Consider the following 144,179-nt stretch of genomic DNA (forward strand, 5'->3'; position numbering starts at 1 on the left):
CAACCTTCATGGTACTTCCTTGTGCAGAATCATGTATATTAGTAGTTTGAGTGTAAACCATATGATAGGCATTTCTCTAAGTGTTGAAAAAATAATGAAAGGGTAGTTCTTAATTTACTCTTTTATTAAAGAAATAATATAAAAATGCATGTTAAGTTACTAGGATTTAAACTATTAACATTAGATTTATTTAGATCAAATTTTGAAGTATCTCTTCATCTGTCCTTTCCAATGTCATTCAGTCTTGCAGGTAACAGCTACCAATCCTACAGGGCATCCTTCTTACTGTTCCCATCAGTAAAGATGAGTATACCTATCAACTCAATGTCTTTAGAGAATTTAGCACTTTATCTGTCTTTTGTGTTTGTTTGCAATGTTGATTTTAAAGAAATTAGATGTGAAAGGCTATTGATAAAAATGTTTCATTTCTTTCTTCTCTTATCCCTTATTGGCTTTGCTTCTGCTTGTCTTCTTGCTGTCTCATTGTCTCCCTCTAAAATTTCATCTGTTTCATGTCTAGATCTCAAAGCCTTTAATATATTTGCTCCGTGATCCATTTTATACCCTGAGGCCTAGAATCCAGAACCCTCTCAGTCTGAGAACAGAAGGATTCAATGCCTATTCACTTGCTTGTGTGCGACGACTCACTTTCCAGACAGCATCTCGTATCATCATGATAAAACATAGGTCCATTTTTACAGAGGAGAAAACAGGCAAAAAGAGGCTAAGTGACTTTCCCAAGCATTACAGCTGTGACGTGAAAGACCAACAAGAGATACCCTCTGATTAAGGATGCTGGTTCAGAGGTGAGTTTGAGAAAGTACACAATCACTGTGAAACTTAAAAAAAAGTAAAAACACTTGTAATGCAATATAGTATTTCATTTTATAAATGTTTTTGTAATTTATAGTTTTCACACAAACACAGTTTACATATAGCAAAATTAAATCTTTTAAGTATTCAGCTCTGTAGTTACACATACATGTATATTTTTGATTTTTTTATTTAAATTCCAGTTATTTAATATACAGTGTAATATTAGTTTCAGTTGTACAACATACTGATTCAACACTTTCATACAACACTCGGTGCTCTTTGTGACCAGTGCCCTCCTTAATGCCTATGACGTATGTAACCCTTCCCCTCACCCTCCTCCCCTCCAACAACCCACACTTTGTTCTCTGTATTTAAGAATCCCTTATATCCTTAGGGATAAAGTTAGGGATAGGATTGGTACAGCAATAAATATGGATATTTATGGTGCTAGTGATTGTGAGAGTTTTTCAATGAATAGCTTCAGAGCATCTGTGATAGATTATAGTAGGTCATGGGGGCCAGTGGTGTTTAATTCTTTATGAAGTTGTATATAGGTTAATACTTTTCACTTGATTAGTGTGAGGAATGTTTCAGGAAGGAGCATAGGTATAATTAGGCAGAATATTAATTATGAATGTGGTTTAGGAAGATGAATTAAATCTCTGGTAATAAAGTTTCATTAAAAATTTTTTTAATGTTTATTTATTTATTTATGTTGAGAGAGAGAAAGCACGAGTTGGGGAGGCCAGAGAGAGAGAGAATCCCAAGCAGGCTTCACACTATCAGAGCAGAGTCTGATGCAAGGCTCAATTTCACCAACAGTGGCATCATAACCTGAACTGAAATGAGTTCGATGCTCAACTGACTGAGCCACACAGGCACCCCACGTTTAAGTTTTACACAGTTACTGGGCCATGTTCTTTGGTGGTGATAGGTAAAATTAATTAGATTAATATTATCTCATTTATTAATGTGAAGGCACTTTTGTAATGCAGTCCTTATTTCTCTTGTCTTTTTCTACTGGGGGTAATGTAGAACAGATAGACAGTGACCTGGATTACTCAGATCTGAACTCAGATCACATAGAACTTTAATTGTTGAACAAACCAACCATTAATAATGGTTACAGCATTAGGGTGTCCTGACCCAACCTTGAGGTCATAAACCTTATGAAGCTTTGAATAAGATAGTGCTGTTATCCCTAGGGTAAGTTGTTCTGTTGATCAGTATTTTGGATCAATAAGTGATAAACTTTTTGACTGGTTGGTCTAGATTTTAATTACTTGAAGGTTATTTTTTTTATCCAAGGTCATGCCAAACAAAATTGTTAGTCCATTTACAGTTTAATTATTATTTGGTTAAATTTTTTGTTCATTTTTGGACTGATTAATTAAAGCTCCATAAGGTCTTCTTTTCTTATGTCATTCTTGCCTTTTCACAGGAAAGTCATTTTCATTGATTAAGAGTAAGAGTAAGTAAACCCTTATATGGTCACTCATACGAGTTCCTTTTTTCTGGAACAAATGATTATGTTGCCTTTACACAGTGAGGATACTGTAGCCATTAAATAGATGTCACTGGGCAAGCAGTGCCTCTAATACTAGAAATGCCAGAGGTAATGTTTTTTCTAAACAAGTGAGGTTTGTGTTTGCTGAGTTTCTTTGACTTTTAAAAATCTTTCCTTAAATGCATACCTGTGTTGGGTTAACAATTAATTTAATAAGTAATGAATTATTGGGTTAAACTTATTTTGTTAACTATCAGTGATTGTCCATTCTAATATAAGCTTATGCAAGGAGAAATAACTCATGTTACTCAAGTGAATGGTATTGCTTCTATTAATTAATAGATTAATCCAGTATTAGGTTAGTAGTTGGTCCTTAGTGTTGGAATTTTGATAAATATATTGTTGACCTTGGATACTTTAATTGGTGACCACTTCTAGGCCAACTAAGGTGTTGTTCATTCTTACTATCCAAGGAAGGTTGTATCCTATATCTAAAGATTGTACCTTTTAGTTAATTAATTTATTTTTATTTATTTTTTAAAGCTTATGTATTTATCTTGAGGGAGGGAGAGAATGAGAATGTATTTATTTTGAGGGGAGGGGCAAGTGGAAGAAGGAGAGAGAGAATCCCAAGCATACTCTAGATTGTCAGCTCAGACCTGATGTGGGGCTTGATCTCATGTAATGTGAGATCATGACTTGAGTAGAAATCAGGAGACAGATGTTTAACTAACTGAGCCACCCAGGTGCCTGTAGGCTGTACCTGTTTAGAAAAGTATTTAAATTTATGTTGAAATTATTATTTTTTAAGATAAGTTTAAAAATGAACTAAAATTCTGTTCTGGATGACCAGCTATCACTAGACGTGATAGGCTTTTCACCTCTACCTGTAAATCTTCTCACTCTTTGGCTACATAGGTGACTTTGTTCTTTATAATTGTTTATGGGTAGCTTGTCTGGTTTCGGGGTAGTTAAGTTCTTTTTAATTGTTCTAAGTAAATAATTAGGCAAAAATAAAAGTGTAAACTTTGCTATTTAGTGCTTTTAATATTTCTTTTATCATTATTTTATGGTACCTTTTCTATAGCACCAACTAGAAATTTCATCTCCTATACTCATAATTTAATTTAATTTTTAGATGTTTATTTATTTTTTGAGGAGAGAGAGTGGGGGAGGGGCAGAGGAATTGGGAGATAGAGAATCTTTAGCAGGCTCCATGGCCAGCATGGAGCCTGATGCGGGGCTCCATCTCACAAGTGTGAGATCGTGACCTGAGCCTAAATCAAGAGATGCTTAACCAACTGAGACACCCAGGTGCCCCAAATATTTTTAATTTTAAATAAGTGTTTTTTTTTAATTCATTTATAATTATTGAGTTTTGTAACTTTGGGCTAGCCTTAGTTCAAGTGCTCATATTAAATAAAATCTCCTGGGTGTAAACCAGGTGCTTTATTCAAGGTACACTTTGATCTGTCTAAACACACTTTCCAGGATGTTTACCTTATTACCTCCTCTTATATATATAATAATTATTAATAAGTTATATGTAAGTTTTGATATTTGAGGAAGGTGGTATGTGTTTGCCTCATGACCTATTTAATTAAGCTCTTTCATCATAAGTTTTTACTCAATTCTCCTTTAGTTTTTAATTTTATAAAGACTTCAGTATAAAATTTAATGTTTTTATTTATTTATTTATTTATTTTTTAATTTTTTTTTCAACGTTTATTTATTTTTGGGACAGAGAGAGACAGAGCATGAACGGAGGAGGGGCAGAGAGAGAGGGAGACACAGAATCGGAAACAGGCTCCAGGCTCTGAGCCATCGGCCCAGAGCCTGACACAGGGCTCGAACTCACGGACCGTGAGATTGTGACCTGGCTGAAGTTGGACGCTTAACCGACTGCGCCACCCAGGCGCCCCAAATTTAATGTTTTTAGAATAGAGGTATAGCCCATTTCTTTCTCTTTTTTAAAAATATAATTTATTGTCAAATTGGCTTCCATACAACACTCATTGCTCAACCCAACAAGTGTCCTCTTCAGTGCCCATCACCCACTTTCCCCTCTCTCCCACCCCTCATCAATCCTCAATGTGTTCTCTCTATTTAACAGTCTCTTATGGTTTGCCTCCTTCCCTCTGTTTGTAACTTTTTTTTTCCTCCTTCCCTTCCCCCATGTTCTACTGTTAAGTTTCTCAAGATCCACCTATGAGTGAAAACATATGGTATCTGTCTTTCTCTGACTGACTTATTTCATTTAGCATAACATTCTCCAGTTCCATCCATGTTGCTGCAAATGACATGATTTCATTCTTTCTCATTGCCAAGTAGTATTCCATTGTATATATAAACCACATCTTTATCCATTAATCAGTTGATGGGCATTTAGGCTCTTTCCATGATTTGGCTATTGATGAAAGTGCTGCTATACACTTTGGGGGTACATGTGCCCCTATGCATCAGCACTCCTGTATCCCTTGGGTAAATTCCTAGTAGTGCTATTGTTGAGTCATAGGGTAGTTCTATTTTTAATTTTTTGAAGAACTTCCACACTGTTTTCCAGAGTGGCTGTACCAGTTTGCATTCCTGCCAACAAAGCAATATTGAAGAAGACCAAAGTGGGAGGCATCACAATCCCAGACTTTAGCCTCTACTACAAAGCTGTAATCATCAAGACAGGATGGTATTAGCACAAAAACAAACACATAGAACCATGGAATAGAATAGAGAACCCAGAATTGGACCCACAAATGTATGGCCAACTAATCTTTGACAAAGCAGGGAAGAGTATCCAATGGGAAAAAGATGGTCTCTTTAACAAATGGTGCTGGGAGAACTGGACAGCAACATGCAGAAGAATGAAACTAGACCACTTTCTTACACCATATACAACAATAAAAATGGATGAAATACCTGAATGTGAGACAGGAAACCATCAAAATCGTAGAGGAGAAAGTAGGCAACAATCTCTTTGACCACAGCTGCAGCAATTTTTGCTCGACACATCTCCAAAGGCAAGGGAATTAAAAGCAAAAATGAACTATTGGGACCTCATCAAGATAAAAAGCTTCTGCACTGCAAAGGAGAGAGTCAACAAAACTAAAAGGCAACCAACATAATGGGAAAAGATATTTGCAAATGATATATTGGATAAAGGGCTAGTATCCAAAGTCTATAAAGAACTCACCAACCTCCACCCCCCCAAAACATAATCCAGTGAAGAAATGGGCAGTGGACATGAATAGACATTTTTCCAGAGAAGACCTCCAGATGGCCAATAGACACATGAAATGATGCTCAGCTTCACTCATCATCAGGGAAATACAAATCATAGCCCATTTCTTTCTGTCCCATAAGCTACAACTTGACCTAAAGTTTTAATGTTTATGCTTATTATAATTTTAGGGTTTGCTGAAGGTGGTGGTATATAGACTGTATTTGCAAGAGTTGGCAAACTCTTATTGGGTTTATCAATTGTAGAACAGGCTCTTCTGAAGAGATAGAAAGCCCTGCCAAGTCCTTTGACTTTTAGGCTCTTGCTTGTAGTATTTTGATGAACACTTTTTTTGTAATAATTATTTCAGCTTGGGGCTAATCATAGTGGGGTATTCATTCCCAGTTTGGGTCTTAGCTATCGTTTAGTCAAGAATATTAAAGCCACTGTTGTAGTTTATTTTTATGTTAGCTGTAGCTTTTTGTGTCCTAATTAAAATTTAACTTTATTGTGAAAATAGCTTTAATATACTTTATAATGAAATTACATCAGTTTGGGTTAATTGTATGACCATGGTGGCTGGGACAGAATCTACCATCCCTGGTTAATATAACTTTGTCAAGTTTTCATTTATGGCTTTTTTTTTTTTTATCACTGCTGTTTCCTGTGGGTATGTGGTAAAGCAAGGCATTGTGAGCTACATTTTAGTGTGCTTGTTTGTCAGCATACAAAAAGGCAGTTGGAAGGATCTCATTTTCTCTAGTAAAGTCAAACGGATTTATTGACCATGTTCATAGAGCGTAGCCTACTTACTTCTGGACACTTCAGATGAAAGAGACCCTGACTGCTACAGATTACACCAAAGCCCATGCCTGGTTTCTCCCCTTATCACTTTCCTTGAAATGTGTTACTAGTGTTTTGTACTGATTTAAAAATCACAGGGTAGTGATAATATTATAAAATTAATTTATGTTAATAGCCAGATGAAGAATACTGTGGTAATAAAATTTAAAAACACAGGATGTTTAAGGTGTAGAAGTTTATCTTTAGGTTCCTAGAGTCTATATTTTTATCTTAAAATAGTCAAGATAGAACTTTCATTAAAGAGGGGGTAAACATGTGGAGATAAAAAAAAAAAAGATGAGGAAAAGAGAACCTGAATACAGTTAACATGCTAGGAGCTTGCATTCGCATTGTAATACCTAATCTCTATCCATACCTAATGAAATGGATTTTATGTCGAAAAATTATATCTCAGCATATTTTAATTGAAGTCACAGAGTTGGGAAACAGCGTGATTTGGGTACCATATTAGGTCCTGTGGCCTCTACTTCTAAGGTGCCATTCTGATTCTGTTACATTCTAAAAGCTTAATTTTATTTCCATGGAAAATAACTGTTTTCATAGCATTTTGGAGGCTTCCTTCCCTATGATTCATTCAGGTTCTTCCTGACTTAAACTTTTAGCAATGAATACTGTTAGCAACCAATTTTTTGTTTGGAAATTTCTGGTAACTGACATTCTGTCAGAGCCATCTCTTAATATAGGTGAATTGTGAATCATGAAGTTAGAATATTCCCTCAATATATAGGAAGCTCTCAGACTATACAGAAGGCATCCCTTTTGGTACAGGAAGGTCTTTGCTTTAGAGTCCAGATGTTCCAGGAATTACCTGAGAAGAAACCCTTGATATTTCTGGAAACTTTATAAAACTTCCAAAACTGATTTGGTATATATGGTGGTTGGTTTTGAAGTACTGTTTTAAATGTGAGGGAAGAAGAGAAGTAAGAGAGAAGAGTTTATTATAGAGTATAAGATATATTACATTTGGAACCGTCATTATCTGTGATCGTATTTTTCTTCATGGATATAGAGCTGATTCCAAAATCTAACCAGGGCCTAAATACAGTCAAAACATGATAAAACAAACAATACATTTTGTTTGGGCAAGTTTTATTAGATAGTGTTATCCTCCCAAGGTAGATGTATTTATCATATAAAGTAACTTCTAGAGTAGGAAATGTTAGAGATCTGTGTTGTGGGTAGAGAAAGGCTTATAGACTGATTATCCATGTTATGTTTCTTGGTATGTCTTAATTACTGAGTTTCCCTAAATTGAGAGCATCATCTGATAATGTACCTTTTCTGAAATTTGGAGTCAAAAATTCAAAGTGAATTTAATTACTGTATAACAGTCCTAGAGTTGGAAGTAAACTTTCAGTTTAAGTTTCTGTAGGTGTGAGAAAAATTTTATTTTCATCAATGTCTACAGTTTTTGTGTGGAACCAAGATTTCACTTCCCATTCTTGAGGAAGTCGGAAGTCTTTTGTGGGTAGCAGATGATGGCCAGTTGTGGGACCTGATCCCATAGGCTGGTCATGACTCTTGGATTCTGAATGGCCCACTTTGAACTGCTGGTTTGATGAGGCACATTGAAAGCAGAGAACTGTTTTCTATCACAGAATTCTCTGTGCTCAGTTACCAGTTTGGCTCTGTTAGAGTAAAATGTTTAATTAGCATTTCTTTCAGTTACAAAGCAGTATTAGGAGGCTGCTTTTAGTTTACTTTTTTTTTAATGTTTATTTTTGAGAGAGAGAGTGAGAGAGAGAGAGACAGAGTGTGTTGGGGAGGGGCAGAGAGAGAAGGAGACACAGAATCTGAAGCAGGCTACAGGCTTCAAGCTGACAGCACAGAGCCCCACGTGGGACTTGAACTCATGAGCCATGAGATCATGACCTGAGCCGAAGTCAGACGCTCAACCAACTGAGTCACCCAGGTGCCCCTAGTGTACTTTTATTGGAGACGGTTCTTTACTATCAGCACCAGAAAGGCTATCTCGTTGCTTATCTTTTGTTTCTTAAAATAGATGTTCAGTATTTACGGTGGGAAAGACTGGACAGGCCAAGGAGTTAATGCACCTAATACAAATGAAGAAATACTTCGAATACCTTGCCCTTCAATTGGGACAATTCTAAATCACAGAATCTCTACAGTCTCCTGGAGGAATACAGTTGGCTTGCACTCCGGTTATAGCAACATAAGCATCTTTCCTTTCTCAGTACCGCTTCCCTGTTCCCTTACTAATGAATCCTAAAATCAGCTTCCAAATAAACTACATGCAATACAATTTTGTCTTAGGGTCTTCTAAGGGAAACCAACCTAAATAACTATGTAGAGCTACTACTCCTACATATATAACCCTTCAATGTAATGGTTCCTGACATTCCCCAGAGCTGGGTTGTACTTTGTTTTCAAACCTTATGGGCAGCAGAAGGGATTTTCTTATATTACTTATTGTCAAAATAATCACAGTTTCAATCATAAAATATTATTTAGTAGATACTACTGCTGTCTGCTAAAATAATAAAATAATACCCTTATATAGTAGATTCACATCTCCCATGCTAACCAAAGTAATGAATAAATGCTCTACAGAGGAGTAGAATTTTGATCAGTGAGGTAGAAAATATATTAAGTTTATGTCTGTTTTAAATGTCAGATGCCTAGGTAGAAATATATAAAAGACAGATGGATGTATAGGTTGAGAGCTCCAATGATAGAACCAGTTAGCAGAGTCTGACATAATGTCCTTATTTGCTCAATCTTTTTATGGCTACCTTTATGTCTTTATTTCTTAACGTATATATGATGGGATTTAAGATGGGTGTGATAGCAAAGTCAGCAATGAACAGGTATTTATCAACTGACGATGTGGGGAAAGGCCATACATAGAGAAACATGCATGGAGTGAAAAATAGAACCACCACAGTGATGTGAGCTGACAGAGTGACAAATGCTTTGGATAAGTCTCCTGAAGAACGTTTCCAGACAGTGACCAAAATAAAGATATAGGAAAGGATTAGCAGGAAGAAGGTGCCCATGCTCATGAAGCCACTGTTGGCAGCAATAATAAACTCAAACTTGGCTCCATCTGTGCATGCAAGTTTTATGATTCTGGGAAAGTCACAGTAAAAGCTGTCTACTTTATTAGGACCGCAAAAGGGCAAGTTTATAATGAAAGCAAACTGGGACATAGCATGGATCACCCCAATGACCCAGCCAGCAATTACAAATGAAACACATATTTTAGGGTTCATGATGTTCAGGTAGCGAAGAGGCTTACAGATTGCTGTGTACCTGTCAAATGCCATGGCGATGAGTAACACCATCTCCACTCCTCCCATGATGTGGATGAAGCATATCTGTGTCATACAACTTTGGAAAGAAATTATCTTGTGTTCATTTAAAAGGTCTCTAATCATTTTGGGGACTGTGGTAGAGGCAACCCCCACGTCAATGAAGGACAGATTGGCCAGTAGGAAGTACATAGGAGAATGTAAATGAGAATCAAAAATTACCAAAAAGACAATGAAGAGATTTCCCAGGATGATTCCTAAATAGATCAAGGAAAATATTAATGTAAGAAAAACTTTAGTTTCCCAAGAACTAGAGAGTCCAAGCAACACAAACTCAGAAACCATAGAATTATTTAATCCATCCATTGACTTGGGCAGAAGAGCTGATTTTCAAATCACCTGAGAATAGAAAATGATTAAAATTCAGAATCAGTGGTACAAGTGTAAATTTCCTATTTCTTGCTAGTTTTTTCTTTGGGGTACATATCCCCAATTAGAAATCCTTTAATTGGATAAGAAAAAAATTAAGGATATGAAAACATTATGGTGATCAAGAGAATGATTACATAAAAAGGGAAGAAAATTATTAATATTTTCGATGGAGGTAAATGGTGTTAATTCCCTTCTATTACATTTTCAGATCCTTTTATTTTACCTCTCAAGGAATTCTAGACGTTTCCCTGATCACTTACTTACGTGTTCTCCCATCTTAATAATCTCGGCTACTACTGTCAGCTTCACATTAATATTCTCACACTAAACTTGCTAATTTTCCTTAACTGAATTTATTTCAGTGGTCAAATAGAGATCTTTAGGCCAAAATTGTTTAATGCCTTTCACCTTGTTTCACCTTGTATATGTGTTTTGGTTTTGTTTTTAAATTTGTGTGTGTGTGTAATTTTCCATGGAAATCAGGTGCTCAGATTGTGATTATTCATAATTTTGATTCATAACTATTATCATGGGTACATGCCTCTATATTCAATGAAAATGTTAGATACAAAGACTGAATGCTTAGTAAGTAAAAAATGTTAATTAAACAATTATAACATTAATAGATGACATGTTTTTGATGTATCCTCCATGCAAAGCTTTGTACCAAGTACATTATCTCATTTAAACCCCACAGAATTCAATTTGGAAAACTTTTTTTAGACTCATTTTACTAATGAAGAAACTGAGTCTTAGAGGGATCAAGTGTCAGAGCCAGGACTTTTACCCAGAGCTGTAGGACAACATGATCCATACTTCTGACCATGGCTCTGTGCTCTTGAAGGTTGGCTCTTTCCCATATACCATGGATCTTCCCTAAGGATTAATCAATTAAACTTTCTTCAACTTTTTGCTTCCTTTTACCTATTTACATAGTTAGTTCTTTTTTAAAAAATCAAGTTTCTGAATCTTGTGTCTCCTAATTCTCTTTCTCTTCCTAACTCCTGATTGGCGGTCCTCACTTTTTGTTTGCCAGTAGGCCAAAACAATTCAGTTTCCAAAATTCCTTGTTCATAGGAAGAACCCCTGGAATCTGAATACATCATACAGTAATCAATTTTTAGCATCATCTTCCTTGATCTTTCTGCAGGATGTGATAATATTTATCATGCCCTTTATTCTGTAACTCCCTTTGCTCTTGGCTCCTTGGCTTTTTTTTTAATTCTTTTTTTTTAAAGTAATGTTTATTATTTATTATTTTTGAGGGTGGGAGGGGCAAAGAGAGAGGGAGACACAGAATCTGAAGCGGGCTCCAGGCTCTGAGCTGTCATCACAGAGCCTGATGTGGGGCTCGAACTCCCAAACCGTAAGATCATGACCTGAGCCAAAGTCGGATGCTGAACCCACTGAGCCACCCAGGTGCCCCTCATTGGCTTTTCTAAAGCCAATCTTCTTCCCACTTCTTGCCAACAGAAATTTCATTTTTTTTCTGGTAGTTGGCTTAAATCTCTAGATTATAGAAGACATTAGCTCTATCTCCAGTTGAGAGCATGATTTTTATACATGATCTATATGTGATTTTTATAAACCAGTTGCTGTAAACCCATTTTCCTTGGCCATGAATTAATCTAATATAGGGCATGTGACCCAGAACTATTCAATGGTAAACTAATGTTGTCTGAAGAGCTTTCCTTCCAAATGAAAAGACAAAGCTTCATGTAGAGAAGGTTCTTTTCATGGTCTTGGTTTTTGTTTTGTTTTGTTTTTTTGTTTTTTGTTTTTGTGGGGTTTTTTTTTTGCATTTAATGCTAATGATATGTTTAAAGGTGCAGAAACCACAAAGTTGCAAAGCCCATATAATAAAATAATACAGTAAAAATTCAGAGAGGACCTAGAAACCAAAGGCATGTTGAATCATTTAACTAAAGCCTGCAATAATGTCCTTCAGATTTATTCTTATAATGTGAGAAAAATAAGCTGTAATTTCTTTGATCCACTATAAACCAGGTTTTCTGTTAATTTGTTGAATGCAATTAGATCATTTTTATAACAGCCCTTCCCTAATTATTTCTCTGCCTTTCTGACCTCTCTATAACTTTCACTAACACAGCAATCATTTTTACTCTCCTTCACCTTAATTTCTGGTGTGACTCAGAGTCTGTGTTAAGTATTTTATTTTTAAGTGTGTTGACAACACCTCTTTTAACAATTCTCTCAGGAAAGTCTTCTATGCCTGTTTACCTTGGTCTGATAATAGGAAGGACTTAAAAATGCAAATTCTTCATCACATACCTCCGCCTGTATCTTTTTAAAACCCTCATAAAGATTCTCATTGCTCTGAGGGGAAAAAGATTTTATTCAATACTAGTTTATTTATTTTCACTAGTACCTACATGTTGAATTCTGAATCTGTAGCTTTATCCCTTGCTCCAGAATAATATATCCAAAGCAGTCTGTGGTATACACAAATGCAAGTTCCATCTCCATCATCAAGTAGATATGTCAGAACTGAAATTATTTTAATTTACTCCAATGCTTTGATAAATATCACTACCATTCTCTCCAGTGCCTGGTGTAGATACCTGGGTAGCACTCTATTATTTCATTTCTAGCTCCAGTTGTATAACTTTATTCTCAACTATTTCTCATTTCATTTCCTTCTTCACTTCTATTGTCATTTTGTCCTTTACATCTGGTCTACATATTTTCCCATCTTGAAAAGGCTCCCAATTTAAAAGGCTCGTGAATGATCTCTCTGTTCCATTTTTTCCATGTCCAGTCTGTTCTACAGTCTGTTTCCATATCTGTGTATCCACAGATCAAATGATCACGTGGTTTTCCTATGTGGGTCTATCAAGAGAAAATTTTTGATCCCACAGCATATCACATAAAGACCATGAGAAGAGATGAACAATACTTGATTTCAGAGGCTATTTCCATAAAGATTATAGGGAATGAATGTACTAAACAATCACTGGATAAATTTCAAAGCTGATCCCTGATAAAAACTCTTAGTAAAATAGGAAGGATTAAGAAATATTTTAATATGATATTTTAAATATTTTTAAACCAATAGTCAATGTCTGATTATAGATGAAACATTAAAATCAAGAACATGAATTAATTTTCAATAATTTACTATAGCAGAAAGAGCAAATCAAGTAATGTTCTTGAAAGGATGATATCAAAAATATAATTATTCACAAATCATGTAATTGTCCATCTCAATAACTTGTAATTAAATGAAAAAATAAATCAGGATTATTTTAATAAACATAATAAATAATAAATAGTAAATAATAACTTAATAAAATAAAACAATTTAGAAAGGTCTCCTTTATAAGTGAAATAATTGAGCAACATATGCATTCTATTGAAAAAACGAACTTTTCTGAAACATTTGAAATGCAGATTGAAATGGGAAATGAAACCATGTAAATAGAGAAAAAAGATTCAAAGTTGTAAAAATAGCCATTTTCACTGAACTATTCTGAGCAATAATTGTAGTTCCCATGTTTTTACTCTTATGTGGTTCCTGAGAAACTTAACAGAAGACCATGGGGGAGGGGAAGAAAAAAAAAGAAGTTAGAGAGGGAGGGAGCCAAAACATAAGAGACTTTTAAAAACTGAGAACAGACTGAGGGTTGATGGGGGGTGGGAGGGAGGGGGAGGGGGAGGGTGGGTAAGGGTGGGTGATGGGCAGTGAGGAGGGCACCTGTTGGGATGAGTACTGGGTGTTGTATGGAAACCAATTTGACAAGAAATTTCATATTAAAAAAATGAAAAAATGAAAAAAAAATAAAATAAAAGCCAAGTGGAGGGGCACCTGAGTGGCTCAGTCGGTTAAGCATCAGACTCTAGGTTTCAGCTCAGGCCATGATCTCACAGTTTCGTGAGTTTGAGCCCAGCGTCAGGCTCAGCACTCTCTCACCCTCTCTCTCTATCCTCCCCCTCACTTGCTCTGTCTCTCCCAAAATAAATAAATAACCTTTAAAAAAAAAGCCAAGCAGAAATATTGTGGAGCATTACAGAGTGATCCAAATGTCCATTTCAAAGTCCAGAGATATTGTGAAAAGGAAATGAAGTGGGTGCTAGGGGGTAGAAAAGAGAACACTTTCTGTAAAGGAGATTGGGATATATCATAAACCCATACTAATTAAACAATGATTGATTTAACTGAAGTTGAACAGATAAATATAACGAAACCCAGTTAAGAATGTGGTACAAATTAGGAAACTTAGTATATGATAAATAAGGCATTGCAATTAAATAGGATAATGGAAGGCTATATACTAAAATTAGAATATTCGATAGTTATTAAATATGAAGCTCAACATTAGAAACATAAACTTGTAAGTATCTTACCATTCTTCTTACAGCAAAGTAGCTTCCAGATGCTTAGAAGGCTTAAGTGTAAAAATAAAATTGTAAAGTTTTAATAAAATGGGTACGAGTTAATATCTAAAACTGGAGATTGAAGAGGTCTTTCTATGTTTACTTCAAATTCAGAAAGCAGATTCCATTTTTAAAAATTTTCTCCTCAACAGAATAGATAAACCTGTTGCTGCTGTAGGTTTGGGGAACCAGTGCTTCTCATTCTCAGCTGATGGGAGATGTGAAGTGGTACAGTCATCCTAGAAGGCAGTTGAGTCATAAGAGTAAAAAAAATTTTAATGTAATTCAGAATCCTATGTCTTGGAATTAATTGAAAGAAAATAGACAAAATGCATAATGTTATTTTACTTTAGCATTTCTTATAATAGGAAATGTTTGTTAATAAGGGACTGATTATGTGGATATATCCAGTTTTAAAAGGGTTATTAGGTATCTACATTAACTAGCATGGGAAGATATCAGTAAGTCCAGAAAACTATAGAGGAAAAAAAATATTTTTACTGGGGGAGGAGAGTACAAATGACATTTGCATGAACGGATGTTTAGAATTTGCCCCCAAATTCTACTTTAATTTGAATATAGTTACCACACAATGTTACATTAGTTTTAGCTGCGCAGTGTAGAGATTCAACATCTCTATAGGTTATGCTATGTTCACCCCAAGTATAGCTACCATCTGTGGCCATATAGGTGGTGGGATTTTAACTAATTTTATGCTTGTTTTCTTTATCCCCAACTTGACTTCCTATACTTTTACAGGTAGTATTTTTTAAAATTTAAAATCAAATGTATCAAAATTAGTTGAGAGAATCAGAGCACTTATATAGGAGCCATTTCCAATATACAGCATAAGCACAAACACAGGGGCCAAACTATTTGTGTTTCTAGATGCTCCACTTACCTGCTGTGATTTCTGTGTGAGTTACCAGACTGCCTTATGGGTCAATTTCTTCCTCTGTTAAAGGTGGACACTAAGAGTCGGTACTTCTTATGATTGTTTTGAGGACTAAATGAGTTGAAACAAGAAAACATGAGAAATGCTATGGTATATAATAAATGCTAGCAAAGCACTTATTTGCTATATAATAAGTGCAAAATAATTTTGATGATTTTCAGGAAACCATGGGAACAGTGGTTTAATTCCTCTGGCAAAGATACAGCTAGCATGCTTTTCATATTGAATAGTAGGAATAGAATAGTAAAGACATAGATGTTACCTTTTATTTTGTGATACTAATATTTAGGGAGAAAGTAGATGAAAAGGTCAAAGTACTTCACATACCACTTTAACAAAGACCAAGGCATTCTGAAGAAATACATCTTATAATACAATTTTAATTGTGAGAATAAGACCAGAAGGAAATAACCAATGTGAGTGAAAATCAGTCAAATCAGGTGAGTTAACAAAGGAAATGGCAACTGAAAGAGAAGTAAATAGTGGAGAACATAGAAAGAGGAGGTAATTTATGGAACCAGATGCTGGAGAATTAAAGATGGGATTTCCATGTACCTGCGCAGGCTCTCTTTTCATCCTCAGCAGCTTCAAGGGATTGAGAAACACAGAGAGATTCAGTCTGTTTTGGGTTCATCATCACTGCTCTAGACAAGTAGTTATAGATTGTATCGTTAGAAATGAAACCAATTAGCCTGACTGAGAATTAATGACTCATAAATGTTCCATATATTCACTGGCCCTTCCCCCTCACTGGCAAGAGGAATTTCCTTTTTGAGATTATCTTATATGACAGACTTCTGAAAGTTCCTGACTCTCCTCGATGGGAGAATATGTAAACTCAGTTCATTTGTTCATGAACTATTTATCTATATTATATATATTGATTTCAATGGAATTTTTTTCTTTTAATCCTTCCTTCCTTTCTATCTTTCTTCTTCCTTTCATTCTTTTTTTGCTTTGTCTCTTAATTTCTCCATCTGTCTTTTTTTTTTTTTTTACCTTTTTCAGGCTAGAAACTAGAAGATTAAAAAATTGACTACCTAGTGCTCATTAAGTTCCAGTTGCTGTGCTAATATGCACTTTATAAGCATTATCTATTTCAATAATCACAGCACTTATTGCCATTTACTTGATTTGTTTCAAGGTCATAAGTTAGAAAGTCAACAGAACTTAATAAACTGAGGTCTTTCTGATTCCCAAACCACCAACATAACTTCCCTCCTAGAGATGCCTTCTGATTTTGACAAGACTATAAAAATAGAAAAGGTTTTTATAAAATAAGACCTTTTATTCTATGAAGAGGTAACCCAGACACAAACATATGTAAGAGTCCAAAACAATGTTCATATTTATTTTAAAATCATTTTAACTTCATTGTCTGTTTTCATAGGACAGTACTTAGGCCTATTAATGTTAATTACTAAGAGGACTGTTAATGTTAATGACTAAGATTTTTCTGCATTTACCACTACTTACTTACTTACTTATTTATTTAAATTTAAGATTATTAACATGCAGTGTAGTATTGGTTTCAGAAACAGAACACAGTGATTCATCTCTTACATATAAGACCCAGTGCTCATACCAACAAGTGCCCTCCTTAATGCCCATCACCCATTTAGCCCATTCCCACCCACCTCCCCTCTAGCAACCCTCAGTTTGTTCTCTATATTTAAGAGATATGGTTTGCCTCCATTTCTGTTTTTATCTTATTTTTCCTTCCCTTCCCCTATGTTCATATGTTTTGTATATCAAATGGTGGAATAAGTTAAATCCAGAAAACATCAGGATAAGAAAACATCTTCCCCAACCAGGGCATTCCAGAACCTCTAAGATTGTAGAAAGTCAGTGCTTTTTGTTAGTGTGTCTAATGCTGTTAGGAATTCAGAAGTCCCACGGATTAGCTGGGAGAGAAAAACCCATAAACTTTCCTGTAAGAATTTAACCAAATAAAACATTCAGAACTCTAAGCTCCATAGATAGGTATAAAAAATCTGCAAAATAGTTTTAAAATAGGGGGGAACCGGGGCCCCTGGGTGGGGTGGCTCATTCTGACAGTGCAGAGTGTGCTTGGAATTCTCTTTCACTCCTTCTCACTGCCCTCACCTCTCTCAAAACAAATAGACTTAAAAAAATAGGGGGGACGCATTAAAAGTAAAAGTTCAAAGAAAAATAATCTCTTATCTGGGATATACTTACCCTACACTGATCACCTCTGAAACCAGTTCCTTCACTGCTTAATGAGAGGGCTTACCTCCAGAGTCTGCTTTAGGTGAAATGAATTCCAGGTACCGTGAGCAATATTGGAGGGATTGTGTCCTCAGTGTGCCAAGTGTGTGCTGTAAAGAGTAGCCTCTGAGCTTGGAGGCTTTCCATCTCTATCTCTGTGTTTTCAGTGAGTCAAGTATTTGGAAAGGTTTTCCCTATCATGCTCTTGGGGGATCCTTAACTTCCACCTTTCCCTGAGGAAAAGTTGGGTATTAAGGGCATCATGCAATAATCTACTCTTTTGAAAGCTAGATTCAAGTTAGTCCTTTTTTTTTATTAAAAAATTTTTTTTAATGTTTATTTATTTTTGAGACAGAGACAGAGACAGAGAGAGCATGAGTGGGGGAGAGGCAGAGAGAGAGGGAGACATAGAATCTGAAGCAAGTTCCAGGCACTGAGCTGTCAACGCTTGAGCCCACAAGCTGTGAGATCATGACCTGATCTGAAGTCAGACACTTAACTGACTGAGCCATCCGGGCATCCCTCAAGTTAGTCCTTTTAAATACAAGTGGAAGTATAAAAGAAAGGAGTTTCAAATGTTATATTTCTTTTTTATTAGGAGGATGTAACTTTCTTTCTTTTGCTCTGTATCTACCATGTCATAAAGGGAAGCAAGATATTGATACCAGTCCCAGCAGAAGTTAGATCATATATGGACAGGTGACAGTTAGCTCATCTTTGGAATGTTGCAACTATTGAACTTTGTTTCCTTGGATTTCAGGGGAATATTAGGTCTCATCCTTCACAGTACTTCCTTGAGCAGGGTCCTGTATATTAATAGTTTGAGTGTAAATCATATTAGAGGCGTTTCTCTAAATGATGAAAAGAGAATGAAAGGATAGTTTCTTAATTCACACACACACACACACACACACACACACATATATATATATATATATATATATATATATATATATATATATATTTAAGTTTATTTATTTTGAGAGAGAGTGAGAGAGCATACCTGTATGCATGCATGCAGGTATGCAAGTTGGGGAGGGGTAGAAAGAATGAGGGAGAGAATCCCAAGCAGGCTCCATGATGTCAGCACTCACAAGGCTCAGTCTCATGAATGCAATATCATGACTTGAGCAAAAATCAAGAGACGTGCTTAACAAACTAAGCCACCAGGTGCCATTTACTCCTTTATTAAAGAAATAATGATATGAATGCCATATAACTTAATAAGATTTAAACTATTAATAATAGATTTATCTGGAGCAAATATTGGTGACCCCTTCATCTGTCCTCTCCCAATCTTATCTTCTTGGAGGTAATCACTACCATTTTCAATCTTGTGGTACAGACTTCTATTATTGATCCTATCAATAGGGATAAGTGTACATATCAACATATATCATTGTAAATTTTTTCTTAACTATTTGTTTGCAGTTTTGATTTTAAATAAATTATATATGAAAGTCTATTAATTTTTTTTATGTTTTATTTATTTTTGAGGCCAAGAGAGAGCATGAGTAAATGGGGAAGGGGCAGAGCGAGAGGGAGACACAGAATCCAAAGCAGGCTCCAGGCTCTAAGCTGTCAGCACAGAGCCCAAGGCGGCTCAAACTCATGAACCACGAGATCATGACTTGAGATGAAATCAGATGCTTAACTGACTGAGCCACCCAGCTGCCCCTGAAAGTCTATTTTTATTAAATCTCTGTTTTCTTTCTTTCAACTTATCCCTTATGGGCCCTGCCCCTTTCCTTCCTCTTTACTATTTCATTTTCCCTTTCTTGGAGTTTCCTTTATTCCTTTCATTTCTAGATCTCAGAACATTTATTTGCTCCATGAACCATTTTGTGCCCTGAGGTCTAGAATCCATACATAGAGATTCAATGCTTATTTACTTGCTTGAATGCTGTAACACACTTCCCAGGCACTATCTTGTATAATCATGATAACATATAGACCCTTTTATAGAGAGGAAAATAGGCAAAAAAGAGGCTAAGTGACTTTTCTAAGCCTTACAGCTGTTAAATGAAAGACCAATGAGAGGTACCCTCTGGGGAAGGATGCTGGTTTAGAGAAGAGTTTGAGGAACTATATGCTTACCATGAAACTTGAAAAAATAAAAGCCTTTGTAATACAATAAAGTACTCCTGGAGAGCTCTTGTTGTTCTATATCTTTTCCTGGCTGTTTGCTTGACTGTTTTCATTTTTGGAAACTCATATATAGCTGTGTACTTATGATTTCCTTAGCTTCCTGCTTTTCCAACTCTGCCCTGTCCATTATTTCTAATACTCTTTGGCTTATATATGATGGGCACATTCAAGGATGAATCGCAATCATAAGTGAGCCAATTTGAGACTTATTAAGAACTACAAGCTCAGAAAGCAAAAGGAAGTAGTTATCTTGTAATCAGTCATCAGACATGTTTTAAAAGTACAACAGAAACAAAGCATAGAAGACTTCTGGTTTCCCTCTGACAGGTAAAGAGCTTGCAAGTTGTCACTTGAATTTTTACAACAAGGGAAAGCTGGATGATGAAAATCATTAACTTTTTTTGTACCCATAAGGTAACTGAGGTCATAAGGCAAACTGCCACTTTGGAATCTGGAAAGAGAAGCATATTCAGAAAGACTCAAATGAAGTCTACCTAACTGGAGAGGAATCCGCTAGAACTATGAAGTTGTAGGGACACTTGATTGATAAATTTGGTGATTTGTTGTAGGCTTCAGTGTGGACTAGTGTGAGAACTTTTTGGGTGGCACATTTTTGGGGCCTTTACATCCAAGAACCCTTCCAGGTTATCACTGTAAACATTTGAGAAGGATCTTTTCCTCATGGTTATGGCTGGGGAAGAGCAAAGTAAACATTGTGAACTAAGAGCCTTTCCTACAACAAGGGACAGGTGAAACGACCTTGTCAGAATACAATTTTAAAATCCTTCCCAGCTGGGTAAGGAAATTTTTCCCAGGCTGACTTTGTTTTTTTTCTTTTAAGTCTTCCTGGATCCACCAACATAGTCAAAGGGGTAAGGCCTTCAAGAAAATACATTAAAAATGCTGCATTGAGGAAAGGAAGTAAGAGGCAGAAGAATTAAACAAGCTACATCACTGGAGATACAACCGTAAAACACAGACCCACTAAAGAATGGAAATCTAATCTCAGAAGATTATAGAAGTTCTCCTTCCTCCACAATGTACCACAATATGATCAGGGCTGCAGTATGATAACAAGAGATTACAAGAGACAGAATTGCATGTCACAGACTCTTTTCAAGGAGGAATACTTAGGGAAGCCCAAAGTCAAGAGATGAGGATAAAACAAATGCACTAGAGAGTTTTGGCCTCCATAGAGCCAAGGAAGGAAATGATAAGGTTGATGATGCCCAAATTAAAATGCAAAAAGAAAGAGAAAGAAAGGAGAAGAGAATAGCCAAAAATTGTGAGACAATAAAAAGAGGCTTATTGTATGTTTTGGTGGGTTACCAGGGAGAGAAGGAGAAAAAGAAAAAAACAGAGCAGAAAAAATATTTGAAGTAACAATGAGTGATAACAGTCAAAAAATGAGAGAACTGTAGATCAAGGGAGCCAAGAGAAGATCAAAAATGATAAATACAAAGCAAAACAAAATCCTCACATGTAAGCATATCCAATACAAATAGCAGAAATGAAGAGACAAACAGAAAAATCCAAAGGTGGAAAGGACATCTTACCTGTAGAGGAACAGGGTAAGACGTTACAATGAGCTCCTTATTAGAGCCATGCAAGCAAAAACAGTGGAGTGAAATATGTAATGAATTAAGAGAAAAAAACCAAACAAACATCAACATAGGCTTCTATGTCTAATGAAATTTTCCTTCAAAAGTGAAGGAGAAATAACAAGTTTCGCAGACAAAAATTGGAGGATTCTATTATAAGAAAACCTATCGTGCAATAAATGTTTAAAAAAATTCTTCAGGCAGCAAGAAAATGACATAGGCCAGAAACTTGGATTTACATAAAGAAATAAAGGGCACTGGAGAAGGAATAAATGTTAGAATAAATGTTTTTCCTTAACACAAAGGAACAAAGGAAGGTATTGTGTTATAAGGTACCTGCAAGTACATGTGAAGCAGTATAGTATTATTTGAAAGTGCATTTAGGTTAGGCAAAAATGTATTTTAAGTCTAGGGCAACTACTAAAGATTTTTTTAAAGTATAATTTATATGGTAAGAGGAGATGAAATTCAATCAATAACAAAACCAATATATATTTTTACAACTTTTAATCAAGTAAAATGCAACTAAAATTTTTAAGTAATCTGTAGAGTAATAATAATAATGATAACAGTAGTCATTAGAACCTTTAGATTGTGGGTAAAATCCTGCTCAGAGAAAATTTTATAGCTCTTCAACTTTTAACACAATCAAATAAGAATGAATAAAATATTGTAATTGTTTTTCAACTTTTGAATGTAAGTAATGGCTAATATAGTAAACCCAACTAACATGGCAGGGTATAATAAATTGAAAAGTTAATATTAATGGATGTTCACAGTAGGATCAATGAACAAAGCCAAAATAATTTATTTGAAGAAAATATTGTAATTGAAATATTAGATAATGGTTTTAAATAATGAAAATAATTTCATAGTATTTTAATTGAGGATAAAAAAATCACAGGCACAGAAAAAATATAAAAATAATTTTATATTTATTTTTAAAAAATGAACTTGAAATACAAAAATTAAATCGATCAATTTCAAGGTAATGTTTATTCTCAAAATGAACTCTAGAAATTGTTTACAAAGAAGATTAAACAGATCAGTTATACTAGGAAAAAACATAAGCAAACCAATTCTAAAATAAGCACAACTTCTCTCCAAAGTCACGACATTTCTATAGTATATTTTTATCTTATTTAATTAATTCATTTATTATTATTTTTAAAAGTTTATTTATTTATTTTGAAAGAGAAAGAGATTGAGCAGGTGAGGAGAAGATAGAATCCCAAGCATGCTCCACACTGTTAGCACAGAGCCTCATGTGGGGCTTGAACTCACAGACTGTGACATCATGACCTGAGCCGAAATCAAGAGTCAGATGCTTAACCTACTGAACTACCCAGGTGCCCCCAAAGTCAAGACATTTCTATTTTTTATTTTTTATTTTTTAAATATTTATGTATGTATGTATGTATGTATGTATGTATGTATGTATTGTCAAGTTACCTAACATACAGTGTAGTCTTGAAGTCTTGGAAGACTACTAATCCAAGGAAAACAGTGTGCTTCTTTGATACCGGGGACTAGAGTGAAAGTCTTATGAAAAGATAGATACAGTATAGCTGTATTTCTGTCTTTGATAATTCATACTGCTGCCTTTCCAAGTTTATAGCTGGATTATTAGCAATATTTTTCTCATGCCTTCTACCTCTATTACTACATGGCTACTTAGAATGCTGTTTACTTGGGCTTTAATCTTTCCTCTGCAGCCTTTACATGAAAAATTATTTATATCCATACCAGAGTTCCCACTTGATTTGGAGGTCCAACAAACATGCAGTATTTCATGTTATGTTTTGTAGGAATTTTAGAGATTAATGTCTTACTTCCCTGGTTTCCCAATATAAAAGGCTTAGCTCTTAGAAAAATTCTTAAAATAATACCACAAAATATATAGTGTGATTCCTCTTGTATGTAAAAATGGGATATAATGTATATGAATAGAAAACTTTTTAAGAGATGCATAAGAACATATTTAACAGTGATTACTTCTGGGAACTGGGGAAGGTGAGGGGAATTTAACACTCTCATACTTTTTGAAAAAAAATTTTTACCATATTTGCATTAATATTGAATAAACTGGACATATATATAAAAATATTTTAAAGTAACATATTTGCCTTTTAATATGGATTCTGGACATAATGTAAGGAAGCCATTTTTACAATAGACATTTCAGGCATCTTTTCAGTTCAATAGGCAATAGAATTTTGAGTAAGCACAATAGTGAAAACCTTGAATCATGAAAGCACAGGTTTGGACTCCATGGAGAGTATTCTACACTCAGTATGAGATGTACACATGCAAAAACATTTTGCTCTTATGAACAAGCAGAAGATAGTCAATAAACATCAGTGACTAAAAGGCTGCACCCATGTTGCCCCACTCCCACATTGGTCATGTTTAGTTGTAATCATTCCTTTGATATTTCTCACTCTAAAAAGCATAGGCGAGCATGGAGCGTGGTGTAGGGCTGTTTTCACAATCCAACACCAACTACTTCATTTAGTCAAAGCATCTGTTTAATATCATGGACATCAAATAATTGGTTTATTGACTAGGTTTTCTACTTTTCCTTTGTTTGTTGTCGTATCGAATGAATGGATTATGACTGCCATTTAGTTAATCTGATAAAGTAATATTTAAATCAGTGATTATTGAATGTATTTTCCCAGCTCAGCAATAATGAATAATGAGTAAACTATTTTACCTTCCAACCACTGTTTTACTATCAAATGTATATTCCTAATTAGACTTTAAAAGGAGAAGTTAGAGGCGCCTGGGTGGCGCAGTCGGTTGAGCGTCTGACTTCAGCTCAGGTCACGATCTCGCGGTCTGTGGGTTCCAGCCCCTCGTCGGGCTCTGGGCTGATGGCTCGGAGCCTGGAGCCTGTTTCCGATTCTGTGTCTCCCTCTCTCTCACTCTGCCCCTCCCCCGCTCATGCTCTGTCTCTCTCTGTCCCAAAAATAAATAAAAAACGTTGAAAAAAAAATTTAAAAGAAGTTATATTAAGGACTCATAAATCCTTCTGTATGAGAAGGCTTTAGAAATTATCTGGTATACTTTTACCCTATGGCAATTCTGTCAGATGATTATTCATTGATGCTGGAATTCTTCCGGTGGCAGAAATCTCACTTCCTAACCATAATAATAATAATCTCATGGAAGCGGATATATGTACACTCAGTTCTTTCATTCATCACAAAGTAATTAATTAATTATTTAATTAAAAATTGTAAATGGATTTCAGTAATTCTTCAGGGACTAGCTTCTATTAATTACTCATCTAGTCATTTACTTTGGATAAGTGTGATTGTAAAAAATCATATTCGACTTTATGTCCTGTCTGTGCCTGTGAGATGTTTAAACAATTAATGCACAAAATTTTTCATCTATTTTTAAGCTCCCCCAGGTTAGGCTTTATGAAGAACTTGGTGTAATATTTAATAAACAGAAAAGGATTAATAGCAATTTCATTGACAACAATTAAATTTACGTATGTATTTCAGCTGAAATCGTGTGTTTAAAATTAATTCTTCTACTAACTTTAAATTCCCATGATTAAGATGTGTGAGACTGAATTTTATATTTGTTTAGATTTCTTTTCTGAACAACATTCCAGGCATTTAGTGTGGCTGATGTTACGGCAGAATCCCAGAGTTATGTGAGTTCTCTGCTACCAGCCTTAAGTGAATGATGTGCTCTAAATTCTTATTTTTAATTTATTAAGTCAAAAGAATATGTGATGAGATATTTGTCATATTGATTACAAAATTCAAAAGCTACCTAAACCTATGAACCCCTGTTGATATGCTATAACAATGACATGAAAGGGAAACGGTACAGTGTAATGGTTAATTCCTCGATCTCTGATTTGAGTATCAGTTACACAAAATCAGCAGGGTAATCTTGGTCAACTTATTTTGCCTGAAACTTAACTTCATTAAAATGGTAACGCATGTGCAGACTTTCTCACTTAAACCTTTTCATTATGAATATGCTTCACAATAAATTTTGAAGTGTGCTTATTGAATGTGTTAATAGCTATTTCCTGTTCACTGAGATAAGTTTCACAGGTGTCTTGTAACATTCTACTGCCTGGAAATGTTGATTCTCCTTTAAAGGGTTCCCCAGGTGTGTTTGGTTGCACAAATGTTTGTTTTCCTTTAACTTAATTTTACTCTGTACCAAACTTCTATATTCCACCTTTCTTCAGACCATGGGGATTCTAAGGCAGAATTCCCGAGATGAATGGACTGAGGACTATTAGGTCACCAAAGTATAGTTTTTGTCATTGAGAGCTCATGTTCCTGCTAGAGCAGCTCTAACTTAGTCTAGTGACATCGCAATAATAACCACAGGACATCACAGTGGAAAGATTTTAAAAATGACACAGGCGTATCTGAAGATATTGCTTTTTAATATCCTTTTCTTATCTTCATTTTTTTTGGGGGGGGTCAGGTAAGTGAGTAAAATAAAATTAAAGTTGGTAGTCTGCTGAAATTCCTGAATCATAAGGATTTTCTCTCTCTTTTTGAATTCAACAAACATTTATTGAATACCTCCTGGGTGCTAACTTTTAGCAGGGGGAAATGAAAACTTTTGTTTCAGGCTGCATACGTTGTTCTATATGTCTGGATTATACCCTGATTTATAGGAAAATATTTTTGTGCCTCGATCATAGCCTATTCCAGGGGGGCCTAGAATGACTTGGACAGTGATTATTAGGTACAGTGCTTTGGACTGTGCCTTGAAGGTTTTTGAAAACTCACTAAGAATAGACCATACTTTTGGGACAGGTAAATTCTGCTGATTGTTTCTATTTATTCAAACTTACTTTACACAGAACTGAATTTTCTACTCTAGGCTTGATGTTATCCTTGAAGCTATAGGGAAATCTAAGTGTCACCAGAGAGGTATTCCAGGTTTCATGCTTGTGATGAGCATGCGTCAGTAGGAGTGGGGAAAGAATGAAGATGGGTAATGTTTTATTGGCCATGTCATGTTTAGCAAACATACCTCTGGAAATGAAAATGTGTTATGTGTGTGAGTCTCATTTGAGAAGACTATACTTTTTAGATGAATTAGTTATAATTCAGTACCTTAAAAAATTCAAGTGTAGAGAAAGCCATTTGAAGTTTACAAATCATTGGATTCAAAATAATTAGGAGCATATCTACACTTGCACAGAAGGATTGGTTTGTAGAAGGCATCATAACTTGTCTGGTAGGTCACAGAATCTTAGAAGACACAAGTCCGGGCCAGTGAGAAGAGTCAGTTATGAGGATGCAGAGAAAACAGAAATGAGAGAGGCTTTCGGTGATTCTGCCTTCCCACGGCCGGAATCACACTGTGTTCCTTTGTAATATTATACTTTATTCCTTCCCACAAAATTAATGGGGGAATTCACAGAAGCTTTGTTTCCTCCTGTCAAAAATATAAATTCAGTACACAAATTTACTATGGGATTTTCAAGGTTTGATATGTTTTCACTGGACAGAATTACAAAAATATTTATTTCATACTTGTAACTTCTTCAAGGGCATGAACGAGATATTTGGAGATTATTGCATAGCTCATAGACTTCTCAGTGATAGGGAATGTATTCAAAGGAAATCTCTTTACAAAGACTTCTATAAACATACAAATACTGTCACCAGATAAAATTCCCTAAGAATACATTCTATAATGACTTCAAAGTTTCCAGAAGTGAGGGGGGGATATAGAATAATATAGTAAACCAACATTGAAAAAATAATTTTCCAAGAGACAATTTCTTTTTTTTTAAGTTTTTATTTATATTCCAGTTAGTTAACATACAGTGTGATATTAGTTTCAGGTGTACAATATAGTGATTCAACACTTTATACAACACCCAGTGCTCATCATAAGTGCACTGCTCAATCCCCATCACCTATTTCACCCATCCTCCCACGCTCCTTCCCATTTGGTCAGATTTCATGAGTATCAATTAGTATAAGCAAGTCAAAGTTTTAGAAATTTGGAATTCCTTACGAATCTAAAGAAATTAGGGTGAAGAATTGAAAAATGTCCTAAGTGTTTAATTTATTTCTAACCTGTATTAAAAAGATGAAGACGTAATAAAGGGAAGACTCACTTGAGGAACTAGAAGACAAAAGTTTGCATATACTCTCATAAACATTTGGTCATTGAACTAATCAAGATGAGTAGGAAAAAAATGGAGGAATAGTATAACAGCTAGATAGTGGTAATTTTCTATTTACTTTTTACTATTTTTTTTATTGGGGAGAGGAAATTTTCACATGGCGAAATAGCCAATGATCTAAAGAATTGACAGAAGTGTGCACTGAGATAACTGTAGATGTCAATAGAAGGACATGCAAGATAAATCCACATTTCAGGCTGGAGATAGTTTAAAAATGGAAGGAAAGTATTTATGTTGATGATGACTGAGGAACATCACCAGGTCGTTGCTTGTACATTGCCAACAACACTCATAGCTTCATCTGCCACTGCCGTTTCTAGCTCTTGCTTCATTTAATAGCAATCAAAAGATTCATTAGAAGCAAGAAACTAGCTCTGAGCTACAGTGAGGAGTGCTTTAAGATGTCAGGTTGGGGAATGCCCTGAACTGACAGGATTCAGAGATGAATGGAAAGACAGGAATTAAAGCTGTTAATGGAGAAATCTGAAACTTAATGTTTCATGGAGGGAATGTCAATCAACAACAGTGTTCAGGACCCAGTCTTGCTGCCTGTGCGTCCTAAACTCTCAAAGACATGGAGTTAGACAGTGGACCCTGAAGGCAGCCTCTATAGGATGGCAGGTTTCAACAGGATGGCACCCTTGTTAGGTCTCTTTAGCTTTTCTAAATTATGACTCATGTTATTCTGTGGGAAATGGTGTTAGCTGGACTCTCTCCTGTCAATTCTTTTTGTTAAAATTAAAATAAGATATACATGTGTGCTTCAAAAGTCAATTCTGGATTCACATTAGCCTTTGAATGACCCTCCCCTAACTTGTTGGATTCATTTTCTTGGCTTGTGATACAGTGGCAGGCAGGTTATGGGGTTTGTCGATGTGATTAGCTATATTATGGACAGGATCAAAAATATATAAGTAATATATAATAAGAAACTATTATCAGGTCATCCATCCATTCATCTATGCACACAAACATTTACTGAACACTTGTTAATGGACCAGAATTTGTTACTAACATACTATGTCTCTTTAGGGAACTCATAGATGTGGTAGGAGTGACATACAGTATAGCCAAAGTAGTATCATAAACATTATGCTTGCACAGCATGGCCTGAGAACATAAAGGAATAAGGTCAGTTGCAGCTGGAAGAGGAAACTGTCCTCTGGAGGCGTTGTATGAATTGTACTCACGTATGAGAAGCAGTCAGCAGAAGTACAGGGTGCACATAGCAGTTCAGCCATAACAGGCAAGCAAGCAAGCAAGCAAACATTAACAAAAATAGGATTATTCAAGTAGTTCAAGAAAATTGGAGAGTATTTTGTGGGAATAGGGGAGAATCAAGATGTGAGTCTGGGAATAGACAGAGGATACATGGCCTCATATGAAGGAGTCCAAGTGAAGGAATAGGAGTCACTAAAGGAGTTTAAGCAGGACTATAACCAGAGGACTCTCCCAGAAGCCATCTTCTTTCTTTTCTCTTACTCTCTCAATTGCTTGCTTCTATTTCTCTTTTTTCCTCTTCTTCTATCTTTCTGAGTTCGCTCCCTTTTCCTCTCTTTTTAAAATCATCTCCGTACTTAATCAAGAAATGTATCCATTCTCTCTCTCTCTTTCTCATATACATATCTCCAGCAAAAGATAGTATTAAAAATATAAGTATATAAAGGTTGCACCTCAAGATGGACCCCTTGCTGAGAATTTTTGCTATATTGATAGTTTTGATTGTTGATGAGAAAAGAGTTGATCACTTACTAGTGAAGTTTCATGCCATTTTTTTTTTCACGGTTTGTGTTCTATGTTTCCTTTTAACATGCTGTGCATCTTGAATTTTCAGTTTTGTACTTTTTTATTCTAAAATTTTAAAATTTTAACCTACTGTTATACTAGTTTCAGGTGTACAATATAGTGACTCGACAATTCTGTGTATTGCTCACTGCTCATCAAGTTAAGTGTCTCCTGAATCCCCATCACCTCTTTTACCTTCCCCCCACCCCACCCCACCCCACCCCACCCCACTTTCCTCTGGCAACCAGTCTATTCTCTGTATTTGAGTCTATTTTTCCATTTCTTTCTCTGTTGTTTGTTTTGTTTCTTAAATTCCACATAGGAGTGAAATCATATGGTATTTATTTTTCTCTGACTGACTTGTTTCACATAGCACAATACCCTCTAGGTCCATCCATGTTGTTGCAAATGGCAAGGCCTCATTCTTTTTTTATGATTAATATCCCATTGTAAATATATATACACCACATCTTTATTATCTACCTATGATGGACACTTGGGTTGCTTTCCAGATCTTGGCTATTATAAATAATACTGCAATAAATATAGGGGTGCATGCATGTTTACAAATTAATGTTTTCATTTTCTTTGGGTAAATACCCGGAAATGGAATTATTTCTATGTATTAAAAAAGTCAGCTACATCACCTGGTCTCGAAAGTAGTTGCTTTATGAAGAAGAGATATTGGGGTGCCTTATAAAATAATGCCCCCTATTCACCAGACCCTGTGCTACATGGGTGTCTCCTATGTGTGTTATGTGTGCCCTAGTGTTTTGAGATGAGTAGATAAATCTCCTTCAGTATATTCCAGGGGCACTTTTCAAACTGCGGCTTCTCTGCAGATTTTTGTTATATGCTGGCTCTTTCAGGGCAGGCACTCAGTTTCCTACAGCCCTCATGCTCTCCCAGAGCTAAACCATCTGATTTTTAATATACCTGGAGTTAAGCCCCATTGATTGTAAAAACTGGAGAAGGTGAGCTCCACTGGTTTTCACAGCCAACTGTTATGGGGAGTCATCATCTCAGGGCAGGTCCCACATGCCTAGTGTCTCTGGCAAGGAGTCTGATCCTCCTACATCTCTCTGTGTGTGGTGTCTTCTGTTTGTGGTGAGTCTCCCAGGAGTTTGATTCCAGACCATGTTTCTACCCCTCATACCCTTTTCCATATGACCTCCTTTCTATGATTAACTGTGGTAAGTCCGTTCTGCCAATCTTTGGATTATTTTCCGTTAGTTGTATTAATGTGGCTGTTATCTTGGTGTGTACATGGGACAAGGAGAGCTCAGGATCTACTCCATCTTCCCAGAACTCCCCTGATCTAACCTTCACTTTTGTATTTTCAAAAATCAATGTTTTTTATTAACAAATACCAATTCTTTGTAAAAGGCATCTAAATGGCAGAAATAAGGATTTTAGAAAGTTAAAGTCATGTCTAGTCAATCACATTTTACTATATTAATAATTCTAAAAAGTTAGGCATTTGTTTATGTGCATATACACACAAAGATACTATTAATTCTATTATGCAAAATTTTTCACCTCTGGTAGATCTGTACCAGAGGTTTTTTTTTTTAAGTTTATTTTATTTATTTTGAGAGAGAGAGAAAGCACATGTGGGGAAGGGCAGAGAGAGGGAGAGAGAGAATCCCAAGCAGGCTCCATGCTGCCTCTGCACAGAGCCTGACACAGGACTTGATCCCATGAACCATGAGATTTTGACCTGAGCCAAAATCAAGAGTTGGATGCTTAACTGAGTGAGCCACCTAGGTGCCCCTACATGGTCAAAATATAAAAATGCCTGGCAGTCCTTGTATTTCATATCCATTGCCATTTACTTCTGTGATTGTTCCATATCTCTGTTTATTTCTGCTCTGTTTTTCTTAGTTATTGGCCATGTTCTCCATTAAGGGCCCTTGTGGGAGGGCCCTAGCATCACCTCAATAGTATTTCCTCTTGGCTAAAATACCCATCCCATGCCATGACCCTCAGGATGCCCATTTCTGCCTGACCTGGCAGCCCTCAAGACTATTCTTAGCTATATAGTGCCCATGGTGATCCCATCTGCATACACAGTGCAGGGCTGTGCCCAGGCTATACCCTGAGCATAATGTGAAGTGGCATAGGAAGAAGTCATGACAAGAGAAAGAATGGTTGTCAGTGATGTGGGGCCTGGAAGAAAGCTTGGTGGTAGCAGTGCAGGTGGGTGGGGAACCTGTGAAAATCAATTCACATGTGGAATAAGCATCAATATGTTTGGTTGTGAAAAGGGAAAGTAGTTTAGGAAATCTTATAAGGGAAAAAATTTTAATATATTAGTTGGATTCCTGTGAAAGTGATATTTCAGTATTTTTTGATCTATCAAAATACCAATTTTATATGGTTCAAACATATATATATATACACACACAGATACACACACACACATGGAGCTCAACAATCTGTTGTTTTTTTATTCCTATTTTTCTAGGCTTAATTAAAAATGTTTTCTATACATTTCCTTTTGTAAACTGTTCTTTTAAAATAAAGGTTTATTATTAAAATTTTCCTATTTTTGTACATTTAAGGTTGAATGCCTTTCCCATTTGGGTATACTATTCATAATTTAATTCCTCATTTGAATTTAGGCTATTTTCATTTTTTTTCCTTTTTTAAATAATTGTATGACATTTGCCCAATAGGTAAATTTTTTGGCTCATCTGTTCTTATTACCTTAAACAAAATTTCCTGTATAGGGAATCTTAGTCATAAGTCAATTCAAAGATATTTGATTGATATGTAGTTTGAAATTGTATTCTGGAGATGTTATATGAATTTGTACTGGGAATAATAGAGATTGTTTCATCATAGCTTCACTGACGATATATTATTCAGTTATTCATACATAATAGCAACTCCATATTGTTTTATTTACATTTCTTTGCTAGTGAGTATGACTATTCTTCATGTGATGACTATTTATATTTATTATTCTGTCCAAGTTTTTATGTGTTTGTTCACTTAAAATTTGGTTTATCATTATATTTAACAAGTATTTCCCACATTTGTTTTTTTTTCCTAAAACGTTTATATAGAAGATTAAAATTTTTGAATCTGTAGGTGTGCTTTTTTTTCTGCATGAGTTGCACATGAGGGGATATGTTTAGAAAGACTTTTCTCACACAAAGGATTGCCTAAAAGTAAGCCTATATTTCTTCTATTTCCTGTTTATTTTGTCATTTAAATATCCATTAAAATGCATTTTATTTACTGTTGTAAGGTAAGGAATTTAATTTTCTTTTGCCAAGTTTGGTAAGCTGTGTCAACACCATTTATTGATAAATTTACCCTTTCTATACTGATTTGAAATGGTCCTTTGATAGACTCTTAATAGATCACTCTCTTGCTTTGGGATTACTGTGCTACATTCTTTACTTTGCAGCTACTGTAAACTCTTCAAAGTATTAATATTATTATTTCACTGCTCTACCTAGTGGCTTTCTGTCACTTTTAAGATATTGACCAAATTCTTTACACAGAGTAGAGGACTCTACCTTGATCAGACTCTTATTTATTTATTTGTTTGTTTATTCCAAATTGTTCTGTTTCTTCATCCTAAATGAGTATTTCCTATATCTTTCCTCTGGGTAGATCACTCTTCCTATCTTCCTCACTTATTTAACTCCTATTCATCATTTAGATTTTAGCACAAATGTCTTCTTCCAGGTCATAGCCGATGGCACTGCTGTGAGCTCTTATAATTCTCATAGCCCTTTGTTCTTTTCTTCAAATAACTTATCACCATTATAATCATCCACTTATATGATTAGTTATTTAATGCTTAGCTTCACAACTAGACTACAAACTACATGAAGACAGGGTATATATTATATCCCAGAATGTGGCACAGTGCCAGGTACATAGGTCTTCATGGTAGCTGCTCAATGAATATTTGTTAAATCAATAAATTATTGTATGACTTTTTTTCAAAGGACTTTTGTGACCAAGAGTGAAATTTTTTCTGTAATGTCAGAATTTGAAACCCAGTGACATCTGTTTCTTTCAACAGCTCTGGTGCATCCTTTTGTAATTATTTTTATTTGTTCCTTTCAGGTAACACAAGGTCAATGAATAAGTCAAATTACTCTCCAGTGTCTGAATTTGTGTTGCTGGGACTTTCTACCTATAGACCAGTGCAGCATTTTCTCCTTGCTTTCTCTGCAGTGTTTTATGTAACAATTGTTCTGGGAAACCTTTTGGTTGTGTTCGCAGTGACCTTTGACCCATTCTTACATTCCCCCATGTACTTCCTTTTAGCCAATCTCTCATTCATTGATTTGTGTTTTTCTACCTTAACAGTTCCTAAGATGATTCATAACCTATACTCTGGGTACAAAACCATATCCTTTCAGGGCTGTGTCATCCAGATATTTGCCCTTCATGTCCTGGGTGGATCCGAGATGGTCCTGCTCATCGCCATGGCCTTGGACAGATATGTGGCCATATGCAAGCCCCTCCACTACCTGACTATCATGAGCCCACAGATGTGCATTTTGCTTCTGTCCGGTGCTTGGGTTATTGGCCTCATTCATGCAGTGGTCCAGGTAGCTTTTGTTGTCCATTTGCCTTTTTGCGGTCCTAATGAGATAGATAGCTTTTACTGTGACCTTCCTTGGTTTATCAAACTTGCCTGCACCGACACCTACAGAATGGAATTCATGGTTACTGCCAACAGTGGGTTCATTTCCATGGGCACCTTCTTCTTATTGCTCATCTCCTATATCTTCATCCTGGTCACTGTATGGAAACGTTCCTCAGGTGGTTTGTCTAAAGCCTTTTCTACTCTGTCAGCTCACATCACTGTGGTGGTTTTGTTCTTCGGACCGTGCATCTTTGTTTATGTGTGGCCATTTCCCACAGTGCCAGTGGATAAGTTTCTTGCCATTTTGGACTTTATGATCACACCCATTCTGAATCCCATTATCTACACGTTGAGGAACAAGGACATGAAGATGGCAATGAAAAGACTGAGTAGTCAATTCCTGAGTTTGAGAATGATCTCCTAAATAATTCACAAGAGGACAAGTTACTCTATGCATTTCCAGACAACTTCAAGTAATACAAATGCTTAAATAATAATACAAAATTTACAGGGTGCCTGGTGGCTCAGTTGGTTAAGTGTCCGACTTCGGCTCAGGTCGTGATCTCGCGGTTTGTGAGTTCGAGCCCTGTGTGAGGCTCTGTGCTGACAGCTTGGAGCCTGGAGCCTGCTTCAGATTCTGTATCTCCCTGTCTCTCTGCCCCTCCCCTGCTCACACTCTGTCTCTCTCTGTATCTCAATAATAAATAAATGTTTAAAAAATACAAAATTTGGGGTTGTTTTTTCCTAAAGTTACCATTTTATAATATTCAGAATAGGTCACTGATTGTGAGGGTACATTGAACTATCAGATTAACTCTCTAGTTAACAAGTTGTTTGAAAACTGAATTAAAGCCCTAGGAAAAGTATGGGAAGTTGATGAAAAGCTTAGATTATAGATTTAGAATCTGCTGAAAGCATGGCCTCAGACATTAGACTGTCTGGATTCAAATTAATCAACTTGGAGCTAACATACTCAAACTTTTGAGGGAACTATGAATTATACAAGTTTCCTTCAATTTAAACCTGGGATATGAATGATTCAATTTTATTGTTTTCTAAAAAACAAAAAATATATGACAGAGTATTTAAATAGATACCCATTTGTTCCTGGAGGAAGAAGGTACAGAAAGGGAGTGTGAGGTTAATAGAATATGGATAAGGTAGTGTAATAAGGAAAGACTGAAATATGTGGGTGGGAAAATAAGAGGGAGAGCCTCAGAAACTGCGTGTTTCATATATTTGGCCTGTGGCTGCTACTCTTACCCTTGCTTGCCCAATTCCAATGGACTCATGCCATCTCCAGTTGGCTTAGGGCAGGGAAAATTGTATCTTTATTCTTTATAAATATAGAATATATATTATATTTATATATCTTATTTCACAATTTTTGAAATTCTGACTTAATGTCTGTGACCAGCCAATATTCTTTAAATGTCAAATAGATATTAATGTGATCATTTAATGGCTGATATTATTATTATCCAATAATTATTCTGTCCAAACTGTTTGTTGACAATTTTTCTCTAGTAACTTGTCTTGGGTAACTCTTTTCTTATTCAAGATATTGGTTTCAAGTATACATGTGCTTGTGCATTTGTGTGTATAATCTGTAGAAATTGCAAAACTAATTTATATTTTGCTTTGATAACAAGAAGACCAAGACAAATTCACTGCTAGAGTATAAAAGGACTCTGTCCTGAGTGTTTGTGATTCTTTCTGGTTGTACAGTCAGTAATATTTTATATTTTTCCTGTTCGTTATTACTTTGTTGCTTAATATTTATATTTTTAATGGATTCTTATTGGGTGCAATACATTGAAAAGGACAAACATAAAGTCAGATTTCTGAGTGAAGAATTTGCCATACTTTTAAGGCGAGGAGAGAAGAGAGAAGACTAAGTTTCTAAGCTCAAAAATTCTGAAGAACGGGGCACCTGGCTAGCTCAGTCATAGAGCCAGAATGTGCCGATTCTTGATTTTGGGGTTGTGAGTTTGAGCCCCACATTGGGTATAGAGATTACGTACAAATTAAAAATCTTAAAAAAAATTCTGAAGGGCAAACTGAATCACCTAAAATCTTTAAGACTGAAGAACAAGAGAACCATTAAAATCATAATTAAAACTTAGAAGGGAGGGGCACCTGGGTGGCTTCCTAGGTTAAGTGTATCACTTAGGTTCAGGTCATGATCTCAGGGTTCAGATCCTCATTGGGCTCTGTGCTGTCAGTTAGGAGCCTGGAGCCTGCTTCAGATTCTGTGTCTCTCCCTCTCTCTGCTCCTCCCTCACTTGTGCGCACGTGTGCTCTCAAAAAACAAAACAGGACAACAACAACAACAAAAAAAACCATTAAAAAATAAGACTTGGAAGGGATATATCCAAGGAGCAGGCACAAATCACAAGTATACTGAGACTTGTAAAAATTACAATCCGATTCAAATAAGCTCAGTACTTGATTGGATTGAAGTGATTATAACAACATTTTATGCCTCATGGAAGAAACAGTAAATAGTTTCTGGAGGAATATTTTGTCAGATCTATATGATTTTTTTATAAAAATGTGCCTAAAATACATAAAATAGGAATATGCAAAGAAGCAGAGATGTATGCCTCATAATTAAGAGGCAAATAGTTAAGAACAAGGGTGGCTCAATTGTTGAAATTAGTAAAGGGGAAAAAAATCATATATTTTAATAGAGAGATTACAAAGCCAAAAAATGGAGAAAACAATAAAAATTTGAAGAGAAATGGAATATCGAAGAAAGAACCAAATATTTTAGAACTGTAAAAGCAACATGAAATTATGAATTTAAGTGGACTTAAAAACAGAGTGAACACAGCAGAAAGAATCAGTGGATTCAAAGACAAGTCAATAGATACCCATACTTATGTGCAGAGATGTAAAAGACAAAAAAAAAAAATCAGAAGGTTATAGGTATATGTGTCCACATACACAGAAATAATAATTATTTTATACAAGAGTTTGTGCCTGAGACCCTATCTTTTGGAATATTACAAAAATACACAGGACCATGTTACCTTTACAAAACAATTTGAAATTTGGAGCCTGGTCCCCTCCCTGGGAGCCCAGCGGCACAGCCATCTTCCTGGGCCGGCATGAATGCCCCTCAGAGCAGAGGGGGTGGGGGGGCGGAGCAGCTCTGGCAGGAGGTGGACACGGGAAGGATCAAGGTCTCAGCAGGTGGCTGCAGAGTTCAATAGTACTGCATGTAGAATGCCTGTAAAGATGCCCTACTTGTAGGTGTTCCAGCTGGAGGCAACCCCTGGAGCCCAGATTCTAGGCTTTCTTCTAAAGACTGTAGGGAAGAAGTTTGCTGAGGAAGGCTCTTAAGCACAAAGTGATGAATGACTGCCTCCCTGTCTCAAGAAAATGCTTTTCTCCAGCCAAATGACTTTTAGATATTTCAGATCTTTCCTGTGGCCTGGTCCTAGAGCCTAAATTCTACAGAAATTGATGAGTGTCTACTCAGATAAAGGAAACTGGGTGAAGGAGTAGACTTTAAATAATAATGGCCTGTTTTGTTTTATAAAGTGCTTTTATACTTAAAAATGTTACCACCAAATACACGTCTTTCATAAGTGAATTACTAGTGTTTCTATACCTAGAATATTATGTTTGTTTTAGGGATGTTTACATTTTGGGAAGGAAAACATTTTTGTTAAAAATTTGAATATTTGTAATTTGTTTTTCCCAAGATTTTTTTTAATGATTATTTATTTTTGAGAGAGAGAGAGAGAGACAGAGTGTGAGCGGGGGAGGTGCAGAGAGAGAGGGAGACACAGATTCAGAAGCAGGCTCTAGGCTCTGAGCTGTCAGCACAGAACCCAAAGTGGGGCTCCAACTCATGAAGTGTGAGATCATGACTTGAGCTGAAGTCAGACCCTTAACTGACTGAGCCACCCAGGTGCCCCCCAAGATTTTTATACCATAACAAAACTTGTTCTTTTCTCATGAATTTACAGTTTGTAAATGAATACAAGCAAGTATAAAATTGGGGGAAGAATAGGCTTTATTAATCAAATGATGTCTTGATTTTTCTAAATCTCTCTCTACACTTGATCTTAGCCAAAAGGCCGAGAAGCGATCTAAATCTCTCTCTAATCATGAGAGCTGTGTTTTAGCAAACTTGTTTGGAAAGATTCATGTATATTAGATTACTCCATCCTGTGTATGCAGCAGATTTGGTCATTGTCTTCTTAATTTCCTCTATTTTATAGTTTTGGTTGTACCTTAAAAAAACACTACATTATTTCTTGTCTTCAAAATGTTTAAATGTGACCTTCAGAACATTGCAAATGATTAAAAACAAAATAATGTGAAAGTACTACAGCCTAAATGAATTCTTAATGTCACAAGTGGTTTACTTTGATGATGTACCTTTGATTTAATTGGGAACATTTTTAAAAGGATATTTGATTTGTGTTTGTAATCATCTTTGATGGGCTTGGAAATAAAATTTCTGCTCAATTCATCATTAAAAAAAACAATATGAAATTTGAAGTAGTACTGGATCCATGGTTTTCAGATAAGGAGATGAAAATTTGCATACCTTTTTGAAACACAGAGTAGGAAGAATTCTTAAGAAAGTTGTTGATGTGGAGCTAGGAGCCAATGGTCAAGAAAGAATACTTGCGATGTTTTCAGTGCAAAAAGTGCTTTTATTATAGGCCTGGGACAGGACCCGAGGACAGAAAGGGCTGCACTTTTGCTGTATGAAGCTGGTGGCTGTATGCTTAGTGTGTAAGGGGGAGGGGCCTTGCAAGGACTATTAGATCATAAATGTATTCTTCAAATTTCTACCCGTAAAATTACTTTTGCAAGATTTCTCTGGTGCTTATTATTCAGCTTGATATTAATTTTGGCAAGACGTACAGGCAGTCACGAGACCCTTTAAGAATGTAGGAAGTAGCAGGTATTTGATCCGTATCGGAACTATTCAGGCTACAGATCAGCCTTCTGGGCTAAAGGTGAACATTTCCCTGCTTCTGTCCCTCATCAGTTATATTATATGTAGTAATGAACAATTCACAAACTTTGTGTATAATCCAGTTGCTGGCAGGCCATCTGAACCCTGAATAATTGAATGGATACTTTGTTCTAAAATCAGACTTTTTGACCTCACTCTCATAACACTTTTCCCTGCTTTAATCTGATATAGATAATGAACTTTCTAACCCATTTACAAATAAAAAGAGATGAAGCAAAATCCCCAAAGGTTGTTAGTATATCCATCTTTGTATATAAATTAGCTCATCTTCTGAAGAGAATCATATTGTTTCACAGATGGCTAAAATATGAGGTTGCGGGGACAACACTCTCTTCAGATTATGATTATGATTCTTTTTTTTCTGAGGATGATGAATAATAGTTACTACCTTTCCAACGGTCTCTTCAGATAAGGTAGCTAGAGCTTTAACTAATTGAGAGACTAATTTACCCATTATAAAAATAAAGAGCAGTATTCCATACAGTGACCTGTTGATCAAAATTTAGAGATCTATGTCAGGTGCTTTGCTCAAAGAAATGCTTAGCTTAACAGGAAATTTTAAGATAAGGTGCTGAAGTAGCAACACGACTAGTAGTAAATAACATTAACATTGTTATTAATTTTAACTTATTCTGGAGCACAACCAACATCATAGTCATAGACACTGGCCAAATTTTCCAGACAGGAAATTATTTTGTATTCAGTGATTAGCAAGTGATTATGGAATAAAATAGAATTGACATAAAACTGTTATCTGTTTCCATATGTGACTTGGGGAATGCTTCCCAGTACCAAATAATAAGACAGGTATGGCTAATTTAGAAATCTTATAGTACACATTCTGTTAACATGAGGCCCTGAAATACAGAAATCCATATGCTAACATAATCTCTTAATGGCATTTTTGATTTCTTTGTTCCTTAGAGCATAAATGGCCGGATTTAGGAGAGGTGTGATGACTGCATAAAACACAGCCAGAAATTTGTCCACCCAGGTGATGCTGAGTGGCCACAGGTAATAAAAATGCAAGGCCCAAAGAAGAGCAGTACCACTGTGATGTGGGCAGTGCAGGTGGAGAGAGCCTTGAATGTCCCATCCTTAGAGCAAAGACAGATGGTAAACAGAATATGAGTAAGAGATTAGCAATAGAATGAAACAAATGGTTGCCAGTACCCCACTGTCAGCATTTATCCACATTTCTAGGATATAGGTGTCCATGCAGGCTAGCTTGGTCACCAATGGAATATCACAGAAAAAGCTAGCCAGTTCCCTGGGCCCACAGAAGGGCAGCTTTATAATCATAGTGAGTTGGCTTATTGAATGCACAAAGCCAATGATCCATGATGTCACCACGAACCCAATGTACATTTGTCTGTTCATGATGCTGGAATAATGGAGTGGCTTGCATATGGACACATAACGGTCATAGGCCATTGACACAACCAGAAATATCTCACCCTCTCCACAGAATGTCCAAAGAAAATCTGACACATGCAGCCTTCAAAGGAGACAGTCTTGTTTTCCTTGAGAAAGTCTGTGATCATTTTAGGGGTAGTGACTGAGGAAAGGCAGAAGTCAATGAATGAAAGATTGGCTAACAGAAAGTACATGGGAGAGTGGAGGTGAGGTCAGCAATAATTAGGAACACGATGAAGATGTTGCCCAAAATGGTGATAAGATAAAGTGAAGAAAATATCACCAGGAGAAAGGCCTGGAGCTCCCATGAATTACAAAGCCCCAAAATAATAAATTCAGGCACCACAGACTGGTTTACTTCTTCAATTTTGTCTAGTTTGTTCTAAATTCACCTGAAGGAAAGACAGGAAATTCATTTTTCTGAATAACAGTATGTGAATCAAGAAGATTTCTTCTACATTGCTGATGGAAGTCTATACTAATATAATCTGTGGAAAAAAGTTTATCTTGTAAAGCTCAATACTGATGAATTCTGTGGTTCAGCAATTTCACTCCTATTTCTATACCCAAGATAAACTCTTGTATGTGTATGTAGAGAAATTTATAATAATCCCTATAAGCAAGACAATGGAATATTATTCAGAACTATAACAAATTACAACTATAAAATGATATAGATGTGTCTTAGACATAATACTGAAAGAAAAAAAGTCCAAAATGGATCCACTCAGTACTATTTATATAAAGTAAAGAGCAATGGAAAAATAATGTATATTTTGCAGAAAAAATATAAATGATAAAACTAAGTACAGAAAGAGAAGATGTAAGACCTAAGTAACCTTAAGTGAAGGGAGGTGAAAGGTAGGCATAAGGATGAGCTTATAACCAGTTGTATGTTATCAATTATCTAGATCTTGTATTAGGTCATGTTTCCATCAGTGTAATTTTATCATTAAATAAACAAGAAAACACAAAATGGGCATGGAAAAATAGTGAGAGTATGTTATGAATCAAGAATTATGATCAATATGGGATTCCTGGCTGGCTCAGTTGATACAGCAGGTGACTCTTGATCTCGGGGTTGTAAGTTCAAGCCCCATGTTGGGTGTAGAGATTACTTAACAATAAAAAATCTTTAGGAAAAAAAGAATTATGATCATTCAATAAATACTGTAGACCTGAGGTAAAGTGATATTTTTTAAAATGACATTGTTTAGGGGCTGTATGTTAGAAAAATAGTTTCTATTTATAAATTTGAAAAACTGACACAATATTTAATACATTATTGAAGGTTAATTTTTTAAAGTTATTTATTTTTGAGAGAGAGAGAGAGTGGAGGAGGAGCAGAGGGAGGAGACAGAATTTCAAGCAGACCCTGCATTATCAGCGTGGAGCCGGACATGGGCCTCAAACTCACAAGCCATGAGATCATGACCTGAGCTGAAATCAAGAGTCATACCCTTAACTGACTGAGCCACCCAGACACCCCTGACTTAATTTTTCAATGAATAAATAGATGAATCAATCATTTTTTGAATCAATCATTTTTAAAAAGAGATATTAATACTATTTTGACAAAATGACAAAACTTTTTAACTAATGAACATAGTTAAGTACAAGAGCAGATAAACTAATCAAATACAAGGTAGTTAAAAATCAGTTAAAGAATAAATGTTCTAGTCATAAAGAAAGGATAAATCATGAGCACCAGGAAGAAATATTCTCTGTTCATGAAATTCAAAGCTTATATAACCTGTAAGAAATTACTTATAGCCTGAAGTGTACTTCGGCCATCATGAAAGGTTTAGTTCTTAATATCACAATTTAAAATGTGTACTAAAGCCATTTTACCAGACGTGGTATGGGACCATTGAATATAAAATCTGGTGTTAGGTTTCTGATTCAAAACAAGATGGCTTCTGAGAAACTAAAATCTGGAAATCTCTGGGTGGACTAAAATAAGCCAGAGTTTATAATTAACTCTGGGAGAGAGATATGCATCAAGTTACTTGAGGAAAAGGGATTTTTGTGTGTGTGTTACAAATGGGAGTTTCAGAGTTAGGTAAATTCCTTCATTTCCAACATATCCACAGGAAGCTATTTCCATTCAGTCTCATTTGCTTTAGCCTGAGAAACCATGATTTTTGAAATCTGTTCTAACAATCTTTGGCAGATAGTTCTTTCCAAACTATCTCTTGTAATACCAGAGTAAATGGAAAATATAAATTAATTAAATTTCTTATCAACAAGTTAGAGAAACTTTAAGTTTTCCTTTAAACTAGTCATTTTTGCTGCGTAAATTATTTTAAAGATCTAATAAACCTATAAAACTGGACAAGAGATTCATATTCTTTCTCTCTCTTTCCCTTTTTACTTTTCTCTCTTCCCAGTTTCCTTTCTCCTTATTTTTTTCCCATATCCTTCTGATTGTTCCCTGACCTTCTCTTTTTCAAACATTTCTTGATCCGAAGGGCTTTGCTACATTGGATCAATTATCTCCAGCAGCCACTACTAGTTTTTGATGACTGGTGTTCACAGTCCTCTATCAAAGCTGGAAACCAGCTATACAGTATTTTTTTCATTTTTTCTTTTTCTATATAATTCAGACCATATTTTTCCCATGGATAAAGTATTGTCTATATTCTAACTAGAATCTGAAATAAACTCATATTGCAGCAAAACAAATAATCCATTTTCTGTTGTGACCAGTATCCATGTGAGAGTGTGAGGTATATATTCATTGTAGAGACTACCTTCTGGGGTAGGAAAATTTCACTTACCCAAGCTATCTATGCTCCTTTGGGACCTCTTAATTTCTGAGTTCCTCTGAATTGAGAAAATCACTTGAAAGTGTGCCTTTGCGAAGATCAAAGACAGACCTGGTCAGTGCAATTAATTATAAAAGTTCCACTGATAGAAATTAAGCACAGTTTTAAAACATTTCTTTGGCTAACTTTTTAATTTAATAATTATATTATTTTAAAACGAAATTGCTGTTTCTAGTCCCTTCAGGAGCCAGATGACTTAGGTGAGTGGTCAGAGAAGACCAGTCAAGACAAATGAGCTGGTTGCCGATATACTCCACCTGTGTATATGACAGAACAGCCAGCCTTGAATTGCTGGTTTTATGGGGTTTCAATGGAGGGTAGAAAAACATTTTGAAGTCTCGAGAATTTCTGTGGTTACATGAGCAAAGTTCTGGGTTTATATTGGGTGAAAGTCAGCATTATTAATATTCTTTTAGGTAACAAAACAATAATGGAAGCCTACCTTTTTATTTTCACTTACAAAGTATTACGTAAATCAAGTATTCTTGATCAGAATGCAACGCTTTAGAGGTCTGAGAAGGAAATATGATAATATGTCTCTATCTACCTTTTCTTGTTACTTTTGTTTAACCACACACACACAAGTCTGTTCACGTTATTGGTGGTTGTTTCAGTTTCCTTTTAATTCAATTACACAATTATGTGTACACATATCCACATATTTTTGGGGATATGTGTTTTTGTTTGTTTTTGAATAGATAAGATATAGAAATGTACTTTAATTTATTTAAAGTTTATTTAAAATTAATTTACGCTTAAGTATCTTTCTTTCAATGGTGATTACTACTCTTAGAAAAACAAAGAGAAAGCTTATTTAAAACATATTTCATTTTTTGTTCAAAAGTAAAGATATATTTTTTAATTTTTAAAAAATGTTTATTTATTTATTTAGAGAGAGATAGAGAGTAAGCAGGGGAGGGGCAGAGACAGAGGGAGACAGAGAATCCCAAGCAGAATCTGCACTGTCAGCATGGAGGCTGACGCAAGTCTCGAACTCATGAACTGAACTGTGAGATCATGATCTGACCTGCAGTCAAGAGTCTGACACTTAACTGAATGAGCCACCCACATGCTCAGGTAAAGGTATATTTTTAAAATGTTCTCTTCACAGTTTAAGGTTGGATGCTTGGGGTTTGGAAAGCTAATGTAGAAAAACAATGAGGTATAAGGATGGGATTGCTGGACTTGACATTAACTATGTGGATAGTGTCAGTGATGTGAATCTACTAGTCAGCTTGGCTAAAGATCAGGCAAAGGAAGGTGGTATCTCAAGATATAGCCTAGAAACATCACTACGTTAAAGTATAGATGGTTATGTTTAAGGAATGGAAACCACATGTAAACTAGTAAATAAACCAGTTATTGCATTGTGTGAACATTCTAGACAGTCTGGAGAATACAAACATTTTAAATTATGGCAGCTACACTAAAATAACATTGAATATGTAGTGAAGCAGAGTTATATACCTTCATCTCAACCCCATGTTAGCTCATCAGGAAGAAGTGGCTGTGATGCAGTGTATGGCATAATGACTTTCTGTTGTTTATTTCCTTCTCTTCTCATGGTTAGAGAACATTTGCTGAATAGGCATTTCACTAGTCCTGACTGGTGGGGGACTCTACACAAGTTCCAAACATTTACCAAGTATAGACTTCATAGTCACTATCCCTGTGTCTGGTACATTCTATGTAGGTATTCTAGGGAGTAAATGAGTCCTAAATTTCAGCTCCACCAAGGAAGAAGAAACCATGGTAGAGAAGGGGGTCAATGTGTTCAACTGAGAGAGGTTTTAAGATTGTTATTCTTTGAGGGAGAATGGAGTAGTTACCTAATTAGATCTTGCTCATCTATCCCTAGGTAAAACTAAAAGAGTGAAAAGTCTCAGAGACTTCACCTAAGATGAGCATTTATGTAGCAAAGGGCACTTAGATATATCATCTTCCTGAAGTGGGTCCAATCAGGCAGAGGGAAGTAATTTTAAAGGACTGAGAAAAATGTAATTGTGATAGAGGATGAGAGCAATACCTCTTGCTTATATTAATATATTCACTTACCAGGGATTTTTATTTTATTTTATTTTATTTTATTTTATTTTATTTTATTTTATTTTATTTTATTTTATTTTATTTTATTTATTTTATATTTTATTTTATTTTGAGAGAGAGAGAGAGAGTGAGAATGTGAGTGGGGGAGAGAGAGAGAGAGAGAGAGAGAGAGAGAGAGAGAGAGAGAGAGAGAGAGAATCTTAATCTCCAAGCTCAGTGTGGAGCTCAACAAGGGGCTAGGGGCTCAATGTGGGGCTTGACATAGGGCTCAATCCCATGACCCAGGATAATGACCTGAGCCAAAATTAAGAGTTGGATGCTCAACTGACTGAGCCACACAGGTGTCCTGATATACCAGGGATTTTAATCACTTATCAATCAATCATCCTGGACATTAGCAAGTCACTTTGGGGACCATATTATATTGTACATCATAATCCTAAAGCACATGTCAACATCCACAGCTGACTAAGGTTTTTACTAGAATGTTTGGTGGCCAGTAGATCAGCCACGCTACATGAGAGTGATTATGAAACCTTGAATAAGTGCCTGGTAGAAGTAAGCAGAGAACCCACAACAGCATAAGCTCAGGTATGAGAGTTAAAACACGGGCACACAACTCAAAAAGACTCAAAACTTGGGGGCATCTGGGTAGCTCAGTCAGTTAAGCATTTGACTTTGGCTTGGGTCGTGATCTCATGGTTTGTGGGTTTGAGACCCATGTAGGGCTCTGTGCTGACAGCTCAGAGCCTGAAGTCTGCTTCAGACTCTGTCTCCCCCTCTCTCTCTGCCCCTCCCCCACTGTTTCTCTCCCTCTCTCTCTCTTTCAAAAAAAAAAAAAAAAGAAAGAAAGAAAAGAAAAGAAAAAAGACTGAGGGCGCCTGGGTGCTCAGTCAAGCCTTTCACTTCGGCTCAGGTCATGATCTCATGGTCCATGGATTGAAGCCCCACATTGGGCTCTGTGCCGGCAATGTGGAGCCTGCATAGGATTCTCCCTCTTTCTCCTTCTCTCTCTGCCCCTCCTCTGCTCATGCTGTCTCTCTGAAAGTAAATAAACTTAAAAAAAAAGACTCAGAACAATTCCTATTGGATTTACACTATTCACTAATGTTTAAGGTGGAGGAAGGAGGTAAAGTTTAAATAACCTTGTCTGCAAATGAGTTGTTGCCAACTTAAGAAGGGATACATGTGTATATATCACAGGGGATATTAGGAAAAAGACATAGACATTCATTTCTTAAATTAGAATTCTGGATTATGTTAGGAAGGGCCATTCTAATACCACTGACTCAAAAATAATTGTAATTTGGAGTTAAGTAATTATTACACAAAAAGGAATTTACTTACTTAGTAGTAGGTAGACTTGTTGAATGTTGGCCTGGATCTTCTCCCAGACTGATCAATAGATTAGTGTCACTGACGTCTCTGATCAGCAGACTGCTCAAAATTTTGTTTGTGTTGACCGCCTGAATTCAAATGGGCTTCTATGAAATAATAGGGGGGCAATTATATTCTGTTCTTTTATTTGACTTTATTATTTTTTACATCAACTGCTTGTTTGAAGAAAAAGTAGTAAATATTAAGGCAACTTAAACTGAGTTGTTTTTCTAAGTTGTTTTCTCACCAATATTTGAAAAATACCTTTTTTTTTTGTCTTGAGTAGTTTGGATAGACAACTAGATTAAAAATTTCAATGGCTTTTAACTTGTAATTCTGTATTTCTCCAGCTGCTAGGCAATGGGGCTCCTAATCCATTACAATGAAAAAAATACTGAAAGACCCAGCCTGATTAATATAATTATAAATAAGACCAAGACATCTATGAGCTAAGAATTGTTGTGCGCAGGTAATGAGGAGGGAAGAATTAAGCGGTGTAGTTATGGATGTGTTCCACTTCCTACATTTTTTTTTTTCAAGTGTCAACCTATTAATCATTCAGATGTTCACCAGCCAGAACACTGGGCCTGGATAAGTCACTTTTCCTTTCTGTCAACTAATGACACAAATGTGACACAAAAGCGGCCACACCTGCAATGCCTCTTGATGCAATGTATTTGGAAGATTGAACAATTCAAGTTTTATTTCCCTGTGGATGAAGGATCAACAGGCTATTAGGATATTGCACAGAAAGGCCTGAATCTGCAAAACATTTATACTTCAGGGTGAACTTATTCTAACACCAATGTGTCAACTTATCTGAGACCCCAGGATGCTCATCCAGGCACTGAGTTTCCAGCAGGCAAACTCAGCAGGAAGGCCACCTTATTCCTCCTCCCTCTGCCTTTCTAGCATAGGAGGTGCACCTGCAGCATCTTGGGTCAGGCCGGGTCGTGTCCAGCGTGGGGCCAAAAGTGAGGCTTGAAATCACAACCTGAGGTCAAGACCTGAAGTGAGATCTTGGATCTCGGATCTCGGAGATCTTGGATGCTCAGCCAACTGAGCCACCCAGGCGCCCCCACTTCCTATATTTTTAACAGTACTATTTTGATGATATCCTCATAAGCCCCTAAGAGATAACATTTTTTGTGTTGTTAAGGATTATTTTACTTCTATCTTCAACTTCTTTCCATCCAGATATAGAAGCCTGGGACATATAAGGTTATGATTTCTCTAACCTACTGTTTTCAAAACAAAGTTTTGTTTGGTGGAATCCCACCTGCTTGGTGCCTATTAGTTTCTAGCCCATCATTTTCTAGCAGTCTACTCAAGGAAGAGACTGAGTTAAGACTGTATCTTATAAGAAGTACTAGATGTAAATATATGTAGTGTAGATCCCTTACCTTAAAGAAGGTGCTATTAGATTGGTAAGTCAACAGTGGTATGACAATGAACAGCAGACGGTGGTATACAATTAAGGACTACAAATTTCAAAGGATTAAAGGTCAACGTGGGCAGCACAGATTGGTGAAAGTACTATGGGATATGGCTAATTTGATTGAACGATAGACTCTCCAAAGATACCGAGAGTAAGGAATGTAATTTCAAATAGTGGAGACCCCTATTAGCATAATACGTGAAAGAGGACAGTGAATGGTATAAACCGGGGAGCCCAGGCTTTAAAGACAGGCAAAAGTAGCCTGAAACTTGGCACTGTCACTTGTGAACTATGCGAACTTAGTCAAGTTACAAACTCTAAGCCTCATATTCTTTCATCTAAAATGGGATTCTTGTATTACCTTAATTTTGTGTGTGTGTGTATTTCTGGACAGTATCCAACCAAACTAGCTCAGGTAAACAAATAAATGCATAATATGTAAAATGGTGATAGTAGTGGACCCGATTTAGTTTATACAACACATCAGTATTCACTCTTGCCTTCCTTGCTTTCTTTCTAGCCCCAGTATCCATAAAATGATTGTCTTTGCCTCTGCTAACAACCAGGGGCCCAATATGGTTGCTTCTATAGATCCCTGATATTTCTCAGGCATGATAAGACGTTGTTCTGTCTCCTTCTCAGACAAGAACTTAGAGTTTTGAGGGAAAATCAGATAGCAAACAAATACTTATGTAAATAAATAATAAATAAATAAATAAATAAATAAATAAATAAATAAATAACTGAAAGCTGTACATAACTTCTGTGGAAGAAAAGGTATATAGTGCTGTGAGAGAGTGAAAGAGGAAATAATTTTTTATTAGTTAATTTTTTTATTTGACTATAGTTGACATATAATATTACATTAGTTTCATATGTACAACATAGTGATTCACTTTCTCTTTATATCATGCTATGATATAAAGCACACAAGTGTAGTTACCATCTGTCACCATACAACATTGTAGTTTATACCATTGACTATATTCCCTAAGCTGTGCCTTTATTCCCATTACATTCATTCAATAAGTGGAAGCCTATATCTCCTATTCCCCTTCCCCCATTTTGCCTGCCTTCTCCCAGCAACTATCAGTTTGTTCTCTGTATTTATAGGTTCGTTCTGCTTTCTGTTTATTTGTTTTGTTTTTTTAGATTTCATGTTATAAGTGAAGTCATATGGTGTTTATCTTTCTCAGACTTATTTCACTTAGCAAAATACCTTTTAGGTCAAACAAAATCAAAGTCATCACAAATGGCAAGATCTCATTCTTTCTTTGGCTGAGTAATATTCCATTATTAGATAGATAGATAGATAGATACAGATATATAGATATATACCACATCATCTTTATCCATTTGTCTATTGATGGACATTTAGGTTGCTCCATATCTGGGCTATTGTAAATAATGCTGTGATAAACATGGGAGTGCAGGGGCGCCTGGGTGGCTCAGTTGGTTAAGCATCTGACTTCAGCTCAGGTCACGATCTCGCAGTCTGTGAGTTCAAGCCCCGCGTCGGGCTCTGGGCTGATGGCTCAGAGCCTGGAGCCTGCTTCTGATTCTGTGTCTCCCTCTCTCTCTGCCCCTCCCTGCTCATGCTCTGTCTCTCAAGTAAATAAACATAAAAAAAAAAACAAACATGGGAGTGCATATATCTTTTTGAAAAGGTGTTTTCATTTCTTTGGGTAAATACCCAGTAGTGGAAAAATGGAATCATATGGTGTTTCTATTTTTAATTTTTTGAGGAACCTCCTTAGTGGTTGTACCAATTTACAGTCCTACCAATAGTGTTTGGGGGTTCCTTTTTCTCTTCATCATTGCCAACACGTGTTATTTCTTGTCTTTTTATTGTAGCTATTCTGACAGCTATGAGGTAATATCTCATTGAGGTTTTGATTTGCATTTCCCTGATGATTAATGATGTTGAGTATCTTTTCATGTGTCTGTTGTCCATCTTATGTCTCCTGTGGAGTAATGTCTATTCAGGTCCTCTGACCATATTTTAAATGGGGTATTTGTTTGTTTGTTTGTTTGTTTTTTGGTGTTAAGTTGTATGAGTTCTTTATATATTTTTATATTAATCCTTTACTGGATATATTATTTGCAAATATATTCTCCTATTCAGTAAGTTGTCTTTTGTTTTGTTGATGGTTTCCTACACTGTGCAAAAGCTTTTTATTTTGGTATAGTCCCAATAGTGTATTTTTGCTTTTGTTTCTTTGCTTGTGGAGACATATCTAGAAAAACGTGGCTATGACTAGTGTCAGGAATTATTGTCTGTGTTCCCTTCCAGGATTTTTATGGTTTCAGATCTCACATTTAGGTCTTTAATCCATGCTGAATTTATTTTTGTGCAGGGTATAAGAAAGTGATCCCCAGTTTTATTTTTTGTATGTAGGTGTCTAGTTTTCCCAGCACCATTTGTTGAAGAAACTCTCCATTTTTCTTTAATCCATATTAAAAGTAGCTCTTGTGATTGGCGTATTGCAGGAGGTGAGGCTTAATGCATAATTTGTGTTGCTCCAGAGATACCACACGTTTGGTTCTTCCTCCCCTCACAGAAGCCCCTAGGTATCTCCTCCCTTCAGGGCATCCTGATATATAGCCCATTTCATATGCTATCAATCCCTTTTTCTTCCCCTGGGTGCCACTCCCAAGCACACATGACCCACAGTGTATAAGTGCACATGGTTTGGAACATAAGCATCTTCAAAATTCATTTTTTGAGAGGGAATGTTAGGGTCACGAGCCAGCTGGGTCCCCTGCAGTGCGCATCCTTATCCACATGTGAACCTCTGTCGGGACTGTGACCTGGAGGAGTCTGCTCTTCTGTGTCACCAAGCACTTGGAGCATGTACGTGCCAGTGTAGATGAGCAACTGTCTGGTCACCTGGGTGGTGTGGCACAGGACCTGCAGCCGGCTCCTCAGCAGGGCCTTGACTCCTATACACCAGATGTTGTAGGACACCGAATATATCTCATACATGGTGGTCTTGATGTTGCATATTTTTGCCTCCTTTTTCATAGACTGATTGGCCATACAAGTGTGGGTTTGTTCTAGGCTTTCTGTTCTGTTCCAGTGATCTATGTATCTGTTTTTGTATTGTAGGTTTTTAAGGTTTATTTATTTATTTTTAGAGAGAGAGAGAGACAGAGAGAAAGAGAGAGAGAGAGTGTGTGCACAAGTTGGGGAGGGGCAGAGAGAGAGGGAGAGAGAGAACCCTAAGCAGGCTCCACACTGTCAGCACAGAGCCCAACACAGGGCTCGATCCCACCAACAGTGAGATCATGACCTGAGACCTTGGTGATTAAATCAAGAGTTGGCCTCTTAACTGAACCACCCAGGTGCTCTGGTACCATACTGTTTTGATTATTACAGCTTTGCAATGTATCTTGAAATCTGGGATTATGATACCTCCAGGTATCTTGTCTTCTTCAGGATTGCTTTGGCTATTATTTATTTGTTTATTGTATTACTTATTCTAGTTTTGTGAATAATGCTGCTGATATTTTGATAGAGATTGCCTTGAATCTGTAGATTGCTTTGGGTGATATGAACATTTTAACAATATTAATTTTTCCAATACCTGAGCATGGAATAACTTTCCATTTTTCCATTTGTTTGTGTCATCTTCAGTGTCTTTCATCAATGTTTTATGGTTTTGGGGATAGAGGTCTTTCACCTCACTTAAGTTTATTCCTAGGTATTTTATTTTTCTGGTGCAACTGTAAATGGTGTTATTTTAAAAATTTCTGTTTTTCTCTTTCTGCTGCATCATTATTAGTATACCAAAACACTACCATATTTTGGCTGTTAATTTTGTACCCTGCCACTTTACTGAATTCATTTATTACTTCTTGTAGTTTTTTTTTTTTTTTTGGTGGAGTCCTTAGGATTTTCTATGTATAGTGTGATGTCTTCTGCATATAGTGACAGTTTAACTTCTTCTTTACCCATATGGATGCTTCTGATTTCTTTTTCTTGTTTGATTATTGTGGGATAGCATATTCAGTGCTATGTCAGATGAAAGTGGAGAGAGTGGACATCCTTGTCTTGTTCCTGATCTTAGATGAAAAGCTGTTTTTCACCATTGAGTATGATGTTAGCTATGGTTTTTCATATATAGCCTTTATTATGTGGAAGTATGTTTTCCCTAACCCCATCTGGTTGAGAGTTTTTATCATGAATGGACATTGAATTTTATCAAATGCTTCCCCGCCCCCCCCCATCTAATGATAAGGCAATTTGATTTTTATCTTTTTTGTTTGTTGATGTCATTTATGACATTGATTGATGTGTGAATATTGAACCACCCTTGCAGCCCAGAATAAATCCCACTGGATCATGGTGACTTATCTTTTTAATGCATTGCTATATACCATTTGCATTTTGTTGGGGATTTTTTCATCTGTGTTTATCAGGGCTATTGGCCTATAGTTTTCTTTTTTGTGTGGTATCTTTTTCCGGTTTTGGTCTCAGGGTAATTCTGGCCTCAATTGTGTCATAGACCCTGGGTCTAGAGTTCTTTCTTGTCCAGCAAGAAAGTGGGATGCAGGATTAAAATGCGAGAGATGTCCAGGAAAAGACAAGAGCCCTGAATAAGGGTCCTTGCTCCGTACTTATTAGGATCAGAAGGCTTACAAGCGTGATGGATGTGCACAAAGAGACAGTGAATCTTTGAACATTAACTCATGGGTGTGAGGGAAAGGGGGTTTTGAAGATATACAGTGTTAGGGGTTTAGGTCAATATAAAAATCCTGGCTCAGGGCAGATGGATATTAACTGCAGACAAGAGGCTCTGTGTCTGTTTATCTTAGCCAGCCTAGGGGATAAGACAAATAAACCATGCTGCCTCAGGGTTACCAAGGCACCTTTCTTTTGCTAATTAGCTCCTCTCTGGGCAGCTTCACCCCCCACCATGGTCTATAGCCCTATTTACCTGTTTACCTAATTTGGTCCTTCCTTCCTGTGAAAGCAACTTTCTGCTGTTGTACTAAATTGGGAGGTGTTTTCACCCTGAATACCTAAACTTGTATACTTCATATACATTTGTTTTGGGGCTTTTGCCCCTTGTCTCTATCTTGGGAGACTTTGCCTCGCCCTCTCTATCCTTATTTGACTAATCTTGTTTACCCAAATTTGGGTGTGAGCATCCTATGGCTTTGTAATTCTTCATGCCTTGTTAACCCATTGGTGCTAGCCATGGAATTCGTAAACTTATTCCCAACTTCTCATTTTATATATGTATGTGTGTATGTGTGTATATGTATATGTATATGTATATACATATATATGTATATATATGTATATACATATATATGTATATGTATGTATATGTATATACATATATATGTATATGTATGTATATGTATATACATATATATGTATATATATGTATGTATATGTATATATGTATATGTATATACATATATATGTATCATGACTCAGGTCATGATCTTGTGGTCTGTGAGTTCGAGCCCCGTGTTAGGCTCTGTGCTGACAGCTCAGAGCCTGGAGCCTGCTTTGGATTCTGTGTCTCCCTCTCTCTCTGACCCTCCCCTGTTCATGCTGTGTCGCTCTCTGTCTCAAAAATAAATAAATGTTAAAAAAAATTTTTTTAAACTACAATTTATCAAAATGTGTGGAACACAATGAAAAAAGTACTTAGAGGGAAATTTATGTGCATATATATGTGTGTGTGTGTGTGTATATGCACACACATGTATGTATGTATATATATGCCACAAGAAATAAAAGTGTTTAAAAATCAGGTTTATTTCAAAGCACAATAAAAAGCAAGAGAAACTACAATCTTGGGACAAAGCAATTATCAGAAGCTGAGTCAGATATGACATATTTTGGAATTATTGTATAAGGAATTTAAAATAACTATAATTAATACATAAAGCGTTCTAATTGGAAAAGTAGACTATATGCGAAAACAGATTGGTGAGGTAAACAGAGAGATAGAAGCTATATGAATCAAAAGGAAATGCTGGAAATCAAAAACATGGTAAGACACATGAAGGATGCCTTTCATAGGCTCATCACTAGATTGGACATAACAAGGATGGAATCTTTGAGCTTGAAGATACATCAGTAGAAACTTCTCAAATTCAAATCCTTGGAAGGAAAAAAATGACAAAAATAATCATATATATTATTCAAGAATGAGGTACCATAATAAAAGGATATATGTATAATTGGAATAACAAAGGAAAAGAAAGAGGAAAAGGAGAAGAAATATTTGAAATAATAATGGCTTGAGAATTTTCCAAAAATAATGACAAACGTGAAAAAAAAAGAAACAAGAAAAAAGTCTATACATAGGCATATTATATTCAAACTGTAGAAAACAAAAGAGAAAATCTTGAAGGAATCCAAGGAGGGTAAACATTATTTATAGAGGAACAAGGATAAGAATTCCATCAGACTTCTTGTCATAACCATGTTATGGTTGAAAGAGTGAAGTGAAATATTTACCATGTTAAAAAAATTAATCTAGATTTCTCTGTTCAGCAAAATTATCCTCCAAAAGTGTAGGAGAAAAAAAAAGTTCTCAGAGAGAAATCACTCATTCTTCAAGAAGACATAACATTTCTTAGTATGTATGCACCTAAAAACAGACCATGAAAATACATGAGGCAAAACTTGATATAAGTCCAATGAGAAATAGACAAATCCACTATTATAGTTGGAAACTTCAAGTCTCTGTTTTCAGTAATTGATACATCCAGAAGGCAGAACTTCAGTAAGCTCATAGTTGCTCTCAAAGGAACCATCAATCAGCTTGATCTAATTATATTTATAGATCACTTCATCCAACAATAACAGAATATACATTCTTTTCCAGTTCACATGGAATGTTCAGCAAGATAGATCACTTTCTGGGTCATAAAACACACCTCAAAAAGAGTAGAAATCAGACAAAGTATGTTCTCAAATCACATTGGAATGAAACTAAAAATCAATAACAAAGATAGCTGGAACATTCTAATGCATTTGGAGATTAAGCGATACAATTCTAAATAGCACATGGATCAAAGAAGAAGTCTTAAAAGATATTAAAAATGTTTTTTTTTTAATTTTTTAAAATCTATCTTTATTTTTGAGAGAGAGACAACAGAATGCAAGCAGGGAAGGAACAGAGTGAGAGGGAGACACAGAATCCAAAGCAGGCTCCAGGCTCTGAGCTGTCAGCACAGAGCCCGAGGCAGGGCTCAAACTCATGAACAATGAGATCATGACCTGAGCCGAAGTTGGATACTTAACCGAGTGAGCTACCCAGGAGTCCCTAAAAATGTTTTTAACCACATGGAAATTAAACTACAATTTATCGGGGCGCCTGGGTGTCTCAGTTGGTTAAGCGCCCAACTTCGACTCAGGTCATGATCTTGTGGTCTGTGAGTTCGAGCCCCATGTTAGGCTCTGTGCTGACAGCTCAGAGCCTGGAGCCTGCTTTGGATTCTGTGTCTCCCTCTCTCTCTGACCCTCCCCCGTTCATGCTGTGTCGCTCTCTGTCTCAAAAATAAATAAATGTTAAAAAAAATTTTTTTAAACTACAATTTATCAAAATGTGTGGAACACAATGAAAAAAGTACTTAGAGGGAAATTTATACCATTTAATTCATATATTAGAAAAGATAAAAGATCTAAACTCATTACTTTAAGCTTACATGTTAGGAAACTGAAAAAAAAGAGAAAGAACAAGTTAAGCCTAAAGTGAGTGAAAAAAAGACATAAATATTTGAGCAGAAATCAATAAAATTTAAAAGAAAATAGAAAAAACCAACAACATTAAAAAGGTAGTTTTTTGAGCAAATCAATGAAAGTAATAAACTTCCAGCCTGGCAAACAAAAGAAAGAGAGAGAAGACACAAATACCAATATTAGAAATAAAAGAAGAGTCATTACTAATGATTCCATGAATACTAAAAGAATAATAAGGAGATATTTTTTAACAACCTTAAGCCCACAAATTTGATACCTTAGATGAAATGCATCAATTAATTCCTTGAAAGACACAAACTACCAAAACTTACCTAATAGAGAAATAGATAATATGATAGGCTTATCTGTAATAAGAAATTGAATCAATAATTAATAACCTTCAAAAAATGCAACTTGCCCAATTCATTTCCCTGGTGAATTTGCCAAACATTTATGGATTAAATGATACTAATTCTCTACAAGTTCTTCCAAAAATAAAAAGCAAAGGGAATGCTTTCCAGCATTATTCTTTGTTTTAAGAAAAAAGTTTATTTATTTTGAGAGAGAGAGAGAGAGAGAGGATGAGTGGGAGAGGGACAGAGAGAGAGGGAGAGAGAATTTGAAGCAGGCTGGGCACTGACAGTGCATAGCCCAATGCGGGGCTCGAACTCACAAACGGTGAGATCATGACCTGAGATGAGATGAAGAGTCTAAGACTTAACTGACTGAGCCATCCAAGTGCCCCTTCTAGTATTATTCTTATACCCAAATCAGATGTTGACATTATGAGAAAGAAAAACTGGAGACCAATATCTTTCATGAACATACATGCAAAATCCCTAACAAAATATTAGCAAATCTAAATCAACAATATTTAAAAAGATTATACCCAAGACCGATGGGGAGTTATTCTAGTTACACAAGTCTTGAACATTTGAAAAGCAATTAAATTATAACAGGCTAAAGAACAAAAATCACATGATCATATGAGATGATACATTAAAATATTTGGTGCATTTTGTATTTGATAAAATCCAACACCCATTCATGGTGAAAACTTTCAGCAAACTAACAATAGAGGAGAATTTTCTCAATTTGGTGAAAAAACAATTATGAAAACCAACAACTAAAACAGCTAACATCTCACCTGAGAGGGAGAATCTGGTTGTTTACCCCCTGATACTGCAACAATATTTCATTTCTCCTATTCAACATTATACTGGAAGCCCTCACTAGTGCAATAAGACTAGAAAAATATTGGGTATGTAGACTCAGAACAAAGAAATAAAACTGCGTTTGTTCACAGATAACAATTTTCTACGTAGAAAATACCAAACAAATGAGAAGAAATCCTCCTGGAACTAATAAGCAATTATAGCAATGTCATAAAAACAAAATTCATATTCCAAAGTAAATTGTTTTCCTATATACGGCCCTACACAATTGGAATCTAAAATTAAACAATACCATTTATATTACCATGAAAAATGAAACATTTAGGTAAAATCCTATGAAATATATATGTGATATATATGCAGAAAGTTGTAAAACTCTGTTAAGATACCAAAGACCCAGGGTGTCTGGGTGGCTCAGTCAGTTAAGCATCCAACTTCATCTCAGGTCATGATCTCATGATCTGTGAGTTCAAGCCCCATGTGGGACTCTATGCTGGCAGCTCAGAGCCTGGAGCCTGCATTGGATTCTATGTCTCAAGCTCTCTCTGCCCCTCCCCAACTCATGCTCTGTCTCTGTCTCTCAAAAATGAATAAATGTAAAAAAAAAAAAAAGTAAAAAAAAAAGATATCAAAGAATATCTGAATAGTGGAGAATATTGTCAAGATGTGGATTATTCCTAACTTGATCTAGAGAGTTAATGCGATCCCAACCCAAACCTCAGCAAGCTGTTTTGTGAACTTTGACAAATTGATTCTAAACTTTATATGGAAAGAAAAAAATCTGGATACCCAACACAGTATGGAAAAAGAGCAAAGTAGGAGATAGCTACTACTTGAATTCAAGGACTGCTATAAAGTTACAGTAACCAAGATAATGTGGCATTAGTGTAAAAATTGACATGTATGGCAATGGAGGAGAGGAGACAGTCTATAAATAGACCCATGAAAACGGTCAACTGGTCTTTGACAAAGGAGCAAAGGCAATTCAGTGGAGAAATGATAGTCTTTTCAATGGTTTTGGGATAATATGACATTCATATGCAGAAAAGGAATGAAAACATAGGCCTTTTGTCTTTCACTAAAATAACTAAAAATGGATCATACAATTAAATATAAATTGCAAAACTCCAAAACATCCAGAAGTTAAAGAGGACAAAATCTAAGTGATCTTGGATTTGGAGAGGAGTTTTTTGACACAATTCCAAAAAAACATGATACATGGAAGAAAAAATTGATAAGTGGAACTTTCTAAAATTTAAAAACTTCTGTTCTGTGAAAGACCATGGTAAGAGAATTGAAAGACAAACCAAGGATTGGGAGAAAATAGTTGGAAAACACATATTTGATAAAGAAATATATCCAAAATATACAAGGAATTCTTAAAGCTCAACCCTCAGAAAATAAACAAGTCGATTACAAAATGGGCAAAAATTCTAAACAGACCAAACCCCACCATAAAAGATATACAGATGGCAAAACAAACAGAGAAACAAACACACCCACACACACACATACACATGAAAAGACACAACATCATTTGTCATTGAGGAATTTCAACTTTTGACAACAAATGAGATATAACTGTATACCTATTCAACTGGCTTAAAAAACTGACAACATTAAATGGTAGCAAGGATGCAGAGCAAGAGGAACTCTCTTTAGCAAAACTGTGAGAAGTTTAAAGTGTGCATCATGGTGATTTGACATACATATACATTGTAAAAACATTATCCTCACCATGATAAAAACATTAATTAACACATCCATCACTTTACATATTTATTTAATTTTTTTGTGAGAACACTTAAGTTCTACTCCTTTAGCAACTTTCAATTATACAATACACTGTTATCAACTATAGTAACCTTGTTTTACATTAGATCTTCATACCTTATTCATCTTATAGCTGAAAGTTTGTACTTTTACCAACATCTCCCTATTTCCTCCTCCCCTCCCCTACCCAGCCCCTTGCAACCACTTTGTACTCTCTGTTTCTATGCTTTTTTCTTTTATTTCACATATTGGTGATACCATGTAGTATTTGTCTTTCTTTTATACCTCAATAAAACTGAAAAATTTTTTTCAAAACTCCCATTCACTGCTGGTGGAAATCGGAAATGGGACATACATTTTGGTAGTTTCTTACAAAGCTGATGATAATATTACCATAAGATAAAGCGATAGTATTCCTAGGTATTTACCAGATTGGTTAAAAACTTATGTTCCCATAAAAACTGCATGTATATAGGAACTTTATTCATAATTACCAAAAACTATAGAAAGCCAAGATGTCCTTCAATAGGTGAATGGATTAAAAAAAACTGTGGTATATCATACAATGGATTATTTAGCAATAAATAAAATAAGGTATCATGTCATGAATGTGTATTCAGGAAACTGAAGTGTATATTGCTAAGTGAAAGCAGCAAATCTGAGAAGGCTGCATACTTATTCCATCTATATGACATTATGGAAAACGCAAAACTATGGAGACAGTGAAAAGATGTGTGGTTATCAAGGGTTCAGGGGTTCAGTGGGGTGGATGAATAGGTGAGGTACAGGAGATTTCAGTGCAGTGATACTATTCTATATGATAGTATAATTTTGGATATGTGGTTTTATGCATACTGTGGCATCAATGAGAACCTAAAAGGAATGATGCCCTGGCAACAACGAGCATGCGTAGTACCCAGATGTTTGTTTCTAATATCATCTCCAGTAAAAGGAACCAGACATCCTTGGAGAAGTGGCTGATTATAGAAATAGGGCAGAAATACACAAGATAAGCCTGGAACATTCTGTAATGCTAGAAAATAAGGAAATGTTCAAATATATACACACTCACCTATTTTGATGGAGGATATCAGGGTATATCAGGAACCAAATGAAAGAGCTCCCACTGGGCTAAACTGAAAAAATTTGTACAACAAAATAAAATAATATTTAATCCAAATAAGTATCTTAATCCAAGTTATAAAATAAATATCCATGAGCCCATATTGATATATGGAAATTTTCCATACAGTAAATTATGTAGACACTCTAACCTAAACCTAAACCTGGAGGAACATAACCCCTCATTTCTTAAATATGGGTTCAGCATGATGACTTCTTTCCAAAGTGTACAGTATGGAAAGCAGGGAAAAGTAACTTTACAATGAGGAAAACTGACAAACATTATTTCAGCCTGATAATCAAGGCCACAAGAAATGAATATAACCTTGATAGGAGGTGATTAAAATGGCACTTTATTTGTGGTGTTCCTCCCCCAAACCCATGACTCTGGTCTAATCATGAAAAAAAAAAATCAAATACATTCCAATAGAAGGGTATCCTACAACATTTATGGCCAGTGCTCCTTAAAACTGTCAAGGTCATTAAATACATAGAAAGTCTAGGTAAGTATTACAGCCAAGAACAGCCTAAGGAGGTATGACATCAAGAAAAAAATAAATAAATAATTGTGTATCAAAGTACAATATCAAGAAAGTGAAAAGATAGTATGTTAGATAGAATTGGAGAAAATATTTGCAAGTCATATACCTGATAAGGGTCTTCTATTCACAATATTTACGGAACTCTTATAACTCAACAGTAAAAATAAAAACCAACTCAATAAAAATGGGCAAAAGACCCGAATAGACATTTCTCCAATGAAGATATACAAATGGTCAACAAACACATGAAAAGATACTCCACATTGTTAGTCATTAGGGAATTATAAGTCAAAACCACAATGAAATACCGTCTTTTGACCATTAAGTTGTCTATTAGCAAGAAAAAAAACAAAAAACAAAAATGAGTGTTGGCTAGGATGGGGAGAAATTAGAACTTTTGTGCATCATTAGTATGAATATAAAAAGGGACACCCACTGTGGAAAACAGTATTGCATTTCCTTAAAAAGTTAAACAGGGAATTACCATATAATCCATTAATTCTACACCATATAACCCATTAATTCTACTCCTAGGTATTTATACAAAATATTTGAAAACAGGTAAAAAAAAATCTTGTGCGTGTATATTTTTAGTAGAACTTTTCACAGTAGCCAAAGGTGGAAACAATGCAAATGTTTATCATCTGATGAATGGAGAAACAAATGTGGTTTATCCACACAAAGGGATATTACTCAATCATAAAAAGTAATGTACTGATATACACTTCAATATATATAAACTTGAAAATTCTAAATGAAAGAAGCCAGACATTAAAGGTCACATATTGTTTTGATTTTATTTATATGAAATATTCAGAATAGGTAAGTGCATGGAGACAGAAAGCAGATTAGTGTTTGTCAGGAGCTGGAAGAGAGGAATGGCCAGTGACTGCTCAATGGATATGGAGTTTTCCTTGGGGTGATGGAAATATTTTGGAACTAGATAGAAGTTATGGTTGCACAGAATTGTGCCATTGGATTCTACCCTTCAAATGATCTTGTGTTGTGTGAATTTTCCCTCAATAAAATTAAATACCTGAGAAAGATAAATGAGGACATATTATTTTCTATTATGAATTAAGATTTTAGTTGTCCACTTTGTTTTGGCATATTGTTTTTCAGTCATAGTTGGATTAGGTTTACCTTTCCCTCTGCTAGATGTTTAGGTGAAAATTCAGTTTTGATCTAAAAAAGTATCTTAAAATTCACACACTAAGTTTTTGCTCATTTTAAACTCTCCAGGTCAGATATTATGTAGAATTTAGTTAAAAAATTTTATATAATGAGAATAATTATTAACAATTTAATAACAATCAAGTTTATTAGAACAATATGTTGAAATGGAGCTCTTATAATAGTGTTACAAGATATGAGAATGTGTGATATTTTTTCTTCTTTGTGTCTTAAAAACAGACATTGCTTTTCTAAGCAGTTAGAGACATTCAGTATGTCTGCATTCAGTTAATGAATAAAAAGATCACTGCACTGAATCCCAAGGAACATGAATTCTAACTATTTTCTGCTATTAACTGGATATAACTGACAACCTGTTTCTTCATTTGATAGGGAAGAATATTGCATTTCCATCTCACCATTTTGTTTGAAAAAATAAATGAGATAATATGTGTAAAAACACTCAGAAAATTTAGAAGACAAATCTGTAAGTTCTTATTTTTATATTATAGCAATCATATAAAAGGATGCAGTAGAGTGTAGGATTAAATCCATGTACTTTGAAATAAAAAAATAACGGTTTTTGAATATAGATCTGACTCTAGCATAGTGACCTTTGCCAACATGTTTAGTCTTTTTCTGGTATATAATACTAGTATCTCTAAAATGGGGATGTTAATTGTATAAATGAGGTAAAAAGCAAGTACAGTGTTTCCAAGGATAGTCCATGGATATGCTTGCAAAAATATCCTAAATAATTCTTAATGAGTTTGTTAATAACTATTCCTTTTTCACTGGTATTTGGTCTAAATGATAGTTTATAAATAGACATTAAAATTTTAGAAGATGCTAACTTTCCTTAAAGATATTTTGCTGTCATAGTTTATTATACGTAGTTTCCTTTGCTTTCCATTTACTTATTTAACCAAACTTCTAATACTCTTTCCTTCTCTTAATGCCATGCCATGAGAACTAAGTAAAACTCCCATTATGAATGGCTTGGGGACTCAGGTCATGGAACCATTAAGTGGTCCCCAAAAGGTGTTGTTAGATTATTGTTAGAGCAGGAGCAGCTGTGAGAAGCACTAACCATATAGCATCAAAGAGGGAAACATTTTTTTGAAAGATCCAGTAACAGTGAAAATATTACTTTCTGGGTTAAAAAAATTTTTTTTGGCCAGGTAAGTGGAGATATTATGTCAATAGCCTGCTAAAATTATGGGCTATTCTTTTTATCCTAACAGTGTATACATTTATGGCACAACATTAGAAAATCTCTCCCTCTTTCCTTTTTTTTCAAATCTCCATTTCTGGGGGCACCTGGGAGGCTCAGTCGGTTAAGCAACCAACTTCGGCTCAGGTCATGATCTCATGGTTTGTGGTTTCGAGCCCCGTGTTGGGTTCTGTGCTGACAGCTCAGAGCCTGGAGCCTGCTTCAGATTCTGTGACTCCCTCTCTGCCCCTCCCTTGCTTGTGCTCTCTCTCTCCCAGAAATAAATAAAATTTAAAAAAAATAATAAAAATAATAAATCTCCATTTCTGTTTTCCAATTCGACAAGCACTTTTTGGACACCCAGTGGTGCTGGTCTCTCCAAGGGAAGTGAGAATTTTCATTTCAGGCTGTATGTATTGCTCCATATGCCTAGATTATGTCTTGATTTACAGGGAAATTTCTGAGTCTTGATTGTATTACATTTGGATAGAGACTAGAAAAGATCTTAGCAACTGGTTTTAATGTGAGTAACCTTATACCTGCCATATATTTGTGGCAATTTCTAGAGTGGCAATTGTTTTCTATTCTACTGGAATCAGTTTTCAATAGGAATAAAGTATAAAATCAAAGTCTTTATCACAAAACCATTACCATCAACTATCCATGCATTTATATACATATGCATGCCCACATCCATCCAACCACTCATCTTTTTCCCCAAACTCACAACACTTACATGGGCCAGCATTTATGACTAAGCACAGTCCCTTCTCTCAAGAAGCTCATAGACCTAGCAGGGGAGATGGAGAGACTATTTAAGTGTAAATTATATTATCATGAAAAATTTATTATGAAAGGTTTGCAAGTATGATGTGAAAGCATAGAAGGGGAATATCTAATCCAGACTGGAGGAGAGTGAGACATCATTGACTAGTTGTGGAATAGATGGAATGAATTTTTATAATAAGAAATAATCAGCTAAATGAAAAAAGTCAGGGTGCCTTAAGTGCAGAACAAAAGTATGGGTAAAGCTGAACATTCATGAAGGAGCAAGGTAGTTCATGACATTTGTGAGGTGCAAGAAAGATGGACAGCTCCCAAGAGTTTTATATGCCAAAATGTGTGATGTTGAGAGAGCAGGAAAAATTACTGCGTAATTTTAAGCAGTAAGTAGGCGACAGAAGAAACAGGAAATATTCTCCTGGTATGTATGTTAACTGCCTCTCTTAAAACCTTTATGGTAATCCTTGCTTCTATTCCTCTCTCTTTCTTTTCTTTCATTGCTCCTGTCCTTTCTCGCTCCTCCCTTCTCCTGCCTTTTCCTACCCTCTCCTTTCTTACTAGTATCCATCAACTAAACAATAGCAATAGACTGCTCACAAGTCACTTTATCATGGCAATGAATCTCTGAGAACATTTTTAAAGTGACGGTTGTGATACTTATATGACTATACAGTTGTTCACACATTTGTAAAATTTTATTTCAATTTTTAAATGCTTATTTGAATATTGATATCACTATAATCTGAATTTGAAAGGGTGCACATCTTGAACCCCTTATTTTGTATTTAAAAATCATACTTTTTAAGTCAAAAACAATATAAGTTGTTTTAGATCATTTAAACAGAACAGAAATACAGGCTTGAGGAAGTGAAAGCCACATGTAATCTTACTTTTCAGGACTTACTATTTATAATATTTTGTATTCATTCTTGGAGAATTTTTTTTATTGAAACACAAAGTTTCATATTAATTTTATGCACTTTCTTTTCACGTAAAATTTAAATCTTTCCAGATCTGTATGTGTCGCGACCGGCGCGACAAACACCGAGGTCAGGGTTCTGAGGGTAGGGGAATGCAAGAAAAAAGAGAGAAGAGAAAGTTTGGGAACAGGAGGGTCCCCTGGGCTGATGGCCCAAGTGACGGCTTTATTGTTGTTGTACACAATCTTTTATAATATAAGACTTTTATGGATTAGGTCATTTTAAGAATAAACAGGTTTTACATGATTATTGCCAGTCAAAACATTTAGTCTTGTATACCTTGTGAACTTTTTGAACAGGTCACAAGACCTTGTTGATAGATTGCTAGCAAAACACAGTTCCCATGTTTGTGTCTATCTGACTCGGGGTAGAAAAAGGGAGGTAGCATTACTGCCAACACCTGCAGACCACAGTCTTTAGGAATTAACTCTCTTAGCCTTGACAAGGCTTTTGTATGCCCTTGAAAGTGGGGGAATGGGAGGGGGAACCACCGGGTTGGCTTGAGTCAATGGGGAACATTGCTCGACCTGGTCTCAGCCTGGCACCGGGGCCCGGCCCCCCACAGTATGTGTAGAATTATTTAGTTGATTTTAAGAACTTCAGGGTATTCCATTATATAAATATACTAAAATGTGATTAATACCTTTTCTATTGATTGACATGGGCCAACAACATTCTATTATTTGTATACATGTGTGTATCTGTTTGTAAATACATATATATTATATGAACATATGTGCTGCATGTACGTAATATTTGCTCTTATGCTAGTACTTCTAGGAATATATTTGTACATTTTAAATTCTAACAAATATCAATTTATTATCCCTTCATCAATGTATAAGAGCACCTTTTTTTTTGAAACCTTGATAATACTGAGAATTCTCTTTCTCTGTTGATCAGTAAAACACAAAACAATGAAGATTGATGATGATCACTGATGATGATGAGACTAAATATCAATAAATATGTTTATTGGCCAGTTGTATGTGTTGTTGCTGTTCCTGGTGTTAGTTACCTTTGCATGCCTTCCCACTTTTTAAAGTTAGACCTTCTCCTTGTAGAGTTAATATATTGATTTTTCTATCAAATATACCACTCTGATTGATGAGAATATTTTTCCTATCTATTGAAATGTGTCAAATTAAGACCACTTGTTTAATAAAGGATTTTTTAACATTTGGAAGATAAAGAAAATAGAAAAACAGGGAAAAACACCTAATTTTCCTGCGACTAAGAAAAAAAATAATCTTTTATTTTTACTGACTTTTCTGTTGGTCGTTAAAATATTTTTATTTATTTTATACAGTTGGGAACATACTAAATGTGTGTTTTTTTGTATTCCAGAATATCCATATTTTAAAATATCCACACATTGTGTGTTCAAAATCTTTAGATAGAGTTGATTATAGGTCCTTTGAGATATCATATCCACTGCTATTCAGTTCTGTAATTACCCCATTATTCTTTGCTTAATCTTTATGTATTTTATCTCAGTTATTGGGTATAAAATTCTACATCCATTGCCCTTGTGGTGGGTCCTCTTAGTAGAACCTCTGTAGTGTTTCCTTTTGGCTACAGTAACCCTCAGGATTCCTATTACTGCCTGGCCTGACTCGTCTCAAGTCTATTCTTGGCTATAGTGGGAGCATGGTGCTCCCACCTTCTTATGCTGCTTTCCTGCTGAGGAAGCACAGACTTGTGACATGCAGGAGCCTGGGTATGATGTGGGGTAGTAAAAGGGAAGAATGATGACATAAGAAAGAATGGTTGTTAGTAGTGTGGGGCTGGGGGGAAAATTGGTGATGGCAGTGCATTGGGGGAACCACGTTACTTAATTCAGGCATGAAATAAGCATCCATAATTTAGTTTGGTTGCTTAATGGTAGTTTAGAAAATTATGTAAGAAACAAATTAGTTAATATATTAGATTGAAATTTATAACATTAAAATTTAATCATCTTTGGACCTACAGAAAGAACAATTCCATATGCTTCAAACTAATAAATACACAGAAGTCCAGAGAGTAACAATTTATTGATAAGCATAGAAGATAAGAATTTCTATTTTTTTTCCTGGACATATAAGTTTAAAAAATGGGTTTCCTATTCATTTGTTTCTCTCAGATCTAGGGTTAGGGTTAGGGTATGTGCCTAATATCCTGCTGTTCAGAGACCTCTCCCAAGGTTATGGATTAGGGGTTAGGATTTCCTATTCATCTTATTTGATAACCATTTCTTTTTATTCAATGAAAATTATTCATATATTTTCATGTTACTGACTTTTATTTCATTATACATGTTTGAATGGCTCCTCAGGTGGAATTATCATTAATAATTTAATTCTCTATTGTAGACATTTAGGTTATTTCTAATATTTTTTAATAAGTATGGTTCTAATATATATGTAGCCCTATAGCTTATTTTTTAACTAATCTATTGTAGCATTAAGCAAATTTTCTTCAAGTGAGATTCTTGGTCATAAATGAAGGATAATTGAAACTTTTTGGTGTGTATTATTATTGTCATGTCAAAGAATTCTGGTTTATTTTTTATTGAAGTATAGTTCACATACAATGTTATACTTGCTTCAGGTGTAGAGTATAGTAATTCACCAATTCTATACATTTCACAGCACTCACCATGGTAAGTGTAGTTACTGTCTGTCACCGAACAATATTATTACAGTATTATTGCCTATATTCTCTAGTGACCTACTTATTTTATAATAGGAAGAGTACCTCTTTGTTTTAAAATTTGTAAATGTTTATTTAGTTTTGAGAGGGAGAGACAGAGCATGAGCAGGGGAGGGCCAGAGAGAGAGGGAGACACAGAATGTGAAGCAGGTTCCAGGCTCCAAGCTGTCAGCACAGAGCCCAACATAGGGCTTGAACCCATGAGCTGTGAGATCATGACCTAAGCTGAAGTTGGACACTTAACTGACTGAGCCACCCAGGTACCCCAGGAAGAGTATCTCTTAATACCCTTCACCTACTTTGCCCATTCTGACACCCCCATCAGTTTCTTCTCTATATTTATGAGTGTGTTCCTGTATTTTTTATTATTGTTTGCCTTGCTTTTTGGATTTCATATATAAACGAAATAATTTGGTATTCACTTAACATTCTCTAGGTCTACCAAAGTTATCACAAAAGGAAAGATCTCATTCCCTATTTTGTCTGGGTAATATTCCATTGTGTGTGTGTGTGTGTGTGTGTAATATATATTAACATATATATATATATATATATATATATATATATTAGTATTAGGTTGCTTCCATATCTTGTAAATAATACTGCAATAAACTTAGGAATGCAGATATCTTTTTGAATAGATGGTTTTGTTTTCTTTGGGTAGATTGCAGTACTGGAATTGTTGGATTATCTAGTATTTCTGTTTTTAATCTTTTGAGGAAACCCCATACTGTTTTCCACAGTGGGTATGCCAGTTTACACTCTCACCAATAATACATAGGGAGGGTTCTTTTTTCTCCACATCCTTGCCCAAACTTGTTATTTCTTGTTGTTTTGATTCTAGCTATTCCAACAGGTGTGAGCTGATATCTCTAATTTTGATTTGCACTTCCCTGACGATTAGTGAGTGAGCATCTTTTTACTTGTCTTTTGGTCATTTGTAGGTCTTTTTTTGAAAAATGTCTATTTGGGTACTTTGGCGATTTTTTAAAATTATTTGTTTTTTTTGGTATGAGTTTTATAAGTTCTTTGATATTTTTTGATATTAACCGCTTGCCAGATATATTATTTACAGATATCTTCTCCCATTCATTAGGTTGCCTTTTTTGTTTTGTTGATGGTTTCCTTCATTGTGCCAAAGCCTTTTAGATTGATGTAGTCCCAATAGTTCATTTTTGCTCTTATTTCCCTTGCCTGAGGACACATATCCATATGCATGTTGCTAAGGCCAATGTCCAAGAGATTACTGCCTATCTTTTATTTTAGGAATTTTATAGTTTCAGGTCTCACATTTAGGTCTTTAATGCATTTTGGGTTTATTTTTATGTATAGTGTAAGAAAATGGTCCAGTTTCATTCTTTTGTATGTAGATGTCCAGTTTTCCCAACACCACTTATCGAAAAGATTGCCTTTTCCTTATTACCTCCTTTGTCAGAGATAAATTGATCATATAATTATGGGGTTATTTCTGGGCTCTTTATTATGTTCCATTGACCTAACATGTCTATTTTTGTTCCAGTTCCATAATATTTGATTATAAATGATAGCTTTGTAGGATATCTTGAAATCAAGGCTTGTGATAATTCCAACTTTGTCCTTTTCTCTAGATTGTTTTGGCTATTTGGAGTCTTTTGTGTTCCATACAAAGATTAGGTTTATTGGTTTTAGATCTGTGAAAAATGCTATTTGTATTTTGATAGCCATTGCCTGAAATCTGTAGGTTCCTTTGGGTAGTATGGACATTTTAGTGATATTAATTCTTCCAGTGCATGAACATGGTATATCTTTCCATTTCTGCATGTTGTTTTCAATATCTTTCTTCAATGTCTTATAGTTTTCAGAACACACTTCTTTGATCTTCTTTGTTAAATTTATTCTTAGCTATTTTTTCTTTTGGGTGCAATTGTAACTAGTGTTTGTGTCTTAATTTCTCTTTGTTACTTCATTATTAGTGTATACAAATGCAACAGATTTCTGTATATTAATTTTGTTTCCTGTTATCTTACTGAATTGATTTACCAGTTCTAGTAGTTTTTTTTTTTTTTTGAGTCTTGAGGATTGCCAATGTAAAGTATTATGTTATCTGCAAATAGTGACAGTTTTACTTCTTTCTTATCAATTTGGATGTCTTTAATTTTGTTGTTATTGTTATTGTTGTCTGACTGCTGTGGCCATGACTTCCAGTGCTATGTTGAATAAAGGTAGCACTAAGGGACATCCTTGTCTTGGTCCTGTTGCTAGAGGAAAAGCTTTCAGTTTTTTTTTTTTTTAAATCATGGAATATGATGTTAGCTGTGTGTTTGTCATATGTGGCTTCTATTATGTTGAGGTATATTCTATCTAAACCCACATTGTTGAGAGTTTTTATCAGGAACAGATGTTCAATTTTGTCAAATGCTTTTTCTGTCTGTTTTTATATGATTATATAGTTTTAATTCATTTTGTTAATATGATGTATTATGTTGAGTTACTTGTGAATATAGAACCATCCTTGCTTCTGTGGCATAAATCCCACTTGATTGTGGTGAATGATCCCTTTAATACATTGTTGAACTCAGTTTGCTAATATTTTATTGAGTATTTTTGCATGTCTATTCATAAGGAATATTGGCCTATAGTTTTCCTTTTTAGTAGTGTCTTTGGTTTTGATATTGGGGTAATGCTGGCCTAATAGAATGAATTTGGAAACCTTCCTTCCTCTTATATTTTTTGAAATAGTTTGAAAGAAATTGGGATTAAATCTTTAATTGTTTGATAGAATTCACCTGTAAATCCTCTGGTCCTGGACGTTTGTTTGTTGAGAGTCCCCCCTGGCCCCTGCCCCAAATCAGTTTCATTACTAGTAATTGGTCTATTCAGATTTTCTATTTCTTCCTGATTCCATTTTGAAAGGTTGTATGTTTCTAGGAATTTATCCATTTCTTCTAGCTTGTCTAATTTGTTGGCCCTTTTGTGTCTATTTTGAATGTACCTGCTGGAGAATTGTATTAGTTTGTACTACCATTATCAGTGTATGAGTGTGTCTGATTCCTCACAGCCTCATCCATGACAATCATCATTTTTTTTAAACTTAGACAATTTGTTAGAACTAAATAGCACTCTAGTGTAATCTTAGTTACATTTATCTGATTAAAGAGTGTTTTATTTTTCATGATTATGATTAATAGGCATTTTGCTTTTGTCAATAGTCTTCATATGTTCTACTCATTTTAAAATTGATATATTACATTTTTGAAATGTATTAGGAAGAGGTAATTTCATATTATAAATATTAATCATCTGGGAGTGCCTGGGTAGCTCAGTCAGTTGAGTGTCTGAGTCTTGATTTCAGCTCAGGTCATGATCCCAGGCTAGCGGGACAGGGTCCTGTGTTGGGCTCTGTACTGAGTGTGGAGCCTCCTTAAGATTCTCTGTGTCTCCCTCTACCCCTTACCCTGCTCGCATGCACATACTCTCTCTCTAAACAAACAAACAAACAAACAAACAAACAAATCTATTTTCCACAGTGTTTTTACTTTTATTTTTATAGCACTTTTATCTTCATGTAAAAATACCTATGTGTATATCTATATATACTGTCCTTCTATATCTGTGTATATCGACATATAATGTGATTTTGATTACAATGTCTTGGTTACTGTCAACTATTTCCTCCTTGTTTTGTTAATGAAGGGTGTTAAGAATGAATTTTCCATCTTAATGTTTGTTTTTAGTATTTATATATTTCTTTTGTTTTTTCTTAACATTTAAGTATTAATTAAAAATTTCCTTATGTTTATGTTAAAAGGCAAAGATCTCCATTTATCCAAGTTCCATCTGCTGTTCCAATCTTCTTAGTTGAATACTTCACCCTGTCCACACTGATATGATTCTTCAGTAGTCTAAGTTTACTTTATGCCTTTCATTCAATTCCTTACATTGAAGACTTGTGACTGTTTGACAGCAGAAATATATCAAGCTACTCCTTAAAATCCCTAATAATTCTATATTGCTCATAGGATATAAAGCAAAGTTCAATTTATGGATACAAACTTTCATCCTATCTGGCCTGTTACTCCAGCCTGATCTCAATTGTTTATCCCTTTGTCCTGCTAACCTTCCTGTTTCATGATCTTTGCACTTGGCGTTTCCATAGTGTGGGCTCTACTTTCAGTAGTAACTCCCTGTTAAGCAGAATCTGATCAATCACCACTTGGATGAGCCACATTGTCTTATGGTACTCTGTTCTTTAAAGGAAAAGAGTGTTCTATCTGTCTCTAAAGCTATTTAATGTCTAGATCCACCATTACCCTGTAAGCCTCCTAAAGTCCGGGTCAGTGTTTTACCTCAAAACTGGACATATGGTAGCTTTCAATAGGAATATTAGTTATACTATGTGTGTATATTAGCGGAACAGATAAATTAACATATTTTATTTATTTATTCATTTATTTTTTATTATTTTTTTCAATATATGAAATTTATTGTCACAATGGTTTCCATACAACACCCAGTGCTCATCCCAAAAGGTGTCCTCCCCAATACCCATCACCCACCCTCCCCACCCTCCCACCCCCCATCAACCCTCAGTTTGTTCTCAGTTTTTAAGAGTCTCTCATGCTTTAGCTCTCTCCCACTCTAACCTCTTTTTTTTTCCTTCCCCTCCCCCATGGGTTTCTGTCAAGTTTCTCAGGATCCACACAAGAGTGAACACATATGGTATCTGTCTTTCTCTGTATGGCTTATTTCACTTAGCATCACACTCTCCAGTTCCATCCACGTTGCTACAAAGGGCCATATTTGGTTCTTTCTCATTGCCCTGTAGTACTCCATTGTGTATATAAACCACAATTTCTTTATCCATTCATCAGTTGATGGACATTTAGGCTCTTTCCATAATTTGGCTATTGTTGAGAGTGCTGGTATAAACATTGGGGGTACAAGTGCCCCTATGCATCAGTACTCCTGTATCCCTTGGGTAAATTCCTAGCAGTGCTACTGCTGGGTCATAGGGTAGGTCTATTTTTAATTTCTGAGGAACCTCCACACTGATTTCCAGAGTGGCTGCACCAATTTGCATTCCCACCAACAGTGCAAGAGGGTTCCCATTTCTCCACATCCTCGCCAGCATCTATAGTCTCCTGATTTGTTCATTTTGGCCACTCTGACTGGAGTGAGGTGATATCTGAGTGTGGTTTTGATTTGTATTTCCCTGATAAGGAGCCACGTTGAGCATCTTTTCATGTGCCTGTTGGCCATCTGGATGTCTTCTTTAGAGAAGTGTCTATTCATGTTTTCTGCCCATTTCTTCACTGGGTTATTTGTTTTTTGGGTGTGGAGTTTGGTGAGCTCTTTATAGATTTTGGATATTAGCCCTTTGTCTGATATGTCATTTGCAAATATCTTTTCCCATTCCGTTGGTTGCCTTTTAGTTTTGTTGGTTGTTTCCTTTGCTGTGCAGAAGCTTTTTATCTTCATAAGGTCCCAGTAATTCACTTTTGCTTTTAATTCCCTTGCCTTTGGGGATGTGTCGAGTAAGAGATTGCTACGGCTGAGGTCAGAGAGGTCTTTTCCTGCTTTCTCCTCTAAGGTTTTGATGGTTTCCTGTCTCACATTCAGGTCCTTTATCCATTTTGGGTTTATTTTTGTAAATGGTGTCAGAAAGTGGTCTAGTTTCAACCTTCTGCATGTTGCTGTTTCTCCCAGCACCATTTGTTAAAGAGACTGTCTTTTTTTCCATTGGATGTTCTTTCCTACGTTGTCAAAGATTAGTTGGCCATAGGTTTGTGGGTCTAGTTCTGGGGTTTCTATTCTATTCCATTGGTCTATGTGTCTGTTTTTGTGCCAGTACCATGCTGTCTTGATGATTACAGCCTTGTAGTAGAGGCTAGTCTGGGATTGTGATGCCTCCTGCTTTGGTCTTCTTCAAAATTACTTTGGCTATTCGGGGCCTTTTGTGGTTCCATATGAATTTTAGGATTGCTTGTTCTAGTTTCGAGAAGAATGCTGGTGCAATTTTGATTCGGATTGCATTGAATGTGTAGATAGCTTTGGGTAGTATTGACATTTTGACAATATTTATTCTTCCAATCCATGAGCAGGGAATGTCTTTCCATTTTTTTATATCTTCTTCAATATCCTTCGTAAGCTTTCTATAGTTTTCATCATACAGATCCTTTACATCTTTGATTAGATTTATTCCTAGGTATTTTATGCTTCTTGGTGCAATTGTGAATGGGATCAGTTTCTTTATTTGTCTTTCTGTTGCTTCATTGTTAGTGTATAAGATTGCAACTGACTTCTGTACATTGATTTTGTAGCCTGCAACTTTGCTGAATTCATGTATCAGTTCTAGCAGACTTTTGGTGGAATCTATCGGATTTTCCATGTATAGTATCATGTCATCTGCAAAAAGTGAAAGCTTGACTTTATCTTTGCCAATTTTGATGCCTTTGATTTCCTTTTGTTGTCTATTGCTGATGCTAGAACTCCCAACACTATGTTAAACAGCAGCGGTGAGAGTGGGCATCCCTGTCGTGTTCCTGATCTCAGAGAAAAAGCTCTCAGTTTTTCCCCATTGAGGATGATGTTAGCTGTGGGCTTTTCATAAATGGCTTTTATGATGTTAAGTATGTTCCTTCTATCCCGACTTCTCAAGGGTTTTTATTAAGAAAGGGTGCTGAATTTTGTCAAAGACCTTTTCTGCATCAATTGACAGGATCATATGGTTCTGATCTTTTCTTTTATTAATGTCATGTATCACGTTGATTGTTTTGCGAATGTTGAACCAGCCCTGCATCCCAGGAATGAATCCCACTTGATCATGGTGAATAATTCTTTTTATATGCTGTTGAATTCGATTTGCTAGTATCTTCTTGAGAATTTTTACATCCATATTTATCAGGGATATTGGCCTGTAGTTCTCTTTTTTTACTGGGTCTCTCTCTGGTTTGGGAATCAAAGTAATACTGGCTTCATAGAATGAGTCTGGAAGTTTTCCTTCCCTTTCTATTTCTTGGAATAGCTTGAGAAGGATAGGTATTATTTCTGCTTTAAACGTCCGGTAGAACTCCCCTGGGAAGCCATCTGGTCCTGGACTCTTATTTGTTGGGAGATTTTTGATAACTGATTCAATTTCTTCTCTGGTTATGGGTCTGTTCAAGCTTTCTATTTCCTCCTGATTGAGTTTTGGAAGAGTGTGGGTGTTTAGGAATTTGTCCATTTCTTCCAGGTTGTCCAATTTGTTGGCATATAATTTTTCATAGTATTCCCTGATAATTGTTTGTATCTCTGAGGGATTGGTTGTAATCATTCCATTTTCATTCATGATTTTATCTATTTGGGTCGTCTCCCTTTTCTTTTTGAGAAGCCTGGCTAGAGGTTTGTCAATTTTGTTTAGTTTTTCAAAAAACCAACTCTTGGTTTCGTTGATCTGCTCTACAGTTTTTTTAGATTCTATTTTGTTTATTTCTGCTCTGATCTTTATTATTTCTCTTCTTCTGCTGGGTTTAGGCTGCCTTTGCTGTTCTGCTTCTAGTTCCTTTAGGTGTGCTGTTAGATTTTGTATTTGGGATTTTTCTTGTGTCTTGAGATAGGCCTGGATTGCAATGTATTTTCCTCTCAGGACTGCCTTCGCTGCATCCCAAAGCATTTGGATTGTTGTATTTTCATTTTTGTTTGTTTCAATATGTTTTTTTATTTCTTCTCTAATTGCCTGGTTGACCCACTCATTCGTTAGTAGGGTGTTCTTTAACCTCCATGCTTTTGGAGGTTTTCCAGACTTTTTCCTGTGGTTGATTTCAAGCTTCATAGCATTGTGGTCTGAAAGTATGCATGGTATAATTTCAATTCTTGTATACTTATGAAGGGCTGTTTTGTGACCCAGTATATGATCTATCTTGGAGAATGTTCCATGTGCACTCGAGAAGGAAGTATATTCTGTTGCTTTGGGATGCAGAGTTCTAAATATATCTGTCAAGTCCATCTGATCCAATGTATCATTCAGGGCCCTTGTTTCTTTATTGACTGTGTGTCTAGATGATCTACCCATTTCTGTAAGTGGAGTGTTAAAGTCCCCTGCAATGACCACATTCTTATCAATAAGGTTGCTTATGTTTACGAGTAATTGTTTTATATATTTGGAGGCTCCCGTATTCGGCGCATAGACATTTATAACTGTTAGCTCTTCCTGGTGGATAGACCCTGTAATTATTATATGATGCCTTTCTTCATCTCTTGTTACAGCCTTTAACTTAAAGTCTAGTTTGTCTGATATAAGTATGGCTACTCCAGCTTTCTTTTGGCTTCCAGTAGCATGATAAATAGTTCTCCATCCCCTCACTCTCAATCTAAAGGTGTCCTCAGGTCTAAAATGAGTCTCTTGTAGGCAGCAAATAGATAGGTCTTGTTTTTTTTATCCATTCTGATACCCTATGTCTTTTGGTTGGCGCATTTAGTCCATTTACATTCAGTGTTATTATAGAAAGATGCAGGTTTAGAGTCATCGTGATATCTGTTTTATGCTTGTAGCAATGTCTCTGGTACTTTGTCTCACAGGATTCCCCTTAGGATCTCTTGTAGGGCTGGTTTAGTGGTGACGAATTCCTTCAGTTTTTGTTTATTTGGGAAGACCTTTATCTCTCCTTCTATTCTAAATGACAGACTTGCTGGATAAAGGATTCTCGGCTGCATATCTTTTCTGTTCATCATATTGAAGATCTCCTGCCATGCCTTTCTGGCCTGCCAAGTTTCAGTAGAGAGATCTGTCATGAGTCTTAAAGGTCTCCTTTTATATGTTAGGGCACGTCTACCCCTAGCTGCTTTCAGAATTTTCTCTTTATCCTTGTATTTTGCCAGTTTCACTATGATATGTTGTGCAGAAGATTGATTCAAGTTATGTCTGAAGGGAGTTCTCTGTGCCTCTTGGATTTCGATGCCTTTTTCCTTCCCCAGTTCAGGGAAGTTCTCAGTTATTATTTCTTCAAGTACACCTTCAGCACCTTTCCCTCTCTCTTCATCCTCTGGATACCAATTATGCATATATTATTTCTTTTTAGTGTATCACTTAGTTCTCTAATTTTCCCCTCATACTCCTGGATTTTTTTATCTCTCTTTTTCTCAGCTTCCTGTTTTTCCATAATTTTATCTTCTAATTCACCTATTCTCTCCTCTGCCTCTTCAATCCGAGCTGTCATCATTTTCATTTTATTTTGCATGTCGTTTAAAGCGTTTTTCAGCTCCTCGTGACTGTTCCTTAGTCCCTTGATCTCTGTAGCAAGGGATTCTCTGCTGTCCTCTATACTGTTTTCAAGCCCAGTGATTAATTTTATGACTATTATTCCAAATTCACTTTCTGTTATATTATTTATATCCTTTTTGATCAGTTCATTAGCTGTTGTTATTTCCTGGAGATTCTTTTGAGGGGAATTCTTCCGTTTGGTCATTTTGGATAGTCCCTGAAGTGGTGTGGACCTCCACGGCACTTCCCCTGTGCTGTGGTGTATAACTGGAGTTGGTGGGCGGGGCCGCAGTCAGACCTGATGTCTGCCCCAGCCCACCGCTGGGGCCACAGTCAGACTGGTGTGTGCCTTCTCTTCCCCTCTCCTAGGGGCAGGATTCACTGTGGGGTGGCGTGGCCCATCTGGGCTACTTGCACACTGCCAGGCTTGTGGTGCTGGGGTTCTGGCGTATTAGCCGGGGTGGGTAGGCAAGGTGCACGGGGGCAGGAGGGGCAGGCTTAGCTCGCTTCTCCTTAGGTGATCCACTTCAGGAGGGCCCTGTGGCAGCGGAAGGGAGTCAGACCTGCTGCCGGAGGGGTGGCTCCACAGAAGCACAGTGTTGGGTGTTTGAGCGGATCAAGCAAGTTCCCTGGCAGGAACTGGTTCCCTTTGGGATTTTGGCTGAGGGATGGGCGAGGGAGATGGCTCTGGAGAGTGCCTTTGTTCCCTGCCAAGCTGAGCTCTGTCCCCTGGGGGCTCAGCAACTCTCCCTCCCTTTGTCCCTCAGCCTTTCCGCTTTCCGAGCAGAGCTGTTAACTTATGACCTCCCAGATGCTAAGACACGCTTGCTATGGGAACACACTCTGTCCGGCCCCTCTGCTTTTGCAAGCCAGACTCGGGGACTCTGCTTGGATGGCTGGCTGCCCCTCCATCCCCGCTCCCTCCCACCAGTCCCTGGAGCACGCACTGCCTCGCCGCCCTTCCTACCCTCTTCTGTGGGCCTCTAGTCTGCGCTTGGCTCCGGAGACTCCATTCTGCTAATATCTGGCGGTTTTCTGGGTTATTTAGGCAAGTGTAGGTGGAATCTAAGTGATCAGCAGGACGCGCTGAGCCCAGCGTCCTCCTATGCCGCCATCTTCCTAGTCTAACATGATATTTTAAAAACACCTATTGCCTGTACTAAAGATTTCTTCTTAAAACCAGATTTAATGAAAGCTTAAATATGTTTTAAAATAATAATTTTTGGTAAATTCTTTATTTATTGTTTTGTTTTTGCCCTTTTAGGTATCACCAGGTAAAGCCAATGTTTGAAACAAATTACTCTGAAGTGTCTCAATTTGTGTTGCTGGGACTTTCTACCTATAGACCAGTGCAGCATTTTCTCCTTGCTTTCTCTGCAGTGTTTTATGTAACAATTGTTCTGGGAAACCTTTTGGTTGTGTTTGCAGTGACTTTTGACCCATACTTACATTCCCCCATGTACTTCCTTTTAGCCAATCTCTCATTTATTGATTTGTGCCTTTCTACCTTAACAGTTCCTAAGATGATTCATAACCTATACTCTGGGTACAAAACCATATCCTTTCAGGGCTGTGTCATCCAGATATTTGCCCTTCATGTCCTGGGTGGATCCGAGATGGTCCTGCTCATCGCCATGGCCTTGGACAGATATGTGGCCATATGCAAGCCCCTCCACTACCTGATTATCATGAGCCCACAGATGTGCATTTTGCTTCTGGCCGGTGCTTGGGTTATTGGCCTCATTCATGCAGTGGTCCAGGTAGCTTTTGTTGTCCATTTGCCTTTTTGCGGTCCTAATGAGATAGATAGCTTTTACTGTGACCTTCCTTGGTTTATCAAACTTGCCTGCACTGACACCTATAGAATGGAATTCATGGTTACTGCCAACAGTGGGTTCATTTCCATGGGCACCTTCTTCTTATTGCTCATCTCCTATATCTTCATCCTGGTCACTGTATGGAAACGTTCCTCAGGTGGTTTGTCTAAAGCCTTTTCTACTCTGTCAGCTCACATCACTGTGGTGGTTTTGTTCTTTGGACCGTGCATCTTTATTTACATGTGGCCATTTCCCACAGTGCCAGTGGATAAGTTTCTTGCCATTTTGGACTTTATGATCACACCCATTCTGAACCCCATTATCTACACGTTGAGGAACAAGGACATGAAGATGGCAATGAAAAGACTGAGTAGTCAATTCCTGAGTTTGAGAATAATCTCCTAAATAACTCATGGGGAAACAAGTGGTGCCTTCTGCAAGCAATACTGTGTGGATAAGTGTTGAAGGGTTATATACTATCTTAAGACAATTTATTTTTCAGTAGAACAAAAATCTCAGATAGTTTATTCCATGTTAATGGTCAGTGGTGTGATTATATGCATATTTATTTATCTAAGACCATTTTGCCTATTTTAAAATTTTAAAATACTGAAAACCTGCATTTTGTGGGGCTCATGAATTTGAAGTCACCGTGCTGTATTTGCAGAGCAATGGTGTAAACAAAGTTTTCTGTGTTACTGGATTGGAATATATTCTCATGTAGACAGAATGATTGATTCTTACAACTTTTTTTTTTTTTTTGGGGTGAACAAAGCATTTAAGTTGGTTCAGGTGTGCTGCTACTTTTTTCTTTTCTTTGATACTTATGTTAACAGATATACTCCATTACATGAATATAATTTTTGTCATAGATTATATATTGTCTGATATTCACATAAGCAGAAAACAACAAAGTGGGCAAAAAACAACAACAACAAAAACCAGTCAAATAGCTCTTAGTATTTGAGATCATGTTAAGATCTGGTTTCCAAGTGGGCAAAGTTATAACTTCTTCCTCTCAACTCTGCTTTTAACTATTCCCTTTAAATGTGTACTTGTGTTAGAAAGATGTGAATTAAGAAATAACATATATTAAAGAGAATAGAACTAGGATGGGGTTTAGAAAATGTTAAAGACAAGGAACTCCTATGTAGTATTGCCACATATCTTTTATGTAGCATGGATACAATGCAATACTGAATACCACTCCACGCTCAAGCATTAAGCCTGTGCTCTTTAGACTTACAGGCCTGACAGTTCACCACCCCACGAAGCAAAACGATGCCTTTTGAAAATGCTTACGTGTTGAAATTTTATTGTTTCATTTTGTTTTTAAAGTTTATTTATTTGAAAGAGAGAGAAGGAGGAGCAGAGAGGGAGGGAGAGACAGAATCCCAAGCAGGCTCCGCATTGTTAGCACAGAGCCTGATCCTGCAGATAATGAGATCCTGACCTTAGTGGAAATCAAGAGTGGGATGCTTAATTGACTGAGCCACCCAGGCACCCCTGACACTTTATACTGATATTGAGATGGAATTTGCTTCCTTGTGTATTTCATATTGTATTTCTTATTTGTAACCTAGAATTGTGCCTAATGAAATATCTTTCATAATGTCTCCTCCTTTTATGTCTGAAAATAAAAATGGCAATATAATATCTTCTACTGTTAAGATAAACATTCCTTCTGAGGCTACACATCTTAAGTCTTTTTAAGCAAAATTCCTCATTTAGAAATTTTCATGAGGGGTATGTATGTATTTATGAGGCAGCCTCAAATGTCAACTTAATTTTCTGTTAAAATTTATTTCTTTTGGAATCTGGGCATAAGCTGATACTGATTCTAGCCACAAAACAGAGAAAAATTTTATGATAATATTCTATCATAAATGAAATGTCATTAAACCTGTAACACAAGATATATAAGAACATTTGGATCAGAAATTCAAAATCTCTAACTGAAAATGAATAATTTGGAAATAAAAAATAAGAGCCAACTTATACTCAGAACAAAATTTGAGCAAGACAAAATCATTTCAGAAATGAGAAATAAACTACTAGGTACTCAAAAGAGACCAGAATGGCCAAAATTACAATGAAGGATACAGGAAACAAAGATGAAAAGAACCAAGAAAATAAAACCCAGTTAAAGACAAAAGTAAAAAATTTTCAGACAGAAAGTTATATAGAAGTAGGCAAATGATATTCAATGTTTGTATAATTTGAAAACGAGACAATATAATAGAATTAACATTTCATACTGTTATTAATGTGTCAGAAATAAAAGACCGGAATCTGTATAATGAAATACCTTATAGTCATGTTGGGAAATCTGATCCAATATGGTCAATTTCAAGATGTATACTAATAAAATTATTGCTATTTAAAGTATTGTATCTTCTGAGCCTCCTTTCAAAGTAACTGAAGTAACCTAAATAGGACAGAAAATCAGGTTGGCGGCAATGTATAGTTGCCCTTAAGGTATAGTTAGTCCATCCTTCAAATCTATCAGTATTAAAGAAAAATGATGTTAAGAAAGTAACATTTTGTACAATGTTGGATGTATAGCAAAACAACAAAATAGGACAGATTTATTGACAGTCGTTGATAAACAGTGTTCAATCTAAGACAGGTCAAGTGGGAAATACAATAATTGAAAATTAAAATTATCAGAAATATGATCACACTAAGCTAGATGTTTTGGGTCTGTGGATATATATCAGATTTTTTAACCTAATTATAATGAATACACTTTTCAGGTGTACATGTAACATGTAACTGGATACACCAGTGAATGGTTATTTAATGTCTAGTTCCTTCACGAAGGAGTATACTTCCTGAAGACAGGTGAAAGTTTTATGCCAGAACTTGACACAGTATCTGGTGTTTATTGGGTATTTTCAGTAGGTGGTCAGGGATGGAATGAATGAATTCTTAAAAGCAGCTTGTTCCTGGTAATGAAGATTGTTTCCAATTGCCCACATTTGGAAACCAATTGAGATTTTCTTTCAACATTTCTAACATACTGTATTTCAGTTTTTTTTCTTTCATGTGAACATCCATGAATAGAGGAAATTAATTTGTGGTGAGTGAATTTACATTCCTGACCTTTTATAACTTTTGGCCAATGCAACACTTCCTATTTTTCATTTCCTAAAACATGTTCATCACCCAAAATAAACCCCATACCAGTTAGTAGTCAGTCCCAATTCCCTTCTCATCGCATTTCCCGGCAACCATGAAACCACTTTTTGTCTCTATGGATATGACTATTTTGGACATTTCATATAAATGGAATTTTGTGTGTTTGTGTGTGTGTCTGGCTTCTTTCACTGGGCATAATGTTCTGAAGGTTCATCTATATTGTAGCATGTATCAGAATTTCATTCATTTCAATGGCTGAATAATATTCCATTGTATGACCATACCACACTTTGCTTTTCCACTCATATGTTGACAAATATTTGGATTGTCTCTACCTTTGGCTATTGTGAGTACTGTTCTACAAACATTTGTGCTATTTTTTTGTTTGCTTGTTTGAACACCTGTTTTCAATTATTTTGAGTGGAATTGCTGTCATATAGTAACTTTATGTTTAGCATTTTGAAGAACTGTTAAACTTTTCCACAGTGGCTGCACCATTTCACAATCACATCAGCAGTGTATGAACATCCTAATTTCCCCATATCCTCAGCAACACTTGTTATTTTATTTTATTATTTTTTATTATGGCCAATCTAATGCATATGAAGTAGGATCACGTTGTGGTTTTGATTTGCATTCCTCTAGGTGTTGAGCACCTTTTCATGTGGTTCCTGGTTAGCTACTTGTTCATTTTCTTGAGAGAAATGTCATCTCATATCTTTTGTCGTTTGTGTTTTTTTTCCCTTGTGATACATTTATTTCCCAAGCTTCTTTTTTTTTTTAATTTACGTCCAAATTAGTTTTGTCGTTTGTGTTTTTATTATTGAGTTTTAAGAGTTCTTTATATTTAGACCTGTATTAGCTTTCTAGGGCTGTCATAACAAATTAACAGTCTTGGTGGTTTAAAACAGAAATTTGGTCTCTGCAATTTTGGAGGCTAGAAATCTGAAATCAATCTGTTGGCAGGGCTGTGTTTCCTCCAAGGCTCCAGGGAAGAATCCTTCCTTGCCACTTCCAGCTCTGGTTGCTCCAGATGTTCCTTGGCTTGTGACTATAAGAGTTCATCCTCTACCTCCGTCTTCACATGGTCTTATCCTCTGTATTCTTGTCTTTTCCGCTTTGTCTTTTATTAGGACAGTTGTTAATTAGATTTAGAGCCAGCCCAGGTTCTCCAAATTAATGTCATCTCAGGACCCTTATTACATTTGCAAAGACCTTTTTTTTTTCCCCAAGGAAGGTCACATCAACAGTTTCAGGAGTTGTGATATAGCATATAGACCTATCTCTTTGAGGGCCACCACTCCACTGGCTACAAGACCCTCATCAGAGGGTCTTACAACTACATTCTCTCATCTGCAGGTTTTATTTTCACTTTCTTGAGTGGAGTCTTTGACACAAATATTTTTAGCTTGGATGAAGTCCAGTGTACCTATTTTTTCTTTTGTTAATTGTGCTTTGGGTGTCCTTGTAAAGAAACCATCGCCTACAATAAACAAACAGCAAATAATAAATATACTATGAATTTCTAGGATTGTATCATCTGTGGTTTTTGTTTTGTTTTCCATTCATGGCCTGGAGAAGCTGAGATGATAATGAGGAGCGTGGTTTTGAGGTGTGTCAGCAGACAGAAACCACATTATGCAGGGCCTTTAGGTGTTGAAAAACATCACAGTTTGAACTTTATCCTAACAATAAATGGATGGCCTTTGGGAGCTTTCATAGTATGTATGTTTACTTTGTGAAAGACACTGTTAAGTGTTTTATGTAAGTTATGCATTTTATCCTTAACATGGTATGAGAATGTAGTGCTATTGTACAGAAACTGGTTTAGAGAAATTATGCTTCTCAAAACTCCTACACTGACCCCCTTTCATAGGTGTGAGTTTCCAGTGTGTGAGGTCCTCTAAGCTTCTGAGTTTTAATAATGCCAAACTCTCCCCTTTATTCCTCCAGCCCTGAAGCTGGTATTTTTTTTTCCTTCAGCTGCTTTTAAAATGATCCCTTAGTGCTTTAAAAAGTCTATTTTTAGTTCTTCAATACCTAGGTAACCATCTTTAAATGATATTTTTTTTATTAAAAGAACAAGTATGTCTTTTTTTGGTGTGTTCTAATTTTAAATTTGTAACAGAATTGGTCCCAGGAAGCAGCTCCTTAAATATGAGGATTGGGAATTGGCTTGGTCTTGTCCTTGGGAATGAGCACAGCCTGAGATCCTTGCCCGTGGGAAATGGCATGCTAGTGACCCATTACCAGTAGGCAGTGGCATTACAAATAATTGTGTTGATTGTATTGAAGGCTAACTGAAGTAAGTGGCTATTGTACTTGACCATTTTGTTACTAATGATGATTTTAAGGAGTGTGGTGAGTGGTGGATTCTTCTGAATACTTTTAGAAAGAAATGACAAACTCAGATTTTTAAAAGTTGATTTCAGGTTGTAGTCTGAGAACCAGAAAAACATTATGGCAGCTCTTAAATATCTTACTTCTGTACATATAGATATGATCCTGCTGAAGTTGGCCACAAAATTTACTTTTGTAGTTTGCAGAATAACAATATAGTTTGTGAAATTTAGGGCATTACTTAGGAAGAAGTGGAAACATTTAGAATTAAACATGCAGGGGCACCTGGGTGGCTCAGTTGGTTAAGTGTCCAGCTACGACTCGGGTCATGATCTCCTGGTTGGTTCATGAGTTTGAGCCTCCCTTTGGGCTGTCAGCATGGAGCCCTCTTCAGATCCTCTGATCCCCTCTCTCTTTGCCCTTCTCCCACTCATGCTCTCTCTCAAAAATAAATAAACATTAAAAAAAACATGTAGGGGCACCTGGATGGTTCAGTTGGTTAAGCATCTGGCTTCAGCTCGGGTCATGATCTCACGGTTTGTGGGTTCAAGCCCTGCATCAGGCTCTGTGCTACAGTTTGGAGCCTGGAGCCTGCTTGGGAGTCTGTGTCTCCCTCTCTCTCTGCCCCTCCCCCCCGCCCACACTCTGTCTCTCTCTCAAAAATAAACATCAAAAAAATTTAAAAAAAAGTGTAAACATTCTTACAAACTTCCAATTATTTCCCTCTTTTGTTCATTAAAATATGCAACATAAAGCGGTAAAGTGTCCAAAGCTTATTGGAGGCAATCTTAGTGACCAGCCAACTATGTTATTTAAGTAAAATCCATGGTACTATCTTAAAAAAAAAAAAAAAACTACCTCTTACATTTTCTCCTAGTTAACAAGCGTATTTTTAGCAACGCTATAGGATATACAGATGCAAAAGAAGTTTCAGACATGCTGCTTGCTTTACAGTAGCTTAGCAACTTTTTCACCTTTTACTTCTGGCTTTATCCAAGAAGGGTTATTCAATTTTAAGAATCTCTACAAGAGGCATTAGCACATTCTATTAAAGCATGTTTGAAATTCTTAGCTGTAATTCAGAGAATTTTCACAAGAAGTGTCATAATAACTTTGGGAATAGTAAACTTGAAAAAACAGGGAAAGGAGACAAATTGAGATACTCTCTTAGGAGTATTAAAATATAGCAACACATTTTCCATGCTCTTCTGGATTCAATGTTCATCCACTAAGATTTGTTTAAATAATAATTTTTCTAAAACTGTGAGAATCTTATCATTTATGTTTTTTCAAGGAGAGACTTGGACTCAGTGAATTTAATCATTGCCTAAGATACCCACTTGGTGAGGTGTTCAGGAAGAAAGTCCAAGTTCCTTCTGCTAGCTTAAGGTGCTTTCCTTTTCTCTCAGGTTCTGAGTTTTATCTTGTTTCTGTAGTAATTCAGTTTTATATCATTTCTCACCGGATATATATCCGTTTTTACTTCTATCTCTATGTTAAAAGTTGTTTTAAGATAAAATACTCTATCTGATGTGAAAAACTTTATCTTCTTAAATGGAAAAAGCCGCTTGAGTCAAGATAGCTGGAATTTGCTAATATCCAGTAGCCATCAAAGAATGGAGATCTTCCAAAAGCTGACCTGAGAACTTCTCTGTGGTTCTGCATGATGATGATATGTACACCTTTGTCAAAGAGACCATAGAAGCTCCCATAGGAATAGGATGGGAGGAGAAAAACTATATTACCTTCTTTAAAGGTCAGAAGTTAAACAAGCCACACTCAACTCGAAGCAAGTGGGCATGGGTAATGCAGATACATACAGATATTCTAAAAATTACTTTAAGAAGAGAGTTACAGAGAACATGAGATAACTTACTAAACACAAATTTTCTCTAAGACCAGATTGCTATTTCCTCTTCTCTTCTGATTTATGCTTGAGACAACATCCGCAGTTGGGTGGAGACAGTATCTGTAGAAGTACTTTCCCTCAGGCTGACACATATTCACCACTAGAAGGAATCCTTTGGGTGAAATTCTCCTATTCTGTATTCTGGGAAGAACAAGAATCATGAAAATAACTTACATTGGACATCTCTTGGGGACTTCTTTGTCAAGAAAAACTTTTTCATATTCTAGAAATCAGAACAAGGAGACAAGACAAATTACACTTTAAGCAGCTATGCGTTAAACATTAGTGAAGTTTTAAAGTATTTTTCATTTAACATATAAGTACTCAGGACATGTCTTTTGCAATATTAATCTCTAAGTAGATTTATATCATCAAATTCAATTAAGGTTTTACTTCCAGTTGCCAGAGGAGTCATATCCTGACTGGTATGATACATAACCGACATCATAGGTGACCTCATGATGAGAAGCTCTCTGTACCCACCTGCCCAATCTTAAAGTTAATATAGCGGCCTTAAGTGGATTCAGCCATGTATAGAGTCCAGACAGTCTCAACACCACATCACTCTCTCAAGGCTGTATCCTTGGGGCAGCTTCTGGGAGGGAGGAAGGTACGTGGAATGCACATTCCAAGTACAGGGGAGGTGGGGGAAGCCTCCCATTGCCCAGTTCTAACTCATGGATCAACTGGTGGTCATGTCCTCTCGATGACCTCCCCTTCCAATTATCTGATTATATTTTTAAAAATTATTTCCCCTTGCAGCTCTATCAGTTTTTGTTGCATATATTTTAAAACTCTGTAATTTGGGACATAAGTAATTAAAATTGTTACTACCTCCTGATTAATTGATTTCTTTCTTAGTATGAAATAACTTTCTTTATCCCTGGTAATATTCTTTGCCTGAAATATACTTTGATACTAAAATAGCCACTGATGATTTCTTTTGATTTGTGTTCATATGGTAAATATATATCTCATCCTTTTATTTAAAATTTTAAATGGACTTTTTCTTTAAAGTAGTTTAAGATTTACAGCAAGATTGAGTGGGATGTACAGATTTCCCATATACCTCCTGTACTCCCACATACACAACCACCTCCACAGTCAACATTTGATATTACAGTGGAACATTCCTTACAATTAGTAAATCAACACTGACATATCACTATCGCTCAAAGTCCATAGTTTACATTAGGGTTCACTTTTGGTGTTGTACATTCTGTAGGTTTTGAAAAATGTATAATGACATGTATTGACCATTGTAGTATCATACAGAATAGTTTTACCTGCCTGAAATCATCTGTGCTCTGCTTACTTACTTTTCCCTCTTTCCTAACCCCTGGAAACTACAAATTTTACTGATTCCATAGTTTTGCATCTTCCAGAATGGCATATACTTGGAATCATACAAAATATACCCTTTTCACATTGGCTTTTTTCATTTAGTAATATGCATGTAAGTTCTTTGTCTTTTTGTGGCTGGATAGTTTATTTACTTTTAGCACTGAGTAATATATAATTGTCTGGATATAATACAGTTTATATATCCATTCACTGTATGAGGCAGATCTTGGTTGATTCCAAGTTTGGGAAATTTTGAAAAAAACCTCCGTGAACTTCAGTATGCAGGGTTTTGTTCCAATGCATTTGGGTAAATAGCAACCAACACAGCTGGATTGAATTTGGTAAGAGTTTGTTTAGTTTTGTAAGAAGTTGCCAAATTGTCTTCCAAAGTGTCTGTACTGCTTTCCATTCCCAATCAGGATTGGAGTTCCTGTTGCTCCATATGCTTGCCAGTGCTTGATGTTGTCAGTGTAGGTAGTAAGTAAGCCTAATAAGTTTATTGTGGATCTTGTTTTCATTTTTAGTTCTCTAATGATACATTATGCTGAACATCATTCACATGCTTATTCACCATCTGTATATTTCTTTAGTGAGATGTTTGGTCAGGTCTTTTGCTTATTTTTTAATCAAATTGTTTTCTTATTGTTGTGTTTAAAGAAATCTTTGAATATACTGGATAATAGTCCTCTCTCAGATATATCTTTTGCAAATATTTTCTCCAAGTCTGTCTTGTTTTCTCATTCCCTTGACATTGTCTTTGGCAGAGAAATGGTCTAAATTTCCATGCAATCCAGACTGTCAGTTACGTATTTCATGGACTGTGCCCTTGGTGTTGTATCTAAAAGATAATTGCCACATAAAAGGTCATCTAGATTTTGTCCTATGTTATCCTCTAGGAGATTTATTTTTTTGCAATTCACAGATCTGTGATCTATTTTGAGTCAAATTCTGTGAAATGTGTAAGGTCTGTATAGATTCTTTTTTTTTTTTTTTTTTGCATGTTGATGTACAGTTACTCAAGTGTTATTTGTTGAAAAAACTATCTTTGCTCCATTGCATTACCTCTGCTACTTTCAAAGATCTGTTGCCTAAATGTATGTGGGTCTATTTCTGGATTGTATATTTCATTCCACTGATATTTGTCAACACCATATTGTCTTGGTTACTGTAGCTGTATAGTAAGTCCTGAAATTGAGTAGTGTCAGTCCTCTGACTTTGTCCTTCTCCTTTTCTTTACATGTTTAACCTATCTGTCTTTATATTTAAAGTGGGTTTCTATGCTGTAGTATATCATTGAGTCTATATTGATGAAAGATTGGTTTATTGTTTTTTTGTTTGTTTGTTTTTATTTTGTGCTGTTTTTGTCTGGCTTTGGTATCTGGGTAAAACTGCCCACATAGAGTGAGTGGGCATTCCTCCATTTTCTGGAAGAATTTTTGGAGAATTGGTCTTATTTCTTCTTTAAAAATTTGGAGAATTTATCAGTGAAGCCATCAGGGCCTGGAGTTTTCCTTTGAAAAGTTTTAAAATTATGAACAAAATGTCTTTATTTCTTATATGTCTCTTTAGATTTTCTATTCCTTGTTGTGTCTTTTAGGCATTTGTTCATTTCATATAAGTTATGTAATTTGTTGGCATATAGTTTTCCATACTATTCCTTTAAAATAGTTTTTATTTTTTTTAGGGTCCCTAATGGTGTTTCTTCTGTGACCTTGATTGTTTCAAACAGTAGGCCTTGGACATAGATTTTCTGCATTTGTCTCCAAATGAAGTCCCCTCCCTCAGGCGGGGCTTCCAGACCCCTCTTGTTTACAATGTTCACCCTGGGCATCTCTCCATATCATGAGGCCAGAGCCAAGAGGGGAAATGGGAGCCACTAGATATTAAGGCCACAGCATTTGCTTACTTTGTGTCTCTGTGTTATATTTTGGTAATTCTTACAATATTTAAACTTTTGTATATTTGTTAGGGTTATCTGAGATCATTGATCTTTGTTGCTTTCATTGTAATTTTTTGGGGTATATGAACCATACCTATATAAGATGGCAAATTTAATTGGTAAATGTTTGTGTTGACTGCTCCAACAACTGTTCCCCCATCTCTCTCCATCTCCACAGGGCTACCTATTCCCAGAGGCAAACGACATTGATATTAGGCCAGTTAACAATCCTACAGTGGCCTTTAGGTGTCCAAATAAAAAGAAGAGTCACACATCTCACCTCAAATTAAAAGCTAGAAATGATTAAGCTTAATGAGGAAGGCATGTTGAAAACTGAGATAGGCCAAAAACTAGGCCTCTTGTGACAAACAGCCAAGTTGTGAATGCAAAGAAAAAGTTTTTGAAGGAAATTAGAGGTGCTATTCCCAAGAACACATGAAATAGTAAGAATGCAAAACAGCATTTTTGGTGGTAGGCAGAAAGTTTTCATAGTTTTGGATAGAAGATCCAACCAGTCTCAGCATTCCCTTAAGCCAAAGCCTAAGCTAGCACAAGGCCCTAACGCTCTTCAATTCTAGAAAGGCTAAGAGAGGTGAGGAAGCTGCAGGAGAAAAGTTTGAAGTTAGCAGAAGTTGGTTCATGAAGTTTAAAGCAAGAAACTATCTCTAAAACGTAAAAGTGCAAGGTGAAGCTGCGAGTACTGATGTAGAAACTGCAGAAAGTTATCCAGAAGGTCTAGCTAAGACAGCTGATGAAGGTGGCTACACTAAACAACAGAATTTCAATGTAAATGAAACAATCTTATATCTAAAGAAGGTGTCATCTAGGACTTTGACAGCTATAAAGGGAGAGTCAGTGCCTGGCTTCAAAGCTTCACAGACAGGCAGACTTTCTTGTCAGGGGCTAATGCAGTTGGTGACTTTACGTAGAAGCCAGTGCTCAGTTACCATTCTGAAAATCCTAGGGCCCTTAAGAAGTATGCCAAATCTTCTCTGCTTTGCTCTATAATTTCAACAACAAATCCCGGTAACAGCAAATCTGTTTACAACATTATTTACTGAATACTTTAAGCTCACTTTGAGACAGCTCCTTAGAAAAAAAAAAGATTCCTTTCAAAATAATACTATTCATTGACAACGTACCTGGTCACACAAGAGCTCTGGTGGAGATGTACAATGAGAATAATGTTGTTTTCCTGCCTGGCAATGCAACATCCATTCTGTAGCCTGGGGATCAAGGAGTAATTTCAATTTTCAAGTCTTATTATTTAAGAAATACATTTTATAAGGCTATAACTGCCACAGATAGTGATTCCTCTGATGGACTTAGAAGTTGATTGAAAACCTTCTGGAAAGGATTCACCTTTCTAAATGCCATTAAGAACATTTTTGATTCATGAAAAGGTCAATATAGCAACATGAACAAGAGTTTGAGAGAAGTGTTAACTCTCATGGATAAATCTGAGGAGTCCAAGACTTCAGTGGGGGAAGTAACTATAGATAAAGAGCAAAAGAACTAGAATTGTAAGTGGAGCCTGACAGTGTTACTGAATTGCAGCAATCTCACAATAAAACTTTAACATGAAGCTTTGCTTCTTATAGATTACCAAAGAGGATCTATTCTTGGTAAAGATACTGTGAAGATTGTGGAAATGACAACAAAGGATTTAGAATGTTACATAAACTTAATTGATAAAGCAGCAGAGCTGGGGAGGATTGACTTCAATTTCAAAAGTAGTTTTACTGTTGGTAATATGCTATCGAAACGCATTGCATGCTTCAGAGAAATCATTTGTGAAAGGAAAAATCAACCAATGTGGAAAACTTCAGTGTTGCATTTTTTTTTTTTAAGAAATAAAATTGCCTCACCCATCCCAACCATCAGCAACCACCACCCTGGTCAGTCAGCAGCCATCCACATGGAGGCAAGACCCTCCATCAGCACAAAGATTACAACTTGCTGAAAGCTCAGATGCTGGTTAGCAATTTTTAGCAAAAGGTTTTTTTTCTCCTAAGGTATATACATTATTTTCTTTACATATAATGGATGTTATTACACACTGAACAGACTACAGTATATTGTAAACATAACTTTTATAGGCATTGGGAAGCCAAAATATTCATGTGACTCACTTTATTGCAATGTTTGTTTTATTGTGATGGTCTGCAACCATCTCTCAATGTCTCCAAGGTGTGCTTTTATGTGTTCTGTAGTGTATTATTTTTAAATGCAGGAGCTTAAACTTTATTTCTGAATTCAGAGTTTTAGATGGAACTAACACCTGTCAGCTTTCAAGATTCCTCAGTGCTCAAAGACTTCTCCAGTCCCAGTAATTGTTCCCTCCCTGCCTCCCCCAAGCACTCCCAACTATAAACATTATGTTGCTCTTTTATTGACTCCCATTCTTTTCCTCATTCCTCAAATGGTAAGGTCCAGTTTGTTGTTTTCTTTACTTTGACCTAGTCAGTCTTTCCAGAGCTCCCTTTCCTTTCTTTGTTTTCTAGTTCAATGTACAACGAAAAGAAAGTGGGTAATGAATTTTTGCTCTTCCCACTGAGGATAGGAATTGGACAGGGCTGCTGAGCACATCATACAGAAAAGGGAGCCCAGGCTCAGAGAAGTAGAGGTAATTATGGGTGAGGTCACTGGAATTAAGCTGATCCCAGGTGATCTCATTTTGGTTGTTTATGCAGGTTCTAAGAGTAGTTCAGGGCAGGTCTGTATTGTATAGCATAGTGTTATACTTTCTAAACTCTTTGTTCTTTCTAGCTGCACAGGAATGTTTCCAAGATCAGCAATACATCTCCTATAATTTCTTTGTTGGAGCTGGTGTAGTCTAAACAACCACATCAAAATAAAACCCTAAATAAAGCTATCTGTTTAGGTACAATAATGCTTAAATTTTCTTAAATTAGCATGGGTTATTGATAGCTGGCTATAAGTTTTAATAGCTTAATTTAGAAGCAGCCTCACTCTCTTTGAAAAGGCTTATAAAAAAGATAGATTCAGGAAATTTAACTCCATATCAAGAAGAGATGCATGGACCTACATAAATGAATCCTCTTGACTTTATCACTCTTTTGCTTTGTCCTTAATGCCTACATAAAATTCTCAGTGGATCTTTTCCTAACAAGTCGAGTCATAATTAATACTTCTCATCTCTGTGCCCTCATGGTACCTAGTGATATAATTATTTGTATATATATAGAAATATATATCTTTCTTCAACGACTATAAATTTTTAAAATTTATTTATTGTCATGTTAGCTCCTAGCATGCTGCCTGGCAAAAAAATCTTTCCTCAATGACAAATGCAGTCATTTATTGAGATTCTGCTATTTGCCATATTATGTTTTTAGGAAATTCATGTAAATTATCTCTCTTAATTCTCATAGCTCTGAGTTAAATTTTCTTTCTAGCTCATCCAGAATCTCCGACACATCGTTCCAAACCTGAGTGTGCTTTTCACTACTGATTATAACAAACTCAGCTAACATTTGCTATTTTGTGTGAGCTTTAACAGGAAAATGGTTTGACTTTATTATCTTTGCAACATCTCTTCTGCTTACCAGTTCAGAGACAGTTATAGGCAATGTGTTGAGATGGGAAAATTTCTAGATGGCTGCAAATCTTCTGAATTCATAGTTCTTTTAGAAGGAACAGGTTGATAAGATGTATAAACTCCAACCTAGATTTCTGAATATAGTTTCTATTGGTATCAGGTAGTGTGTACTAGAAAATTCTCAGAATCTTCAGTAGGTGATTCTATTTGGAATTCTGTCTGGTGAGAGAATAATGCTTCACAAAAATGTGTTTTGTGATGGTTTCATCTTTTAGAGCAGTAACAGTTTGAAAGGACAGATGAGGTGAGACCACTAGGGAGATTAGGGATATTTTTAGAGCTGGTGGCTTACTTTCTTCTCTTGTCTTCAGGTGGCTATGCAACCATTAAGTTTTAAAAATTTTTTTGGTTGTAAAATAATCAGATTAAGCAAATGTTGTTGCTTCTGGTGCCAGCAAAATGAATGACTATTACTAGCCTTAGTATCTACATGATTCATTTTCATGTAAAACTCTCCCATGAATAGAGATATGAGATGGATGGAATATAAGTCATGTACTTGCATCTTGGCTGTGAATCTGGTTGAGAAATATAGTTTGTTTTTATTTTATTTTATTTCATTTTATTTATTTTATTTTTTAAATGACTTTTTAATGTTTATTTGTTTTTGAGAGAGAGAGAAAGAGAGAAAAAGGCAGAGGATTCAAAAAAGGCTCCACTCTGACAGCAGACAGCCCAATGTGGGGCTCAAACTCACAAACCGTAAGATCATGACCTGAACTAACTGAGCCACCCAGGTGCCCCAGGAAATATATCCTTAAAAAATTCCCTTGTTGGCAAGGCAGTTACACTAATGGGATTACCAAAATGTGAAGGTGTTCAAAGCTTTTAATAGAAGACACAAAACATAGAATTCTCTACATATAAATCATTGGCAATGAACTCGGATATTAATGCAAAAACATGTCACCTCCTTACCCCAGAGAAGATGTGATCGGATTACTTCCCTAGAATTTAAATGTGGTTCAATCCCTGTCTAAGTGTCCTATAGTGGGATAGGAGAGATGGGGAGCAAGTTTTCAGTGTTTGTACTTTGAATCAAACCTCACCAGCAGAGAATAATGAAAATTAAAGAAAGATTGAGGAATTGTTGAAGATTACTTTAAAAAAAGAGACATGGCATTGGAATACAACTTGTGATCCTGGATTGGTCCTGGACCACATACTTTCTTTTCTAAAAGGACATTATTGCCATAATTTGCAATAAATGGAATAAGTTTGATAGATTAGACATCCATATCATATTAATATTCATTTCCAAATTTGAAAATTACATTATTTTAGAAAATACATACTGAAGTAGCTAGAGGTAAAAGAGCATTATGTCTAGAACTTACTCTCAAAATTCAGAAATAAAAGTATATGTGTATACATATAATATACATATATCACATATGTATTATATACATATGAATATATACACATATAATTGTATCTATATACACATATAATTTAATATATGTAAATATTTATCTTATATTTACATAGATTTATATATGCAAATATATTTTTTGTATACCTATACTATATACCTTTATATGTACCTATAAAAGCACTGTTAAATATTATTAATATTACAGCAGAAATGAACTTTACCTATTACCTATAATAGGCAAACTTAAAATTATGTTTGCAAGTTGAAAATATGGATGATACTATGGAAAAAATTAAAACCTCTGTTAGGAGATAAGGATTACAATTTGATTAAATGGAAGGACATATCATGCTCATAAATTGAATGACATAACATAGCAAAGACATTAGTATTGTCCTAAATATATGTATTCTACTGCTAAATACTGTCCTAAATATATGTATTCTTACCTGCTTTTTTTATTAAATTTTTAAATTTAAGTTTATTTATGTTGAGAGAGAGAGAGAGAGAGAGAGAGAGAGAGAGAAAGTATGAGTGGGGGAGAGGCAGAGAGAGGGAGAGGGAGAGAATTCCAAGCAGGCAAAGTCAAGAGTTGGATGCTAAACCTACTGAGCCGCTCATGCCCCAAAATTTAGCTGCACTTTAAATGAGCTTACTGTGAAACCTACATAAAGGTGCATGATTTTCTAAGTGAACTGTGAACAGAATAACAAAACGGGTGAACATATCAACTAGATATTAAACCATATGTCAAGTGAGAGCACCAAAAATAATAAGGTAATGATAAAATAAAAGATGAATAGATGGAACTGAGTAGAAAACTCAAGTCATGTATCTACATGCATACAAATGTTCTGAGATACATATGTGTAAGAGTGTACATATGAGATATACATATACAATGTACATATAAACATATATACACACATACATACATATTTATACACACACACACACACACACACACACACACACACACGTACTTATGTGATGACCAAGCAGAACAGTAAAGAAAGGACAGATTGATTTGTAGTTACTTCTGAGACTAGTGGTTAACTAAGAGGAGAAGAATAAATTTGGGTCCCTACCTTTAAAATACACAAAGGTGGTCTGCCGAAATATTTAACCACAAAAATGTGAAAAATATGATCATAATAGAAGAAAATGTTGAGGAATATCTGTGTGGTTTATGGTTGAGGAAGAATTTCTTATAATCATATCTTTTTTAAATGAATAAAAAGACAAACGTTTAATAAGTTCCTGAACACAAATTTTTATCCAGTCAAGGAAACTAGAGACAAGAGTAATGCATGAGAAATTCAAAAGAAATATTTGTAATCTATTAATTAAATTAAAGTGATATTAATATCTAATCACTTTTGCCAAATAGAACTTTCTATGATAATGAAAATGGTTTATACCTCCCTGTCTTGTCCCATTTGGTAGCCACTATTTACATATATCTATTAAACACCTGAAGGACACTAATATGAGTTAGTCTCCAATTTTATTTTATTTATTTTAATTCATTCAACTTAGAATTTAAACAGACATATAAGGGGTCCCTGGGTGGCTCAGTTGGTTACGTGTCTGATTCTTGATTTTAGCTCAAGTCATGATCTCGTGTTGGGCTCTACACTGTGCTGACAGTGGAGCCTGCTTGGAAGGAACTCGCTCCCTCTGCCGCTCCCCCACTCGCACTTTCTCTCTGTCTCAAAATGAATACAAAAACTTAAAAATAAACAGATATATATGTTACCAGCTACTGTATTGAACAGTGCAGAAGTACAGCATGCAAATCAACAAGAAAAGCTCAAAAACTTAAGTCGGCCAGAATCTTAAAAGAATAGCCATAGGAAAACTTGAATAGCTAATAGGTATGAGAGGGGTACCAAATTCACTGATAACCAAAAAAAAAAAAGCAAAAAGAAGGCAAATTAGAGCAACAAGATATTATTTTACATTTAAACAAAAATTTAGAAAGGCTAATTACAGTAATTTTTTTAGTGGGGACATGAGCAATGGGAATTCTTGCTGTGTAGCTGGCATTAGAGTCACCCTGGAAAGCAGTTTGTAATATTTAGTGAAATTATGTGGATAAATGCTTTATTATCCAGTTTTGCTTCTTCTGGGTGTTTATCTTAGAGAAATGCTTACACCTACATAGGGCTGTTGGACAAATATTAATCATGAAATCATTTATGGTAATAGGAAATCATAAGCAGTTTAGCTGTCCATCATTTGATGAGTAGGTAGTAACGAGAGTTTACTAGTGAATAATAACAATGCTTTGAAGTGATGAACTCTCTTTGTATTAAAACAATATGAATTGTATTCAGAGGAAAAGAAAATAGAACGGTATTTTTGTAAATTAATGCACATAGATTTATAAAATAAGGAAATTGTCATATTTAAAGGGAAATAAATATATTTAGAATGAGATAATTTCAGTGAAGAATTAATTTAGGAAGAAAAGATAAAAATAAATAGACTCTTATGTACAATAAACTGCGGCATTGTTTTTTATCTCGATGCTACATAAAGAATGCTATAGAAAAGGGAAAAACGACTGATAAATGACATCTGGTGTTCTAAATCTTTTCCTCTCTGCATGATATAAAGAAGCAATTAATTAATTAAGTCCTGTTATGAAGAAGAGTGTCTCTCAAATTTTGGTTACAATTTCCCTTAAAAATTACAAGGAAGAATGAGCTTATGTATTTGACAAGGTAAGTCAGTGACACCTGCAATCTAATCAGTCAGTCAAGCAGTGTTTATTAAGTAACTACCGTATGGCAGACATGCGCTAGGGATGTTCCAGTGAGTACGGTAGACATGGTCCTTGACTTCATGATTCCTTTATGTTCTATTGGGAAATATAGATAGATGTAAGCATTTGGTTAAATAATTTACAGTATGTCAGACACTAAAAAACAGCAATCTAGGCTGCTTTGGAGTCCTGCAACAGAGTTCTGCTCACGTTTGCAGGATTAGGGAAGGCTTCTCTCAGATGAAGTCGGAGCTCTCCCTGAAAATGAGTAGGTGTCAGTTTAGAGAAGATGGTGGTAGGTGAAAGAGCTTATAGTCCTTTTAAAACTGAGCTATCGTTAATGTATTTTAAACCTTTTCAGAAAATAGAAAGAGAAAGTTACACAATGAACAATTCTAAAACAAACCAAAACAGAAACAACTGGTAAAATAATTCTGATAAGATGAAAAGCAAAATAAAATCCATATTATTACAAACTGGAGCTTCAAGTACAAATTCAAGGACATGTTGATAATATTAAGTCAATCCAGTAGTGTAACAGATTAAATGAAGAAAGATACAATTATCTCAAAATGTGCATAAATTTTTCATAAATTCAACAATCATTTATGATTTTAAAAGATTGGAAATTAATAAAAGAGACATATCTTAATTTTAAAAAATATAGTCCATGATATTTTGTGAACAAACGCTGTAAATTCAGGGTTAAAAAAATGCCTTCCCTTCAGCATTGTGCTGATTGTTTTAGCCAAATTAAATCCAACCTACTAAAATATCACTAAATATATTATAAAATAAAATATAACAAAATGAAAAGATATGCTACACTGATGAACTAGAATAATAAAAATTACAAAGTTGTTAATTTTTTCTAAGTCTATAAATTCTGATTTCAATTGCTATTCTAAATTGTTTCTCTAGAATTTGGTAAGTTATCCTAAAATCATCTGAATGAGTTGATTGACAAGAACAGGGATATATTTAAAGTAGAGCATTTTGAGGGTGCAGATTCCCTATGACAAATAGCAACTATGTTTAAGATTGTGTAGTGTTTTCCTTGAGAAACAAAATGTCCATTGGAAGGGGTGACAGAGGCCAGGAATGGATGCCTGGATACTCGGCATATGGCAAGGGTAACAATCAGTAGGGAGAAACTATTTAGTAGCTGGTATTTGGATGATAATTTATATTCGTATAAAAATAAAGTAGATTCCTATCAGATACCAATATAAAATTTAACTTCCAGTTGGATTAAATAATTAAATGTGATGAGAAAAGTTTAAAATTATAAAAAAGAAAAGAATATTTTGGGCTATCAAATGTAAAGATGTATTACATAAAAGACAAAATCATAAACCTAAAGGAAAAGATAATTAAATGTAACAATTTTAAATTTTATAAATTTATAAACATCACAAAGTATTAATATCTGTAGGAGTGAAGATGCTTTCATTTCATGTAATTTGTTTGTGTGTGTGTGTGTGTGTGTGTGTGTGTGTGTATACATATATATATACACACACAGTATATACATATATATTCACTATATATATGTAGTGAAAAGGCAACCCATAGAATGGAAGAAAATATTTATAAATTATATACAATGTAACATGGTGTATCAACTATATTCAATTAAAAAATTAAAATAAAAAAGTTAATATCCACAATATATAAAGAACTTCTATAATTTAACAACAACAACAACAAACAAACAGTTTAATGGGCAAAGGATTTGAATACATATTTATCCAAAGAAAATACACAAATAGCCAACAAGTATTTGAAAAAATGCTCAACATCACTAATTATTAGAAGTACAAATCAAAACCACGCTGAGGTATTACTTCACACCTCTTAGGGTGGTCACTATCAAAATAAAAACAAGAAGACACCAGAAAATAACGAGTGCTGGCAAGGATGTGGAGATGTGGAAAAATTGGAACCTTCTGCACTGTTAGTAAGAAGGTAAATGGTGCAGCCACTCTAGAAAACTATGGGAAGTTTCTCAAAAAATTAAAAGTAGAAATACCATATTATACAACAATCTGGCTTCTAGGTATATATCTAAAAGAATTGAAAACAGGATCTTGAAGACATATTTGCACACCTGTGTTCATTGCAGCATTATTCCCAATAGCTTAGAGGAGGAAACAACTTAAATATCTATCAGTGGAGGAATGGATAGAGAAAATGTGGCGTATATACATAATGGCCTAGAATTCAGCTTTACAAAAGAAAAAAAAATCCTTACATGCTACAATATGGTTAACATTCGAAGATGTTATGGTAAGTGAAATAAGCCAAGCACAAAATGACAAATACTGCATGATCCACTTACATAAATCTCTAGTAGTCAAACTCTTGGACACAGAAGGTTGGAATGGTGTTTGCCAAGAGCTAGCAAGATGTGGAAAGGGGAGTTTTTGGTAAATGAGGATAGAGTTTTACTTTTGCAAGATGAAAAAGTTCTAGAAATCTGTTGCACAAAAAGGTACACATAGTAACGATACTTTACACTTAAAAATATATAAAATGTAAAAAAAAATTTAAATGTTGTATGATTTTTGTCACAATAAAAAAGAACCAGAGAAGCACATATTTAAACAGATAAATCATCAAAACATTAAACTGAGTAAAACAATACATTTTAGAATAATAACATTTATATAAATTCCATTTATATCAAGTTAAAAACACACAAAATGTTTTTATGCACAATGTATGAAATATGAGGGAAATGATTTTAAGAACATACAAAGGAATGATACTTGTGGAGTTGATGATAATGATGACCTTTGCTACAATAAAAGAACTGGGTGTAGATGGTTGCTTGGGGTCTTGATTATCTCTAATAAAATATTTTGGTAGTCAAAGAGAATCTAAAATGTGGCAAAATGTTAGAAATTTGATAAAACCACATGCTATATCAATGTCTACCCTTAATTCTATGATTGAAATAATTCATAAGAAATAAATACAAATATACCCAAAGAACCCAATGAACTTTAGGGACCTGGTTCCCTTAGGTTTTGAAAATAAAATTTTAGTCTAAAATATGGCATGCACACATGGCTCAAAATACTATTTTTAAAACACTCTTTAATCTATAATTAGTATATTGCACATATTGCTTAACAGGCAATGAAGAAAGAATTGGGTAAAAGCCTCTAAAAATGTTCCTGGGTGTTCAGAAGAGAGCAGAGCATTTGGATTTGATATCAAAGAGGCTATACAATGTCATTTTATTCTAATATCCATGAACCATAGATGAAACATTATAATTTAGTACACTTTATACAACTTGGAGAGCTTGCATACTTCCTGTTTTGTTGTAGTGTTATTTCCTGGAACATAAGGGGGCTTCTTCATTTTCCCTTGTCCATGGGGATTAACACAATATTAATGCTCTTACTGGATTCTTGAGAGATACATGAGAACAAATATGTGTATAAACATAAATGAAAGAATAAGGTAAAATGAGCTGTGTGTAACAAATATATCAGGTGGAATTTCTATTTTTTAAGAAAGAAATATGTGTTTCTTGTAAGTAGATGACAGATCTATCTTCATAGAAACTAGCCTGTTTGCCTTGTTAAAAAAAGTAATAATTCTTACACATATTAGGATCCACAAAAATCTGAGCTTATGTGTTTGTGCGTGTGTGCGTGTGTGTGTGTGTGTGTGTGTGTGTGTGTGTGTTTAAGAGTTTAGAAGAGTTGGGGGGTGCCTGGGTGGCTCAGTCGGTTGAGCCTCTGACTTTGGCTCAGGTCATGATCTCGCAGTTCGTGAGTTTGAGCCCTATGTCGGGCTCTGTGCTGACAGCTCAGAGCCTGGAGCCTGCTTAGGATTCTGTGTCTCACTCTCTCTACTCCTTCCCCGCTCATGCTCTGTCTCTCTCTGTCTCTCAAAGATGAATAAATGTTAAAGAGTTTAGAAGAGTTAGGATGAGCATGAGGTGTTGTATGGAAACCAATTTGACAATAAATTTCATGTTAAAAAAAAAACAGGGTAAAAAAAAAGACTTTAGAAGAGTTCATACAATCTTATGCACATTTAGTCAACTAGAGAATTTAGCTGAAAGAGCCCTAATTCTGAATTAAAAATAGATAAATAAATTCCTATTTAATTCCTCTTTATTTAATGAAATTTAGTCTTGGACATTTCTAGGTTTCCGACTATACTTGGTGAGCCAGTTTTTTTCTTTTTAATTCTTTATTACATTGAAAAATGATTAACCCTACCTGGATTGAATTTTAATTAAAACAATTATTCTTCCAAAAAATAAAACATGTTATAGAAATGTTATAATGGAACATTTGATATTTTTAATATACATTATGAATATTTTTTAAATCTACAAACAAAATGAATTAATATCAACTTTTTCTGAGATGTACTGTACATGAGTTTTGCATTGAAAAGCTTTATCATCATGATTGTGGCCTAGAAGATCTGTCTGGATCTGACATGTTGGGTCCTCAGCCTATTCATGGCTGCTTTCATCTCCTTATTTCTCAGAGTGTAAATAATGGGGTTCAGTAAAGGTGTAATAATTGAATAAAACACAGAAAGAAATTTATCCACTGAAAAGCTACTGAATGGCCAAGCATAAATGAAGATACATGGCCCAAAGAACAGAGTGACCACAGTAATGTGAGCGGACAGTGTGGACAGAGCCTTGGAGAGTCCACCAGAAGATCGACGTCGGACAGTTACCAGAATGACAGTGTAGGAAATGAGCAAGAGTATGAAGCAGATGAAAGACAACAGTCCACTGTCAGCAGTTACCAGCAACTCCAGAACATAGGTCTCAGTGCAGGCAAGTTTTAGCACTAGGGGAAGGTCACAAAAAATATCGTCCACTATATTGGGACCACAGAAGGGCAAGTTGATAGTAAAAACCATCTGGCTCATCGTATGCACAAAACCAACTGCCCAGGACAGCAGCACAGAGCCGGTGAGGACTCGGCGGTTCATGATGGATGTGTAGTGAAGAGGTTTGCATATTGCAATGTACCGATCAACAGCCATGACTATGAGAAGAGTCATCTCACTGCCCCCTAAAAAGTGGAGGAAGAACATCTGAGCCATACAGCCCCACAAGGAAATAGTTTTGTCCTCCTTGAGAAAATCTGTGACCATCTTAGGGGCTGTGATTGTAGAAATACACATATCCAGAAAGGAGAGATTTCCAAGGAGGAAGTACATTGGTGTGGAGTACAGATGTGAGTCAAAGGTTACGGTGACCACGATGAGAAAGTTTCCTGCCACAATAGCTGCATAGGCCAACAAAAATATGAAAAAAAAGAAAATTTCAAGTTCCCAAATGTTGGTGAGTCCTAACAAAACAAACTCTGATATCATTGAGCTATTCATTGTATCCATCTAGTCTATATAGGGGTTTTCAGAAAGTCATTAAAATGTAGAAAATCTGAAAAAAGTGATGATTTAAACTTTGATAGTTTTGAAGATATGAACATATAGAAAGTAGCATTTGATTCCTATAGAAAGAGAAAAGATGAACACTTCTGAAAAAATACATTCCATTTATTGATTCAAGCAACATTCACATTACCAAATCTATTTTCAGCCAGAAAAGCACCAAAGATAAGAAACTTATTGTAAAATTTTGTAAACAGTGTTTGCAGGTATAGAATGCATCTCCACGTTGATTTGTTGTTTCTATCATGAGCTTATGAGTTTATGAACCATGAGTTCAATGTGTCAATGAGTAAAAGAGCCAAATGACCATTAGTCAAATGATTTAATTCAAGTGGGTGGTAATACAGTTGTGTAACTTTGTGGTGATGGTGCTTAGTATTTGATCTTTTGCTTCTTTCCCCTTCCCTAATATAAAATATTCAGATATGTGCATGTGAGTTGATATATTTTTTTCAGCAACTTGCTTTAGGGTAATTTATTATATCAGTTATACTATATCATCACCCCTCCCTTTTATCTTAAAGAGGTATAGCATTGATTTCACTTATTCCTGAAGCTGTAATCTGGTTATGGATTATCATATGTTCTTATTGCCCCCCCTAAATTATAATAAAACAAGCTTCCTAGGAAGTTTCCAGGCAAGGCCTTAAATGTTTCTCAGTTTCCAGGTTTCTCTCTTTCTCCCTTCCTCCTTCCCTCCCTCCCTCCATTTTTTCCTTCCTTCCTCCCTCCCTTCCTTTTTCTTCCTTCCTTCCTTCCTTCCTTCCTTCCTTCCTTCCTTCCTTCCTTCCTTCCTTCCTTCCTTCCGTCTTCATTTCATCCTTCCCCTCCTCCTCCTCACATCAGTGTTGTCCTCCTCTTTCTCCTTCTTCTGAATAGTGTTGTGCATTCAGAACAAAACTTGTGTCCTCCACTGCTGAGCCTTTTCGCCTATTTTCCTGAATGTATTATTGCTGGGTTCTTGGCTGGAGTTTTTTTTTTTTTTCCTTGTCCCTTTATATTGTGTATATAGATGGTCTGTGAACAACCAACAAACCCTTTACAAGTAGTGTTTATGTTTCCTTGGCTCCTAAATGCTTATCATTATTGTACCCAGTGCTTTCCTCTGACACTGTTTTGCACTTGTGTGCAGACTGACTCAACTCTTATCTTGGCTCCTACATCCTTGACACTTGTACCCTGTATATGTATCCAGATTGGGCTGACACTGTTGGCTTACTTTTATCTACTTTTAGTTTTGATTTAGATCTTTTGGTCCTAGCATGTTTTTCTTTCTTCTTAAAAAAAAAAAACAACTATTAGTGATATACACCAAACACATAGGTGGAGGCTCATACATATACAAACAAAAAGTACGATACTTACAGCACATTCTAGTCCTGGAGCACCAAAACAGAGCATGCAAAACCTACTCTGAATTTCTTTTTTTTTCTTTTTTCTTTTGCTTAGTAGTTCAGGAAATATTCAGAAGTTTTTGTTTAGCCTAACTATCAGAATTAAAAAAAAGAAACTGAATCAAGAATAAAGATTTAAATTCTGCCCCTGGCCTCAACATTTACTAGAGATGTATACTCTTAACTTTTGAACATTGATTTATTTTTCCATAAAATGAAATAATACCTACTCTACTACCTCATAGAGTGTTATGAGACCCCAGGGTAACATATTTGGAATATATTTGTATATTTTATTAAACAACCATAGATCCTACATAGGTACAATCACATAATTCTGTCTGTAGCATTATCTCATTTTCTGATGATTTTAAGGATGCTCAAACCAGTAGGAACCACAGAAGAATCTTACCATGTAAGACTTGGTAAAGAAGACAGTGTCGAAGTATTTTTCTCTATAAATATAAATGATGTAATTACCTTAGTTGTCTTCATTATAAAGATTTAACACCATCATTGTTATTCCATTTCATGCAGTACTTGAGTCTGCATACTAGTTATGTATAGCTTCAAATTATGCATTTCTCAGTCTTATGGTACTAACAGGAGAAAATCTTGAGAATTATAAAAGCAATTTTGTAATATTTAATATGTAAAATTGGAAAATTAAAAGAAAAAATTGATATTTATTAATTTAGTTTTTTTAACAATTTGCAAGCCTCTTCATTAAATATATCCATCATATAGATGGATTCCATTCTGTTACGATAGATGTAATCATTCATTATGACAATTTATACACATGACCAAAGATAAAATATCTTTAAAATCTATATTTTTCTGCTCAGACACAGACAAAAATAAGATAGAGTATGAAAAAGAAAATAATTCTTCCTAACATAAGTCACAGTTAAACCTTAAGTGGAAAGTTTAAACTTTTGCATGGTCTGTATTATACAGACATGATGAGCTGAACAGGAATGAAAAATAGTTGGATAAAAGTGGATAGGGCCTGGTTTGGTTTCTCTGTAGCAGGAATTTGTCTGAGAATGGGATGCTTGACCTGTGACTGGAGAGCCTGGCTCTTTCTGTGCCTTTTTTTGTGACTAAAGTATGGAAACATACTGCACTCTTTTCCACTGAGGGCACTGGTCTGGGGAATAAAAGCTGTGGGATGCCCAATACTGAGTCTCTGTATTCAGTAACAACGTCTTTTCCATACATTTCCACAAATGCACTTAAACAATATATGTGGAAATGTGTAACTGGCAGTTCTTTTAATAAGAATAAAGGCTGTGCACTTTTTAGTGATCTTGAGGGTTTTTTTAAATGAATCATCTTATGAGAGAATTAAGCCATGCATAGATTATCTAACCCAAGGGGAATATTCACTTTTATAGGCAAAATTCAAATTCTGCCAAAATAGCCATTATAAATATTTTCCTGATTAAAAACTAAACTTTTACAATTAATAGAAAAAGACTTAACATTATAAATACACAAATGACTTTATTCTCATATATTGGTCAAGTTTGAAATATTAAAGTAACTTTTAAATGTAGTTAGGGGGCACTGGGTGGCTCAGTTAGGTTAAGTGAGAGACTCTTAATTTGAGCTCAGGTCATGATCTCATGGTTCTTGAGTTCGAGCCCTGGTGTTGGGGGTCTGTGCTGACAGCACAGATTCTGCTTTGGATTCTCTCTCTCTCTGTCCTTCTCTCTGCCCTTCCCCTGCTTGTACACACACTCATTCTCTCTCTCTCTCTCAATACACACACACACACACGCACACACACACACACGTTGGAAGAAGACCAGTGGATTTAGAAAAATAGAAGATAGTCCTTGGCTTGCACAATTACCAAAAACAAATATATTACCAGTACAGTTAGATAATTATATTGAATAGAAAGTTATATAACTTCAGTGAAGAAAATACTTGTAGACTTGAGGGAGAAGATTTTTTTTAAAAATACTGATTGAAATTAATCATTGCTCTCACCTAATGTTCACTAAGTGTTTTCTGTGTTGAAATACATACTGAATGTATGAAGGTAAGAACATATGTGAGTAAATTAATATGAAAAAAATAAGTCAATGTTTCCCATTTTATTATTTGAAATGTTGATAGATTACATTTTAGACTTATCACAAATGCTAAACTTAGCCAAGTAAGAATCCGATTTTTCCATTATTTTACAACATTCTAAATTCTTTTAGTTTTTTAAATCCCAAACATATTAAACTGACCCAAGTTTGTATTGCAAAAAATAAACTCGCACTGTAAAAATGACCCCTAAAATCAGGAATGTGAGTGCTATTTATCAGTCAGACTAGCTGTTCCTCTTACTGAAATTAGATACATTTGTGCAGTTGCTAGTTGACCCAAATTATCTTTTACTGTTGCCCTCATTATCAGATAATATGGTTATCATTCAGTTCTAAGTTTCTGTAAAATTCAGTTCTGAGTTTTTCTTTTATTAAAGTGTGCAACTGCAGTTTGGTGTTAGCACTGCTATCTAAACCTACCAGTTCTAGCTGAGGAGTGGTCTCTTTAAAGACGTGCAGACACAGTGAGATCCTGAATATATATCTTTTTTACACCATGAATATATATGACCATCATTTGCAGTTTTTTTTTTTAAAAAGGACAAGAATCATATACATAAGGTATAGGCTTGTGATCAACTCCCAAAGGGAATTATTAAAATAAATATGCTAGGGTTCCCTAGAGTTCAGAGCAAGGACCTCTTCTCACATTATTTAAGTGGATTGTGTATTCATGAAGTATATCAGCCATGTGAACTTTCTCTAGTAAGTGCTTCGTACTAACTCAGGTGTTTTGGTTGGGGCAGGATGAGCACATTGATAGAAAATTGATCTATTATAGATTATAGTCTTGAGGAAATAATAATTCTTTTAATTTGATTTCCTCAATCTGAATATTTGTGATTAATTTGGTAATTGAATGTATTTATTCAAGTAAAGTTAAAATATTACCCACACTGAACAAAGCATATAAGGAAATTCACAGGTATAGGCCAATTCTTAGCAGAGAAAAATCTCCTTTTAACATGTAAAGGGAGAGAGAGAAAAAGAGAGCAGAAAGAGCTTGAATGAGCAAGCTGGGGAGGCTTTCACCATGGTAATCGATAAAGGAATAATGGTAATCAATAAATGATTGGTTAGTGGAGTTTTGCAATCAACCATTCTAAAGATAGAGAATTTTGCTAGCTCTTTATAATTATATAGAACTACATGGTAACTCAAAAGTATTAAAAAAGATCTGTAGCAACACCTTTACAAAACAATGTAATTAAGCAAATAAAATTCTTAAAGCTATCAGTGTAACAATATGATTGCAGATGAGTTCATATGGTACAGAAATTTTTCTGAATACTCTTAAATATAACTCTTCCATGCTTGTCCAATTAAAAGCCTCTTGAAAAGATTACAAGAAAGCGAGGGTAACAAATATATGATATGTGTGGTGCCACATTAATTTCCAAAGGCCACAACAGACATTGTTAATAAATTTTTCACACTTTTTGATTGAAACCAAGAATTTGTTTTTTAATTTAGTTCCTTATACAGCCACAGCGATTAGAATTGCCATGAAAAATAAACTTTTTAAGAATATTTATGGTGAGTAAGTGTGTGTCACAGTTCAGTGTGGCATTTGAGATGCTTCAAGAAGAAGACTCTTAAATATAGAAATCAAAAGATAATATTAGAACAGTATTATGTGCTCTGACCTAATTGTCCAAACCAGTTGGTAAGGATGGCATGCATAGAATTTTTCAGAATAAATCTGAACTGTTAGAAGCACACAATCTGGAGCCAAACTAAAGTAGGACAAATATATTTTAAAAGGATGAAGAAGGGGATAAACAGGAAAAATATCTAAGTTTGATATGCAAAGTACATTGTAAAGCTTTTGCACTGCAAAGAAAACCATCAACAGTACAGAAAGTTATCGTACTGGCTGGGGGAAGGTTTTTGCAAGTAATATATCCAATAAGGGGTTAATACCCAAAATATGTAAAGAATTCATACAACTGAACACACAAAAAGGAAAAAATCTGACAAAAATGGGCAGAGGACCTGAACAGACATTTTCCAAAGAAGCCATATAGATGGTCAACAGGCTCATGCAAAAGTGCCCAACATGACTAATCATCAGGGAAATGCAAATCAAAACCACAATGACATAATACCTTAAACTTGTCAGAATGGCTAGAATCAAAAAGACAAGACATAACGATTGTTGGTGAGGATGTGGAGAAAAAGGAACCTTGTGCACCTACCTCTGTTGGTGGGATGTAATGTGCAGGCACTGTGGAAAACATTATGGAGATTTCTCTAAAAATTAAAAATGGAATTACCATGTTATCTAGTAATTCCACTGTTGGATATTTAACCAAAGAAAATGAAAACGCTAATTTGAAACGATTTATGCACCCCCTACATTTATTGTAGCATTATTTATAATATCCAAGATATGGAAGCAACCAAAGTGTCCGTTACTAGATGAATGGATAAGGAAGATATTATACGTGTGCATGCACACACACACACACACACACACACAGAGACAGAGAGAGAGAGAGAGAGGAATATTACTCAGCCATAAAAAAGGATGGAGTCTTGCCATTTGCAACAACATAATGATCTACAGGATGTTAAGTGAAATAAGTCAGAGAAAGACAAATGCCATATGATTTCACTCATATGTGGAATCTAAAAGTAAATGAGTTAAAAAAAAACAACAAAAACCAGAATTCGACATATAAATACAGTGAACAAACTAATGCTTGCCAGAGGTGAGGCAGGTAGGGGGATGGTTATGGTAAGTGGGAGATACAGGTTGCCTGTTATGGAAAGAACAAGTCACAGGAATAAAAGGCACAGTATAAGAAATACAGTCAATGAAATTACAATACTGTTTTATGGTGACAGACGGAGCTACACTTGTGTTGAGCATAGCATAATGTAAAAGTTTGTCAAAACCCAATGTTGTACACCTTAAAGTAATGTAATATGTGTGTCAATTATACTCAAAGAAAAATTTTCAAACAAAAATATTTTTATTTTATTTTATCAAAAACTCAAATAAAAATATTATTTTTCTAAACTGAGACATTTAGGGGCACCTGGGTGGCTCAGTCGGTTAAACATCTGACTTTGGCTCGGGTCATGATCTCATGGTTTGTGGGTTCGAGCCCCATGTCGGGCTCTGTGCTGACAGCTCCGAGCCTGGAGCCTGCTTCAGATTCTGTCTCCCCCTCTCTCTGCCCCTCCCCCCATTGTGCTCTGTCTCTCTCTCTCAAAAATAAATAAATATTTAAAACAATTTTTAAACTGAGACATTTAAAAATGTTTAAAAAGACTTCAAAAAAGATGTCCCCAAGATGTTCAAATACTTTTAGGTTTTCTATTTGCCTTTGGAAGTCTTTACAGTTTCCACATACTCATTGTTTGTGTTTATTTAAGAAATTCAGGTTTACTATCTGAAACAGCCCAAAAACTATTCCCTCTGCTTTCACTTTTGATGCATTATATTCTCCACTTATGAGGACTGAGGTATATACCAAACTGTAATAAATATGGCATCCCCTCCTTCCCTTTCTCAAAACACTTCGATGGCTTTACATTGGCAATAAAAAGGAATCCATTAGGCCTGAAAACTCTGGTCTCTTCCCTTCTATAGTATCTCAGCACAGGGGTGCCTGGGTGGCTCCATGGCTTAAGCATCCAACTTCAGCTTATGATCTCATAGCTCGTGAGTTTGAGGCCTCTGTCAGGCTCTTTGCTAACAGCTCAGAGCCTGGAGCCTGCTTCAGATTTTGTGTCTCCATCTCTCTCTGTTCCTTCCCCCCTCACACACACACTCTCTTTCTCTCTCAAAAATAAATAAACATTAAAATTTTTAAAAAAAAATCTCGGCATAGATCTTTTCCCTTTCATTCATCCGTCTCCTTCACAAGGTTTACTTTTAATACTTACAAACTCTTTCTCACTTCACAATGTCTATGTACACTGGCCTTTTCCTGGAATATTCTTTTCCTTGCACAAATGTCTAATTCTAGGGCTTTCTTAATGTGTTGGTATAAACATCTCTCCTTAAAGTGATCTTCTGAGACAACCACTCCTAACATAGATCTCTCGCTTTGGTATTCTCTCCAGAGCAGGGACCAGGTCTGTGTCTATAACCCCAACCATATATCTGTATTGCTTTGGACAGTGCTTGGTACCTAGAAATATTTTTTTATTGTTTCATAAATGACTGAATTCAGTTGAAAAATCATTGTGTACATGTTTTCTGGTACAGCAAGCTGCACTAAGCAGTTCATGGTTTTAATCTGTAATATTTGTGTTGATATCGATTCTTAGAAAACTATTTGAGTACACAAAGGTATGTTGGAAACATTTATTTTTAGGCATATTTTTTTACATTCTACTAAAGATGATTAGCATATTGAGGCTATATAGTGAGAAAGTACTCTTATCCCCATTCAAATCACAATGCCTCTGTGAAGACTCCATATGGTTAACAAATATTGATGGATGTTTTCACACCTATGAAGTTACTTAATATAACTTTAGAAATAAAAATTGATAATAAACACCATATAGTGTGCTCTCTTACTAAATTTACCCATTTTTACATACTGGGCCATTAAAACTATAAAATTTTTGTAAGAAGACATATGATTGGATATTTTAAGCAGTCATCAGGGTCGTTTCCCTGACTTCTAAGGAAAGAAAGTACAAGGAAGTAATGAATGCACACTAATTTATGTATTAAATTACTGCTATGAACATTTCCATTAGATTTTTAATAAAACTGACCTTAATATTCCACGAATTTTGAGAGAGGAAATTGAAAGTCTTTAAATTTTTAATTTTGATTGTTCTGATAAATATTAAATTTGATATTTAATATCAAAACCCCAATAGCAGAGAACACAAAACAGTCAGCTGTTATAAACGTTCTTTAGGAAGTGAGCCAAGAGCCAATATGCTGGCTGCTGAGTCTCTTAATGGCTGCTTTCATTTCTTGATTCCTCAGAGTATAAATAATTGGATTAAGGAGAGGGGTGATTATAGAGTAAAACACAGAAAGAAACTTATCTACAGAGTAACTCTTGAACGGGAAAACATAGATGAAGATAGCAGGACCAAAGAAGAGAGTGACCACAGTGATGTGAGCAGACAGTGTGGACACTGCCTTAGAGGATGCACTGGAGGAGTGCTGCCAGATGGTGACCAGCATGACAATGTAGGATATGAGCAGGAGAATGAAGCAGATCAGGGACAGGAGTCCACTATTTGCAATCACCAAGAGCTCTAGGATATAGGTCTCAGTGCAGGCAAGCTTGATGACCAGGGGAAGGTCACAGAAAATGCTGTCCACAACATTTGGACCACAGAAGGGTAAACCTACCGTGAAAACCATCTGGCTTGTGGTATGGATGGACCCAATTGCCCATGAGAGCAGCAGAAACCCGATGAGCACCCTGTGATTCATGATGGTCTGATACTGCAAGGGCTTGCATATGGCAACATACCTGTCTATGGCCATAGCTATCAGAAGAGACATCTCTCCACCCCCAAAGAAGTGCATAAAAAACATCTGAGCCATGCAGCCCCACAAGGAGATGGTCTTGCGTTTTCTAAGGAGGTCTGCAATCATTTTGGGAGTTGCAGCAGAAGAAAGACATAAATCAAAAAATGACAAATTTGCCAGAAAGAAATACATGGGGGAGTGAAGATGCGTATCAACTATCACGGAGATCACAATGAGGAGGTTTCCTACTATGATGGCTACATAGACAAGGAAGAAGACTGCAAAAAAGAATATTTGAATTTCTCGAGAAGTGGAAAGTCCCAGCAAGATGAACTCAGACACACTTGATCTGTTGTTGGGGACATCCATTCATCCTTTCGTATGAGTTTATCAGAGGTTTCCTAGAAGAGGGAAAAACACACAGAATGTCATAGGGACTGACAAGTACATAAACTTGATCTTTACTCACATACTGTCTCTTATCCAGGCAAACAACCCTGTTGCTACTATGACTATTTCTTTCGTATTTTACAGGAGATATTTCACTGGACCACATAGTATAGAAACTGGAGGGAATGGAGAAAACTAAATAAAATGGGTGTATTGGTTGGTAGGGGCAAGGTCAGTTGGACATGAGAGAAAACCTCTCCCTTCTTGTTCAGCTGCAGATCAGACTGTGTGTGAGCATTTAATTTATTAGAATGATATAAAGGAATTTTGGAAGGCAAAAGCAAGATAAATTTTATCTCTTGCAGGAAGTGCATTTACTGACATTTTTTGTGACATTCCAGTATGCAGTAAAAAGTTTGCCATATTAAATATTGCTGAAATCACATAAAGTGCATTATGCTTCTTGAAAAGAACTAATTATAGATCATAAACATATATATTGTTGTTAGAAGATTGAATGTGGAGACAGTTATATCATTAACTGAGATCAAACCCAATTACTGAGGAAAGATTAAGGTTTTTAGACTTGAATGACCCAGATTGACTCTCAAAACTACAGATGCTCATCTAAATATTGCCTAATTCTTCATTTCATATGATCAGACATAAAGTGTCCCATCTGTGCATTCTTATCCAGTTGTTGGAAAATTGGATCAAATAACCATTTTTATGTAATATTTTTTTAATCTTTGTTTATTTTTGAGAGAGAGCGTGTGACCAGGGGAGGGGACACAGAATCCAAAGCTAGCTCTAGGCTCTGAGCTGTCAGAACAGAGCCCGATGCAGAGCTTGAACTCACAAGCCGTGAGATCATGACCTGAACCAAAGTCAGATGCTTAACCGACTGAGCCACCCAGGCAACCCTCTGATATTTGTTAAGTCATATGTTATAACATATCTGAGTGTATAGAAATACCTAAATCACTAGTAGTAGGACTAGTGAAGTTTTCCTTTGTAGTCTTGTTCCTCTTTCCTCCATTAGTGAGGGATAAAGAGTACGGTGAATCATTTATCTTTGTAAACATGACCTAACAAAACTTAAAATGTGATATATTCTTTGAAGAGAGTACTGTCTTGGATTACTTAGCCTACTTGAACTTGTACTTCCTAACAATTATTTTCTTTAAAGTTTCTTTAACTTTTACCTTTGTCAAAGATGGAAAAAAGTCATAGATATTATGTTGCTTGCTGACTGAAGTGGATTCAGCCAAGCTAAATGAACTTTTAAAAAATACACACAAGTAAAAAGAATAGGTCAGTGCTCAATCAATTTAAATTCACCTACTTAAGACCTTCCTTGTTTTGCTGATTTTAGCTCTATTTTTCAAGTCTTATTCCAGGCATGTTGTTGATCTCGAGTCTTTTCCTTGCTTTTATGAGAGCCTAGACCCTGGGCTAATGCAGATTGTCAGAAAAGAAAATAGAATATATGTGATTTGGGGAGTATATTTAACCTTTTAGTTACACAGTTCAAATTTTTAAAAATATAGTATATCTAGATAACCATAATAAACATTTAATCATATTCTCTAGTCTATGCATGGTTACTATCACTAACACACACAGTTCTTGTAAATGGCCCATAATCTTCCATTTTTGACACCATCATTCAGAATAGCATAAAAATTTCTTCTTTCACAAGGTAATAAAACAAAAATGGACATCTTAGTTCTCATTCACAGATGTGAATCTATATTTCTTATTTGTGCTTTGCAATCATCTGTAAGACAATGATCTTATCTAAACTATAGTCCTTGGACCTTCCGTATTTCTCTGAAGTATGAAGTAAGTGCAGCTTTAGGTACACAAGGGTCTGGCAAAGACAGAGTTCTAGACAAGATGCTATTTCTAATTTTTTCTGGCTTATTAAGTGTTTAACTACTTGGTCATTTCCAGACTGTTACCATAGGAAAGTTGCATTTTCTCATATGCTTTTCTAGCAATTTCTAACAAGTATAATGATACCATCAATATTTTATGAGTGGTGACATTCTGTTATTTTCAAAGTCATTAATCGAGCGTTTTATCCTTGCATTTTTAAAAACAACAAAGGAACTTTCTCTATATTTCTGCTATAACTGAAAGAATAAATTCATTCAACCTGATATGTGTAACCAAAAAATTTGAACATACCTAGATTTCTCTTCTCTAAGAATAATTTATTTGGCCTGGATTGCTGGATCATAATCTTACTTTCCAGTAATTATTGGTATAGTATTTTCTGATTTTTGTATTTTTTTTCAATTGTAACAAGATCAGGTTGGTTCCAGTTTAATTTTCCCCTTTCACTCCTCCCCTCAGTTATCATTTTTGGCATATGTATGTATCATTTATGGACACATTTAATGTTACTAATGAAAATAATGCGATCAGTGTGGCATATTGGTAGAGTAGCATGTCAGGATTATGTAACCTACCAGTATGCACTTGGACCTCAGAAGTAACATCAGTATGAAATGGATGCTTAATCTTCATCATTCAGTGACTTTATTTTCTTCTCTGGACTTCAAAAGACAGCAGTATATAAGTGTATCCCTTGGTAGGAGGCACAAAAGAGAGAACTCATTTGATTGTTTTAGATTCCTCAGAGACTGGCAGTAAAATAGTAATTGGGATTATTAAAAAAGACTTTTGACATTACAGAAATGAGATGCATTTTTCATCTATAAAATTGAAAATATTTTAAAGGCAACAATCCATGACTCAGGTGGTAGTGGAGATATAGGAATAAAGTTGAATTATGAGAATTTTGCATGATGTTCATTATTTTGCTGTAGTTTGCTTTCTCCAAAAAGCATTGATAAATGTGATATTTAGGAAAAATATAAATATTCTAGATTATTTAAATTCTACATTTTATTAAGGCTGAGATTTTCACATTTAAACTTGAATCTCTCTGGACTTTTGAGAAATAATGTGAAATGATTTTTCATCATTGCAATTAAATAATACTTCATTCCACTAAGAATTTGTTATGCTTTCTTTATAACCTTTTTAAATTTCCTGATAGATCAGACTCTTCTTCAGGTGCACCCATTTGCTGTTTTGTTTCCCTGATAATTTTTGAGGAGGTACTATATATTTTATTACTCATTAGTTTATAGTATATTTAATGTATGGAAAGGCAAGTCTGATCTCATTGGTTTTTTAATTCAGAGTGATCTTGACTATTTTCATAACTTTTTATTCTAAATTAAATTGGTTTATTTTCTAAGTTTAAATAAATTCCACTGATATTTTGATTTCACAGTACTAAACAATATGAAAGGTAGAAAAAAGAAACAGAATTACAGAATTGAGTCTTTCTTCCAGAAGGATTCTATGTCACTGTAAATGTCTACCTACTTGTATGACACAACAAAAATTTCCCATGTTGATCATCAACACATTTTGGGGGGGGGGGGTAGTAACACGTGTTTTGTTAAATGTAAGTTTGCATATTTCCTACTTTGATGCCCTACTTAATATGATCTTTTCCTTAAACATAATTGATTTTATTGCTATTGTTTCCATTTTTTTACATATTTACATGGTACATGGTTTCTTTTTTTTAAATATGAAATTTATTGTCAAATTGGATTCCCTACAACACCCAGTGCTCATCCCAACAGGTGCCCTCCTCAATGCCCATCACGCACCCTTCCCTCCCACTCCCCATCAACCCTCAGTTTATTCTCAGTTTTTAAGAATCTCTTATGGTTTGGGTCTCTCCCTCTCTAACTTTTTTTCCCCTTCCCCGTCCCCATGGTCTTCTGTTAAGTTTCTTAGGATCCACATAAGAGTGGTACATGGCTTCTTGTGGAAAGTTCTTTTGTAATTTTTTTCCCCAGTTCATTGTCTTCTTTGTTTTAGGTTACTGGTAAAAGGATCAACAAACATTAATAACATTTTTTCTAATACATTTCTTGTGCCATATTCCATTAACTAGAATTTTAGAGTAACTTGTTAGTTTCTCAAACATGACACTTCCATCTTTCTTGAAAATTAAAGCTCATTTTCTTGGAATCAGGTGTCTGTGCACTTCCATGATGTTTCCAGCACTGGCCACAAGGCTGCATCTCACTAACCTGCGCACATTTAGCAATGTGTCCAGCCCATGTATGCAGTCTGGTGAGTAGATTTCTCCCATCCTTCATTAGTAACAGATGCCTGAATTCATTAAGCGACACTGTGCTACCTTCCTTACAAGTAGAAGTGGCAAAGATGTAAGTAAGTGGTAAGATGTAGGTAAACAGTATTATCACGCAGCTACTTGGTGAAAATTTATTGTAAGGGCTCACTCCTGAGAGAGTTATGCCCTTTGTCTCCCAACTTTACATTTTCTCAAGTCTAATTAGAAATGTGTTAGTTTTTATACTATCATTTAGTAATGTAAATATAGTTAAAACGCTGTCAGTTAGACAATATACATATATAAAACAGAAGGATGTTAAGTAATTACTCAAGTGACAAAATATCTGAGTTGTTAACAGTAAATGTTCAGGGAAACCAAAGATGATCATCAGCAGGAACCTACAACCAAAACTAAGCTGGAGGGGCAAGAGAAGACGCAGTCTTACCGCATGTAGCCCAAGAGTGTGATCATGTATTCATTTTCTTCTTCTTGCTTAACACATTTCCATAAACACAGGGACTTCTTCCAACACAAATTTATTATTTAACAGTCATGTAGGTCCAAAATCCAACATTGGTCTTACTAGGATACAATCAAGTTGTTGGTAGGACAATATTCCCTACTGGAGGCCTTGAGGGAGAAACCATTCCCAGACTCATACTGGCTATGGGCCAAATTTAGTTCCACATTGTTGTACAATAACATCTCCATTTCTTTGCTGATTTTTAGTCAGGGGTTATTCTCACCTTCTAGACTTTGCCTATATTCCTTGGTCATGTCTTCTTCCTCTTCAGAGCCAGAAACAGTGAACCAAAGCTTCCTCAAGTCTCATCCTTCCTGGCTTCTTTTTTCTTTGGATTCATGAAGAGTTCAATGCTTTTAAATATTCATGCATTACATTGAGGCCATCCAGACTATCCAGGATAATCTCCCCATCTCAAGGTTTATAACCAATCATATCTTTAAAGTTCTATTTGCCATATTAGTTAACATATTCACACGTTTCCATGATTAGGGTGTGGACTTCTTTAGGAGACAGTTATTCTGTGTATAGCGTCTTGTATACAAAGGTGGGAAATGTACTGGCCAATTTCACTAGGCGAACTAGAGTCACAGAAGTGTTGCTGAGTTCCAGAGTGAGCCATAGAACTACTGCAGACATTTGGGCTAAGGCAGTGTGTGTGTGTGTGTGTGTGTGTGTGTGTGTGTGTGTGTATTCTTTATTCTCCTTTCCTCCCACTCTTTATTAATCTAACATTGATACCCAATTGTAACCATCTGGAGGTCAATTGACTTAGTGTGCTGGAAAAGTCTTCTTCATGGATTAGGGCTTGCAGTAATACAGAGCAAATTTGTAGAAATGAAAAGAATGGATTGGAAGGAAAATGGGTCTGTAATGGCACACATCCTTTTCTTATTCATTCTGTAGGGAATATTAATATGGCATGTGGAATTTTTACAAATATGTTGTGACAAACTTATTTTATTTTTTTCAATATATGAAGTTTATTGTCAAATTGGTTTCCATACAACACCCAGTGCTCATCCCAAAAGGTGCCCTCCTCAATACTCATCACCCACCCTCCTCTCCCTCCCACCCCCCATCAACCCTCAGTTTGTTCTCAGTTTTTAATTGTCTCTTATGCTTCGGTTCTCTTCCACTCTAACCTCTTTGTTTTTCCTTCCCCTCCCCCATGGGTTTCTGTTAAGTTTCTCAGGATCCACAAAGAGTGAAACCATATGGTATCTGTCTTTCTCTGTATGGCTTATTTCACTTAGCATCACACTCTCCAGTTCATCCACGTTGCTACAAAGGACCAGAGTTCATTCTTTCTCATTGCCACGTAGTACACCATTGTGTATATAAACCACAATTTCTTTATCCATTCATCGGTTGACGGATATTTAGGCTCTTTCCATAATTTGGCTATTGTTGGGAGTGCTGCTATAAACATTGGGGTACAAGTGCCCCTATGCATCAGTACTCCTGTATCCCTTGGGTAAATTCCTAGCAGTGCTACTGCTGGGTCATAGGATAGGTCTATTTTTAATTTTCTGAGGACCTCCACACTGTTTTCCAGAGTTGCTGCACCAATTTGCATTCCCACCAACAGTGCAAGAGGGTAACCGTTTCTCCACATCCTCTCCAGCATCTATAGTCTCCTGATTTGTTCATTTTGTCCACTCTGACTGGCGTGAGGTGTTATCTGAGTGTGGTTTTGATTTGTATTTCCCTGATAAGGAGCGACGTTGCGCATCGTTTCATGTGCCTGTTGGCCATCTGGATGTCTTCTTTAGAGAAGTGTCTATTCATGTTTTCTGCCCATTTCTTCAATGGGTTATTTGTTTTTTGGGTGTGGAGTTTGGCAAGCTCTTTATAGATTTTGGATACTAGCCCTTTGTCTGATATGTCATATGCAAATATCTTTTCCCATTCCATTGGTTGCCTTTTAATTTTGTTGATTGTTTCCTTTGCTGTGCAGAAGTTTTTTATCTTCATAAGGTCCCAGTAGTTCATTTTTGCTTTTAATTCCCTTGCCTTTGGGGATGTGTCAAGTAAGAGATTGCTACGGCTGAGGTCAGAGAGGTCTTTTCCTGCTTTCTCCTCTAGGGTTTTGATGGTTTCCTGTATCACATTCAGGTCCTTTATCCATTTTGAGTTTATTTTTGTGAATGGTGTGAGAAAGTGGTCTAGTTTCAACCTTCTGCATGTTGCTGTCCAGTTCTCCCAGCACCATTTGTTAAAGAGACTGTCTTTTTTCCATTGCATATTCTTTCCTGCTTTGTCAAACATGAGTTGGCCATACGTTTGTGGGTCTAGTTCTGGGGTTTCTATTCTATTCCATTGGTCTATGTGTCTGTTTTTGTGCCAATACCATGCTGTGTTGATGATGACAGCTTTGTAGTAGAGGCTAAAGTCTGGGATTGTGATGGCTCCCGCTTTGGTCGTCTTCTTCAAAATTACTTTGACTATTCGGGGCCTCTTGTGGTTCCATAGAAATTTTAGGATTGCTTGTTCTAGCTTCGAGAAGAATGCTGGTGCAATTTTGATTGGATTGCATTGAATGTAGATAGCTTTGGGTAGTATTGACATTTTGACAATCTTTATTCTTCCAATCCATGAGCATGGAATGTTTTTCCATTTCTTTATATCTTCTTCAGTTTCCTTCATAAGCTTTCTATACTTTTCAGCATACAAATCTTTTACTTCTTTGGTTAGATTTATTCCTAGGTACTTTATGCTTCTTGGTGCAGTTGTGAATGGGATCAGTTTCTTTATTTGTCTTTCTGTTGCTTCATTATTAGTGTATAAGAACGCAACTGATTTCTGTACATTGATTTTGTATCCTGCAACTTTGCTAAATTCATGTATCAGTTCTAGCAGACTTTTGGTGGAGTCTATCGGATTTTCCATGTATAATATCATGTCATCTGCAAAAAGTGAAAGCTTAACTTGATCTTTGCCGATTTTGATGCCTTTGATTTCCTTTTGTTGTCTGATTGCTGATGCTAGAACTCCCAACACTATGTTAAACAACAGCAGTGAGAGTGGACATCCCTGTCGTGTTCCTGATCTCAGGGAAAAAGCTCTCAGTTTTTCCCCGTTGAGGATGATGTTAGCTGTGGGCTTTTCATAAATGGCTTTTATGATCTTTAAGTATGTTCCTTCTATCCCGACTTTCTCAAGGGTTTTTATTAAGAAAGGGTGCTGGATTTTGTCAAAGGCCTTTTCTGCATCTATTGACAGGATCATATGGTTCTTATCTTTTCTTTTATTAATGTGATGTATCACGTTGATTTGCGACTGTTGAACCAGCCCTGCATCCCAGGAATGAATCCCACTTGCTCATGGTGAATATTTCTTTTTATATGCTGTTGAATTCGATTTGCTAGTACCTTATTGAGAATTTTTGCATCCAAATTTATCAGGGATATTGGCATGTAGTTCTCTTTTTACTGGATCTCTGTCTGGTTTAGGAATCAAAGTAATACTGGCTTCATAGAATGAGTCTGGAAGTTTTCCTTCCCTTTCTATTTCTTGGAATAGCTTGAGAAGGATAGGTATTATCTCTGCTTTAAACGTCTGGTAGAACTCCCCTGGGAAGCCATCTGGTCCTGGACTCTTATTTGTTGGGAGATTTTTGATAACCGATTCAATTTCTTCGCTGGTTATGGGTCTGTTCAAGCTTTCTATTTCCTCCTGATTGAGTTTTGGAAGTGTGTGGGTATTCAGGAATTTGTCCATTTCTTCCAGGTTGTCCAATTTGTTGGCATATAATTTTTCATAGTATTCCCTGATAATTGTTTGTATCTCTGAGGGATTGGTTGTAATAATTCCATTTTCATGATTTCATGATTTCATGATTTTATCTATTTGGGTCATCTCCCTTTTCCTTTTGAGAAGCCTGGCTAGAGGTTTATCAATTTTGTTTATTTTTTCAAAAAACCAACTCTTGGTTTCGTTGATCTGCTCTATAGATTTTTTAGATTCTATATTGTTTATTTCTGCTCTGAACTTTATTATTTCTATTCTTCTGCTGGGTTTAGGCTGTCTTTGTTGTTCTGCATCTATTTCCTTTAGGTGTGCTGTTAGATTTTGTATTTGGGATTTTTCTTGTTTCTTGAGATAGGCCTGGATTGCAATGTATTTTCCTGTCAGGACTGCCTTCGCTGCATCCCAAAGCTTTTGGATTGTTGTATTTTCATTTTAATTTGTTTCCATATATTTTTTAATTTCTCTCTAATTGCCTGGTTGCCCCATTCATTCTTTAGTAGGGTGTTCTTTAACCTCCATGCTTTTGGAGGTTTTCCAGACTTTTTCCTGTGGTTGATTTCAAGCTTCATAGCATTGTGGTCTGAAAATATGCATGGTATGATCTCAATTCTTGTATACTTATTAAGGGCTGTTTTGTGACCCAGTATGTGATCTATCTTGGAGAATGTTCCATGTGCACTCGAGAAGAAAATATATTCTGTTGCTTTGGGATGCAGAGTTCTAAATATATCTGTCAAGTCCATCTGATCCAATGGATCATTCAGGGCCCTTGTTTCTTCATTGACCATGTGTCTAGATGATCTATCCATTTCTGTAAGTGGAGTGTTAAAGTCCCCTGAAATTACCACATTCTTATCAATAAGGTTGCTTATGTTTATGAGTAATTGTTTTATATATTTGGGGGCTCCTGTATTTGGTGCATCGACATTTATAATTGTTAGCTCTTCCTGAAGGATAGACCCTGTGATTATTATATAATGCCCTTCTTCATCTCCTGTTACAGCCTTTAATTTAAAGTCTAGTTTGTCTGATATAAGTATGACTACTCCAGCTTTCTTTTGACTTCCAGTGGCATGATAAATAGTTCTCCATCCCCTCACTCTCAATCTGAAGGTGTCCTCAGGCCTAAATGAGTCTCTTGTAGACAGCAAATAGATGGGTCTTGTTTTTTTTATCCATTTTGATACCCTATGTCTTTTGGTGGCGCATTTAGTCCATTTACATTCAGTGTTATTATAGAAAGATATGGGTTTAGAGTCATTGTGATGTCTGTAGGTTTCATGCTTGTAGCGATGACTCTGGTACTTTGTCTCACAGGATTCCCCTTAGGATCTCTTGTAGGGCTGGTTTAGTGGTGACGAATTCCTTCAGTTTTTGTTTGTTTGGGAAGACCTTTATCTCTCCTTATTCTAAATGACAGACTTGCTGGATAAAGGATTCTCGGCTGCATATTTTTTCTGTTCATCACATTGAAGATTTCCTGCCATTCCTTTTGGCTTGCTGTTTCAGTAGAGAGATCAGTCACAAGTCTTATAGGTCTCCCTTTATATGTTAGAGCACGTTTATCTCTAGCTGCTTTCAGAATTTTCTCTTTATCCTTGTATTTTGCCAGTTTCACTATGATATTTCGTGCAGAAGATTGATTCAAGTTACGTCTGAAGGGAGTTCTGTGCCTCTTGGATTTCAATGCCTTTTTCCTTCCACAGATCCGGGAAGTTCTCATCTATTATTTCTTCAAGTACACCTTCAGCACCTTTCCCTCTCTCTTCCTCCTCTGGAATACCAATTATGCGTAGATTAGGTCTCTTTATGCATCACTTAGTTCTCTAATTTTCCCCTCATACTCCTGGATTTTTTTATCTCTCTTTTTCTCAGCTTCCTCTTTTTCCATAATTTTATCTTCTAGTTCACCTATTCTCTCCTCTGCCTCTTCATTCCGAGCCGTAGTTGTCTCCATTTTATTTTGCAACTCATTAATAGCATTTTTTAGCTCCTCCTGGCTGTTCCTTAGTCCCTTGATCTCTGTAGCAATAGATTCTCTGCTGTCCTTTATACTGTTTTCAAACCCAGCGATTAATTTTATGACTATTATTCTAAATTCACTTTCTCTTGTATTGTTGAAATCATTTTTGAGTAGTTTGTTAGCTGTGTTATTTCCTGGATGTTTTTCTGGGGGGAATTCTTCCGTTTCGTCATTTTGGATAGTCCCTGGAGTGGTGCGGGACTGAGGGGCACTTCCCCCGTGCTGTCTTGAATAACTTGCTGATGTCTGCAATAACAGACCTGATGTCTGCCCCCAGCCCACCGCTGGGGCCACAGTCAGACTGGTGTGTGCCTTCTCTTCCCCTCTCCTAGGGGCAGGATTCACTGTGGGGTGGCGTGGCCCTTCTGGGCTACTTGCACACTGCCCAGCTTGTGGTGCTGGGGATCTGGTGTATTAGCAGGGATGGATCGGCAAGGTGCACAGGGACGGGAGGGGCAGGGTCAGCTAGCTTTTCCTTCCGAGATCGGCTTTGGGAGGGGCCCTGCGGCACTGGGAGGGAGTCAGACCCGCTGGAGGGATGGATCCCCAGAAGCACAGCGTTGGGTGTTTGTGGGGTGCAAGCAAGTTCCCTGGCAGGAACTGGTTCCCTTTGGGATTTTGGCTTGGGGATGGGCGAGGGAGATGGCGCTGGCGAGAGCCTTTGTTCCCTGCCAGGCTGTGCTCTGTCATCCGGGGCTCAACAACTCTCCCTCCCGTTGTCCTCCAGCCTTCCTGCCCTCTGAGCAGAGCTGTTAGCTTATAACCTTCCAGATGTCAAGTCCCTCTTGCTGTTGGAACACACTCCGGCTGTCCCCTCCGCTTTGCAAGCCAGACTGGGGGGCTCTGCTTGGCAGGCGGGCCACCCCTCTGCCCTGGCTCCCTCCCACCAGTCGGTGGAGCGCGCACAGCCTCGCCGCCCTTCCTACCCTCTTCCGTGGGCCTGTCGTCTGCGCCTGGCTCTGGAGACTCCGTTTTGCTAGTCTTCTGGTGGTTTTCTGGGTTACTTAGGCAGGTGTAGGTGGAATCTAAGTGATCAGCAGGATGTGCGGTGAGCCCAGCATCCTCCTACGCGTCATCTTCTCTCTCTCTTTTTAAAAATAAATAAATAAATAAAATAAAAAAATAAATAAAAATTAAAAAAAATGACAAACTATTTTAATAAAGAGCATACATATAGGAAGTTTTGGAGTCTCTGGTGATATTGTGACCCTGCCATGCCAACGTTGGACTAAAATGCTATGATTTCTTTTACCCTAGGGAAAAAAAAAAACTTTTTTTTTTAATTTAATTGAAACACTATAATCATGGTTGATTACTAGCAAGACCAACAGCTACAAATACAATTCTAGTCAAGGTCATGTGGTACACAGTTACCTAAAAGGAAGTTAAGTGAAATTTTCAATATTCCTATGATAGGGCATAAGAAAAATAACATTTCCTCTCCCCAGATTAAGTGAATGTAAAGAACCAAGTGTGAGGATAAAAACCTCATTCATTTAAGATGCAGGTAATGCCACATTTATGAAGTTTTGGAGAGTTTATACAGGGCAAGGATGCTGAGGCATCACTCTAAAAGTTAAAATATTGCATCTTGTACCATCACCATACACTAAGAAGAAAGCCTAATGTCTGGGAGTCCTCTCCAAGTTCGCAGTATATTCCAACTTGTATATATTACTTATTTATTGATTGACATGAGGTTTCCAATTTTGTGAACTTAGTTCAGGAAAGACATCTTGGCAGATCTAGTACAGAGTAAATGCAGTCTTACTACTAAGGCCATATATCCAGGTACATCCAACAGTATTAGAGTTACCTAGCTGGAAATAGACCTTTTATAAGTTATGCCATATCCTAACAGAATCACAATGTAGTTTCATAGGATTATGTAGCATGGCTCTGCCATGTGCAACAGAGAACTATACATGAGTTGGAAATCAGCTCGTGGCATTCTACTATGCCCCAGTAGTTATGGACCACCTGATCATGGCACTTCAACTGACTATAGGGATGGAGCTGTCCATCATGCTTTGTGTCATTTTATATTAAGACTGATTAGAGAGCATCACAATTTTTAGATTGTATCCTGCTATCTTGATATGGCATCTTCTAGAATGTAATGTATGCTCTTACTTAATGGCATTATATGTATTCTTTTTCCCAGTAATAAGATTCTGCAGGCTTGGGAGCAAGGATATTCCTCATATAGCTTCAATCCCTGTAAAACACTTGTACAATTTATGCTTTATTTTCCCACAACTTCATGCTCTCTAGTTCTAGAAGAACTCCTTTCACCAATAACACAGTAAGATTTACATTAACTTCAGGCTATTGCTGCTACTCATTCACTTTGCATTTTTCTTTCTAAGAGACATGAAGGCAAGGAAAGGTGTCACCATCTTGTAAAAGGTAATTTACTGTGATCATCAGAAGAGATAGTATTGCTACTATACAGTGATTAAGAATGGTCATGGAAGATTTTTTAAAATTTGAATTGAAATATGGAATTGAACTATTGTACTTCTCAAGTGAAAAAAATGCATTGGAAGGTATTACAGAGATGACAGTGAAGAGGAAAAAAATTAGTGAACGTGAAGGCATAGCAATAACATTATACAAAATGAAACATGAAGAAGATAAAAATAATTTTTATTATACAACTGTCTTTAAAAGGTAAATGATAGTACACAGTGAATGTAATAACAATATGTTGTTGAATGTATTATCTCAATAGGTAATAATACTCATTAATATAAAACAGCACAAACAGGCAAATGGAAGTACAATGTTATAACTTTCTTATATGATACCTGGAAATATGTAATATTGAATTTAGACTGTGATACATTAAAATGTACAGTATGTATTATCACCCTAAAATAAACACTAAAGGCTTCAAGAAAAGAGATAGCTAAGAGGTCAAGATTATTACTATGAATAAATTGAACTCAATAATAAATATAAACAAAGGAAATATAAATAACACTCAGTGTTCAAGAAAATACATAAATAAGACAAAAGTGGAAAAAACAGATGAAACAAATATAAATAGATGGTCAATTTTAACTGAACTGTGTCTATCTATTATCATGATATCTGTAAATGACCTAATAACCTATTTAAAGGCAGAGATTATTGCATTGGTTAAGATTTATGTTACATACAAGAAACTGTATTAAAAATAAAGAGCCATACAATGAGAAAGAATGAAATATGGCCTTTTGTAGCAACGTGGATGGAACTAGAGAGTGTTATGCTAAGTGAAATAAGCCATACAGAGAAAGACAGATACCATATGTTTTCACTCTTAGGTAGATCCTGAGAAACTTAACAGAAACCCATGGGGGACGGGAAGGAAAAAAAAAGAGGTTAGAGTGGGAGAGAGCCAAAGCATAAGAGACTCTTAAAAACTGAGAACAAACTGAGGGTTGACGGGGGTGGGGGGGTGGGGGGGGTGGGGGGGTGGGAGAGAGCGGAGGGTGGGTGATGGGTATTGAGGAGGGCACCTTTTGGGATGAGCACTGGGTGTTGTATGGAAACCAATTTGACAATAAATTTCATATATTGAAAAAATAAAAATAAAAAAAGTAAAGAGCCATATAGATGCAGAGTAAAAGGATAGTAAAATAAATACTATGTTACTATATTACTATTTAACCAGACTGTGTTGTCTCTATTTACTATTATATCTTAACAAATTACCCCAAACTTAATGACTTAAAATAGCAAAACTTTATTCTCATACAATTCTTTAAGTCAAAAGTCTGATCCAACTCTCATTAGGCTATACTCGGAGAGTTGGCAGAGTTCCATTCCTTTCCAGAGACTATAAGAGTATCTGTTTCCTTCCCTTTTTCAATTAAATCAAAATGAAGCAGAGAATGTGAAAAATATAAATAAACATAAAACATGTGACAAGAAAGAAAATTTTAATCCAGTCTATATCAATGATAATCCTATTATGTGTCTATCATTTTTTCATGACTATTGTCATGCATTTGCACACACACACACACACACACACACACACACATACACACATACACATACAAACCCTAAAAGACTTCATACCATTTTTTGTACAGTGTGCAGTACATATATATTTACATATATCAACATATTTGACAAGCTACCACATTTTGTGATATTCCAATGTACCAATTAATAAAATCTCTGTGCCTTTGTACTAGTCATCTTCTCTGTCTAGAATTTTCTCTCCCTGGGAAATTGCACAGGTACTTCTCTCAAGTCACCTGGATATCAGCTAACTACCACCAACAAGACCTTGCTTAACAACCGAAAGCAAAGTAACTTCCATCTCCTGTCAAACATATCATGGCAGTATTTTTCACTTGCTTCAGAGCACTATCTCTTGGATATTATGGGGTTTTTTGGGGGGCCAATTTAATACTTTAATCTGTTTTTATCTATTTCAATATAACCCCAAGAGACCTAGAATCTTACCTGCCTTGTTCACATACCTAGAATAGTGCCTGAAAATTGGAATTGCTTAATAAATTCAGTATTTCCTAAAATGACTGACTCACATAGTACACTAATAAATAAATGATTTAATTAATTCCAACTGAACTTTCTCCTTTGTTGCATGTCTCACTCTTCTATTCCATTCAGCAAACCATGTGACGACTCAGTAACCTCCTCATGGAAGCTTTTACTTCCTGGTTGCGAAGGGTATAAATCACAGGGTTCATCAAAGGAAAGATCACTGTGTGAAAGAGAGAAACCACTTTGTCGGCTGGGAAAGCTCTGAAGGGACGAGTATAGATGAAGATGGCAGGTCCAAACATGAGAAACACAATGATAATGTGTGTGGTACATGTGGAAAGAGCCTTGTGTTTGCCTTCAGAGGTGTGTCCCTTCACACGATAGAGGATGACAGCATAAGAGGCCAGAAGCCCCAGGAAGCACAGCAGGGTAAGCAGGCCACTGTTGGAGACCATCAGGAGCTCCACCACAAAGGTGTCTGTGCAGGCCAGCTTGATGACCTGTGGCACATCACAGAAGAAGTTATCCAGCTGGTTTGGGCCACAGAAGGGCAAGTGGAGAATAAGGGCTACTTGCACAATGGAATGAGTAAAGCCCCCAAGCCACAGAGCCAACAGCAAGGCATTGCAGATTCTAGGGTTCATAACAGTGGTATAGTGCAAAGGATGACAAATGGCCATGTAGCGGTCAAAGGCCATCACAACAAGAAGGAACATCTCCCCTGCCCCAAGAAAGTGCAAGAAAAAAAGCTGAGTGATGCAGCCCCTGTAGGAGATTATTTTCTTCTCAGAGAGGAAGTCCATCAGCATCCTGGGGGCCACAATGAAGGAGTAGGATGCATCCAGGAAAGCCAAGTTGCCCAGAAAGAAGTAGAGGGGGGCTGTGAGGCCAGGGTCTGATCTGATGGTGAGGATGATGAGTAGATTTCCAGGGAGAATGATGAGGTAGAAAACTAAGACTAGCACAAAGACCAGGAGTTGAGCCTGTTGAGACTGGGTGAGACCAAGGAGGATAAATTCTGTCACCACTGTGCTGTTCTCCCTCTCCATCTCTCCTCTGTCTGCAACATAACAAAGAACAAAATATTATCTGTTATAACCACCTTTTCATCTACTCCATAGCTCTTTTCAGATAAAAGCATTTACCACTTCCAACACTTGCCTAGCAGAAAAACACACATGCCCGTAATTGTCTTATGTCTTGAGTTGACCTTTCTACCCTTCATTTCTTGATTCCCCCCTAAGCCATTGTTCTTATAACAACTCTCATTCCCATTTAACCATGAACTTCTATGTAATGTTCTCCTCTAGGACTCTGGGCTAGTTTGCTTGAGGTATAGTTGAAATTTCCTCATTAAAAAACTTTAATCATTATGAAATTTGTCAGGCTTGTTGTTCTTTTGGTTAGTGGTGGTGCACTGTCTCTAATGTTATAATAGTTGCTGGCTTTTGGTCACTTCTCATTCCCACAGACCAAAGTACTTTGGCAAATTCTTCTTACCTTTCTTTCCTGTAGACTCTCTAGTTCTATGCCTTCTTTTCTAAATGTGTTTTTACTTGTTCTGCTTTGGTGTCCTTGTGCACCTTTATTCCAAAATGGCTTAGGGTCTCAAACAAGAATCCTACATTCTCTAACTTAGAGGTTTTCCCCTAGTTACCCTCTTGGTTGTTCCCCATCCTGAATCTACTACATACCCTGTTCTTAAATCCTAATTAATACTAACCCAGTTTTATTTGCTCACCATGTATCCATAACCTCCTTTTCCCTCAGATCTCAGAATGGTAGGCAAATGACATCCTTCCCACAAATATTTTCATGTAAAACTTATCATAATATATAAAATATTTTCAATATCTGAACTAATAAATCAAAGCATGATAGAGTTGGAATTGTCCATATAGAACATAAAGTATGATGTACTCATTGGACAGATGAGAAAAATAAAGGAATTGTAGTTAAGATTTTAATTTTGCAGCAACTTCTTCATTCTCATTTGCAAGTAGAGTAGAAAAAAATAAGAGGTATGTATTTCTTAGTTTAAACTGATTAGTACATTATTAATCAGAGTCTGTAAATTGGTATTACTTAATTGTAATATTGCTTGCATAAATATTTACCCTTTCAGGCTGTAATCTGTTCTAAATAAGAACTCTACTTAGAATTATATTTGTGGTTGTCTTCTAATTTGTATGTTACTATAATAGTAGAAACATACTTTATAAATAAATACTCATATATTTTGATATCTCTAGATGTTTGTTGGCATGAATGACTTAAAAACGGAAGATTGCTAATTGTAACAAAAAATTATAATGTAACAAAATATTATAATAATATTATAATATTATTATAATATATAACAATATTTCCCTTGATTTTTTAAATTTTTTTTAATGTTTATTTATTTTTGAGACAGAGAGAGAGCGCGAGTGGTGGAGGGGCAGAGAGAGAGGGAGACACAGAATCTGAAACAGGCGCCAGGCTCTGAGTTGTCAGCACAGAGCCTGATGCAGGGCTCGAACCCACGAGCTGTGAGATCATGACCTGAGCCAAAGTCGGATGCTTAACCGACTGAGCCACCCAGGCGCCCCTCCCTTGTTTTTTAATTACATGCAATAGTTGTTTTTAAAAAATACTATGGATACAATGGAATATAGTTTGATAATAAGAAGGAATGATGTATTGTGACATGCAGAAACATGAATGAACTCAAAAACATTATGCTATGTGAAAGGAACCAGTCACAAAGGACAGCATATGTACAATTCAGTTTATGAAAATCTCCAGACAAGGCAAATTGTTAGAGACAGGAAGTAGAAGAGTGGTTGCCTAGGACTACGATGCAATGGGGAGTAACTGCTAATATGAGTTTTCTTTTTGGGGTGGGGAAAATGCTCTAAAATTTATCATGATGATGATGATACTTTCATAACTCTGTAAATACATTTAAAACCATTGAATTATGCTCTTTAAATTTTATGGTATGTTGATTATATTTCAATAAATCATTTTTTAAGTGCCATTAGATGTGGTGGGAAAAACTGGAGAGAGAAAAATTCCCAATTGAAATTTGTCACGAATTTTTGATAGCATCCCCAAAAGAGAAGGTAGGAAGAGAGGGGAGAAAAAGGAGAAAGACTAAAGAAACCTTGAGAAGTCCATAAAGAAACTCATGGGACACTTAGGCAATATACTAGTATTTTAGGGCACAATTATTAGGAAACATCAGAACCTGTGACGTTCTATGTGATCAGTAACATTTGTAACTAGCCACCAAATATTATAGAAAAGGAATTTATAACATGTGTACACATATTTGTACATACAGATACATGTTCACATAGGTATCAACACACACATAGTGAATTTGAGAAAGCAAACAAATGAACAAAGGGGAAAAAAGAGGGAGAGAATGAGAGGCAGTCTGAGAAACAGACCCTTAACTATAGAGAACAAACTGATGGTTACCAGAAGGGGATGGGGGTGGGTGGGTTAAGTAGGTGATGGGGATTAAGGAGTCCACTTAGTGTGATGAGCAGCTGGTAGTGTGTGTCAGTGTTGAATCACTATATTGTACACCTGAAACTAATATTACAGTGTATGTTAATTAACTGGTATTTAAATAAAAACTTTAAAAAAAAAGAGGAAAAAATATCTTTGGTGTCCTTGAAATTAGCTTAGAAGTTTCCTTCTGTCTTTTACCCATGTGGACGCCTATTGGTGTCCACCTTTATTTCTTACTCTGTCTATACAAACCTGCTCTTAGGAAAGTAAGTCCATAGCACCCTCTGTCTATTTAGGTTTTGGGCATTCCAGGTAATCACTTACAGTAATTTCATGCTTTTGGGGGGTTGACATTTCAAGATACAGGGAACACTCTGAGAGTTACAGTCTCCCACTCTTTTTCTGCTTTTATTTTTCCAGTATCCATCTCTAATCCCTGTTACTAATAGATGGACTTGCATATCACTTCATGTCTTTAATCCACTTTCTTCTCCCATTCCCATTTATATACCTTCTATTCCCGTGATTCTCAAATTGTGCTCATCATAGACACTGAGGACAGACATGCATCCAACGGACATTACTCTGCATAAAATGGATTCCTGAAAGAAAAAAAAAAGCCCCAATGATTCTCACAGGCGCAAGCTTTTGTTGTAGTCAGATAAGGCAAAGAAGTATTGTCAGTGTAGGCTAAGACACAGACCTGAATGTTTTCATCACCCCTATCCTTCCTTAATAAAAAAAACACATCTGGCATTTTAGTGCATCTTTAGATGCACAGATAGAGAGGGTGCTGGTACCTGGCCCTCTTCCTCAGAGTGCAGACACACTGCCTCCACAGGTCACACTGAGCATGCCTGGACTCCTCCTGGAGCCAGGTGTTTGGGGACCGGTCACCTTCCTAGCATCTCCTTCATCTCTCCCCATGCATTTTCTCTTGCTCCTTTCTAAACGTTTCATATTTATCCATTCTCTTCCTACTAATTCTCCTTTATAGACCCGCTTTCGTGAATATTTTTACATTTGCCTTATTTTTCCTGTGGTTTCTCTCCACAGAGCCCTTGCTTTTCCTTCTTCATTACTTTCTTGTCCTTCCCTTTCTCTCATTTGCCCACATTCTTTTAGTCTTAATGTATTTTCACTTTGTTTCGTGCACACATTCTACATCATTACTTTCAATACCTGTCTTTCCATTGATTCTGAGACAATAGATTGCTCCAAGGCAGAGGGAGTATGGTAGGTGCTTCCTAAGTGTTCCATTCCAGTGGATTTTTCAACAGATTGAAAATGCTTAACTTGCTCTTCACTGCTAAGACTTTCTTCCTGAACATTAAACTTGCTGAAATTTACTTCGTCTCAAACACTCATTAGTTACTTCATGTTGTCTCAAATATTTTGTCTAACTCATTATGATAAAAATAAAGTGATTTATCTTTGTGCTTTGAACTAAATACCCTTAAAACCACCCCTGCCAATATGAGTCCATTTAATGAAAGTTTGAAAATGACATTGTGTTTTCTGATACTATATTCATAACATTTTCAAATTATTAAAATACACTCTTACCCATTTCTATGAGTTTTGAAAACTGTGAATCGAACTGAAGAACATAAAAAATATTTAATCAATACTAAAGTTGAGGATTATATAAAACTTTATTCAATTGAAAAAGTCTTCACCCAGACAATTGCTTATCAAATCAATGGGATGGCTACATTGGATGATGGAAACCTCTATTGTCCTTTAATATTTTCATGTTTTAGATAGTGTCATGAATGTTACAGATAGAACCCTGCCTTGGGAATTATTCTATCTTATTTAAGTTACTATAACTACAATTTGGTAGCTGTAAACCTTATGCAAATCATTTAGTCTTTTAAAATCTGAATTTTTTTAATCTATAAAGGAGAAATAATATATCCACTCTTTCTACTGTGCAAGGTTGATATGATGATCAAATGAGTTGATTAGTAGGCATATCACATTTACACAAACTGAACTGAGAAAGCACTCAGTGGGTAAACAAATTCTAGTAAAAAATGGTAAGTGGACCCTGTGTTAGTAGATTTTTGTGTCAGTGTGCTAGAGTTAATCCCAGAGAGGGTGACTGCTTAAATATGAGTCATTTCAAGGTAAACACTTATGTTGTTTCAAGGAAGGGTGCAAAGTTTTCTTACCTAATTCAGCTAGGATTGTGAATCAAGTCTTTCTTGTTTTAAGATCCCTAACTCTGAGCCATATGTAGTGTATGCTGGGACCATATGCAGGGAAAGAAATGCATGCCAACTGAGTGTGGGAACCAAGAGGTTTGCAAACTTGTGAAGTCGTGATGTTTGTCTGTGGACTCAGCCTATACCTTCTGACTTTACAATTCCTGACTTTCATTCTCCCCGTATCTCTGATTTACCATGGGGAAAACCTATTCATTTGTGTGATACTCAAATGGAAGTCCAGATGATTAATCATCCTAAGATATTTGCATTTTCACTTCTTTATAATAATGTAATTAAAGATCTTAGCCCCCTTAATATAATACTATTCATGAGGAGGACAGACAGGAGGTATATTTGAGGGACAAGGTAGAAAATCCTGTATGTCTGAGTTTAGATCTTACCCTTTTTCTGTTTTTGCAGGATTATTAAAGCTTTTCTTGTGCATTTTAAGGCAGTAGGTGATGATTTTCTTATTCTATTCTTCCTTTCTGTTTCCTTTAAATATGAAGAATGACCAAAAATTTCACCTCCCTAAGGCTCCAGTGCTACTCTTAGACAAGGGGCCATCCTCTTCCTTCTGATGAAAAGGAGATTACCTGATCACTTCTGAATTTTTCCTTTAATATATATCCTCACAGTGGGACATCATAAATTCTGGAATCTGCTCTCTAATTTGTGATGCAATAGGGAATATGCTTTGGAGTTTTTCAGCTACCTTAAGCATGCAGAGTGATTCCAGTGGGAATTATTAGAATGTCAAGTAGAAATAGAGAACATTTTAAGGATTAAAAATATTCAACAAGTGTGGCAGCTAAGTAAGGCCCTACTGGATCATGTCATCATTTTAAATTGGATGTTTTAACAGTGACAGTGTTAATGGACTGCCACACATGTTTATTAAGCATAATGAAAGTAGTGAGCCTGGGAAGGTTATTCTAGATCCTTCTATTTAATACATGTAAGTGATGAGAAGGCATTGGTGTTTAAAGAGGTCAGTAGTGAGACTAATGGTAAGTATGTTAGTATGTTCTTATTTTGGGCACAAAACATAGATAAAAGATTTTTCAGAAATAATTCTCCTTAAATAAGAGAACTTCCTGGTGTCTTATACACTAGTTCTTTTGATCTTAATATTTATAGTTACTCACTTTTTTGAATATGTAGTTCCTATGTTCTGCCATAGCAAAATGAAGGTCTTTCTGCTTTTCAATTAAAGAATATTACATGAAAGAAAAAGTATTTAATCATAAAAAATCCATTTAATATTGTTTCCTTGTTATACATTAAAAGGGAAGATAGGATAAATCTGAGTGATATTAATACTAAGGTAACAGGGGCACCTGGGTGTCTCAGTCAGTTGAGCGTCTGCTTCAACTCAGGTCATGGTCTCACAGTTTGTGAATTCAGGCCCTGCGTTGGGCTCTGTGCTGACAGCTCAGAGACTGGAGCCTGCTTTAGATTCTGTGTCTCCCTCTCTCTCTGCCTCCTTTTCTGCCTGCACTCTGTCTCTCTCTGTCTCAAAAATAAATAAAAATTTTAAAAAATTAAATTAAGGTAACAAACTTAAATTTTACAAAAGAAATAAAATATACAAATACACTTTCATTCAAATTTATGTCCGGTTCAGTCAGAGGTGGAGTGGGACATCATGAAAATGATGGGATGGAGATAATATTGTTGACCATTTTTTTTTCTATTAAATTTGTGCTGCAAATAAATAACTTTGAATATATGTCATTTTGCTTCTTGAAAAGATAAATTTCCAGAAAGATAGATAGCTAGAAATATAACATCAATGGAAGAGAGAGAACAGAAAGAAAAACATGACAGGACACAAATGGAAAAAATAGGAGAAAAGATAATGGGACAGAGAAACCATGATCACAGAGATAATTGTACCACAAAGCCACATGTACAAATACAGAAAAAGGTTGGGGGGAGAGGGAAGGAAGAAAGGGAGCAGAGGATCAGAGGAGAGAGGAGAGATCTTTGGAAATACAAAGTCTTTTTTGTTTGTTTTTTAATTACAAAACAGCAAGGATAATATAGAGAACTTAACTAGTCTACAGTGGGCCTCTCATCTCAGGTGAGAAAGCATTTTAATCTCAGACAATTTTATAATATTAAAAAGAAAGATGTAGGGGCGCCTGGGTGGCTCAGTCGGTTAGGCGTCCGACTTCGGCTCAGGTCATGATCTTGCAGTCCATGAGTTCGAGCCCCGCATCGGGCTCTGTGCTGACCGTTCAGATCCTGGAGCCTGTTTCGGATTCTGTGTCTCCGTCTCTCTCTGACCCTCCCCCATTCATGCTCTGTCTCAAAAATAAATAAACGTTAAAAAAAAAAAAAGAAAGGTGTATGTGTGTGTGTGTGTGTGTGTGTGTGTGTGTGTGTGTGTGTGTATGTGTGTGTTTGTCTGTGTCCATGTGTGTGTTTTAAGAGGTGTATCTTAGGATGACCTGAACTAGTTTACTACACAAGGCATCCAGTAGTGATGAAAATATGAGACTGGAATTCAGAGGACAAGATTGTAGTCCTGGCTCCACCCACGATGGTTGTTTCTTTGGGAAACTGTTGCAGATTCCTCAGATATTTCCCAATCAGAAACCGTAGAAAGGAATTTCTTTCTTTTACAATATGTTGTAAGTATCTATCATTTGGAAGGCTTAGTGGATGGGTCAGCAATTCAGCACTAGTTATGGTTCATGAAGTCCTTGCTCTCAGGGAGTTTATATTCCAGTGGAGGGAGCCAGTCAAAGAGCAAAGAAGATAGGTTTAAAACTGTCAAAAATGAAGAATATAACAGAGTGATATGTTGGAGAACAAGTGGGGACAAGTAGGGTGTTCTTTTAGGTTGGGTATTAGAAAAGCCCTTTTTGAGGGGGTGACATTTAAGCTGAATAACTAGATAAATCTAGCTATGGGAGGTCTGAGAGAGGGCAGAACAGGCAATGGGAAGAGCAAGAACAAAGACCATGGAGGTGAAAGAGCTGGTGCATGGAGGAACAGAAAAGAACCCACGTGGTGATTAAGTCATGGGCACATGGAGGAAAAGTATGAGGCCATGTCAGAGAGGTAGGCAGCAGTTGCACAGGATTCGGCAGGTAGTCATTCTTCTACCTGTGTACTCACAATTACAGTAGGACTTTTGTAATCTGAAGGCCACTCTGGCCACTGTGGGGAAGAGGGATTTGAAGGAGGCAAGTGTAAAAGCAAGAACAGTTTGAAGATTTTGCAGTACTATGCACAGGTGAATTTGGGGACTTAGCCTGCTGGAGAATGGAGGAAGGAAGTGGGTAGCAGGAAGAATAAAGAGAACTCAACATGTATTTTTATGGTACAGTCATTTGGACTTGGTGATAGACATGATGTCTGAAAAGAGGAATAAGGATAACTCAAGAATTTGGAGGGATTAACTATGAATAATGGCATTGCAATTTAAAACTTGGAAATAATTCAGACAAGATGAGTTTGTAATAGGAAAAACAGGAAATATGTATGCATAGTTACACTTTTTAAGGTAAAAAAAGATAAGTGAGAAATCTTCCCATTGCAGTCTATCATCCATACTCATCCTACCAGAAAGGAAACAATTGATTTCTTGTGTAAATTTTCAAAATTGTGACTGTGTAAATAATACTTTATGTACATTTCCCCCTTCCTTCAACATATATTTGAAATATATCACACAATATCTTGTACTTTATTTTTCCCTTACAGGTTCTATTGGGAAAATTTTCATGTTAATGCTTAAAGTATTTCCTAACTCTTTATATGGCTGCTTATCATTTAGTTTGTTAATATAAAACTTTATCTTTTTTCTCCTAATGTGGAAAATATAAGCTATTTACAATTTTTTTGGCTATCCCAATGTGTTCTGCAATAACTAAAGCTAAATGTGTCACTTTTTGAATGCATGAAAGACAAGTCCTCAGAAATATAAGTAGAGGATCAATATTAGTGTGTGAATGCATGTACTTGTTATTGTTTTCTGAAGTTTACTGAGTAGTAATTTATGTACAATAAAATGAGCAAATCTTCAGTATACAGCTAGGGGAATTTTTGAGCATGTATATACCTTCTGACCATGACAAAGAACAAAATATGGAGTATTTCCAACATATCAGAAAGTTCCCTTGAAATTCTTTCTGGCCAATTACATCCCTGGAAATAACCACTATTCTTAAATTTATCAACATGGGTTATTTTTGTATTTTTTTGAAAATAATGTAAATGGGACCACAGAATATGTATTGTTTTGTGTCTGGCATTTTAAATGTATATATTTTGTGAGATAGATCCATGTTTCTTACTGATAAATATTCCACTTTCTAAATATATAGCAAGTGAAGAGGCTTTTTGCCTTGAATTTAGAGGGAAACATAAATAAAGGCAACCAGAGCATTCTTGTATTAAATCTTTCCATGGACATTTGCTTTCATTTCTCTTGTGCACACACTTATGAGTTGGGTTGCTGAAACATAGGGTCAGGATATTTTTCATGCTTGAGAAATGTCCCTGCTTTTCCATAGTGGCTATGACATTTTACATCCCTACTGTCAATATAGGAGAGAAACAATTGTTTTGTATCTTCACAACAATTTGTATTTTTAGTCTAAATTTAGCATTTCATTCAAGTTAGTGTGTAGTGGCATCTTGTTGTAGTTTTGATTTACACATCCTGCTGAGGAACGGTAGTGAGCACCTTTTCAAATTTTTGCTCTTTGGATATCATTTTCTGTGTAGTGTCCTTTCAAGCCTTTTGCCAACACGCTGTATTTTCCACTTTGTCCTTTTTAGTCCAATTGAGCTATTGTGTTGCCAGAATAATTCTCTAAAAATTTTGTACATATCTTAGGAAACTTTTTTTGTGTGTATACTTCATGCTTCAAAAGCCACATCCATAATTCTGTCTGAGACATATTTGTCTACTTTAAGTGTACTTGGCTAATGTGGACAAAACCTGTAGGATTCTTGATCTTATTTTCCAGCCATGATTCTACTAGGCACTGTGTCTAGTGTTTCTGAAGACTTAACAAAGGGGCTTGGAGCCTCATCATTGATTTATTCTTTATTCTGAAGCTTTTTCTTACATGAAGTTTTTATTTGTTTGTTTCTGCTATTTGGAGAGACTGTCATGGGTTGTCTACATTTCGTCTAAAATATTTTGAAAACTGATCCTAAGTATTTCTTCTTAGGGTCTCTCTGTATTCCTGTACTTTATCCCACACAGGTCAGAATAATCATCTGGTTCTGTTAATATTCTGCCTAGAATACTCTTGAGCTGTATCTTTAAGGAAATTTGTACATTTTCCATTTTTATTCAGAAGACAGTGCATCTTGATTTAGAAAAATAAACTTTCTATTTTTACAAGATATAATAGCAAACAGTCTATCTTTTATATTCAGGTTAGCAAAGAAGGAATGACTAGGTAACAATAAAATTTTTAATATTTTAGATAAATCATAGAGCTCTTTTGATTTCTTTTCCTCTTCTTTTTTTTTTTTCCGTTGAGAGAGAGCATGAACAGTAAAGAGAGGCAGAGGGAGAAAGAGAGAATCTTAAGCTTGATCTCATGACCCTGGGATCATGATCTGAGCCAAAACTGAGTCAGACTCTGAACAGACTAAGCCACCCAAGCGCCCCATAGAGTTCTTGATAGTGTAACACAGTGTGGCTTAAACTTTTAAAAATTTAATTATAAATTGCTGATATTGAAATCAGGAGACATCAGTATCTAGGAAAAAAGAGAGATGGCTAGAGAAAGAGAGGAAATCAAAAAAGATTTAAAAAGGTGACAACAAAGGAGACAGGTGAGTTGGTTGGTAAGTTTGGTGTTTCACTGGCAGGTTTTGTGGCAGAGGTGGAGGCAACAGAGGAAATCCCAGGAATGGCTGTGAGGTTGTTCTCTGATACCTATTTCGCCTAGGCTACGCTGCCTTAACAGAGCTTCTACTAAGCCCATGTCCTCCATGATTCAGGCTTGCTCACTGCTTTCTAGCATTCAAAAGTTTTCTTCTGTTTCGTCTATCTTAGTTCCTGAATCCATATGTTATTTTGAATGTAGTGATACTTCATTATTCTACAGTTATGTTTGTTCTTGTTTAATCCAGTTGAAAAATTTTAAGAAAGTATCCCTCTGTAATAGCAGTGTACTGGTTTTGAAGACCATATCAGGCAGTGGTCTCTTTCTGGTAACTTTAACTCTCATCATATGAAATATAGGGTGACAAAATAAGTTGAAGTTGGGCTTGCTTAGATCTGGAGATTTGATGTTAAGGTAACAGGACAAAAATAGACACCATCATTTTATTATTTATGTGTCTATGTTTTTTTCTTCTTTCTCTCTCTCTTTTCTTTTTCTTTTCTTATTAGATGGATGTTTGATCATATGGAGAAGTCAATTGTTTTATCATTTCTAGGCAAAGAAGAGTCAATTCAAAATTCAGAAATTATAACTCAAAATCAGCCTTCCAAATTCTTAAAACAAAAGCTGTATTACTATTGAGGAAAGAAATAGGTCATAATAGTAGATGACTCAGTATAAAGGAAAGAACCCTTTGCATTCCACATTGCACTTTGACAAGCTAAATTCTCAATTAAAAATTAGAATACTTTTAGATGAATAGAACCTCTAGAATTCTTCTTGTTAGTCACTCATTTTTATTTGTAATGAAATTGTGACAGAAATTTATTTCCCTGAACGGCTTGACACATTACCTTATAAAATAAGAAGACTAAAGCTCGGTTGAGTTGTATAAAATGACCCATGACTTTGATGACTGTGTTCCTCTGTTTGAACTGAGAAGATGATGTGTATGCTTACAGAAACATGTAGACTAAATGTCAAATGTTCTAAACTATATTTTAATTTGTAAAACATGGTCATCCATTCACGTGTTAGTGCCAGGGAAAAAGAGATTAGGTGTTAAATACTTCACTATAAATCAAATTATTTTGCTCAAAGGGACATATAAATTGGAAGACACTATTTATTATAGTGCACTGCTAGTTTACTTTTAATACATGAGGTAAAATTAGGAAAAAAGAAGTCCACAAAATTCAGAAGACAAACAAATTTAAAATTTAAAAACAATCAAATAGCAAGATATCTGTTAAGCCCAGCCAACCTAGAACTCCTTCCCCCAGCTGACCTTTTACCTTGGAGAATATAATTAGACATTGGTTGTAAGAACTTACAACTGGCTGGAGACTCCACAAGGGAGGAAAAAGAAAAGGTTTCTGGTAAGAAAAAAAGCAAGATACTGCTCTATGATAATTAATATTATTTCCACAATTTGCCAAAGCATTTTCTTTTATTACCAGTACTGGTGATAGTGATGAGGTTTTTTGGGGTTATAGTGGAGCTTACGGGGTCCAGAGCCAACGGCCAAGAAAGAATTCTTGAAGACATTGTTGGTGCAAGAAGGTGATTTTATTAAAGCAAGGGAACAGGACCCTTGGACAGGAAGAGATGCCTTGGGGCCATGAGGAGAGACTGGTTATATACTATAGAGTTGGGGGAGGTAAAGTCCAGGGGAAGTTTCCAAAGGGATTTTCATATGCTAAAGAAGACTCACAGGATACTGGAGGCCTCCCTATTGTCAGGTTAAAGTTGTTTTCCCTCTAGCAAAGCATTAGCATTGAGACTGGTGGGAGCCTTGGGGCAGGTGCTCAGGTCATGATCTCCTGGTCTGTGAGTTCAAGCTCCACGTCCAGCTCTGTGCTGACAGCTCAAAACCTGGAGCCTGTTTCAGAATCTGTGTCTCCCTCCCTCTCTTTCTGACCCCCCACCCCTTCCCTGTTCATGCTCTTTCTCTGTCTCAAAAATAAATAAATGTTAAAAAAAAAAAAAAAAAAAGACTGGCCGGAGCCTCAAGTATTTGTCAATGGGCTGCAGGTTATAAGGAAATTTAGTTTTACCTGCCATTTCCTTCTGCCTTTGTTTCCCACATCAATAGGGCACCATCCGAAATCCTACTTTAAACCACTTTATTTGTTTTTGTTATTTATTTTTTTAGTAACTAGTTCCTGTTTTTAATTCCCTTTATGTATGAGGAATATCTTGCAGGTGTTAAGATGAAATGATCTTAAATTATAGATTGAATTTTTTTCCTGTGTGTGCATCTATGAAGCTATTTAACTTATCAAATTAGAAAACATTTATCACACAAAAATTTCCCTTGGGCCCCTTTGTAGTAAATATTCACTGTTAGAGCTAAGGACTTCTCATTTCTGACACTAAATATCATTTTTATCTATTTTTAAGTTTCACTTAAATAAAATCTTACAATATGTACTCTTTTGTTTTGAGTGTCTTCTGACTAACATAATGTTTTAGAGATGTATCTATGTTGTTGCATGTAGTAGCTTAAAAAATGTTTTAAAATTTATTACTGAGTAGTATTCCAGCATGAATGTACCTTAATCCCATCTGGTATCTACTTCTTAGATGACTTAAACTAACATAATTAGTATTGGGAGTGGTCTGAGAGCACAGGTGATAAATGGGTATTGTGGTTGGTTCACTCACTGCCTGGTGTGCAAATAGGACTCCATTACAATTGATGTTTGGGACTAGACAAGTACTGGCATTATATAAATGTCTGATTGCTCAAGACTTCAGTGGTGGTGGGGTGTCTGGCTGGCTCGTCAATGGAGCAAATGACTCTTGATCTCAGGGTTATGAGTTTAAGCTCCACATTGAACTTGGAGCCTACTTAAAAAAACAACAACCACAACAAAACAAACAAATGAACACCTAAAGATTTCAGTGGTGGTGACCTGGGGAAACATCTTGTGGAAAAGGAATGCTATTATAAGTGAATGATTCAGGCATTTAGTCATTTGTAAAATAAGGGGAGAAAAATTCCTACAAATAGAGGAGTTGTTTGCTTATTTTAAGTTGTGTTGATGCCTTGGAATAATATACTGAAGACCAGAACAAGCAGTTATAGGTTAAGTGTAGGGATCTAAATAACTCTTTTGTAGCTCACAAAGAAGTCCTTATCTCCTGTAGTGGGAATATCTTAGACAAGGAGTAGTCTGAAGATCTAACGGACTTACACAGTTCCAACAAAATATAAACACTCAAGCAAGGCATGTGTGTTACGGTAAGGTCAAGGCACTAGAAGGGAAAATCTAGGACCCTGAAATCTGGCATGAGTACCTCTGGATAAATGCCCCTGAAGACTTTGGCTCTGCAGTCTCCTTCATTTTTGTAATAACAAGAACTTCCTCCCGCTCAAGGAAGTTCCAGAGCCTTTTCTCCTGTAAGGCAGCAGGTGACCCTGTAGGCCTGGTCTAAGTTCCTCTCCAGGGAGATAACTACAGTTCCAGCCTGACTCGGGATACATTGGGCCTGATAAGAGGGGAAAGAAACCTACACAAAAGCAAGTTCAAGAATGAGCTTTCATGTATAAGAGCTATGTGACTTTTAAATGGGAGTACTGAAGTTACACACTGTTCTCTTGACCTTGGTGAGCATCATTATGGGAGTTGTTTTAATTCTGTCAGGTAACTCATATACCTCCATTTTATTAAGGTCAATTCCTGAGGATTTATCTTGTTCCTTTTTTTTGGAACATTGTGTCTGGTTCTCCACTTTCCTCAATTCTCTGTATTGGTGTCTGCACACTGGACAACGTAGGTACCTCTCTCAGTCTTCATAGATCGGTTTTATGCAGGAAGAGATCCCCACCAATAAGCCTGGCCAGAGATTCTGGGGGGCTCTCCAATGTTTTCTCTCCCCAGGAAGAAGCAGCCTGCTTCTTGGCAGTGACTTTTGTTTTCTCACTCTGTGCAGAGCTTAAGGGAGCATGTAGGGGAAGCTCTGGCATCTATCAGCCCAAGCTGCATCTCTATTCTCCCCCAGCTGGTTAGACTATGCTAGAACCATCAGAGCTTCGGGATTGGTGAGAGAGATGCTAGTTGTGAAGCCCCATAGAAGTTAGGGTGCTGGATGTGTGGATCAACTCCTTTACTCTCCTGGGAGAAGCTGAGAGCTGGGATTTTTTAATGTACTCACTTTGTGCTGAATGGTAAGGAAAATCAATGGCATCTACTAGCCTGAGCTACTGCCTCTGTTCTCCCACAGGCAGCTAGACTCTGCCAGACCTGTCAGAGCTCCAAGACTGGCAAAATAGAATCTAGTCCTCAGGGAGACCTCTCTGAAAAGCTGGGGCACTGAACGTGTGAATCAACTCCTTCCCTCCCCTTGGTGAAGCTTGGAGCTAGTGTATCTTCTCTTGATCATATGATACTGTGACAGGGAGGGACTCTGGTGAGAGGGTGTCCTGAAACTCCTTAATTGCTTCAGTGAGCCAAGTTTTGCATTCTCCTGGGGGGTGCAGGAGACTTTCAATTACTTTTAGATTTTTCTCAAAAGGAATTTTTCCATAAATTGATGAACTGTTGTATTTGTGGGTGTATGGAGGCATTTGCTACTCTGCCATGTTGCTGATATGGCTCTTAGCATTCACGTATTAATTCATGCTGCCATCTGGTTTAATCTTAAAAACATTAGGCTAAAGGAGAGAAACTAGTTGCAAAAGACCACATCCTTGTTCCCCTCTCCCCACACCTAAGTAACCATCAATCTACTTTGTGCCTCTAAAGATTTGCTTGTTGTGGAAACTTTATACAAATGGATTCATGCAATATGTGGTTTTCTGTGTCTCTTCTTTTGTATTGTCAAATTTTTCAAGATTCATGCATGTTATACCATTTATCAGTACTTGATTCCTTTTTATTGTCAGATAATATTCCATTGTGTAGGTATACTGTTGGGAAAATAAGTAAAGTTCTGCACCATAAGATGGCCAACAGGACTAAAACAAGCTCTAGTTTCTAGCTTAGAGACCCCTCTTCCGGGTTCTTCTTCCTGCCCTGCTTGCTGTGTATGCCAAATTACTACTAATGTGGAATGCGGAAGTAACAGACTATAAATTGCCTCCCATGCTTGTGCTCACAGCTCAGATCTTTGGAGAAATGGTCTCCTCTGAGCCTGCCAGTGTTAAATAAATCTCCAATCCACCAAGATCTCTGAGTGCTGCTTGGTTTTTCCACCAGCGTTCTAGCCTCGTTCCATAACAATACCACCTTTGGTTTATCTATCAGTTAATGAACATTTAGGTTCTTAAAAATTTGTTACTATTATGAATAAAGCTTCTGTAACCATTCATGTTCAGTGTTTTGTTTTTTAAAGTTTATTTATTTTGAGAGAGAGAAAAACACAGCACTCGAGCCAGGGAGGATCAGAGAGAGGAGGAGACAGAGATTCCCAAGCAGGCTCCTCACCAGCAGTGCAGAGCCCAACACAGAGCTTGAACTCACTAAGCATGACCTGAGCCAAAACCAAAAGTCAGGCGCTTAACTGACTGAGCTGCCCAGGTGCCCCAATATTCAATCTTTTGTGTGGGTGTGTGTTTTCATTTATTTTGCTTTTACATATTCAGAGTGAAATTGCTAGATCACATGGTAGCTCTATGTTAAACATTCTGAGGAATTGCTAAAATTCTTTCCAAAATGGTTGCACCATTTTACATTCCATCAGCAATGTATGAAGGTTCCAACTGCTCTATGTTCTCAACTGTCTTTTTGACTATAGCCATCTTGGTATGAAATGGTTTCTTACTGTGATTTTCATTTGTATAGCTCTAATGACTAATGATGTTGAGCATCTTTTCATGTGCTTATTGCCCATTCATATATCTTCTTTGGGGACCTTTTTCCTTAGATCTTTTGCCCATTTTTAACTGAGTTATTTGTCTTTCAATTCAAGAATTGTAAGAGTTCGTTATGTATTCTGGACCCATGTTCTTTATCAGATCCATGATTTCTAAATATTTTTTTCTCCCATTTCATGATTGTTTTTCACTTTCTCCTGACTGTCATGTTTGCTGGGATG

At 36.0% G+C, this 144,179-nt stretch overlaps 6 protein-coding genes, 1 non-coding gene and 1 pseudogene across 20 annotated transcripts; 2 read left to right on the plus strand and 6 right to left on the minus strand.

The window, feature by feature from the left end:
• Positions 1-8,899: 8,899 nt before the first annotated feature.
• LOC109501168 (olfactory receptor 4F21-like) lies at positions 8,900-92,754 on the minus strand. 14 transcript variants are annotated; one of them, XM_045059599.1, is made up of 10 exons: positions 92,582-92,754; positions 85,697-85,870; positions 59,871-59,934; positions 56,183-56,215; positions 46,672-46,808; positions 16,011-16,099; positions 15,402-15,506; positions 14,471-14,511; positions 12,499-12,613; positions 8,900-10,072 (listed from the first exon to the last, which is right to left on the minus strand). In XM_045059599.1, exon 10 carries the CDS (start codon positions 10,037-10,039, stop codon positions 9,128-9,130), a length of 912 nt encoding a protein of 303 aa, XP_044915534.1. In that variant the 5' UTR covers positions 10,040-10,072; positions 12,499-12,613; positions 14,471-14,511; positions 15,402-15,506; positions 16,011-16,099; positions 46,672-46,808; positions 56,183-56,215; positions 59,871-59,934; positions 85,697-85,870; positions 92,582-92,754; the 3' UTR covers positions 8,900-9,127. The 14 variants fall into 14 exon arrangements, with proteins under 14 accessions (XP_044915534.1, XP_044915538.1, XP_044915537.1 ...); XM_045059603.1 differs by lacking the exons at positions 56,183-56,215; positions 85,697-85,870 and adding exons at positions 43,231-43,306; positions 85,904-85,952; XM_045059602.1 differs by lacking the exon at positions 85,697-85,870 and adding an exon at positions 85,904-85,952.
• LOC101094185 (olfactory receptor 4F6-like) lies at positions 33,360-34,540 on the plus strand. The gene has a single exon (XM_003987359.3). It carries the CDS (start codon positions 33,515-33,517, stop codon positions 34,451-34,453), a length of 939 nt encoding a protein of 312 aa, XP_003987408.2. The 5' UTR covers positions 33,360-33,514; the 3' UTR covers positions 34,454-34,540.
• LOC102902523 lies at positions 38,439-51,179 on the minus strand (annotated as a pseudogene).
• Positions 47,240-47,374, minus strand: LOC111561228. The gene has a single exon (XR_002743582.1). It is a non-coding gene; the product is annotated as a small nucleolar RNA SNORA17 (small nucleolar RNA).
• Positions 77,806-79,118, plus strand: LOC111560844 (olfactory receptor 4F6-like). The gene has a single exon (XM_023255544.2). It carries the CDS (start codon positions 77,806-77,808, stop codon positions 78,742-78,744), a length of 939 nt encoding a protein of 312 aa, XP_023111312.2. The 3' UTR covers positions 78,745-79,118.
• Positions 92,755-101,225: 8,471 nt separating the features above from the next.
• LOC101094425 (olfactory receptor 4L1-like) lies at positions 101,226-102,167 on the minus strand. The gene has a single exon (XM_006932682.4). The coding sequence runs from the start codon at positions 102,165-102,167 to the stop codon at positions 101,226-101,228; it is 942 nt and encodes a 313-aa protein (XP_006932744.4).
• An 8,447-nt stretch (positions 102,168-110,614) lies between these two features.
• On the minus strand, positions 110,615-111,577 carry LOC101094677 (olfactory receptor 4K13-like). Its single transcript, XM_003987360.3, has one exon. The coding sequence runs from the start codon at positions 111,554-111,556 to the stop codon at positions 110,615-110,617; it is 942 nt and encodes a 313-aa protein (XP_003987409.2). The 5' UTR covers positions 111,557-111,577.
• A 15,101-nt stretch (positions 111,578-126,678) lies between these two features.
• Positions 126,679-127,735, minus strand: LOC101100726 (olfactory receptor 4N5). Its single transcript, XM_003987317.3, has one exon. The coding sequence runs from the start codon at positions 127,603-127,605 to the stop codon at positions 126,679-126,681; it is 927 nt and encodes a 308-aa protein (XP_003987366.1). The 5' UTR covers positions 127,606-127,735.
• Between the last annotated feature and the right edge of the window lie 16,444 nt (positions 127,736-144,179).

This window comes from Felis catus, chromosome B3 (assembly GCF_018350175.1).
Source record: "Felis catus isolate Fca126 chromosome B3, F.catus_Fca126_mat1.0, whole genome shotgun sequence".
NCBI lineage: Eukaryota > Metazoa > Chordata > Mammalia > Carnivora > Felidae > Felis > Felis catus.

What these genes read in the sequence shown, in the direction of transcription:
- LOC109501168 (XM_045059601.1), bottom strand. Translation starts at nt 10,039, where the DNA reads ATGGATGGATTAAATAATTCTATGGTTTCTGAGTTTGTGTTGCTTGGA.
- LOC101094185 (XM_003987359.3), top strand. Translation starts at nt 33,515, where the DNA reads ATGAATAAGTCAAATTACTCTCCAGTGTCTGAATTTGTGTTGCTGGGA.
- LOC111560844 (XM_023255544.2), top strand. Translation starts at nt 77,806, where the DNA reads ATGTTTGAAACAAATTACTCTGAAGTGTCTCAATTTGTGTTGCTGGGA.
- LOC101094425 (XM_006932682.4), bottom strand. Translation starts at nt 102,167, where the DNA reads ATGGATACAATGAATAGCTCAATGATATCAGAGTTTGTTTTGTTAGGA.
- LOC101094677 (XM_003987360.3), bottom strand. Translation starts at nt 111,556, where the DNA reads ATGGATGTCCCCAACAACAGATCAAGTGTGTCTGAGTTCATCTTGCTG.
- LOC101100726 (XM_003987317.3), bottom strand. Translation starts at nt 127,605, where the DNA reads ATGGAGAGGGAGAACAGCACAGTGGTGACAGAATTTATCCTCCTTGGT.